The following is a 103,953-nucleotide window of genomic DNA, read 5'->3' on the forward strand; positions in this document are numbered from 1 at the left end:
GAGTTGCATACACTATACAAACTGACTTCATTCGAAGTTCCCTGAATTTCAGAAGTACCTGGTACTAAGATTCATTGCAGGGTAGTGGAAAAAAATAATTCCCATTCACCAGCTTCATTCAGAATAAGGAATAAATTCATTGAAGACTAAATAATTGCAATTACAGTGGAAGGACTGACAAGGACACAGAATTCATGCAAGTGATGTGTGACAGTTCAGCTATAGAAATAATGCTAGCTGAAAAATAAGCTTTGCTTCTAGCTTTCTGCACAGTAACAGCCCCAGTGCTGTACAAGATATTTGTTTTGTGCTTCTTCAGCATCAGGTGAAGAAACACAGACCTTTACCTTGTCTTTTATTCTGCCAAGCTCTTTGTAGATGTTTAGAAACAGCTATACACAGTACAAAGGCCTAGCCTACAGTTATATGTGTATAACTGAACCCTTTATCCTACAAGCACATCTAGATAACTGAATTCTTTTTTCTGGTTAGAGTGCTGTTTAAGTCAGTGAAGTTTTACATAAGTGCAAGGATTGTCCAGGTGATAATTTATAGGCTTATGTTTCAATGCAGTATTTTTATCAAGAACTTCTTGTTATTAGTAAAACCCACCTGATCTTTCATGCATCTTCTATGCAGTACAACACTGCACTGGGCAATATGCCTTCTTGGCTTTATTTTTATGTGTATAATATATACACAAATAAAAAGTATCACCTGCAAATAATATTTGGAATGTGAAAGACACAAAATGTAAACATTTTATTTGGCAGTTGTTTCAAACAGGTGAATAAATAAATGGAAAAGTACATCTTAATATTCTTTATAGCAACAGATGCAGTTGCACATGTATTTACATATTGTGGATGCAAAGAACAGTTAATTTAATTTCTTTTTGTTAAAAAATGCAACTTCCAACACCACTAGACTTGACAATTAAAGATGAAGATACTAGTAATACTTTGTTCTAGCAATCTCAACTTTTAAAGGCATTCATTTGGAAGTAAGATAAGAGAGTCATCATGCATTTAGTTCATTTTGTCCGCTTACGGTAGAAAGTCTGATGTAATCTCAGAATTATGAGTGTCATGCGCTTAAGTCAACTATGACATGTTTATAAATCAATGTAGTTCCCTTAAAACTTGAAGCAAAGAGAAAATCTCGTTTATCGATGGAGACATGTATGAAAGATCTTGGTGCCTGCACGTTTAATTCTTGAAACTTCACAAATTTTGCCTTTTCCACATCCCAATAATAGACTTGAGTGAAAGAATAATCACTTCCAAGAATGGCATATTGATAATTATTTATCTGAAGCGGTTGGAATACCATTGACCCTCGGGATGGCATCCTTTGTAAATCCAGAAATGCTGAACCACCCCATTTCATTACTTTAGAGTCCCCAATAAATCTTGTTAAGCAAATGTATACATCCTCTTTGACCTTGAAATGCTTCACTGCATATGCATCTTCCATATCTTGAATATCAAACCGCTTAACAAATTCATTTGTTCCTTTGTTCCATTGATATATTACAGGTCTTTGCGAACTACTTGACAGAATTAAATGTGGTTTGCCAGATATTTCAAGATACTCCACATCAGTATCTCTGTACCAGGCATGCAGAGACTGATGGGAATAAAATCCATTCCCATTCCATTTGTAAACCGTGGTGAAACCAGCCTTTGAACTGTCTGCAACAACAAAATACCAGTCTTCAGCAATCCTGAAAGTTTCAATGTCATTGGGTTTTCGGATTTTAAGGATTTCAATATCTTGAATTTTTATAAACTTATTAGCAAAAATATCTCTTTTATATATGTGGGAGCCTCCAAACAGCTGTGCGACAATGACATACAGCTGACTCTCAATAACTATAGGTTTACACACAACAGTTGAAGTACCTATAAAAAGAAAAGTAAGAGACAGGGTTAGTACCACTTTTTGGATAATTTGTTGTAAGGTTATTTGTCAAGCAGTGTTCATACCTGTAATGTTGTCGTAATTCCTGAACATCACTTCCACATGGTCCCATTCAAGAAAGATGCATTTTCCAGTAAAAGGCTGAGCAATAACCACATGTTCATCATTCATATATGAGAAAGTATCTACTGACAGAGATTGGTATGGCAGGGACTGATAAACTTCAAATTCTGCAAATTGCACACAACAGATGATAATTACAGAGATACTTTACATACTGTACGGAAAAAACATCTGCTTATCAGATACCAATCTATTACATATTACAGTATTTCATCACTAGTAGAGTTTTTCTGTTGATAAAGGAGCACTGCAATTTGGTTTGCAATCTTTCTCAATAAAAAGAGGTACCATTTTATGTCCCAGTTTTCCAAATCATTATGCAACATACTAAAGTTTGAGTAGATACTGAAATATAGGACCCTGCTCCCAAATGATTCCCATGTCAGACTTAGACCAGCAAAGTTCATATTGATTTTAGTAGAAATTCCATCCAGAATGCAGCGTTCCTGCAAAACTGGGCTCTAGAATGAAAAACTACAGCTTTGACTTTAAGAAGATTAAATAATTTGAGGCACATTACCTGTAATAATGCAATCAAACTCTTTTGGAGAGAGGCTATTGATCTTGCGCTTCTTATATTCTGGTGGGCTTTCACAGTAAATGTCTTCAACAGTTGCATTGGTGCTGCCCAGCCACTCCACTAACCACTTCAGTTTGCAGTCACAATTAAATGCATTGCCTCTAAGATCTCTACAACAAATAAATCATGCATTGAAAAGAAGTAGTCAGCTAATGTATTTCTCCTTGAGAACAACAAAACAGGCTTCTATTAAATACGTGCCCTCTTGCTTATTCTTACTTGAGGCCTTCCTGGCTTAATTTCTTCTGAACCATAGTTAAATCTACATACCAGAACCCACACAGATTTAATTATATTAAGGTAATCAAGGAGACCTTAACTTGGTGATCAGTCAGAAATTTTCATCTATTTCCCCAAGTTTACAGGTACACAAAAGCCTCCCATACTAATGACTCCTGTCTCCTTTGCATTACCCTTTCTCAGTAGAAGCATTCTAGATAAAAAAATAGGAATTAATGTAACCTGATGGTCAGCCCATCAGTATTCACTATCTCCTTTAGCTACACTCATTTAGGGCTTCAGGAGAGACAAGCAAAGGAATTCTGTTTAAGGCTTTTACAGCTGTCTTCAGTCAGATTTGTGGTTGTATGTACAGGAACAGGTGAGCGCCAGGACCAGACTGTGTAACCACCTGGCCACGCTCAGCCTTGCCAAGTAATGCTCCAGATACACTGCCCATGGCCACATCTCACTACTGCAGCTCTGCTCCAGGGATTCAGCCTACCTGCTAATACTGGGAGCAGGCAAAGGATTTTCTGACCTTATTATCCCAGATCAGATGGAACAGGATTTTTACTGGTATTTTTTTAAATTCATATATATATATACACACACACACATATATACATACATACATACATATATATATATAAGTGATATTTTGATGTTTTGATATGGTTGCAATTAGATTTAGTATGGGATACTTACTTAGACCCATGCTTTATTGATAAAAGTTAGCTTTCCCAGGAACTTCTTGCACATTAAAATGTTACTCCAGTAAATATCTTCTACCTTCCCTGCATGCCTTGCTCTCTCATGCATCCCTAAGGATCCTCCCTTCTTATTCACAAAACCTTAATGAACATGCAGCTTTATTACATAACTACTAACAATATTACTGATCTTCATAACTGGTGGAATATTCAAAACCATCACAAATTCTCAACAACAGCAGACAAAAAAAAACAAGCCTACTCATACTGTGTAGTCTCTACCCACTAACAAGACCCTTTACTGGCTAGTGGTTTGAATGGTTACTCAGAATGTCCTCTAAAATAATCTCTTTATACTTCTATTATAAGTAAAATATTAATTAATTGCTTTCTTACACATTTGTTAAAGAATCCAAGCCTTTGAATATGTCTTTTGGAAGTGACTGGAGATTATTATTTGCAAGACTCCTGTAAAAGAAAACACTTCAGTATTAGTCCTAGTTGTTCATGAAACTACACATTTTTGCAAATTGTGATATACTGTGTGGGGTTTTTACTTATGGCAAAGAACACTGGCATTCTCCAACACTTAGTTCTAAAAGATTGCTTTTAAGAATAGCTCATTTACTTTGTGAGTTTTCCTTCCACTAAAATGCCATGCCTCCTTCTGCTTTCTCACTCTTCAGCAGCTTTGCAGCATTTACAATACATCACTTAGCAGAGCAAAAAGTGCTATCACCTTTGGTGTTTTGCCAACACCATTTAACATTTTAAAATAATTAGTCATGATTGGATCTACTGATGTTTTCCCTATGAGATCCCAATACACAGTGCTCATATCACTGCAATTTCCCCACTTTCTTGTACCTCTTCAAGAAGGAAAATCTTACTAATCTGGGCTGATGAACTTAGGTTTAGCTCATAGTTTTTAAAAATATGCAGTAATAGGCAATAAATTGTTGATAAGTGTGAGTTGCTTTCCTAGCATGTGCATGTGTAAATGTTTATTACACCAGCAAAAAAATTTTATTAATTCCCAGTTTTCAATGTTGGAAAAACTTGTTTAAATTCAGCGAGTATTCCATCTAGTAAAAGTGACAAGGAAATGTGAGCAGGCTTTGAACAAACAGTATATTACATTTCAGTCTAACTGTCTCTGTGAGTCTGCCAAAGGTCTCAGATGTCACAGAGGGCATGACAGAAAAAGAATAATGTTGTAGGGTATAGTCTATGTCTCTTTCAATTAACAGAATTATTTATTAGTTATGAGAAGAAACAAAAATAGAAAGAAATCATTCTTGATTAAGATCCCAGTTAGAATCTGTAGCTAGTAAGACTTGGAACCTCTTCTGTTTTAAACATAAATGTTATTTACCAACCACAATTTCTCTATCCAAGCAAAGACACTTAGGCACATATTTAAATACAAGAACAAGCCCACATGTACTAGGTCTGCTGCCTCATTTAAAAATAAGTGTTTGTCTGATCAGGAACAGTAAAATATGGGATGCTTCCATTAGTCCATTCTGACTTCACCGCTTTCAAAGTACATCTGATTGTAACACTGTATGTGAATGTATCATGTCCTTCACTAATGTGCAAATTTATGCTCCAGAGCAATTCTTTAAAAGTCAGATAACCCACACGGAGAAAGCTGTGTGGACTTGCAAGCTGAGACAAGTTTAATGCCCTATATTGTTTTTATATGTTATTATATAGCAAACTAAAAGGGAGGATGTACTTGGAAGTAGGAGCAGTTCACTGCTGCCATGGGTACCTGACTGACAGAAAAATTTAAGCAAGGTTTATCCATTTGCCAATTTTTGAATGAAAATCATGCCTTTTATAGTCCACTGTTAAAAAGCATACTTACATATTACAAAACACTGTCTTGCCTAGATGTGCTGTATGGGATATTTGGATTATAATAAGAGAGTAAAGATTGGCTCAAGCATGCAGGTAAAGTAATGGTCACAGTTTTGAGAGAAATGCCAATCAAAATTACCCATTGTGCATAGAAATTACCATCCAATGCTACCTGTAAGATTCTGACATTAAATTAGTAAATTAGTAAAAAAAAATGCAATCTTTTACATTTTTTTCTGTTTTTAAATGTACTCTGACCAGCAAATAAATCCTGTTGCACAATAATAAATTCTAAATGGCTCTCTTTTACAATAAGGACACACTGTAATTATTGAAGTTAATTGCATTATAGAAGTAAAAATGTTTGGATAGCTTACTGCATTCCAAAATTTATGTTGTGAAAAGAAAGTAAATAGAATAAATAGGACAAAGTTCATCTTACCTAACTTCATAGAACTTATTTGCATGCTCATTTACTATGATTCATTTTAATATATTTTATGTACACAAGTACTCTCTTGCTTCTTCAATGATATTTGCCTCAGGGTGCCAAATGATCATTCTTAATATGTATATGCAATTTTCCCCAAAAGATGGGGAGTGGTTCTTTAAGCAGATTAAACTAGTGGTGCATTTGCAGTTATTTTCCACAAATTTCTCATTGTCTTTGTGAATAGTGCTCCATGGACAATAGCAGTATGATGCACACATCTATGTCCCAAAAATGTGCATGCAAATGACAGTGGCTCCTCAAATGTGGATCTGTCTTCTGTGTATGTTTTCTCTTGTGAAACTCCTGAAGCATCCCCAAAAACCAGTGTAACAGGCAAGACAAGATGGTGGCCTTCCTGTGGAGAAGAAACTGTGCCTTCCTCTGTTTTAGAAAAGCAATTTGTTCACTGGCAGCAGCAGCTACTAAATAAGTAAATGCATATGATAAATAATGTACTGGACCCATTTGTGAATATAAAGCTATTCATGTGCATAAATATTTTGAAGATAGGGTCCCAGTTACCAGCCTTATCCAGCTATCTTTTTTTCTAACAACAGTATAATTCTGCCTGTACCTCTAATATGGATTGTTATGGGATGTGCACAGCCCTTTTATGTACCTCTTTCCCTCTCCTCTCTCGTTCCTCTTCCTCAGACCTAGAGCCATTCCATAAGTAACTTTATCTACATGAGTAGTCACAGTAGGCTTGGTTCCAGCCAGCTGTGAATCGTGTCCTGACCAAAAGGGAAAGCATAAAGTGTTTTATGGTACATTTACTAGGTGGTGAAGATGTGGTGAATTGCAATTCAACTATTATATTTATGCATTAACTGTTTAAAATGGAATGTTTGCTTTCTCTCCTCTGTCAAAATATATGAAAGAAAAAGTTAAATGGCCCTGTTTCAAAACCCTCTTGGAGGCTATCATGTTAAGGCCAAAAGGTCAGGATCCCCTCCCCTGCCTATGACACACACCACGTGACATGCTTCAGAATGCAGATGCTCAGAACTGGGTACAAATCCATGCCAGGCACACTACAGATTTTTTTCCTTTTCTTCTTTTGTATTTTTCTTTCCTGTTTTCTTATAGTGTGCATTTTGTTTTTAAAAAAATGTATTCCTCATTAAATTAAATTATTGCTACAAGATAAACTTGCTGTAAGATAAGAGACAAAAGCCTGTATAAAAACTGTCTTCCTAGCTCAGAGACAAGGAAGCTACTCTTGTTTGCAGTGAAATGTTGCAGGTATTTGTTGCCAATGTGTGTCACACCTACTGAGCACCGTGTGAGAAATGCTCCTGCTGGTGAGGACATGGGGAGCGTTGCTCCTACAGCACACTGCATCCAGAGTGCCTTGGAGCAATTTCCCTCCCAGCTCATGCAGCAAGGGGCTGCAGCAGGTCAGAGGGCAGGGACAGCTGAAGGGCTGAGCGGCATACAAGGAACAGTGAGCACATCCCAGTGTCAGTGTGTGACAGGTCCTGACTGTGGGATGCTCCTGCTCCCATGCAGGAGAGGACAGGGTGCAGAGGAAGGTAGGTGCAGAATGGAAGAAGTAGATCAGTAAGCCATAACAAAACATCTTGTTGCAAGTCTCCAAAATTGCTCTGGGTGAGATTTTTCAAGTTTGATTTAATCAAATTCTTCTGTATACTATTACTGTCTTAAGTGAACACGGGCACAGACAGTGATGGCCTATCCCAAGAATGGCTGTAATATTCTCCTGGAGGCATGTCAGACTGGAGCACCTGAGAAGAGGTGTGGGTCCATTCCTCAGCCTCTCACATTCCTAATCACAGCTCCCACCTTCCTCCTTTCCAAGTCCCAAACTGGGACTGACCTCATCCAGTGCCAAGATTCCCAATTCATACTTCTCCCTGCTCCTACATGCTCAGCTAGAAATTCCCCGTGCTCCAAGCAGAGAAAGTCAGGGAACTACTGCCAAACATGTAGTGCTTGGAAGCTGTTTGTGTCTTTGCCTTCTACACATACCACGGTTTGGAAGTCTTTGGTGGAAACACAAAGATTAACATTCTAATCAAATTACTATTAATGCCACTTAAATAACTATGAACAGTTATATATGAAAATGAGAAATTAAACAATACAGTGGTTCAGTTACTATATTAAATATACAAAGTAATATATTCAATCACTTTACTTACAGGTGAATTAAAGATTTCAGTCCTCTGAAAGTATTTCTTGAAATTGACTTAATGTTGTTGTTCTCTATGAACCTGTAATGGGTCATAAAGTGATTCTGGTCAAGCAATGCCTGAAAATTGGAAGCCCACCCACTCTATTCAATAATGCCAGGAAATACACTTTTGTCCACTCACAAATATTCTAGATGAGGAAGGCCCATGAAAGCATCATCACTAATAACATCAAAAGTGTTGGACGTAAACAACCTGCATAAAGAAATGCAAAACAAAAGACCATTAGGTTATCAGCAGCTTTAGAAAATGGTTCAGCAAGGCACAATTTCCACTGCCTGGTTTCATGGCTTTTTCCATGCAAGCACTATAGGTCTGTAAGGCTGAAATATTGCACCACAGTGTGGTGCAAAGGGAAGGATCCAACAATTGTCTACTGAGGCCATCTGATAAAATTCCTTTGACTTCTGTGGGATGTAAACGTGGGTTTATCATGCCAGTAAAACAATGGGATTGTACAAGTGCCTCTGGAGATATACTAGGACAACAATGAAATCTTCAAGTACTACAGAGGTTTAAATTGTCTTGGTTTAAATTGCTGGTTACCCTGACATCAGGTTGAATTTGCAACACTGGCAGGAAGGAAAATCCTTTAACTTTTAAGTTAAACTTCTGAGTGTATTTAACCTGAGGGTACTGAAAGTTACTGGGAAAAAAAAAAAGAAAAATCTCTTAAATTCTGTCAGTGTTCAAGTCAAAAATATTTTTAAGACCTCACTAAACCTCTTGGAGATACTCTTAGCATATGCATCTAACAGTAAAAATACCAGCAGCACATTTAATTTTATGTAATTTTGTAAGCATTAAAAGTGGACTCGCATTGATTTTTCCAGCTTTATTTATGCTTATCAGACATGTTAGCATTTGTCCATTATAATCTAGCCCTGGACTGCTATACTTTTAATGTGGTGGGACATCATAAAGCACGATGAACTTCACCCCAGTGGAATACTACATGCACATCTATATTTTAATCAATTGACCTGATGGATAAATAGAGTCATACTATGGCATCCTTAGGCAGTCAGGAATGCAAGATTTCCAAGTACTAATTAATCCACTTAATGAGTTAATCTCTTATGTTGACGTTTACATTCAGAATAAATTGTAGGTAATTTATTTTCTCAGTTGGCTGTTTCAGATTGTGCTTTTTCCACCTTCAGTATATTCCTATATGAAATGTATGAAAAAATACAAGCAGGAAATTCTTCCTTTTTGTCAAAATCAGTTTTAGAGAAAACAAGTATTTAAATATAATTCTTGAACCAGATGACCAATTTATTAAATCCTGCAACTAATTTTACTTTTCTGATATGATTTTACTGGATAATTTTTCCTTTTCTGCACTCCACTCAATAATTTACAGAACAGGGTGGTATCTCTTTAAATAGTATTGCTATTTTATAGATTGCCAGGCTTACAGCATAGGTCTTGCACTTGGTGAGCTCATTTGCCTTCCAACTCATACCCCTTCCCAATGGCTACATCAGATGTATTTGATGCACAAAGTATTTTTCCCCCAAATTGTCCTGAGTCACCATAATTGCTGCTTCTGGGGATGGAGGCTGAAGGTATGGCGCTGTAGCTGGGGACTGTATCACTTGGCAGGAACAGTACAGTGCGAGGAGGTACAAATCCTGATGCCATGATTACCTCCCTTCTTTCTGTGGGCTTTCATGTCTTCAGTTTATAAGGGCACTCTCAGCATGTTGCTGATACACAGAGATAAAAGTGCTGAAGATGAGAGCTGGGAGGTTTTCTCTGCATTTAGGGAACACTCCTGCTGGCACTTCACCATAGCTGCGTAGGTTCTCTGTGTTTTTGTTGTCACACGAAGAGCACAGAGCATACCATCCATACTACACAAGAAGAAAAGCTCTCCTGGACTGGGAGTTATGAGTAGTGTTTAGCTCAAGACCATGATTTTTCCAGAGACCATTGGGGCTACTACATTAAAAATAGTAGTAAATAATAATAGCAGCAGAATTACACCATATTTAGACATCTGTGACTGCTGTATTGGAGATATCCAATTACATTTGGACTTCAAAAACGTAATGCTGGAGACTATTTCTATATGTATTTCTATTATTATAGAAATACATATAAGCTGCTAAATCTTGCTCTTGGCTAAATTAAACCTACCAATACATCTATAATCATGCAAAGCTAAAACTTCCTGAAATATTTAATTAACGTAAGTTTTCCATATTCTTATTCCCCTTACTATCTTCTGCCAAAGATAAAATTTTTCTTTCCCACGTACAAACTGGAGTGTTGTCCCCACAGATACAATCCTGTTTCTATGGTCTGTGTTTAAGGAGTCATTTGCTTTAGATCAGCAGCCTGAAATTCCAAGGATGGCAAGCAGCTCAACTACCATGTTAAAAATATATCTGGAAAACACATCACTCATCAAAACCCACAGTGGAACAAACCCTGCTTTTCTGGGGTCATAGTTTTTGTTGCAGCATTTATTAACAGCAGCACAGACCGTGCATTTCATTGTACAGTAGAAATGGAAATTATTATCATTAGCAAAATGTCATAAGACGTTGTCCAAGCCCACTGTGCCAGGCACTATAATAACTCAAAATAAGATGACTGTGTCTGTCCTACTCTACCATGCCCAAATCTGCCTGCTTTGCAGTGGGATTGCTAAGTGTAGGTGGTGTATCGTAGCCAAGAGAGATGATGTCCTACTCACTCTCTTCAGATACAAGCCCCACCAGGGCTGCTGCTTTTCTTTTCCCCCTCTCATTTGGAAGGCCCATTGCAGCAATTATGTGAAATGTGTCCCTTTTGTGATCTGTGACCACCTGAAAAAAGCCTCTCTGGAATAAAGCACGATGGAAAAGCATTTAGGTTTCCATAGTAACTGCATTTACCTATTTACCCTGTATCCAAAATTGTACAGTATGTCTGCAACTCCTTATCAGCTCCACTTGAGGTAGCAGAGTACAGCCAGGGTCAGGGCTTCAGCTATTGGTATGCCACCAGTTTAATTTAACAGCCAGACAGCTCCAGTCCACCAGCACACACCTCTGACCACATCCAGAGCACACGGAAGTGGGTTTGGGACAGACATCCGATTCTGCTTTTGATCACACTGGGGAGTCTGCCTTGCCGGATTTCTGAGACAAATCTGGGTGTGTGTCAGGCTGGCAGCACATCCACTATAAACAGTTCAGGTTACACCCCCTCTACCTCTGTATAGCTCACAATTATATAATCGTATGCCCACAGTTCCAGGAAAGCCTGTAAGCCTGTAAAAATCCTATGTTGAAATGCAACTAATAGTTAAACATCCCAAAATATTCTCTTTCCGTCTATACCTCATCACAGTATTTGATTTTTAAATAATTACTTCAATCTTTAATTGGAAGAAAATTGTCATTACTTTTAAGACCATGATATAACAAGCAGGGTCAAATCCAGGTACTATGAAGGCAAAACTCCCACTGAAGTGACTAAACTTCCACAGAAGTCAATGGCAATTTTACATGGAAAAGGACTTCAGGACCTGTCCCACTGCAATGACAGGCCTGATCTGAGGGGTTCTGAGCTCACAGTCGATGGGAGTTGCAAATGGACAGCTTTACACTGGGATCAGGTCCCAGGAATGCAGAAAATAAACAAGAATAGTTGTTGCAATACCAAAGTCCTCACTGTAATGTTAATTAAAGTATAATTAAGATATCATGCATTCTGTCACCAAAAGCTCCAGCATGTAAGCATTTGAAGTAGTACTGACAACAGACAGCCTTGCAAAATACTAAGTAAAAATTAAACATGCAGTATCTTTCAAATTGCTCAAAAGTAATGTATTTTATGATCTAATAAATCTTCTGCTGCTGTTTCTTATAAAATTAATACTAAGACCCTTTCTGAAATATTTATGAATACATATACACTTCATAACAAAAATTGTATCATATAAATATTTCTCACAGAAGCTGCAGAGATGGTGTGAGCAAAAAACTCCCTTCTGGGATTTTAGTAAAAGCAGATCTCACAAAGGATCTGTAAAGAAGAAAAAAACAACCGTACATTAATGTAGCCTCATATATCCATGGTTATAACACTGATCTGGTCATCACAGAGAAATTTATTTATATAAGTAAAAAAAATTACCTCCCCCCCCCCCCAATATAATGTGACAGGTTTCATGTACTATACAAGAAGGTATAAAATGAGATGTGTGCACATACACAGACAGACAGACAGATGAAAGAGATATAAAAATCAGGATTCAAGGATGCAGCACAATTTTAACACATTAGCTGATGATTCTGAATGCTGGAGGTACTCCCTGCAGCAAGCAGGGAGTATGCACTGAGAACACCACATATCCTAGTTCAATTTAAATCATAAATTAAATAACCAAATGCTTACAGCCCTTACAGTGAGATAACATCAGGCGGAACGCTGCGAGGAATAGATCTGGCATTTTCACATAAAGCATTATCTTTGGTACAAGTACACCAGGCAGGACATTTTGGCTTCACTGGTTTCTTCCCTTCAGTCAGCAAAAGCACAGATAAAAGGCATAAGAAATAAGCAATTCTTCTAAAGGGTCTGCTGGCATTTCCCATTCTTTTGATCCGCTTTCGTTCCAGCCAGTTGAAAGAATATCCCAAAACATGAACAGGGTTCTTTATTCAGCCATTGGATGTCTTTCTCTAAGTCCAGGTCAATATTTGTCTCTGCTTTCCCAACCCTTTTCTTTCTCTTTCACTCTGTTTTTGTAGATAGAAACCTGCAGCTGATCTGTATGTTTCCACTCACTCAGGCAACGTACTGCTCAGAGAAGAGACCTGCGAGGTGCTGTAAGATGGGGAAAATCCAACCGGCTGAAGGGAAAAAAAAAAAAAAAGAAAAAAAAGGAAAGAAAAAAAAGACTTGCATCACCACAAAAACACTGAGCACAACACAGCATTAGATTGCAAAGTGATGTAACTGAGAAATACACTGCTTTCTGTTTTCACAGGGAGGCCCTTTCCCTGTTTCCAAAAATAGTACAGCATTATGTTTTGCTGGTGGGTGGGTGAGTGGGTGTGGGGTGGAGTATATGTGTGTGGGGGAGAAATCAGTCATCTCTTACTGGATCCCTACAACCTCATGAACCTTTCAGAATTATGCTTCACATATTGCAAGCAGCAGAACTAATGGCAGTATCCACAGGAAAATGAAATCGAATGAAACCATCGAAAGCATTGCTGCAAAAACTGTTAGATTAATTTTTATCCTCGGCCTTTATTGCACATATTTGTACCACTGAAAAACAAGCTGCCACACATGGAAAATATTACAATGTATGAGAGAATGCCTTTGACTGTCACTCCTAAACAAAATATTTTCTCATGCAAAATAGATCCCAAATACAGCTTTTTTTTTTCCTTTTTTTTTTTCCTTTTTTTTTTCCTCAGAAAAAGAATGCTTCTTATTTGTTGCATGTTTTCTGAGCTGGTTAAATGAAGGCATAGGTGGATCAAGCACAGTTCTATATGAAAAACATTAATTTAAAGTTCAAGTTAAAAAATGTATTTTCTTGGAACTGGTTTGATTATTTTCAATGGAAAAAAAAAAAAAAAGAAAATTGTCATTTAAATACCAGCTGTGTTAAACCCGTAGTTAAGAATGGACCTTCTTTGAAGAATGACAGGATAAGGACAGATCTTGGTGGTAATAATGAACCTTTACAATACTGCCTGGAGGCTGCTATCAAATGACTGCTAGGTGTGGTATGAGTGCTCTGTCAGATACAGTCCTCAGCCTGAAGACTTTACAGTAAAATACATTAAATATTTTATTGGAAACTTAAGCAGCACCTAAGTATTACTTTATTAAGAATGGTAAGACAAAGCTAACAAATGCCAAATAGCTGGGAAGCCACACAGGATGATTTTTTGTTCAATCTAGTATTGCTATTAGTGGAGTTTTGCAAACTTTAACAGGTCTTAACGCTTCCCCGTGGGACAGTTTATATTAGACAGATTACAAGCACTACTGGGGTTAACCCACTGGTACAAACATTTAATACAGTCAGGCTCACTATTAGCTCCTTCACATGGATGCTGTCTCCTCACAGGGGACACCTGATCTCCCAATGAGGAGATCTCTTTTGACTTCTGGTTACCCCTCCTTTGGTTTCTCATGGCCACCTGGCTCTAGCCCATTGCTCCTGCCACAAAAAGCCACAAAATCACAAGATCAACATCAGGCCACGTCTATCATCCTCAGGAACAATCCCAGCAAGGCCTTAGTGCATATCCAGGTGCCCACCTCGGATTTGATAGGCTATGGGCAGAACAACAGCCTGCAAAACTGCAAGGAATTCAGTCTATGGCTACAGGGCAGGACTCTAGCACTGCTGAATCCTTGACTGGGTGGTGGCTGAGGTCCATCTCCCAGGGATGAGGGGAGACACCCAGAGCTCACACCAGGTGGTGGGACTGCATCCTCTGAGGGACTGGTGCAGCCAGAAATGTCCAGAAAGCTTTCAGAGGCAGATGGCCACCTTCAAAGGCCATGCTGGGAGAGGACAGCACTGCCTGTGCATGGCCACACTCCCTGCCAGGCATCTGAGCCCGTGGAAGAAAGGGCAGCTCGTGCTTTCTCAGCTGCCTTGCTCTCTCTGTTGTGTTTTTGTAAAGGTCTTTATTAATTTAACTGCAGGCCCATGTTTTTGCTCTTAAGAAAACCTTCCCTGCCAGCAGTCCCTCCCTGAAGCAGCACCAGCTAAGAGTGGCAAAAACCTGGGTTATTTCTGAGCCTATCCACCTCCTGTAAAAAATGGAAAATAATTACAGTAGCCAAGGCACTGAAATAATTATTAAGCAAATGTTGTTGCCTTCCCATCCCCCAGTATAAAGGTGACTTCTTGCTCTGGAAATGATCTAATTGTACCTCCTGAGAGGGAAGCTGGATTTGTAGGACTTGCAAAAGTAGGCTATACCATCTTCTCCCCTCCAAGATGTCCAATGGCACAGACATGGTGAAGTGAGAACAGAAAATTCTCTTTTTTCCTGAAAGAGGCCTGTTGTTTGTTTGTTTATTCCTGGCAAAGCCACCCATTGCCATGGCAATATTTTGCCATTGATGGTGAAACCCCGTGTTTCATTTCCTTTGGCTCATTCACTGAAATCCACCATCAATTACCTAGGCATTTCTCTTTAATTAATACTCCAACCACATTGTGAACCTCCTGAAAACTTTGCAGCGTAGTGTTTTCTTCGGTAACAAAAGCACATTCTGCAGCAGAGCAGTAACCTGACTCCAGTTTTGTCCATGCAAAGAAGCGCCTGGAAGTTAGTTTTCTATTCCAAACCACATGCCAAAACAACCGCTTTTCCAAAATTGCAATATTATGAATATTTATAACAGTCCCATCAAAAGAGAAGCATAATCACATTTTCCAGGGTCCTTTTCTGCCAAGCTCAGCATCTCATTTCCTGCCATGTAGCAGTTTAAAACCAAAGTGGTTCATGGATTTTTAGTGGCACAGCTTCTCTCCAGCCCGGCGACACTTGGCTCACCCTTTGCCGATGCCATGGCTGTTTGTGTGCGGGCCAGCGGAGCGGGCAGCCGCCTGCTGCGCCCACGGACCAGCGCCCGCCCCTCGGTCCTTGCTTGTTTTCCCGGCTGTTTCAGGTACTGACTAGGCACAATGGGATTCGAAACTCATTTATTTTTCTTTCTGCAAGGTTCCAGCAGGGGGGATGAGGGAGTTGTGGATGCGTTCCTCGCTCTGCTTCCCATCACTTGCCGTTCTAGCCGAAAACCCCGCACCTTGCCGTGCTGCGGAGGGGGCCGGCGGTCAGGCGCGTTCGGGGCTGGGCAGGGGGACACTGCAGGGGGACATTGCGGGGCGTCACTGGCTGAGGGACGCGGGCCCCGCGCCGCCGCCTCGCCGCGGCCCCGTATCCCGGCAACGCGGCGGCCGCGGGCGGCGCCCGCGCTGGGCGGCCTGGCCGGGCGGGGGCGAGGCCGGGCCCGAGGCAGCGCCAGGGCCGCCCCTCGCCCTCACGGGCCCGCGGCCCCGGCGCTGCCGGCCCGCGCTGCGGCGGCAAGGACCGAGCGGGCCCACGGCGAGCGGCCGCAGTGTGTCCTGCACGAATGTGCCGTCATGTTCCACCTCTCCGCTATTAACCAGAGCCAAGTACGCCTTAGGCACCGATGGCTTCCCACGCAGTGGCTCTGCGTGGTAAGAAACAAATTGCTGTTTCTTCCAATGTATCCAAATTGTCTGGTAACGACAATTTTCGGTGATAATCAACCATCTAGTAAAAATCTTGGTGCAAGTATATGACAGTCAAAATTAAAGCTACTTTTGCCTGCTGCCGCTAGAGGTATTCACCACCCACCACTGCTGGTGTTCTTTGGTCAGACTTGGCACAACTTCCATGGCTTCCTTTCTAGAGCAAACATATGCATTATTATTATTATTATTATTATTATTATTATTATTATTATTATTATTATTATTATTATTATTATTACTATTACTATTACTATTACTATTACTATTACTATTACTATTACTATCTATGCATACATTTCTAGCACATACTCTCCAATATCTGGTTAAAATATTAATACTTCTACAAGTAAACATGTTTGCTAAAATATTTGAGGACAGCGGACACAAATGGTCAAAACTTAGAGCAAAAATTATTTTAAAAAATATTTAATATTTTTCAAGGTATTAACTCCATGCCAACGACTATATTTGCATATTTGCATTAGACTAGAATGTTTTCATTACCAACATATGACACAATTTGAATAAGCTTCCTGTGATTTCATGTTCAGTACAGTTCCCTTTGCAGAGCCATATCCTGTTAAAGTTACCCTTGATTTCATCCTGCTGTTAGAAAACTGTGCTGGCCTTTTCTCTGTTCAGAATGAGCTGCCTGCGCATACCTAGCCTAATCCAAAATCCACTGATGGTGATGATGAGACTTTACTGTGCTTGGTGTTAAGCCCATAATATTACACCACATGGATGGGCAATAGCCCGAATCACACCCAGTATTCACCGATCTCCTAAAGAACAAAACATTGTCATTGCTATGTTACCACTGTGCTTGGAGCAGAAGGATTTTGAGATCAAAGACTCCTACAAATACCTCATGAGTCCGAGTTTTTGCTCTCTTGGCTGTCTTGACCCTTTTAAGAAATTCTGCAGCAAATGGCAAATTTAAAGCAGCTGAGAAGGAGGCTGTACTTTCAATAAACAAAACTAAGTCTTGTGAATTCTAAACAGTTCTGAAAAGACTATGCTTCCTGGTGGATCTTGCCCCAAGAGTCACTGCCAGGAAGAGGCCTTCTGCAGGTTAGGCATAATAAAACTTGAGATGCCTTTACAACAGCTCATAACACAGACAAGCTTGGGAATGATCACAAGACTGCCCAAACCTTTTTATTTGGAAAGTTCTGCTGACTTTGCCCTATCCTGTCTATACAGGTTCGTATCATGGGTATCCTTCTTTATTATACCATTTTCATTAAAAGCAGAACAACCAGGCCAGTCCCTGTGTCAAAAAGCCGAGGAAATGGCTGCTTAACTGCTGCCAGCTTTGGAGGAAAGAAAGACTTGGAGGGTGGTCTCCTTTCCCTTACGTAAAGTAGCCAGTTCACAGTTCACTGTGGACTTAGAAGTGATCACCTCTGAAGTGAGCTCTCATGGCCAAAATTCCATAGTGATGTCACAACACCTACTCCACTGAGCATGTCCTAGTCAATGTGCAGGTGTCTCTGGAACTGCTTGCTGGTTTAGGTACACCAGAATTTGACCAATGACAAAAAATATGTCAGGAGAAATGTACTGATATCTGAATGATCTCTCTTTAAGAAAAACAGATGCACAGTGTATTTCTTTCAAAGGGAAGCCAGGCAAAATGAATCTACTTCTAGGTTTTATTTTGTTGCAACTAAGACCTTTCAACATTCTTACGATTCTCGATGCTTTGTTTGCTTCTAAGCTCTATTATAAACCAGTGTGCTTTGTAGCACCCAACCCAACAGCATCACATTAACTGCTCTCCTGATAACCAGACATTTTTCTCCAGGCCTACACAAATAGTTCTGGCTTTGCTTCTATTGTCTGTATTTTGCCTTGAAAATGCTAACAATGGATATTTAAAGTTGGGGGGGAAATGAAAGAGCAAACATACAAGCTCAAGAGCAAACCAGAGCCCAATTCAAAGATGTATGAAGGTGTGCCCACTTCATGGTTCACAGCAGGAACTGATACCACACCTAATACAGGGGGAAGTGTAAGAAAGGACACAATATAAAAGAACACAAGGTTTCCACCTGCTGCAGAAATCTGGATTTTTTTCCTATCTTTCAAGACAATTCTCATGAAAATTTGCCTGTAGTTTACTCAGGGAAGATCAACTTCTCCCATGTTAGAAATGGGGACACTTTTGAGACAGTGAACATGCCCAGTCATTTCAAGGGAACTGACATCACACTCACCAGCTAGCATACATCTTACTGTAAGATTAAGTGCCCTCTATATGAACCTCTCAGCAAGGAGAAGTCTTGTTCAAATAGGCAAGTTACTTTTTGCCTTTTTTCCCTCTACATAGCACTATCAGACATTAAAACCATGATACTAGTGAGAGAATCTACGCTTAATTTGTAATTGCCAGCTTCTGCAGAACTGGCATGGTGATTTTAAGAACATATTTCTGTGCAACATTTTCCTTAATAGGATGGTTTCTCTTATCCCAACTCTTGCAAGTACTATTGATTCTGCTCTCTTCCACAGATCACTGCTGGTGTTTCTGCTCTAATGCTATTCTTTAAACTGGATTAAATAAATTAGCTGGCAAAAGAACTAGAAAACAAATAAAACCCTAAACAAGCCCAAATCTTTCAAACCCACCTCCTCAACCCCCCCAAAACCGCCAGAGTCAGAACAAGCAGCTGAGGACAGGAGTGGGCAGAGAGCATTGGTTTCACTGTTAGAGAAAATGAATAGGGAGCTGCACACTTGAGGGGCAGTTTCATGTTAAATGCTCATATTTAAATGGATCATAGGACAGAACTGGTGACAAAGTACCTCAGTCTCTACTGAACAGGACAAAACATGAACCTCATAAAACACCCCAGTATTTAGCTACCATTGTTTAAAAATTATCATCTAACTGAATGGAGGACAGACTTTCAGCAGGTGTATACAAACTGACACTTCATAATTATCTCCACTCTGCCAGCTCCTTGCACTCTTAATTTGGTAATTTTTTCATAGAAGGTTTCCTTCATGCCTACATTCAAAATTGAAGGGATAGAAAAGTCAGTCCAGTAAGAACCCTGTACACAAAACAAAATGTCCCAGATTTTCTAGCATGAGCAAGCGCTTTCTGCAGACCCAAAACAACATACTACTGTCAGTGTAGCTAAATGCCATTTAATTGGCAGCTAGAAAAGTCTGTAATACATTTCTTCATGGAAAAATGTCTGAGCTCTTCCAGTGTGCCAAGATGCTAATTAAAAACAGACGGCGTGTTACAAAATCCTTCCCTTGACCTGTGCTATCTTATATGCCCTTCTGTACTTTTTCATGGCATTGGCTCCCTGAAGAATTGTTCTAATCTTTATAATATTGTCTTTAATTTTCCTTGTCATTTTGCAGACAGAAAAGAAGTAACAAAATATTATTTATTTAAATGTACATAGAAAATTTATTTGTTGTATGGCAGAGACCACAGGCTTTTGAGGAGAAAGTCTTTACTTGTTAAAACCAGGTTTCTATGTCCTGAATAATTAACAATGAAAGAAATCTTAGTGCCACTGAAGTCACTGAACTACTTCAAGTAGAAGTCTTGCTGAAGTGCCCTGGACATAAGGAACTACACAATAGGAAGGATGTGACTCATCAAACACAGATTATTGTTTCATCATTGCTAATCGACATGCTTTACAAAGCAGAGATTTGGATCAGCACTAAAACATTTTAAGGGGTTGTTGGTGATAGCTCCACAAATGTATTTTACTGATGTTTTAACTGTTCTCAGCAACTCAAGAAATTTGGAAAAATACTTTACTTTTTCAGTAAGGGTTAATCCTTTTTACCTCAAGTAAATACCAAATCTGCCACTCTACATTATGCAGGCGTGCTGCCAGTGCACTTGACTCTCCATCAAGTACTGCACCAAGCTGAACTCCAAAGTCCCTTTTTCTTACAAACCATATTTGCCCTGCAGAGGAGACTTCAGAGGGCTGAAAATTTCATTTCATCTGTTTGCTCATATGCCAATATGCTACATATTTAGTACAGCTTTAAGAAAAGATTTGCTCTTTTGGCTGCTGGCTCTTTCCCTCTGCAGTGGGAGAACCAAACCAACACAACATCCTTATCTAAGAAACTGACTGTAGTTTTAAATATAATTTTCATAGCAACAGAGAAATACACATTTTAGTTATGACTGCTCAGAAGCTAAAGGATTTTCCCTACCTTGAACATGGTAACATTCACATTTTAAGTTCAAAAGGATTCCTAACTATCCCTTTTCTAAGACAATAATCCAAATGCTATATAGCCAGCTTTCTTTTTAACACCAATCACTTGTAGGCATCTGTAAGTTTCCACTGCTGCCTTTGTGATTTAGGCAAAGAGTCATTAAAACTGGAGGGCCTAATTCCCAGCCTCAGTATAACACATCAGTAAGAAGTAATCAGCTCCTTCATGAAGCAGTATAGCTCCCCAGCTAAATAAATGGCACACGGTACTGATTAAACAAAGGCACACGTAGCCTTTTTTCCCAAGATTTTTTTAGAAGCAAATGGATGAATATATAAGAGTAAAAGACAAGGATTAAAAAAAAGACAGGTTTGGGAGCCCAGGAGAACAGCTAACATCACAGAAACTGAGATGTTGGCTCCTAGGCATGGAAAGGGAGACCTGAGAAATTCGCTAGAGAATTTCTTGGAGCAAGTAATGGCTGAAAAGAGCTTGGAACTGCAAATAGTCTCCTGCTGTTCAATTTTCTCTTCACTCAGGGAAATGAAGCCTATACATTCATTGCAAATAAAGACTGGATCAAAGATACCCAATTCCATTAACAATTTATTCTCTTAAACAGAACTATTGGAAATAATGACTTTAGATAACAGCTCAGGTCACAAATAGTAATAATTTGTTCATAACCTACTCTATGTTTCTGACACCCCTGCTTCCCCCTCAGGGAGGCAGATATCCCTTCATATGCACATTATATATATACATATATATTAAGATCTCTCTCAGGAGCTATATATAGCTTCTATTCACAGGCAAGCACCACAACCACTTATTCATTCTTTTCATGCTTTACCTGCTGCTTTCAAGGCTGCCCTGATACTAAAAATAGCTTGGCATATTAGAGGAGGGTTGCTATAGATTCAGAATGGGTGATGTTCCAAAGGCAGCTAAATCCCTCCTTGCTGAGGATCCGTGGGGATGCATGTGATGGGCATCTGCGACCAGGGCTGTGATGCCCTTTCATAAAGGCTCTTAAGCTACAAGGGTGGGGTATTTGTGTTGCTCTTAAGGCTGGAATGTACTGCAAATCAATACAAATCATGAATGTCATTGTAAGTTTAAGGCTTTGTTTTTCACACTGTAGTGTTAGATCACAATACAACAGTATTCATATATTAATGAAGCTAATATATACTAGCTTCTTTTTAACTGGGAGAATAATTTAGTATTCTGTTGTATGGGCATATTTTTCTGTGGGTATTGATGTTCTCAAGTAAGAAAATATCAAAGTGCTTCACTAGTCTTACTTTTTCTAGTTCTTAACATTTGTGGCTGGATTTGACCATATCTAAGATAAATGAGGCAGTCAGAATAGTATTTTCCTTTCGTTAACAGACTCATATTATAGAAACCGGCCAAATACTCTGTTAAGGCTGAGGTTCAAATAAAAGTTTTACAGGGAAAGAGTGGCATGGATTTACTAAACCAAGATTTTGATAAAAAGTATTAAAACAGACCCTAATATAAATCTAAATAACACATTCCATCTTTTATGAGCAGAATATTTAAGGACAGTGTAATGCAAACTTGACAGAATGTTTTATGAAATGCTAAAGAAAATGTTTTTCACTCAGATCTCACTTCACATCCTGACCCTTATCTTCCATGTGGTTTTGTTTCCATTCAAGAAAAGCAGTCATCTAGATATGTAACTGTTAACATTTTGACTTACACTTGCAAATTGAATGTGGTTTCAGCAAGTAGCAGGATCTCCCCTAGGGTACAAGCTGCACTATTTCTTTTTACTTGAAATACATAACTTTCCTCTGTGTTTTTTGAGTCTGACATTTTTACTTCTAGAGTTGTGGATATTGCACGGCTCAGTGTTGCTGGCTATAAATATCATAACTTGATATTTGTAACCAAGTTAGACTAATGGTTGCCATTTAGGATAGTTATCTTTCCCATTCCACTTAGGTGCCATGGAATGAATAGTGTCCTGGAAACACTTTCAATTGAAAGGTTGATAGTATTTCAGTACTTCATATCTTAATGATATTGGTGATTAAATAACATAAAATTGTATTTAATTTGAAATATAATCCCTATTATTTCCAAACCCTGGCGATCAGTAGTATATTTTTACTAATAAAAGCTTAGTTCTAGCAGAATGGCTCATGGTATTATTAATTAAATGAGGTCTCACAGCAGTACTCTATAAGTACTCTATAAGTTCATCAAAAACTGTGAAATAGGAATTTTTAACTGATTCATCCTACTTCAGTGCTCAGAGCAGCATTTTTATATCCCTGTATCCTTCAGTTTTCACTGAAGGACCAGGTACTGATCACCTCAACCTGGTACTAACAGCCTCTACATGCAGCTACTGTACTGCTTTACTATGTAATCCCACTGAAATAGTAAGATAAAGTGATGGCCAATTCTGTCATCATTACATTATATTATGCTCTAATACTTTAGTTTTTTTAAAATCTGACTGTGAGATTCCAAACAACTGCCTGCAGCACTGTATATTGCAAATAATCTCTGATTTATTTTCGCTGCTTAAGGACAACCACTGGAAAACACTGTGATGAACTCATCTGAGCAGCTCCTGAGCAGTAAAGGCAGTTTTCACAACTGGCCTTCTGGATTGCTGAGTTAAGGGCTCAACTTCTTAGTAAAGATGAAACACATCTCTAAAAAACAGGTGTTTTTGGAACATGCTAGCAGGAATGAGACTGTACATCTCTATTAACATCACATCTCAGACTCAGACCTTTATTTTCCAAGTTACATAGAATACTGGGTACATAAACAGTGCTTAACTGCTTGCATGATTCAGATGACAGTGGCTTGTCTGCCACCTTTTTATACAGAAGACTTCAGAAAACATTCCCTGTCAATGATTTGTACCTTTCCTCAATTCTCATAAGTGAGTATTATGAATATATAAACACGGTAGACATTATGGACAAAAATGCACCTCAGGAAAAGAGGGAACACATATCTTTTCCACTATGGTTTAAAAATGCAATGTTCAAACTGTAAATTTGCTCATGTATTCTTTTTTTTCCCCTTCCAAAAATTCCAGTGGGAAACAATGTAATTTAAAGAAAATAAGTACATTGCTTGTCAGTTGTTTTCTTTTATTTATTTTCACATTACTAGATTTTCCTTCTCTTGCTTATTATTTTCTATGATTTCTTCATCTTATATAATAACTCTGATATCAAACTGGAAAAACAAATTTTCCTTTCTCTTGTACTTATGTAATTGGATGCCATCAGTCATTTTCCACCAATGCAGATCTAGCCATAAAAGTAAGATTAGGCATTCTTTGCTCTCTTAGGAAATAGTTCATACTTCAGGGAATTTAAGCATAATGAACTTCCAAAATCTCCTCCTTTCTAAAATGAAAACTGGAACATGGTAGAGGAGTTTGTTTCTGTATTCCACTTACTTAAGTGCAGGTTGATAAAACTAAGAAGTAGTATTTTGTACATACTGATAATTACTTTTAAATTAAATTCCTGATAGGCTGAAGTCACTGCTCAAGTTTATGCATGCCTACATGCATGTGTAATCTTGTAGTGAGCTTTGTTCTGAGCAGAGTTGCCAGACTAAGCTCTGGAGACAAAAATCACCTGCCACAAAACAAATGTGGAACTAGCAGTGACGATTAAAGACACTAGACAGGAGTCTACAGAATATATCTCTAGGGGGATTTATTTAGTAAAATTCTGTACATTTTGCAAAAATAAGCCCAAACTTTAAAGATAATATGGGGAGTTGATTCTAAGTATTATTTTTTATCAAAGTCTGATTTATTATTTCCATAACTAAGTTAGTCTTTACATGATCATACTGCTATTATTTACACTATACATCTTAACAAAGACTTGCAGAAAACTTTATTTTAATGAAGTTTTTTGAAGTACACAGAAGTTTTAGGAACAAGGTTGATGCTTTGAATGTTCCCTTAATTACAACAAAATGAATTAATGAAGCAATCTGGTTTTCAAGATATATATATAAGATTCTTGCATAACTCTATAGTCATAGGCAATAAAACTTAAAATGGAAATTAGGAATTAAAAGAGTTATAGTTCCTCCATAGTGTATCTGTGATTCTTTGGCATGTTAAGAGTGGAAGTAATGCTACCATCAAATCAACTGTGGAGCAGGACTTCAACTACTTCAATCCGTGATAATGAAGACTAAGGCAGCTCTTCTGCCAACAGTAATAAAAAAAAATCTTGTGAATTGTGTATGAAGTTGAGAGGCCTTATATGCACCATAGGAGGTGGAGCTAAGGGAATAAATCAGGTTATTTAGGCTGTATTTTCTAACATTGTGGCCTGAACAGGGATTCTGTTTACCAAGTTAATCAGCTGAGAATAAGGGTGCAATTCCCACATCTTTGACTTCATGGGAGATTTTCAGATCAACAGGAGGTTCCAACTATATTTTTAATAAGAGCCTTTGATATTTGTTTTTATCCTAACAGCAGAACAAGCTTAATCTGAATTCAAGATGTGCGCTGTTGTCTTCTTCAGCTTTCCGTAACTGTTTATGAAACCAATTTCCAAACTTTGGTCTCAAAATAAATGCTCTGTAGACAGACAATAGAACAGCACCTTCAGTGCACCAGGCAGTAAGTAGTTGTGGAGACTGGCAGTGATTTGTTCACTCTAGACGTAGAGGAGCCAGGAATAACAAAGGTCCATGGGTCAAATTCTACCTCATGTATCCTTCTAAAATGCCATCATCTGTCAGATCTGCCTTTAGATATACACACTCAAAATTTCAAATTGCCTATCATATTGGAAGTCTTGGTGTTCTAGAAATTTTGTCCCCATACAATGTATCTGACATTGATATCCAATGGTATTAAACAGAAATAATTAAGAGGAAAATGTCCACGGATACCTGGAATTTAGGAAATTCACCAACTCTTATAATAGGATTAGATATACATTCTATTCTATTATCTTTTATTAACAAGTGAAATACAATACAATGATTGTGGCTACTTATACAAAGGTCTGTGATTTTAGAACGTGGAAGGAAACTGATGGTCAATCAGATACTATTTTTCAAAGGCACTTTTCTAACAATGATTATGCACTGAAAAGCTAATTTCAACTTCAAAATATCATAAAACTGCACAGCTTCTCTTCAAATAACAGACATAGCATGGGCTTGCCCATGATTATTTTTTGTAACTGACCCTATACGGGAAATATCTTTAAATACAGAAGTTCTTTTCTTGATGAAATTACTTTATCAGCCAAACAAATAAAACTGCATTTGCCTTTTAGCACAGCAACATTGACATCTAGTGGCTAGTTAAGATTCCTGTTTAATATTCTGTGTATGAGAAAAAAAAGTGGAACACACCATTTATTGAATTTGACAAACCAGGTATGCACTGCCTGCTATCTCCACATAGCCTCTAGATGATTACACAATATCATTAATGACTAGTTAGGAGTTACCAGTACCTGTGATGGGAACTGGTGAGCCAGAGGCACTGCCTCTCATGTACAGCCCCACTGGTTTTCCCTGACTGTCAGGAAGTGCTAAGCTTGGGAATCAGCAGCCTGATTGTAGTGCATACCTTCCTCAGGACTTGTTGGGAGGCACAGCACATCCCTGAAATTGTACATGGCTACAGCTAAATGAAAAAGAGCTACAGTTACTGAATGTGATGTTACTGGCATATGTGAACGTCCATTTTTAGCTTTACTTGCTTTTTCTACAAATTACTCGGGGGTTTCAAATAGGAGGGGATAAAAACCAGGAACATGACAGATGCCAAAGTACTGTTTGTACAAAAGACACAAAAATAAAAGATTTGGCAACTTACTTCACAGACATGTAGGAAATAGGAAGGTGCCAATATCAAATAGCATTAGAAAGTAATTTCTTCATGTGTCAACAAAATAACTGACTTAATGGACAGAGGAAAGATTAAACAGGACAAATATCAGTTTTACTAGCATTCTTGATGGTTCCACATTACTGTCTCATAATCAAACTCAAATGTGGTCTGTGGCAACAGCTCACAATGGGTGTAGTTGTCAGTGACTGCCCTGTCCTTGCTCTCCATACCAGTGGTAGCTGCCTCTTCAAGCCTGCTGGCAAAGCCTTCTGATTTGCTTCATTAAAAATTGGAACAATTTTTTAATTGGCTAACCACACTAATTTTGATTCAACAGATCAGAGGCTGTTGAGTTTAAACAACTTTACCAGAAGATCTTAGGAGGCAATCATCTTCTGCAGGAAGGCTGATGTGTTTCTTCCTGGCTAAATACTGTTAAGGAGTAAACATCTACACTTTGTATTTCTCAAAAATAAATAGAGAAAACTGAATCTGAAAAAGAGCAATAAAATGTAAGAGTTCTCCAATATGTAACCTGTATAGAAAGATTGAAGCACCTTCTCAGGCTACAAAAAGGGAAAACTGTGGGGATATATATCTTTAGGGCATTAAGAAATTAACTCAAGTAGCAACAAACAAGATTTTTTCTTAGATAGTAGGAAAAACCTCTTATACCTAAGAGGTTAATAGATTACGGTATTATGCTGTGAAATCTCCTACACTAGAACCTCTTATGATCAGCTCAATAAGTATGTGTCAGGTATACTTTGAATTCTGCATCTCTATGATGTATGTACCATGTCTGACTTTAACTTTTTGGATACATCAGGTCTCATAGTCTCATACTTTATTTAGCCCATTTTAGATTTAGGGCAGAACTAAAGTTAAAGCTACAATGATGTTTTCTCCTTTGTGGACCACAAAGTTCAGGACTACTGTAATTTAAGACTATTGTTTCACATTACTGCTGACCTGATCTAAAAGAGAGCTTGCTGCTCACTTCCCACTTCCCTCCTGTCCCATCCCTAACATTTTTTCGCTTCACCAGGGTTACTCATCCAGACACCATATCAGGACGGTCACAGGAGCTAGGGTGGCAGAAAATTAAATTCTGCAGTTCAGCAGAATGCTGAATCAGTGGTCAGATGAGCATTAGAGCCAGTTCAGAAGAATGCTCTCTTCAGTGGCAGCTTGACTTCCTTGTAAAGATTGGCACAGATTGGCATAGATTGACTTACTTGTGAAGGAAAGCTGTGCTCCTAAGGTTTGGCTGTACAGTCATCGAAATCCCACTTATGACCTCCTGCCCTGTAAAGACTTATGTCCATCTCATCTGTTCTTTTTCCTGTATCTTCCAATCCCATGAGACTCATAAGAGAAGTGCCTTTTTGGTGTCAAAATATACTGCTGCTAGAATTAAACTACGGAGATACTCCCATTGGAGCAAAGTATAATGCATATACCAACGCTAAGGGCACATTCAGTTTGAAATTCCAGTTTATTTAGAAGGCCATTTCTGAACCCATTCCCCAGCTGTAGCTTACTGTAGCCCACATATAAAATGCAGTCAGGTGATGTTCTGAAGCAACACAGTTAGACATCAGAAAAGCACAGCATAGCAAGATGAAATTATCTAGCTGCTATTCTCAGAAAAGCTGTTTATAACATAACTTCAGCATCTACAGCAGCTGCTATAGATGGACTCACTGCAGATAATTTTCCTGTCCCAGAAACTGTATTTTTTCTATATGCAGGCTTTGTGGCCACAGCCCAATGCCAAGAGATTCAAGCACTGTAAATCTTTCCTCTACCTTTCCCACTCTTCTTCAAAGTGCATAATCAATGATATGTTGGCCCAGTTTCTAGAATCATGTCAGGATTCATTCACACTAAAGCAGTCTGTAATTTCCATAAGACAGGAACAACAAAAAGATGCTTGCTATTACAGATTTGAGAGTATACATTATTTATGTTGATATATTTAAATTATTAATTAGGATAATTCCATTCTTGCAAAAGAGTCTCTGCCCTTTAAAGGAAATGGGCCACATTCAGTAGGACTTCAGCAGAATACTGCATGCACTCAAATATGCACAGTGCCACTCAGTTTCTTTCCATAGGACACTTTAGCATCATCTTTGCATCCTTTCACAGCAATAATGACATAACAAGTAACACAAACACTAGGTCAGGAGAAAAAAAAAATTGAAAACAGCGATCTACTAGCCAAGGTAAGGAGATTCAGTGTCAGCTATGGTGTGTGATTGTCTTACTGCAGAAAAGAAACACCTACAACTTATATTTTACAACTTGCATATTACAAGGGTAGCAGCAGTATTTAAATTTTTAATATTTCCCTGTATTAAGTGTGTCTGTGGTTTAACTATCCAGGAATCAATAACACAATTGGAAACACAGTCCAGATGGACTACAGCATTTCAGACCTCAGCAGTTCAGGTTGTGTTTGATGGGAAACTATCAATTCCTTGACAGCTAATTGCTCTATCTGATGACTTAATGCCGAAGATTGGTGCTTCCCAGCTACTTTATCAGCAAATACTTCTGGCTTATAAAGCTCCTTTTTATGATGCAACCCACAGGCTCCCAAACTCTTATCGCCCAGTTGCCGCCGGTCCTCACAGGGAAACTGAGTCACATACTGCCTTTCGTTCTTCTAACTGCGAGATGCGACTGACGAGAAGAGAAGCCGCTGGCACAGGCAGCAATCAGTGTTACAGATCGCCGTGCCGAGGTCACGATCTCGGTCTGTGCCGCACCGAGGGGATCGCGGTCCGCGCCGCGCCGAGGGCAGCGCGCAGCTCCCGGGCACGCCTGGCAGCTGCTGCCCTCCGCAGAGCGCCTCCCGGGGCCTCCCGCCCGGAGCGTCCCCTTCTGCGGGAGAGGTCCCCTCCCGAACAACGACCCCCGCCTCCCCGATCCCTCCCGAGGCACCCTTTCCACCGAGCCCCGGCACCCGCAGCGGGGTCTGAGCCCGTTCCCCCACAACAGGGACTGCTCTGCCCGAGAGCGCCGGGGATGGTGCGCGGGCGACCCGGGCCGGGGAGAGGGGCGCGCTCAGGCCCCTCTGAGCCCCTGCGGCACAGTCCTACCTTCCCAGAGGCGGAGACCGCGGCAGCCGGGGCCGCTGACCGGGTTCCCGGGCAGGGAGACTCCCCTCGCCCCTAAACATGATGAGCGGCTTTCCCCTCCCCTCCCGTGCCGGCTCGCCCTCCCACGCGCCCCGGTGCCCCGCGCCGCCCGCAGCGGAGGGAGGGACGGAGGGAGGAAGGGAGCCCGCGGTGCGGCCCTGCTCCGCCTCTACCCTGCTTTCCGGGAGCACAGCAGCGCCGGGGCCGGCAGCAGGGCCGGGTGGCGGAGGCGGCCCTCGCCGCGCCGCGGCCATGGAGCCCGAGCAGCTGCGCCTTTCCGCGGCCGTGAGTGGGGCCGGGAGGGAGGGATGGAGGGGGCCCGGCAGAGGCGGGCGGGGACAGGCCCGGCGGAGGCCGCGGCCTCCATGGCGGCGGGGCCGGGGCGGGCGGAGGAAGGGCCGCCGGGGCCCGTGCCTGTGCCCCACTGCAGCGGCGGAGGAAGGGTCAGGCGGGCCGGGACAGCGCTGGGCCACTGCAGGATAGCAGGCAAGAAAGAACTGCTTCGGAAGCTGCGTCTGACTGGCCGGTGTACGGTTTCTCCGTGGAGCTCCACAAAGCTCCAGTCCTCGATGTCGTGGTCTGCTGTTACCTACCTTTTACTCCTACTTTTTCTTTCATAGCTGTAATAAAGGGGAAATATATTGCGAGTGCTTTTTCTCTTTGTTAGGGTCGCTCGCTGTACAGTATACGCAGGCACGCCTTGTAATAGGTTTTACAAAGAAGAATCGGTTTGAATAGTTGCCTATTCTCAGGGTTTTTTTTTCCTCAAGTGGGGGTGGCAAAGCTTCATAGACAACATCAAGGTGGGAAGAGCATGTTGCAGTGAAGCGTTCTGACCTTCCACACAGCATATTTATCCATCAATGATGGCTCCTCAAGTCCTCTTATAGATCCTGTGCTTCCTTCACACCCTCCCCAAATAGTTTGTACTAAAACAAGCACTCAGGCCTGTTGTGAGTCACATCTGGGCTGTGAGCAGACGCGGCCACAGACCTGTGTGCTGGGCAGATAAAGGGGAGGATGGGCTTGTGAGGACAGCGGCAAGACTGGGCCCGAGGTCAGGAGCCACGAGTTGGGAATATTTTGTAGGATTGTTTTGCCTTTTTTCTTCTTCTTGACTGTTGTTTCATGTTCAGTCACATGTTGTGGTCAGGAGTGGACACATTTCACCAGTGTGTGTTTACCCCATTGGAGAGGCTTAAAGCAGGTGACTTCTCTGGATGCAAATATCTGAAAATATACCTGTAAATGCAGTGCTGGGCAGTTTGTAGTGTCCTGGATTGATGTTAAGAGTTGGTATCTCAGTTTGACATCAGTTGTGTACAGTTTTCATGCATTTACTGTGTTTTGTGGGGGTTTTAGGAGCCAAGAGTTTAGTGGACTCTGTTCTGTCTCTAGCTGTTTCATCATTAAATAATCCAAGATGTTTGGATTGCTTAAGTGTGAGCTAAATGTTCTCCAAAGCATATTTGTGCTTGTTTTGTGGTTTCAGTTTATTTTATTGTTTGGGAATAAAGAATTCAAAGTTGGCGCAACAGCAAAATACACTGTACCATTTGAGTCAGCTTTCAGGTTCATGTCTTGAGAAAACACTTGGTATTTGTATTAGTTATTAACTAGAAGTATTCCGAGTCTGACAAATTCCATCAAAGTTTATGTTGAAGGGTTTACTAAATAGTGAAAGTAGTTATTTTAAATTCTGTTGATGATTATGCATGTCCATGTCTATATCTGTTAGGTTAGGCACAAAGCTTTGGTATCTGCTTGTCTATTTCTACAGTTAAATATTAAAATTTTCCTTATCTGGGATTGTAGGTGTCTGTTTACATTGTCCTTCCAAAATGGCAAGGTTCATTTATGGATGAGGTTCTTTGATGGAGTTCATGAAATGAAGTGGGTATGTTTTACCAAGAGTCAGGTCATCTTGGAGTCATCCTGAGGTGTGAGGTTAGAACCCATTCAGTCCCAGTCTCTGTGAGTGTCATCCAGCACTGCTGGAGCTGCTGCTGTCAAACCCAGCATCAATGCAGCACCTGTCTGTCCTGCTGTTGCCTCAACAGAGGAGTGATCCACAAGTGTCAGGAGTGATCATCAGTCATGGGTTATGTTCTTTTTCACTCTGAATTTTTATCTGTGAGGTATTAGAGTGATTCAGAAGAATGTCTGAACCTGTGAAGAGCTTTCCTGTTGGAAAAACAGCCTAGTCCTTAGCCATACCTGCCCTTATACTCACACTCAGCTTCACAAAAGGCAGTCATCAGCTTCTGAGAGCCCTACAGTATGACTCTGTTGGAGTAGCTTCTCTTGCATCTTTTTTTCTTTTATTTGAATCATTCCTGGAATCACTTGAGAGCTGATTAGTGAGGATGTCTGTTTCTTTCCTGGGGTACATCATCCAAGGGCAGCTGCTCTGTGAGAATCTCCTTTCATTTGAGCTTTCTCCCCTTTTCAGTACATCATCTGTCTGGGGCTTTCATGGTCATGGTGTTGGCTGAGACTTCCCAGACGTTGAGTGTGAAGGAAACTCTCGATGTTCATTTGGGAAGCATTACTAATGCCGTTTAAAATATTCCCAGATTAGCATGATATTTTTTAAATTTAGAAGCCAAGTATGCAGCAAATGTATTTGCTACATACTTATAGAGTGTTCAGACTTTCTAAACTTTGTATAAGCTTCATTAACAAAAGTAGTGACAGGCTGGCTACTAGAACCACCTAGCTATGAGACTACATTGTTGCTGCTTTTTTGCAAGTTCATGAGGATGGTTTACAGCAGACATCTACTGCAGTTGTTTATTTGGTTTGGAGTTTTGTTTGGGGGGGTTGTCTGCTTTTTTGTTTGTTTCAGTTTTGTTTGGTAATGGACAATTTTTATGTCTCGTGGGAAATAGGAAATAGTTCAGAAAAAGTTCTGACTTGCTTTTTTTGAAATATATATGTGTAGGAGAGTTACGTGTTCTTCAGAAGCGTGGGAGGAACATTACAGTATTTGTTTATTAATAATAATAGCAAAGGATTTTTAAGAATCTTAAAAAGAGTCCTTCACTATCAGTTTGAGAAGATAATGTTTTACATACTGTGCACAATACAAAGCAGTTTTTGGTGTCAGTAGAGGGTACCTCTGACTCTTCAGCATGGCATTTCTGTGAGACATTTATGTCAAGAGAAGCCATCTCATCAAAATCATCCTGTGGAGTTGTGTCTTTTTTTCAGATTTGCAGCTACCAGTGTAAGATCTAATGATCTAAAATGCTGCATGACAGCCCAAGAAACTTTTATTCCCATTTTCCTTCATTTATAATGAGGACATTATCACTTGCTGTCCTCCAGCCCCCTGAAAGACTAGCTCTTGGGGAAGATATTCATGGTTGTCTTACATAAGGAACGTTGTTTAGAAAATAAAAACCCAAGGTATTTATCATTCTTCTGGTTTGCTGCATCTGTGTGAAGATTAAATATGAGGACATACACATATAAATTATCTGTAAAGTGATCTATTTTACAAAGTGATCTCTCTGTGCCCTGTATTATCTGGAATATACTTTGCATTGTCTGTGGAATTTTGTTTGGCTTAGACATGTGAGAATTTGCACTAGTTCGCTTGCTCTCTGTCTTTCTATCTTTTATTTATGCATGATGGACAGTGCTGACTTGTGATGATGCCATATCCATATTGCATTAGCAGATATATTGACTGGTCTATTATTTTCAGGCACATGGCCATGGAGGCTATGATTCTGATTTTAGTGATGAGGAGAGTGGAGAGAAGTCTCTGCAAAAGACTAAAAGGTAATGTAGTACAGAATTAACACTTCGCATTTTGTATTTTGTACAAATGGCCTCTTAGTGTGCATAGAAGATGATGCTGTTGCATGTAAGGTCTGGTGTTGAAATGGTTTTTGAAAAAATCAATCTCTGATTTCTGCATCTCCTCATCTCAAGCTTGCCAAAGCTTGTCATCTCCAGGGGCAGCTGATTAAGAGCTGTTCTGCCATCTCCATCTGGTGTATATTTACCCCTCAGTTCTTGGAGCAGAGTGTTTTGTTTTTCCAAGCATTAGTATCCACTGCTGGGTTTTGGCAGCACTGTTCACACCACTGTGATCCATCAGGACAAATGGAACTGCTGGGAGTGCAAGGCAAAAAAGGCCAAGTGGCAGCAGGCTTTGTAGATATAAAACACATAGAGATACAAAGTGAAGAACTGATGCTGCTTCTTTATTATTTAATTTGTGAAGAGACCTGGGAATTGGTAAATTGTGTTGTGATCAATCCTTGAAATGCACCTGCACATCTCTTATTTGAGATGACCTTGGCCAGTACTTTCAGTGATTTGCACAGTTAGTGACCTGGAATTTTGTAGTCTGATCTGACTGATTTGTTTATGTATTTATTTTGCTTTTGAACTGCAAAACACCTTGACACTTTCTGCATCATACTGAATATTTGGCCTACACTTTGCATGTACTTTTCTTACTTTTTCTTGTCTCTCCCTTGCTCTTTTATTGGACTTTATTTAAGAAGACTTTCTGGAAACTGTCCTAGGACTCTTGCATATTTTTCCTTTGTAGGAAAATTGAAAGAATGGATTTTGTAGTGTCTGATTGCGTTCTGGGGGGAAAAAAAAAATCATTTTTTAATCTTTGGAATAATAGCATGCATTGTGCCATTTAATTTATTTTATAAATATAGCCATTCTCCATTAAAACAGTGACTGGTTTTGTTCAGATTTCATTTTATTTAGATGCCATTGCACATTCTACCATTCCACTTCCTAGGTGGAATATTAAGTAACCATCATGAGCCTTTCAAAAATACCATCATTATCCTTGTTCTGGCACACAACTGCTGATTCCCAGTAGGGCTCTTACGTGGGTTCCTTTTTTGCTCTATCATTGTATTTATTTTCACTTTAAGGAAAATAGTAGTCTTAAATTCTCTCTAAATTGCTGTTTTATAGACCCTTCTTAAGGGAATTTTGTGCTTACAGATCCTTTTGAGTAAATGATACCTTAAGTTTCTGGAGTCCTATATTCCATAGCTAGAAACAAATTCCCTGGCTTGTTTTCTTCAGGTTTCTGATTACCATGCTTTCTGCCCACTGATAATTATGGGAAAAATCTTTTCTTCATCTCAGTTTATGAATGAAATTAACTAAATATACCTTTTACTAGCTAAAATGTTTAACTTTTTATTACTTTGTTGAACTCTAAAAGTAATTTTAGCTGCCTACTGACAAATATGGTTCATTACATGGCAATTGACTTTTAAATTTGTAATTCTTGTGATTGCACTACAAGAGGCAGAGCTGTTTAATGAGGTGTTGAGACACTGGCATGAAAGGAGGGAATAGGGTTACTGCCAGTCACTCTCTCTCAGTGAATGCACTGTCCTTCCTGCTCCTACTTTCCAGTGCAGCTGAGATTTGTAAAGGACTTTAAATATCAGAGAGAAACTGAGGCGTCTTCCAGGTTTTAGCATTGTGGTTCTATAGTAATAATATTAATAAAAACAAGTATTACAAATTGCTATTTAAAGCAATTGCCTTTAAATGCCAGCTGGAAGCAAATGCCTCTCTGATTTTGTTCTGCAAGTGAGGTAAAGTCCAAGCTGATGTTGGTTCTGAAGTTTCATTATATTCCTGTAGAAAATAGCAATATAACAATTTTTGTTACTCAAGATAGTGCAAGGTTTTGCACGTGAAAATTTTATTGCTTATGAAAAGTTATTGACTTTTCTTCCTTTTTCCCACCTTTAGAATACAGGAAGATGCCCTTCTGATAAAGCCATTCCAAAAACCAAAACAAGGCAGTGTGGTTCACAGACAATTCGCAGCTGAAGAATGTGATAGGTATCTTTTATATATTGCTTTTGTGGAACATTTTCCTCTTAATGGAAAGATGGTTTTCATTGGAACGTGTTTGTTAACAGGGAAGAAGCAAGAAAAAGAAGATTTCACTTGATCTCTATGGATGCTGTATCCTTCTGTTTCATTTTTCAGGTTTGAAGATGGGGCGCAGGTTATCCATTATGGTAAAATACTGGGATTTCTCAGTTACCACAATCAGTGACAGTGCAGCACCAGATACTGAGTCATTCTTCAGAGGAGCTTCTTTTTCTGCTGAGATAAAAGTGAATTGAAAATCTTTTAAGAAGCCATATATAAAGTTTTTGTTTGTGAAGACATTTATTTTTTTAATAAGTAATTACACATTTTGCTCAAATTGTGGTACAAAATGTGTTTCAAATTATGTTTCTGTTTTGGCCTCACACTGAGGCCAAATTGTTCTAAGAAGCATTACATATTTTTCCGTGATTTTCATTTCCAAACTAAAGCATACAACTTTTATTTGTATGTTGGTGGTAGAAATGTAACAAATTATTCCATTTTAATAGCCAGATTGTTTTTATAATAGAAAAGTACAAACCAGTTTTAAACTAAAACTGCAGAACTAAGAGGCTGTTGTCTAAATCACAGCTGAAAAAGTGAACCAAGTTTCTGTGTATATGCATACAGAGCATCTTTGATAAAGGAAGACAGTTTTATAAATGAAGAATGAGGTTTTAAAGATGAAATTGCCTAGAATTCCTGTATTTGGAAATTCACTTCTATGAGAGGTTATTAAGTAAAAGTTCCTAATTAACTCAATTCTTCTTTGTTTTTGGAAATTACTGAACTGTTTGTGAGGAGAAAAGTCTTTCTCTTAAATATATAAAAAGATTTTGGTTGGGATTTTTTTCTGATTTTAAACTGTGGTAAAAGGAAATAAGTTCTGAAAAAATCCTTAATTGCTTTATGCAGTATGAAAGGCATAAGAAGTTTGTGCATGACTACATCCTGTACTATGGTGGCAAAATCGAGGATTTCCGAAGATCTGGGTGAGAACCGTTAGCAGCCTTTCCCCTCCTGACCTCAAAGCTCCCTGCTTTGTCAAAGCTGTTAAATATATATTATAGCTTTGGGGGCAGAGATGGATGTGTGTCAAATTACTAATTATTTTGGTCACAAATGGTAACTACAGTAATTGGAAATACCCAAACACAAAACTGTCTTGTTTCATTTTGTTTTCATATTTTTAGGTAAGAACATACCATGAGCTGAATTATTCTTGTTTTGTTATGTAAAAGGAAGGATGACAGGTGATCATTTTTAATGGAGGGTACATTGAGAAATATCTGTCAGAATCTTCAAAATAACAGTCTGAAATACTTCTGAATGTGCAGAATTGCTATCCATTGTCCAGAATAATAACTTCTTTAGAGCTATCCATAACTGCCTTTGAACATCACTGTCCTCAATAAAGATTATTAAAGTGTTTTCAGACAGGATCAAGTCATCCAGAATTTCAGTGGCAGTTTTCAACTGTGAGTTTTTTTATTTGGGAACAGGTATGCCAGGGAATACATTTTTGATAGTTTTATTTCATAGAAATGTATTCCTTTATGCTGTGAGGTAGAGATTAGAACTGTAAAATATTGATGCTTACCAAATCATTATTTGATGGCTTTTCATTTTAATGTTACATTGTACTAAAAAAAGCTGTGTCCTTTTATAGAGCAAATGACAAGACGGATCTTGATGTTATTAGAGAAAACCATAGATTCCTGTGGAATGAAGAAGATGAAGCAGACATGAATTGGTACCTGAAACTATTATAGGATATGTTATTTTTAGATCACTTGTACTAAATTTGTGGTTTCCCTTACTAATTAAGAATTACTGTGCATATTTGATCATTCTTTGATGCATTTGAAAATAAAAGTCCATTAGAAGGTCTTTCATATTGTAATATTGCTCAAATGCCAACATGAATTGATGACAGAAAGAGCTAATAAATAATAGTGATTCTCTGAGATCCAAATAACTGTTCAAAAACTCTGAAGAAAGCAGAGTTTGAAAAAATACAGTTTAGTATGTACTGTGGATTTATTTTATATTTATTTTTCCAGTCTTATGGAAATTACTCCTTAGTTTAATGACTACGCATCTGTTGCATTTCTAGGTCTACAACTTGTGTTCTTTCAATGAAACAAATGTCTTTGTCTTGCTAATGTCATTACAATGTAAAGTGAATTATGTTGTCTTCTATATTTAATAAAAAAAAATACTTTTTGTTTCAGGGAGAAAAGGCTTGCAAAGAAGTATTATGACAAATTGTTCAAAGAATACTGTATAGCAGATCTCAGCAGATACAAAGAAAATAAGGTACCTTTCCTTAGAGTAAATCATCTTGGGTTTTGAAATATAACCTTTTTTAAAAATTGCCTTATGATTGTGGATATGTCGTAAAACCAGAATTTTAGTACCCCTTCCATAGAAAGGGAGCTGTGAGAATTTGACAAGTTACTTACAAGCAGCAGTTTGAATCCAAGTATTGTGACTGCCTCAAAAATGTGCTTCTGTGGGAATAGGAACATTTGTGTCAGATGATGTTTTATGAAGAGGTACATTGTGTGTGAAAGGCAGAAAACGCAAAGGGGTTAAAGAAAGAAGGCTGGAGAGGTTGCTTGGAGAGGAGCAGTAGATGAAGCCTAAAACCCCATGGAATGTTACTGTTCAAAAAAAAGTCTAAAAAGAGTTTTGTACTTGAATGCTGGCAGAAACAATTTTGGAAAAGTCTATTCTAAAGCAGCATCTTTTGCTGGTTGTTCTTTTCTGTTTGTGGAAACAGCATTTGTATGTGCCTTGTAAATAAATAGAATTTCTCAAGAGGAGCAGCCCAATTCCAGCACCAGGTTTTCTTCTTAACTGGAACAGCCTTTGTTTTTTCCAAGTTTTTGGCTGACTAACTTCTTAGTCAGAGAATATACATGAATTTTCTATTGTGTTTTTCCAAAGGCTGGTGCTGAACTCAGATGTGTCTTGGTGTTTCTAGCACACAGTAACCCAGTCTATATAGTTCTTTTCAACTATTTTATAGTATTGAAAATTACATTAACTGGTAAATATTTGCAAGGACTGGGCTTAGCTCTATTAAGAAGAAAAGATGACAGGTCATCTAATGAAAATTGGGACAGTAAAATGCAAAAATGCAATTAAAATCAACAAAAACTAAAATGCTGAAGATGCCTTCCCTTCTTTTTTGACTAAATTTGATTTTATTTTCCTGCAGGTATTTCCTATCCCTCAATGTCCGTTCCATCCCCCATCCCCCCAGCTGATTTCCATTGAGAATGCTTACAGATTTTGTTTCTCTCACTACTGTGCCAAGTTTCCATATGTTTGCTGTCTTTTGTGGGAAACTGTTCTGCCCCAGATTTTTTTGTGTCTGTGTCTGTGTCTGTGTCTGTGTGTTTTCTTGTGTTGTGTGAACAGTATTTCCCTGTCAGACTTCAAGTGTGTCTATCCTAACTTTGAGGTCACTCTCTGTTCCCATTTATGCTCCTAAGTCATTACCTCTATTTTTGGCATTGCCATGTCAGCATAAGTGCTGTGTCAGGCAATTTGTAAAATATATATGCTTTCTTTTCTCAGATAAGTTCTGATCATGTGACAGTCCTTTCTTAGAAATTCTTAGAAAAATAGAAAAAAGTATGAGATTTTTCTCAGTGACTGATTTATCCATGCCCATGTTTGGTACAGAAGGATTTCAAAGCAGGCTTTTCTCTTGGAAGTCTTAAATAAGCTGCTCATCCCATTTGCACCAATGGAATACAGTCTGTGCTTTCAGATTTTTCCTGCCTTAATTTTTATTTCTGCATCTCCAGAAACTGGAAGCTGGATATCTTTAGCCCCTTGTGCCTTTTGCTTTGCAGTGCTGGTGCTATGAGAAGTGCAGGGTAGATAAAAGCTTCTCAGCTAGTCAGCCTTTTGCATCATAGTTGTGATGCTTCATCTTAATGTAAGAAATTCTTTTATAGTGAGAACATTCAGTTGCTGGAACAACCTCCCCAGTGGCACAGTGGATCCCCATTGCTGGAGGTTTTTCAGATGCAATTACCCAGGGTGATAGATAATCTCATCTGGGCTCCCTTCCCCATGGAAGGTTGAAGCTGTCAGTCTGTTGAGGTGCCTTCCAACCTGAGCTGTTCTTTGGTTCTGTGATTCTATATCATGCTACTTGGTGTGAAAGCAAAAGTTGGAGGTCAGTTTTCTCTGTTGTTTTAAGTACATATATTGCACAGATTGAGACTTGCACTTATGTGCTCGTCTGTCTTTTCACAGCTGTAATCGTTTGCTTCTGGCCAAAATCTTCTAGTTAGATTGGTTTTCTAAAGATCTCTGCATAGAAATTGTAGCTCAGATCTCTTTAGGAGCTTTTCTTCTGAAGTTAATCACTGTTTTACAAAGGACTGGGTAAAGGTTCCATGGCAGCATCTCCTTTGAGAATCTGAAAAATAAGCAGAACCACCTACTTAAAAACAGAAGCTCAGGAGAAAACAGATGAACCCCTGAGGCCACAGGCATGTTCCAGTTGCTGGTTCCATTTGCACACACACACACACACGTGGCTGGGACTCCCCTGCTCTCATCCCTAGAGATTCACAGGTGCTCTCACAGCCAGAGCTGGAGACCCACTCACCCTTCTTGCTCCCAGGCTGCTTCACCTGCTGATGACCAGTCTGGCTTGGCCTTCACTGGTGTTTGCTTTTAATCAGAAATGCCACTGTGAACCTCTGGTGTGAGGCTCTGTAGAGACAGTGGAAGAGTGTTCTGACAGCTCTTGCTTGTGCTGGGTCTGTTACTCCTGACACTTTCCCTAGGTAAGAGTTTTCTAGGTCAAGGTTGTCTTTGAACCTTCAGTGCATCTTGTCTGCAAACTTTGAGGCTGATAAATGACCATCTGTATTGTCAGATAGTTCAGTTCTATTGTCAGCTTTGCAGTGCAGCACAGGAGGGTGCTCTGCATTTAAGTTTTACTTTAATATGCACTGGACTGGAAATGTTCCCTTTGTTGTCTTATTTTCCTAGAGAATTTCTTATTTGCTGTCTCTGTACTTTGTTTTGTAGCTTATCAGATTGGAAGTGTGTCCTATTTGCTAAGAAATGAAATCTGTTTGACACCTGGTCATTAAATAAAACACATTTTGTTATTTTGTTTTCATTTCCAGATTTCTAGGCCAACTTGTCTTGTACTTGGCAATGTTAATATGTTTGCTTTTGTAATTGTTTTTCAGCATGGAGGACGTCCTGTAAAAATAAAAATACAAATATTTAAACTATTTTTATTTAAAAAATACTATTCTGGCAAGCAGAGGCAGAGAGATAATTTTAATTAAAAGAGAAAAAATTAAATTTTCATGACCAGAATTAAAAATGTGATCCACATGAAGGACACCAATCAACTGAAATTAGTCTTTACCGTGCTTAATATGTTGACTATTCACAACTCAATTTTGGTTCTTATCTTAACAGTTTGGATTTCGATGGCGACATGAAAAAGAAGTAATTTCAGGAAAAGGTAATGATGTCTTTCATTTTATGTTAGATTTCTTCTTGATGCTCCTCTTGCTGCTTTTGGACATAATTTTGTTAGATAATATTTGATGATACTGGTAAGTTTATCAGATAATAATGTACAATAAATTGACATGTCTTTCAGCTTTCCTATTTTATGCTACATAGGTTTAGATTGCACACTGATCTGCACATATTACAATTAAAAGAGCATATAGTTTATTCTCACAAGGTCACTTTTGTAATAGCACCACCTTAATATGTTTGATAATGTAGAATTTCATGGGTGGGCTTTTTAGCTGCTTTTCTCTAGCAGTTCTGCTACCTCATTAGCTTTTCATACCTGTAACTGAAGTCTCTCAGTGGTTTTCTTCGAGAATAATTTCTTGATTAACAGCTTCTCCAGTGCTGTTCTGCAAAATGTTAACTTTTTAATTAAAGTTTCTTGTGTGAGACCTGTTTTAGGCTAAACTGATTTTGAAAGCTTCGGTGGGAATGATTATCATGTCTCCCAATCCTGCCTCTAAATCAGCACCTTGATTCTGGGTGAGAAGTCTTACCAGTGTGTTGCTGGGACTTTGCACAGTGGTCCTTGTTCCATGGCAGAGGTGCTTGGGCTTTTTCAACATGCTGAGCAAGCAAGGAAGTGAGGTGGATCAAGTATTGCTGTTCCTAGGGTGGATTCTCATACACTTGTGGGTTTCAGAAGTCATGGATGCACATGCCAGAATATTGCATGGAGTTGCTGATCAGTTTCACTCAGTTACAGTTCTTTAAACAGCTGTATTCTGCAAACACCTGTATTGTAATATATTTCAAACAGCTAGAAATGCATTTATGATTAAAAAAAAAAGTATTTCAGAGTAGAAAGCATGAACATTAATGGTGGGGATTTTTGAACTGTAAATGTTAAAGCCTCTAAAGGTAGTTGTAGTCGTATGTTGCATTTAGCACTACATATTATATTAATGGATAGTTACATTTGATAAAATTACATGCTGTATTTAATACTTTAAGAAGATAATTAAGATTAAATGAGAAGTAAATTATTTTATGTCTTCATGGGCGAAATTATAGCTTTGTACATTTAATATGTGGTACTTCATATTTTAAAATGTGGGAGAAAGTGCAGAATTTTATATTCCAAGCTTTTTAATGGGATCCTAATGAAAAACGAGCAATGGGAACAGGAGTGGGTAAATCCTCCCTTTCACCACAGGGGGGCGCGAGAAGCCAACCCGCTCGCGGGTGTCGGACACGCTCTCCAAGTGCAGTTCCAAAAAATCCTTTTAAAAACACCCGTGGGTCTTTTATGCTATTTTACAATATAAATCAGGCATATAAATTGCTTCATTAAATGTAATAACACATCTACACCTACCTGACTGATCATTAGCATTAGCATTAGCCATGTATGTACCTGTTGTATGTACTGATGTAGCTGTGTCAGTGGTGATGTACAGTGGTGATGAGAACCACTGCTGGTGCACTTTTACTAAGGTTTGGGGGTGGTAACAAGGGCATGCAGGAATGGAGTACTCCCATTTGGTTGCTTTGCATTTGGTGCTTATCTTTGCATGGTTACAAAAAAGAAGGGCTAGGATAAGTGAAAGAAGAGGTGATGCTTGTATTACTGATTGAAAATGCCACATTATTTCTTTGGCATCTTTCAGTCTTTGCCATAAGTTTTGAAAGAAGATCATATTGGAGATTGCTATGACACAGGGTATGATAGCCATACCTTATGTAGGGTTAAACATACTTAACGTATATTAATTTGAAACTTGCTTTTTTAATGAGAGTTCTGGTTTTTTTCTTTACTTCAAATGTTTGCATTGCAAGTGGTGTTTCATTACAGGACTGAAGTATCTGAGGACACTGCCAATCCATCAGTTAGCTGCTTAAGCAGAATTTTCTGAGGTTAATCGTTCATCAACAGTCCTGCTTGTGAGCCTATTAATGCACATCCTTTCTGCTGCTCTGCATACAAATCAGTCTCTGCAAAGGAAATGCATGTATCTTTATTACTCCAGTATTGGGACTTCAGTGGTGCAAACAAAATTGATTATGTGCAGATCTGTTTTAAAATCAGTGTTGCTTTCACATAATGAACCAAAGGAAGCTTTTAAAGCTGACATAACATTTCTAACGAAGTTGAATTTCCTTTTCTTAATGGAAAGGTATTTATGGATATTCACTAGAATACAAATTGTATGTCCTGTATGTCAGGTACACTAGTTACATAAAAAGCTTGTGGGCATCTTCATACTGTACAAATGTGATGCTTTGAATCATTTGATGTCATTAAAGATGCATGTCTGAATCACAACTTCTGATCCATCATCCTCTGCTAAGTGTCATTTGGGGTATAGGATGTATCCTGGTTCATTTTTTCAGAGTTCATATTAGGCTTATTATTTCATAATGTACACTTTCATCCACACATTTCAAAGCACAGATATGTTTTTTCCTTTGCAAATAGGCAATATTGGACAAGTATGATTGCTTTGTTGTTCCCTATTATTATTTCCTTAATCTAGATGTTATTTTTAGATTTGTGGGGTTTTTTTATTTGAAAGAAATGGAAAATGAAAACCAAAAACAGAGCAGAACTGGAAATACCAACCCCATATCTATTAATGTTAATCATTGAACCACAGTTTGCTGGTTTTTACTCTTTACAGGTCAGTTTTCCTGTGGAAATAAACACTGTGATGAGAATGAAGGCCTGAAGAGCTGGGAGGTGAATTTTGGTTACGTTGAACATGGTGAAAAGAGGAATGCACTTGTAAAATTGAGTAAGTCCGCCCTTCTAGGATATGTACACTTAAAAGAAGAAAAGTATCTTGTGCTTTGAATGTTATTGAGTGAGACCCAGTGATAATAATATGAGTTCATGACAAAGGCAGAATAGGAGATCATTTTGTTGAATTAATCACAGGTAGTAGTAAGGTGCTCTTGATTTAGAGAGAGCAGCTGTTATCATTATAGATGACAAAGTTGTTACAGATTAAGAACTTTATTCTGTATAATTAGCATGTCATAAAATTTGAATAATTGGCTATAAGCTGTTTTACATAGAAGCATTTCTAGTTTAATGGACAATACTGCATTGCAAGGAGAATTTCAACATTGTCATTGCTCATTCAGTTACTTGGCTTGGAAGTCCTTAGGGCTTTGGACCAGACAACTTCTTGCACATCTTCAACTTTACTGGTTTTATTTTAAATATTCGAGTTTTCTTCTAAAAAAGAACTTCTCAAAGTTCTATTTTTAAACAATTTTCCATCCTTACATCTTGACTGTGATTTTCTAATTCAGAATTGTGTACATGATGATCTGTTTATCAGATAATTAAACTTAGTACAGTTTATATAGTTACTTCATGTAAAATGAGTGAGTAGTGGGGCTTTTTCCTTTTGTGCACAAGCCATTCCATGTGGGAGCACTTGGTCTCTGACAAGGCTCTAAGAGACTTACACATCTTCAGTATAATTGCAGAAGTATTGGATCTGTGCACTAGGATCCATAATGGGATGTCTGTACATGAGAAGCACTGATAGTTCTTTAATGAAGAGCTGCCAATGCTAAACTTGTGATTGTCTTTCGCATTTAGTAAAATCTGGGTTTCTACTGGAGACTTTCATCATGTATTTTTTCAATCCTGACTGCAATTACATTGTACCTAGTGTTTTGAAGGAAAAGCTGCTGATGTTGAAGGATCTAGCTCTAACTAGTTTCGTATTTTTGTTAGTTATGCTTCAGGTTATCAAATTCTTGGCTGCAATGTTCTCATTTTCTCTTTTTCAGGACTATGTCCAGAATGTTCCCACAAACTAAACTTCCATCACCGGTAATGAAATATTTTCAAAATAATGGGGTCTGAATTATTGATAAGTTACAATTATGATGAACAGCACACAAGGACAAAACATCAGTGAGATGATTAGGAACTTGATTTATCCTGAAATAGCATGAATATTCTGGAGTTCTTATAAAGCCACTGACTTGTCACTGTTGAGAGTTAAGATGCTCTGCTAATGACAGCACAGAACCCCCAGACTGGAAGAATTCCATCCCTACCATCACAGAAGTTTCATTTGCTTAATTTCAGCCCAGTGATTATTTTTCCTCTATTTATAATAGCACTTTTTTTTTAATTGAATCAGTTTTTTTCTGTTTGACTACTGATCGGTGTCTGAAAATATAACACGTTTGACTGAATTAAATATTTCAGATTTACTGTTGCATAAGAAGTATATATAACAGAGGAGGTGTACATTCATCTTTTTTAAAGGAGGAAAGAAGTCAAAACATGCAAGAAAAGAGGCACAGCTGCACAGAGCTCTAAGGAGCCAAAAAATAAGAAGAGAAAATTGTCTCATTCAGCAAAAAAAAAGTCCAAAAAAAAGACGAGTAAAGGTAAATTTAAACTTTAAAACTTCAGTTGTTAAAATACTCAGGTTAATTGAACCTTAGTTTTGCAACAGATGAATAGATGGAGACATATAATTACGCATAAATACTTTTAGTTACACAGACAGATATGTAACTTTCTTGACTGCAACACAGGTAGTCAAAAAGGTAAATCTCTTAGGTAAAATTTTCTAGATGCAGAAAAAAAAAGTTTCTTATATTTAACAGAGAGGGACAGCCTTTTGAAAAGTATGCACTGCAAGGGAAATTTGTGCAAGCATTGGATGTTGCATCCTAGAAAGGGTTGTGAAGTATTTCATTCCATGAGGCTTTGGGGTTGAAAGCCTTTTGGAAATGTTAGATAACCTTTTAACACCAGAGATCTTGGGTTGACATAAATAGGCTCAAACTGATGACCTTTGCACTCATTAAAAAAATCCTTTTATTTCAGTGTTTGCTCTCTTTCTTTGAATGTGGTGTGTGCATGCATGTACAGATCTTAAGTGTAATAAATTGTGATAGAAAAATCTTTGTAGACAATATAAGATAATAGATAAAATCAAAAGCAGTTTACTGGTTTTTTTTCTATTTTGGTGTTTCTTTACAGATCAGGTTTCTTCAGACGATTCAGATAATACTGATAAAGGTATTTTAGTATCCTTTATGGTTTTGTAATAAGTTGTATAATATCATAGACAGTTGTCATTGATCTTGGTTTTATTACCTGTCTGTTTCAATATTTTATATGATAAGAATACTGTCTGAAACAAGCAGAAATATGAAGGTTTGAATGAATGACTTACATATCTTGGAGAAAAAGTGTAGGGAATTTTAAGGAGGAAATTGTTTAATCAAAAAATAAAAATGTGGGCAGATAACAGAATGAAAATAACCAGAAAAATGGGAACTCAGGTTGTTGCAAAAAAGAGCAGAGGGTGCAAAAATAGGTACATTGTTAATAATTTCATGTTGTGTAGTCTGTATTGTGTAAAGATAGTATTTTTCTGATATAATAGCTACATTTTCCTTCAGGGAGTTAAACTGATATGTCCTCTGCTCAAAAAAAAAAATTAAAATAAATCCTAGGCTTTAATTAATGTCTTTTCCAGCTACCACCTGTAGTACATCAGAGACCTACTTATTGCAGGTGGATGCATTTAGTCACTGCTTGTATCTCAGTGAGTCCCGTCTCCAGTTTCTTTTTTTGTGAAACAGGCCCCATCTCCTGGTCATGCCAGTTCTTGTTGCAGACTGTCTGGAAGTAATTGACTGTTTTCACTGCTCTGCTATACATTTTTAAGCATGTCCTCATCCCCTAGGCTTTCCCAGTTAGATACAGGAAGACCTGAAGCACTTTTCTTATGATTTGGGCCGTGCCCAAAGTATTTGTTTTGTCAGGAAACTTGTTGGAAGATTCAGAGGGCGGGGGGGGGGGGGGGGGGATGGAGTTTCTTATATGAAATTCCTGTATGCTAATATGAAATAGTTATGCAATAATCTGTGTTTTCTTATAATTTCATGTACTGATAAGTCACAATTGATAAGAACTATCATTTAAGTAAGGTAATTGATTAATCTAGTATCATAAATTGAAACTATATTGTATATCTGGGTTTGTAATTATTTAGTTTTAGGAAAAAAAAATGCTATGTTGCTGTTGTGTCAACAGCATCACAGATCATTTTTTTGACATGGCTGTTGTTATGTTTGACCAAAACATTGCTTTGTGATACCTAAGAATCTTTTTGATTACACTAATTAGCATTGCAAAACATTTTCATTTTCACTTTATGCAAAGTGTTCTGTTTATTCTCTTGGTTGCAATTAAACATTGCTTCTAGCATTATACCATCTAATTAAAAAACCGATTATTTTAAATTTTATTTTGTAAACATTTCAAATTTTTTAATAGATTCAGATGACAGCAATGCTGAAGATGGTCCTTCAGAAGCTGACTCTTTGAAAGGTTCTCTGCGAGAAGCAGATGAAAAATCACGGTTAGTTTGATGTAGTGAGCTTGCAGCTACTGAAATGTACAGGGTCCATTCAGAATTGCAAGACAGAATTGTCCAGTGTTTCAGTGAGTATTCACACATAAAAGGTTATGTCAAATCTTTTTCCATGCAATGAACCTAAAAATGTGTATTTAAAGAGGGGACATACACAACTCTTGAGGAAAACTGTTGTTAAGCCACTGCCATAGGACTGCTGCCTTACCCCCTCTATAGCATTATTATCTTAGTGGCAGGTCCTAAGGGTCAGCTCACACAGGGAAATGTGAAGGGTATTGGAATGTAGTGAGTAAGTCAAAAATATCTATACTTTCCACAATTCTAATCAGAAGTTTGCTAAAACTTTTTTATTCAAAGATTATCTCCTAGGTACAAATCCAAAGCAAAACTTTCTGACATTTATTTTTTGTTGTTACAGGGAAGAGGAGTTTCATGAGTATTTTCAAGATTTATTTCTCTAAAACTAGCAATTGATGTTGGCTGATTTTCTTCATGAGTTGTCAAGATGGAAGTCTGGAAATCCAGTTATAATTTTCCAGAGACCCCTATCTGCCAGCATACCTTTTCTACAGTCACTCATATGGACCATTTGGGTGGATTTTCTTTGTAGAAGGATTTAAATCTAAAAACCTTGTTTCTTGTAGTAGGCTGCATACTCTTGAAACAAGAGAAATAGCTTTTCAGTTCAGAGCAAAATATATATGGCACCCAAACTTATACAAACAAGAATATAGTTTATTAACATTACAACAAGGAAGTTCACTGCTTTTTATTTGATCTCAAACTTCAGTTATTGCCAGATTTTTGTAAAGGAGCATTTTGTAAGATTGTGTGAGTAGTTTAAAGCCATACACTTTATTTATATTTTTAATTTATTAAACAGAAATTAATAGCCCTAAATTTATTAGCTATTTAGATTTTAATATTTGGGTATTAATCTCTGTAAATATTTTCAAATGCTATTGGAGAACATCACATTTTGTCAAATATGTATTCTATCTCCCTACTCCTTTAAAAAGTTCAGTTTATTGTGACTTTCTTTTAAATTTTAGTTGTAATGTGATGTGTCTTAGAATTCCACCTATAAAAATATGTTTGGTTGGTGAAATTTTTGGTGTAAAAAATAACATGTAGCTTTCTACTGGAGATGTACGTGACTTTCATGTTACCTGTGGCTTCTGATCTCCTTCCCATTGACTGAATGTTAATCCTTCTTTCACGTGTAATCCTGAATATACAAATAAAGCACGAATATTGCTTGAGAAACGTACTGGATTCATCTTCTTCTTTGAGCTGCAGCACATCTTTAAACATTCATTCAGTCATGTTTCCAAAGAAACAGACTGCACATGAAAAAGTACTATGCCAATATTTTTTCTGTCTGGTGAAAATTACTTTGTATACGAGGGTCACACTTTTTAAAATTAGGTTTTCATGTTAATCTGAGTAAGTTAATGTTGTATAAAATATATTTTTGATAAGTACTTCTCACTGTAGGTGTAGAAAGTATTTCTAGGAAGAATTTGATGTGGACACCAAAACAGCAGAGATGGTTGTAGTGTATTTATGAACATATCACATGCACTCATATGAATAAGTTAAGAACTCTATTTACAAGTATTACTTACTATAATTACATTTTAAACATTTTGTACTTACATAATAGATGTACAAGGACATATTTAGGGCGTCCTTGAGTAAGAAATAAACGTATCCTTGCATGAAGGCTTCTTTAGGTAAGAAGGGGGATTTAAAGGTTAATTCTCTGTCATCTTGCAAGCTTGGCTGAGAGTCAAATCCAATCTGCAGCAATCTGCTTAAACGTGTGCAACTTGCCCCAAGGGGCTTTTGTCGACTGCATTGCTATATTTGTTGCTTCAAGTATTGTATATTAATTATAGGTTCTGAATAACTAGCTTCTCTTTGGGTCTTTAACATACAGTTATAAAAAGTTACACTATACATATTAAATACATAATTTAATACAGTTTAAACAAAATTACATTTTCAGACAACCTTGAAATGGTTTTCTTTAGCAGCGGCATTTAATACAGAAACTAATGTGATACCCAGTTTTATGTCATAACTATTTGCATAAAATACTTGGTTCATTTACAAGTCAGAATGTTGTAAGTGTTTGGAGGTTTTTTGTGGATTCCTTTAATTTTGAGTGATAAATGTACACAGAATGCTCTGTTCACAGAGCATTCTTAGAAAAGTTTATAAAGAGCAAATTGGTCATTCTCCTTCCGTATGGATACGGAGGGTCCTTCAGAGGAAAGAAGAAGTGTGGGTCTGCTTTGTTCAAAGGAGCAGGAAAAGTGGCAGGATTGAGTCTGAATGTTGAATTTCTCTATTGCAGGAGTTGCATTTGACATCCATCTCCTTAGATTTGAAACTGATTGCAGTGAATACTCAGGTGTGTGTCTAACCTAGTGGCCATTTGCCCTCCTCCATGGAGGAGCTGGCTTCCTGAGTGGAAGGTACGGAGTGGACTTGGTCCAAAGGCTTGGGGGGGAAGGTCAGTGTTCATGAAGAGCTAATTTGTGTGCACTCTGTCTACTCAGTTTCTTGTTATCTTGTAGAAACACAGGTAATGGCAATTTTGATGTGCTTTACTTCTGCTTTGCTCTCCCTCAGAAGATTAAATTGATGCCAATTGATTGGTTTTCAAATACTTTAATTTATTGCATTTTGAAAGAGATGCACTGGGAGTATGTGAGCTTTTAAAATGCCCTTGAAGGCAGATCCTGCTGTAGATATGCTGGTGTATCTTAGTAAACTTTTACTTGTGTGTAAAGTAGGATGTTTGTGGTCTGCTATTTTACAGTTTTACAATAAAAGCTGCTCAGTTTAGGAACTGTGGGAGAGCCATTTGCATATGATCAAAAGGCTACAATGGCTATAATTTACAGATTTATCATTGGTAATTTTGGAAAAAAATTCAGTGTACCATGGGCCTGCTTTTTATAGATAAGAGCTAGGGAGTTGTGTTGTGCATTCCTAAAGTGAAAGAAATGGGACTTTATATAGGACTGAGAATGAAGGAAAATGACAGAATTACAGATTAAGGAAATACACATAATATAAAAATCTAAATATCAAAGTTACAAATATTGCAATTTTTGGGTTGAATTTTACATCTTAAGTTTCATTTAGTAATTTCATATAACAACTGTCAAAATTATTTATATTTTTTCTGGACAGTGTGTAGAAGTTACATATTTTAATAAAAGTACTGTATGTAAATTGAGTGACATGAAAAAATACCTAGAGCACACAGTTAACTCATTTTGCACCATTATTTTTTCCAGTTTTTAATTGTAACTGGTTTTTAAATCCATTAAAAATTATTTCCAACAAATGGCAAGTGTTTAAGAGGATTAAAAGACTGATCTATACTATTCTATGCAAAGCAGAAATCCACTGGGGCTCATTGAAGTTCTTTCTAGATGTCATTTCTTGTAGCAGGAACAGTGTCTGAGACAAAGAATTACAAAACTACACAGGTTTTGGATTTTCCTTCTTCACCACCACCTCCACCACCTCCAGCAGCACTTTCTGTTAAAAAACAAGGAAGGAAAGTAAAATGAATATTTTCTGTTAATTTTAGCTGCTCTAATTCCTTATTATGGAGTGCTGCTTTTATTTTATGCATATTATGTATGTTTGGCTGTCTGAAATTTCACTGCTTGTCTGGGATATTGGGATAAGAAACAATGACACGTTATAAATACATATGTGTATATAGTGTAGGAGTTGATACCAACATTTCTCAAGGGACCAAACACACACTGAACCACTCTTACTGGAAAGTTTCAGTATTTAAAATACATGACTGTCCCACACATACAAAACTGAGGTATGCAAGCCATGCCAAAGAAAGAAACTCTTGAATCAATATAAGCTGTGAATCTATTTTTGAAGCAGATGATACAAAAACTTTAATTTGACCTAACTGCATAAACCTTTTTCCAACCCTGCATGAATCCTTTTGTAAATACTAATTAAGAGAGAGAGACGTCTCATGTTTTTATTTATAGCTACTGATTCTGTTACTCTCTCTCAAATGATGCCACAGATGTTCACTGGTCATAATTAAGATTCTTCAATGTAATAAACTGCATTTCCAGTTTCACTTAAGGTAAGATACCAATATTAGAATTAAAACTTACATTTGAAAGCTGTGGATCACCATGTTACTAGGTCATTTTCGACCCTTTCCACCTGCATTGAAACATGTCACATGATCAGTGTCCTACCCTCTGTAATTTGTGGATATAATCAACACTATGTTACTAACTATGTATTTGATTTTCTCAGTTTAATACTGTATTTTGCTTTACTTCAGTTCTGAACTTTCCACTGTAGTGGTTCAGCAAACATGTTTATTTTTTGTCTACTGAATGGCTAAGAATAGCCAGGTCAGTGTGCTCTAGAGAAACCACCATGGTTCAGCATGTATCAAATCTTTGTTTGTATGAACTGACTTAACAAACCCATATATTTACATGGCCTTGATTTGACAGGGTCAGATCTGTTCTTCACAAATGTCCATGGCCTCATTGCAGCGTGAGTTTTTAAAGGATTCAGAATAATTCCCTTTTGTTTTGTGTTTGCAATTATGATATGCAAAGGCCAGATCCTTAGATTCTGCACATCAGTCTGTCCATGCCTGCCTGTGTAAGGTTTCCTATTTTCCTATAAGGAAAACAATTAAGTGATTCCAAATACCAATGATATAGGATGGTCCTAACTTCCAAGTGAGAGTAGAAATAACTGACTCTTCCTAAATTGATTATTTAATTTCTATTTAAGAAGCTTATACTTAGGAGCATTGGATCTAACTTTGGTAACTTTTTTTGGTAGTATTCTTTGCTGAGAAAGCAAATGTATAAGAAGGTTTGAAGTTGTGTAAGGAGGTCCCAGGTTTTGTTTTGTTTTGCTGGTATTTCTGTAAAGATCAGATGGTTATGTTCCAGTGTAAGGAAAAAGTACTTTTTTCATACTGACAACCAGCTAGTTCTCAGCAATAAATGAATCTTAAATAAAGTTATATGATTTCAAAAAAATGAAAGTGTAATTGAAAATAAACTTGGGAGCAAGTAGGAGGGTGGAATTTTTGTGAAAATATGTGTAAGTAGTTCACACTGTGAGCTGACCAAAATATTTGACTCATTCTATTAAACTCTTTCAAAAATGTGCTTTGATTAAATCATGTAACTTAAAGGACTTCTTATACCACTTTGCAACAACTTTTTTTTTCTTTTTTTTATATTTACTTTTATTGTAACCTAGTATCAATTTTATAGGAGCCTATAACTATTTCACACCCTGACAGTGACTTGATGGGTGGCCTTGGACAGCTTCTGTTTTGTGAAATGGGAAAAATACTCACCTATTTGCCACAGATACTGATTAACAAATTATTCAGAACTGGTTTATATTTTAAAGATGTGTGAAACACAGAGTAAACTAACTTTTCTTCTTCAGACTAGCTTACCATATATCACTATTTTAATCACACATGGGTTTTTTTCATCTTTGAACCTGTTCAGTCATCTCAATCAATTGGCAGAGCTGTAGCTGCTGCTCCACACGCAATACAAAGAATAAAAGTAACTGACTCATTTCACTCAAGTGAATGACAGGTTTCAAGTTTCTATAAAATCAGATTTTCTTCTAGGTTATGCTATGCAGAACCATGCTTCCAATTTTAGGACTTGTTCTGTCTTTGGAAGGTTAATGTTGAATTTGTTATATGAGAGAGTGTATTTCAGCCAAGAAACTGGTGGTAGGGAACTAGAGCCAAAAGCTTTATCTTAAACTTGGAAGAGAAGTGGGGATTGTCACTGTTTTTTTATGTTCCAAATGCATACTCTGTTCCCTTATGTTTTTCATTTTCAACTGAAAACAAAGCACCTGAATACATTTGGGGCTGATGCCACGCAGAATTTTGATACATGTCTTGTATTTCAGATAAGCAAGGGTTTAATTACATTCAGTTCCAAGTCTTTAGATAGAAGAAATGTTACATTCCCTTCACTTTTGTGGTGGTCATATTATATAATTCTGCAGTTCAGAAAATGAGGTCAGTGTACTGGATTTGTGTAGTCTTTAAAGGTTACTTCTCTTTCAAGTAAAGATAAACCTAATTTGGCTAATTCAGAACTTGCATACCATTAGCATTAAGTTAAATATTGCACAACTGCACTGCATGTGTGAATTTGAGAGAGAGAGAGAATATGTTGGCTGCCATAAAAATATATGTAAATGGAAACCTAAGAAGTTACTTAACCTTTTTGGGCAGCTGCTTCTTCTTCCTTTTTCTTTTGTTCCTCAATAGCTTTCATCTTCTCTTCATATTCATCAGCTCGTGTTTTCCATTCAACCCTGTTGTTTTGAAGACCATCAAACATAGGTGTAATTTCCTTGTGAAATCTTGAGAATTCCTGTACAAGCAATTGAAATTAGTAAATTAGAAATTTGTAAGCACTGATTAATTGTTAGGTCTGAAATTGTAGAAATACTGTTGAGAAAGCATTGCATTATTCTATTACATCTAATTCCAAGGCATAGTGTTGGAAATACTGTGTTTGGATTATAATGCCCTATTGTGCACACAGTCTGTTAGGAAAATATTGTAATTATATGTTGCTCATTTTAATATCTTCCTTAATCCCACACATGATTAGCCTGACTCATATAATACAACTGTGATACATGGTATTTTATCATATGATTATCAGTATCAGGATACAATTATAAAGTCTGTTATCCTGTAACATATACCAAGCAGATGAGGATATTTCTGAAGATGTCAAAAAAATCACATCACATTTTTGCCTGGCATTTTTGAATAATATTAAAAACTAGACAGGGATAAAGAATGTAGTAATTTCAGTGCCTTACAAAAGAAACAGCATATCTACATGCCCCAAATATTGCATATTCATATTCCCTATGCTGTTTTATTAACTGCTTTCTGTAACTATCCACGTTGCTTGCTTATATTAAATGGGACTAGGAAGAATCAAGCTGGACTTTGTAACTCAGTCTTTCCAGGCAATAACAAATCCTCAGCACCCTGAACTTTCACTGGGGTCTTCATCTTTTTTGAATTTGCTTCACATCTCTTGAATTTATTCTATGGGAACAATTCTTTGATGTAACAAAATACTGAAAAATTATGGTGGTTGTGATAGTGGTTCAGCCTGTGACTAAGAGTACTGCTGCTGTCTAGAATTTTTTCCTGCAATTTCTTGTCACTAATTGTGCCATCAGAACTGCTGGAACAGGAAATCAAAACAAAATTCTTACCTTGTACACGAATGTACACACAAAGTCTATGAAACCAACTTGGAGCTTAGGTAGTTCATCTCCTTTGTTTCTGTCCATCATAGGCTAGAACAAAAGAGCAGTAATTTAGAATATGTAGATATCATGCTTTTTGGTATAGTGATCTCATAAGCATCACGGTTCATTATTTATTCAGTGTTGTCATAATAGTTAATATTGCTTAACACACTGAAATTATTTAGTACTTACAATAGGCTGTTGCTGTAGCACAGTTCGTTCCAGGTCGCCTTGCTCCCAGAATTCATTTGCGACCATGAGGGCAACCTGAAGAGGTACAATTCAATGAAATTGTGAGCAGAAAATAGTAAATTTAAATAAATAGAACAAGGCTTTCCATAAAATGTGAAAAGACCTACAGACACTGTCTGCTGTACTTAAGGTTTTTCCCAGAAAATTATCACTAGCAATATTTTGATGCATGCTGAGTAAATAACCGGTTATTGCCAACAGAAACAAGGCAACATTAGCAACATAAGTCTTGTAATACCTGTAATGTGTAAAACTTAAAAGAACAAGTATTTGCAGTTGTATTTTGATTATGCTTGGTTAAAATATATTCCTGTAAGGCTAAGTGATGAGCTTTAGCAGGATGGTCAATAATACTGGAGTACTTGAAGTACTTATGTACCACTCTGTATTACAGAATTTTTGTGTGTTTAAGCTGCTTTGCAATGGCATCAAGATCTACAGAATAGACACAATTCAAACCATACTGCTGTTAAATCTGTGCCTTAAAAATAGCTGGAAAGTAGCAAAAGTTGTCTAGCAAAGAAATAATTGAGTGATACTTAAGGGTAGCTAGAACAGCTGCCAGAATCAGCGGTGCCAGTTCTAGTGGAAGGACAAGTAGAGAAGGGCTGACAACTGTAGAGTGATTGACCACCTACACTGACAGTGACAGAAAGGTAGAGGCTCTTTTCTGGAAGCAACAGGTACTTAAATATGCATCAAGTAATAATAAGTTAATTTTTTAATTGATCATGCACCAAATGGGTAATAAAACAAAGAGTAAATGCAGTATTGTCTACTTCAAAAGTACCTACCTTACTCTGTACTTCCCAGGGCTTGGTTATTGCAGACAGGTCACATCCAGTCATCATCATAGCCCTTTGAAAACAAAATCCAAAACAACAGTATAGTTTTGGGTGTCAGGAAGATGGTACTAGACTCTTCAGTGCCGCCCAATAACAAGGTGAGGAGTAATGGCAATAAACTAAACCACAAGAAGTTCCACCTCCGTGTGAGTAAGAACAAATAGTCACTAAGGGTAGAAGAGCACTGGAACAGGCTACCCAGGGATGTTGTGGAGTCTGTCTGGAGACACTCAAAACCTGCCTGGACCAGTTCCTGTGTAATGTGCTCTAGGTCACCCTGCCTTGGGAGAGGGGTTGGACAGGATGATCTCCAGAGGTCCCTACCAACCCTAACTATCCAGTGCTAGGATGATTATTAAAAAAAAAAAAAGGTCTAGGTGTTTAGGAATTTAAGATGACAAATGAATTAATATTTTGCACATTTTAAGAAGATTTTAGGCATCAGTCTCTAAATTAAAATCATGGTTGTGCTCATCATTGGACAACAACTAAGTCTAAATTTGCATGTTTAGAGGCCCAAATTCTTTTAAAATCTAGTCCTAGATAATTGATTGAATAAGGAGTAAAATATTAACCACCTACATGATGACTTCTTTTTTCGTTGGGTCAATAGATATATACTTAATTGCCTGCTCTTCTGTTTCCATTTTTTCAATTGCATCCACAATCTTTTGAAACATAGTTCTTTTCCTGTTAAAACAAACCAATAAAGCATATATTACTGAATGCGAGTTCCTGCATTAAAAATAAAATATAAAATCATATTTATGATATTTTTGCTTTTTCCAAGTACCATCCTAGTCATAGTAGTATCAAAGTAATACTTCCCTGCTGTTGAATGGAAACTTTTTAGGTAACCCAGACACTTTGATTTTGTTACATACCACTGGCATGTGAAATAGTATGTCAGAGTTCCTGACAAAGAAACAACCAATTTCCTACCTCTTCAGATTAAACTCTTTGGGGTGACATTCTCATTTTTTAGCATTACATGTTCGTTACTTCCTGTAACATACTAAATTGGGAAAAGTGAAGCAAATACCAATACATGCTCTGTCACTCCCTCCTACCAAAAATCCTGAGTTACTGACTGGACTGAAAAGAACTATCAAAAACATAAGCCTGTCTTGCTATTGCTTCATAAATCTTCTAGTTTGTGCTTTGAATGAATGAAATAATGAAATTACTCTTCTCTAAATCTTAATAACTGCTCTTAAACAATTTCCTGAATTTTTACCTGTCTTCTGACTTTAAATTGTCCCAGTCACAAAACAGAAGTCTCCACATATCTTTAAGGAAGATACCCATTATTAAAGCACACTAATTCACTAACTTAAGAACAGAATTGATAGTTTGAAATTTGGAGTCGTTGGCATATTTAGCACTGGGAACAGTGGACGTCTGACAGGATGTTTTAATTTTCAGCATGCTCCTGCTTACTCTGAGTATCTGTTGTATGGTATGTTAAATGTCACACATGCACACAACCTTACAATTAGGCTATTGAATGCACACTTCTGTAATACAGTACTTGCTATAACTAAAAGTATGTTAGAATGACCTACTAAATGTATTACTACTAAGTATTATGTACATTCATGCATTCTCTAATTTGAAAGCTTATAATCCAACTGAGAATGTCTTGGTTTTTGCAAGAGTTAGACTCAATGGCAACGTTAAATAGAGCTCTGTTCTCTGCATATAAATATCGTTGTATACTGTAAATAAACAACTAAAAACTACAGTTATACATTCAATAGGACTGATTTTTTTCAGGAGGAAGTTATACAGAATTTAGTACTTACTTGAAATACAAAGCCAAGTCAGTTGCTATTATTGCAACTTCAAATAAGTGCAGAACGGTTTCATACTGGCGCTTATTTAGGTTCTGGAAGATGTTTAAGCTCTGCAAGGTGGAAAGTTTAGGATTTCAATTCCTTTTATAACACTGTCTTTGGTTTGTACTATACAGATTGTCTCAAATAGGGTAACAAAATTGGCGGACTACAGTCCTTAAATTAAAATAGTGTTAAAATTAAAAATTCACATTCCATTAACCTAATTTTCCTGACTTTTTTAAGGCTTCCCAGTTCCCCTTTTCTTCCTGTTAAACTGGGCTGGCACAGTTGCCTGCAGCAGTGTGTGGGATCTACCATGGTACGTGCAACGTCCTTTTCCTCAGGCAAAGGGAATGAGACCATCATACAGCATTTTTCTAAGTGTCCTGGTTTTGTTTCCTTCTTTAACAGAGACACGAGGCCTGCATGATCCAGGGCACAGTGATGCTGATGAGAGCCTCCAGAGGTCCTGCCAACTGCTCTGCCCAAGAGCAGGAGTCAGGCCCTGGCATCTCACATTTGACAAAGTATACTGCCATCAATAAAGGGAAAGGTTTGTTTTCATATCATAAACCTTCTAGGTTTTTTATTAACATAGCACTGCTGCTGACTGTAAGGATTTATTCCGTGGCCTCATGAGGTCAGGCAACAGCATCACCACAGGGATTAGAAGTGGAAAATGAGGGTGAAGTGGGTGCCTGCCCTTCTGCTGCAAACCAGGGATGGAAGGGGTGCATATGTGCATGCCCTGCTGCTAAACCACCCTCCAAAATACATGGCAGAGAGTGTAAGTAGTGTGTTTTGCAGCAGCCGGGCAGAGCCTGATGCTGCTGAGGGCAGGGTGGCCGGTGCCCAGGGGAGGAGCCGGGCCCTGAGGGGCAGCTGAGCCTGGGGGTGCGGCGGGAGCGTCCCCCCGCTGCTGGGGAGGGCAGCTGGGGAGGGCTGCCCATGCAGGAACATCGGGAATGGAGCTGCGGCAGAGCCTGCCATTCCCGGCCCTGTTAACCCTGAGGGGCAGCTAAGCCTGGGTGGGCAGCTGGGGAGGGCTGCCCATGCAGGAACATCGGGAATGGAGCTGCGGCAGAGCCTGCCATTCCCGGCCCTGTTAACCCTGAGGGGCAGCTAAGCCTGGGTGGGCAGCTGGGGAGGGCTGCCCATGCAGGAACATCGGGAATGGAGCTGCGGCAGAGCCTGCCATTCCCGGCCCTGTTAACCCTGAGGGGCAGCTAAGCCTGGCTGGGCAGCTGGGGAGGGCTGCCCATGCAGGAACATCGGGAATGGAGCTGCGGCAGAGCCTGCCATTCCCGGCCCTGTTAACCATGCAGGTTTGGGGCGGGTCTTGGCCTGAGGGAAAGGGGCCTCTCCATGGACATCTTTGTTCCTCAGCTGCCAGAGCCTGCAGCTGAATTCAGACCTCATAAACCAGGCACAGCCGCTTAATGACAAGATTTATATATACATATATATATATTACATTTCCTGCGTTGGTTTCAATACCAGCTGTTTTGTGCAAACAGAAAAAAACCTGAAGAGTGTGAGCGAGGCCCAGAGGAGAAGCTTTTCTATCTGAGGTGAATCTGTTCCAGGACAGAATCACTGATGTCTCTCTAAAAGTGGAAAATGCATAAGAATTTTTCTTAAACTTCTGAATTTCAGCATTTCTTATGTGGACCTAGAGAAATGCATAAGATCCAGTGAAATTTGGAACATTGTAACCTAATTGGATCTTCAGTGTTGACTGGTGTGAGCAGAAGGTCCATGACGTACCTCATCTTGCAGCAGGGTTTTACTGTACTCTAGGTGATGCCTTTCCAAAATGGAAGAGCCATGAAGTTTTGCCAGGGGAGCAGCTGACCTGTGGAAAAATAAGAAATTATTTAGAGTATAATATATATAAATATAATTTGAAGGCAATAGTTTTTATTCAGGTTTCATATTATTGGTATGATAGTGTAATCTGTATAAATTGCCTATTGGTATGATGCAGAGAAAAAACCCCAACTTGCTTCCCTTCATTTTTGTAACTGAGTAATGATGGAACTTGGAGAGCACTGGGTGTCAGTGCCACTAAAGTCAAAGTCATTGTTAGATGCCTCAAAACTCAAAAACTTTGGTATTTTAAATATGGCTTCATTTTGTCCTGCCTGTTCAGTTTTGCTGTTTGTTTAATCTACGCTCCTTTTAGGTACCTTAAAAGTAGCCTTTATCCATCTTTTAGTGTTTATTCTGTGGCATGGCTTGTACATCTGTAACGACTGGGCTGTGTGCCCTGGGATTCTAGTCAACTGTAGCTTAAATCTGAAGTAACAGAATGTGCTGGTTTTGCACTATGCAATATAATGGAGTTTAATTCCTCTAATGCTCTTGGGCTACTTCACTTCCCCAAAATTGCCTTTTTATGGGCAGCAAAAGTCCTGATAGCTCAGGTTTGTTCTGTTTTACCACAGGTCTTAAAAGCATTCCCCTGATATTGGACTAAGCTTCAAGAAGAGGAAATTCTGCATCAGATTATGGTTGTGAGATGAAGGGAGAAGCATCCTACTTACATGGGCTCCAGGTAGTTCTACGTGTTTGGAAGTGTATTTTCCTCCTTTTCCCCTTGGTTTATAGCTCTGTTTCCCAGATAACCCAAGGTGGATTGCTATATGGCACCCCTATTTGCTCATGTGATTAGGACTGTTGTGGTAAAGCCTGATGAGCTCTATAAATAGCTTTACTGCGTATGAACTCATGTAGAGGGCTTTCATCTAGGGAAGACCACAGTGGAAAGATCACAACCCTCTTTAAACTTGTTTGGATCAGAGGCAGTCCATTGAATAAGAACCAGGATCGGTCATTCTCTTTCCTACGTCACCCGGAGAATCCCTGGGAATAATCAGAAAATCCCTTTGCGTCACTGCTCTAGCACACAGGCTGAAAAGGCTGAAATGTGAGCAGTGGATTCAGGGTCAGAAGGGTAGGATCAATCACTCTGGAGATAGGGTTGGTGGAAACTAGCCAGAAAATGGTAATCTTCTGATATACATGACATTCTAAGAAATGTGTTCTCTGGCTAGCACATGGAAACAAGCCCACACAGATCACATAAAATACTAAATGGTAGGTTGTTCATTCCTCAGGAGAAGAGTGGGTCCCACTATGATACATAATGTTTTAATACAAGGGAAAATTTATATTAATTAATTTTTTTTTCATAACAAACCAGGTAAAAATCACAAAGAAATCCTTTAGACTGTTTTCTCAGGACATATTACAGCATGAATTGCAAAGCTTGAACCCCATGATGTGTTAACTTCTGGTCCTGTGGACCCAGCAGTAGAACTCAAGCTTGTTGACTCAGAATTTTGTATAACATAGGAGATTACATCTCAGGAAAGGACCTATATCAGGAAACTGAGTGTGGGGAAGAACAACTGAACTAGTCAAATTAGACAGTGGAAAACAGCAAAAAATTCTGTCTCACTCTAGACTGGCCCTTGTCTATATCATGTCTTGGATCACTTTCCAGAAAAGTGCTTGTGTCCTGTCTTGAAAAAGTAATCCAATTACAGCTTTTAATTTACTTCACTAATTTCTTTGTGTCCTCAAGCACATGAGGCTCTGTCTGCCACAATCCAAGCATTGCTAGACTTTTAAAAAGTTAGAGTCTTAAAAATGGATTGCAGCTGCAGGAGATCCTTCTAAGATTCTGCCTTTGCATTTTGTCTTTGTGTTTCAGCTGCCTGAAGTGCTCTGGGGCAGAAATCTTCTGTAGCATAATTATTCATGCCAGATGAGTATGGAATAGATACCTTATATTTTTGCAAGTTTTGACATTTTAAAATTTGTTTTCCACTAAAGGGAGTACGTTTCCATATATTTGATACTTATACTTACTTCATTTGATACAGGTTATTGGTCCCTCTGTGATCAATGTCGTGGCAGAAAGCAGCAGCAACCATGGCAAAGGCTTCTAAATCAGTATAGTATTTCTTTATTTTTCCTGTCTGTAAAAGAAAACAGATAACTCTGAGTGTGTGTCTTCCTGAATTTTCCATCTGGAGTTGAAAGAATACTAGTTAATGAATTTGGGGTTAATATTAGCAACATTACCATCAGCAGAGTAAACATTGTTTGTCCCACATTGAATCCATGTCTCCAGTTATGGTAAGTGATATCCCGATAACCTTTCCTGACCGTGTACATCCATCTTGTAAGGACCTGTTGGGAACAAAAGGGAACAGACAGCTATTAATTGAAACAGAACCAAGGAACTCCCATTAAATAACTAGAATATACTATGAAATTCTAGAATATACAATGAATTTTTAAATTTTGCAAGTTCTTTGAAAACAAATGTTTTTCATTGAATTAAACATAGAAACAGCAAATTTTTCTTACATAAATGCACGCGGATTTAATTCCTTACCTATCTTACACAATTCAGGATTAATTTGATGTTTTTCTGACAAATATGTAAACATTTCATTGAGAATGGAATATTGCTAAACATACCATTAATATTTTAGTATTGCCTACTTCTAGATTAAAGCATGTAAAACCAGATATTTTTCTTCTATTTAAAAATAAATATAAACAAGAAAAATAAACCAGACCTCAGCTGGGACTTTGAATTTTTCAACAACATTTATCTCAAAGAACAGTCGTATTCCACAAGTTATCAGGCCATGCTCTGTAACAGGGAAGTCACTGAAGCGGAATTCATACAGTTCTAAATCTTTTGGATCAGGTAATTCTTCTTTCTATTAGGAAATAACAAAAACAAGGGGTTTTCTGTCAAGAACAAAGATGGAAAAGCTTTTTTAATTTTCTTCAGTAGAAATACTGTTCAAGGACACTATTATTATGTCTTCAAAGGCGTCAGGTGTCAGTATGAACTAATGTGTATTAAATTATGAAGTACAATCATGATACTGCTGGCTTTCTTCTCAAAATTAGTAGATAAAAGCCTTGGGCAATTCCTACTCTGAATTCCAACAAAATGTGTTGTAACCTTCTCAACATTTCCTTAGTTTAGAAATCTTGGTCCTTGGTAATTCTTTTCCCTGGTATAAAATCCCATGATTCTCCCACTTTTCGCCTGATCTCAAGGCTGCATTCATCTTTTTCTCAGCCAAATTAAATTGCCTATTTTGTATATATGATACAGAGTCCCACTGAATAGCCTAACTGGTAATAGTACTAATAGTGAACTGTTGTCTAACACTCTTCATCTCTCTCAAACCCTAGGGAGAGCAGCATCTGATTTTATAGAGTGTGTTCCAATCCAAACAAGAATTCTTCAAGGAAGTCTGATGCAGCACAAAAATAGCTTATATTATCACAATTACTCCCTCCTCAGTAGTCTATAAAGGATCTTCACTTTATAAAGAAAAAATACTACTGAATGCATGCATATATTTCAACAAATAAGGCTGATAATCCCTTTCCTTCTCCCTGGGTTTTTCCTTTATATCTACGCAGATCTGAGATCAAGGACAAAGAAACCTAGACCAGTGTTGTTTTAAGACCCATTACTTGGTGAATCATCAGATCTAGAAACACCTGCTTTATCCTATTAGTTATCTGGGATTCCAGGTCTTATAATAGGATAAAGCATGTAGCCTTGGCAGTGCAGAAGATATTAGACCTTTGAATTTGTGACTCCACAATGTTGAAAGAAAAGATTGGTTTTTGTAGGTTTAAAAATTCATACCAGTATTATGTTTTTAAATTTAGAGCCTATATCAGAATAATCAGATTTTGCTCCACCCATGGAAAAATCTTGCAATATCTATTATTTTTTGAAGATTTTCATGCTGCTAAATTAAATTTCCTTTAAAAGGCATGTGAAGCTACACACTGTCTGTTGATGTTTTTTTTTCACCACTTGCAAGCTGTGTGAGCATCTGTTGTGTGGAAGCCAGTAAAACATTAACATCAATGCATTCCAGCATGCATGTATACATAATTAAAAAGAGTTTCATGAGATCTTTTCCCTATGGCTATGTGTACATTAGCAAATGTGGTATAATAGGAGGAAACAAGTGAAGTGGTTGGTACTGGAAGTCAACAGATTTGTGTGTATTTTGACCTTTTTTCTTCCATCTAGCTGTTTTGATCCATTAACAGTGGAAGTTCATTCAGTGTTTTCATTCAGAGCACGTCTTTGCTCTGAATTTGAGATTTTTTCTGATAAAGTACATGTGCTCCAGGACTGTTGAAGTGCACTAAATGGGCAAAAATAGGATTTTTTTTTCCAAAGACAATGCCTTTCTAGATTGAAATACTAAGGCAGCCAGAGGACTGCACTATAAACTCATTTTTGGTTTAGTAGTAGCAGAGTAGTAGAGCAGAGAACTCATTAGGTCAAATCTGTTTTGTCACTGTGGAGTCTCAGGTCACTGTCTTTAGACTTCTGTGCTACAGAAATGCAGGAAAAAATAATCTGAAAGTAAGTTTGTTCCACTGGACACTGCTACCTCCGTTCTCTTACCTACAATGCAAGTAGCCTCACCACAATATCCCTTTCTTTTATTTTCAGAATTAAATAAATTAAATTCAGTTATAGACACAGCATTTTCCCTATGAATATTTTGAGAAATGTAACAATTTAAATCTTAATTAATATAAAAATGTCTATGTAACTGTGACTGTCCAAGTGTCTTAATGTACATTTGTGACAGAATGCTTCCCTTCCTGTGCGTAGCAGTGGGGTCTGCACAAAGAAGGAGAGAAGAGGGTGAAGATGTGTTGCTAAATCAACTCCATCTAGCCTGATAGCTAACATTGATTGTATTCATCAGGATTTCACCATACACAACCTTTTCTATGATGAGGACACGTTACTCTCTGATATAAATACACCCCCTGAATTTTCAATTTAATGACTTACCAAAATCCTGATGAGATCCTTTTGATCGCATTCGTCTAAACTTTTTGCATTCAATTTCTCCTTGTATTTCTAAAAATGAAAAAGAGTAAGAGAATTCAGGTTTTGTGTAGTAAGTTTCCTGTTTTAATTTTGTGGCTGTGGACAGAAACTTACCAGGATAGATTCAACTTCAGCAGGGGTGGCCTTTGTCTGGTACATAAGCATTTCCTGAGCAATGTCTTTCCTGTTTTCAAGTTTGTTCATTTTGTCATAAGTGTCAGTATTTAAAACAGACCACCCCAGGAACTGTGTGAGAGTCTGCAACAAAGTCAAGTAAAGCAGAGATGATGCCGTGACAACAGAATCAACCTGAAAATTTGAACTTAGCTTTCTTAAAGTCCCATTTCTGTTAGTGCCCTTTGAAAAGCAAGGTGCCACTCTACTCATTAGAGGCCTTTATCTTCCTTCAGCCAGTTCTCTTAGCACTCACAGCTTCTAATGACATTTGGCTCATTAAGTAATTAATATTCCCATTTTATATACAGGACTCTGAGGCTTATGAAGCTTAAGTCAAGTGGGTGGACTTGCGTACACTGTGTAGCATCTTACCTTGCCTGAGTGCATGCGATTATGAACGCTCTGTGAACTCCCGTGGTCACAGGCTTGGCATCCATTGGCAAGCAGCACCCCATACCTGCTTACCCACTGCTACTTAGGACATGCTGACCATCATTAAAAAGTCAAAGGATTAAAAGTAAAATTATAAGCAACTTTTGTTTATTGCTGGAATGTAAATGATCACTTAAAAATTTTCAGTTTTATAAAGCGAGATAAAATCTTAGATTCTTAAGAAACTGCATAGTGAAGAAGATAGACAATTGGCTAGGTGTTAATATGGCCTACTTGAAAAATTTTTGACATATAAAAATGACTTTTTACTGCAATATTTTTTAACATCATATATCTCCTCAAAACTTTTAATCCTATTAAGCTTACTTCAGTGATCTGTTCATCATATTCGTCAAAAGGTTTTCCATCTTTCCTGTTGTAAAACGTTGCAACTCCCACAATTTCTTCTTTTTTGTTGACAATAGGCAATGACAAGACGTTTTTGATAACCCATCCTGATTCATCCACTGGTCCTTTCTGTAGGAAAACCAAAAACCAGGAAATGTGTATTTCTTTGAAAGTTATAATACAGCTATGTACATAAGCAATGTAACAAAAAAAATTTTTTGCGCATCACAATCAAATAAGAAATTATTTATACAATTACCTGTATAACCTATTAATGACAAGCACTAGAATATTTTTCTACAAAATTTGTAATTATTAACATTACTGAATTTACCTGAAATGTGAAGTATTCATCTGCTGGGGCATTCATCATGTTACAAATCTACAGCATAAAGAAAATGACACATTGTTGAAATGGAATATAATGTTCATCAAAACTTGATCTAATAATTTTTAAAGGAATATCTATTTTCTAAGCTAGCAATAGTAAGCATCCTAGCTAGCTACAGAAACTAAAACTGTTCCTCTTAAATTAGATGTGGTTATTCTAACAGACATAATTTTGGAACATTTGGAGCAAAGTCCCTCAGTGTCTCAGAGTGCAAAAGCATAATGCTTAAGAAAATCACTTCCAGTTTAAAATGACTTGGGGGTTTCTAGAAATAAATGAGTACTATGGGCTCTAATGGATGTATGACAGCTATGAGTAACCCTGTAGCTCTAAAAATGCTACAGGGTTACCCATAGCTGTCATACATCCTGACTTTGAATTACGTATGTCTATGCAAGAAGATACAGGAAATTAGGAAAAATTTAAAACTTGCATGTGATGATTTTCTTGCTTTGACATTTTTTGTGACATTTAGAACACCAGGAAAGTGACATCAGACACACATATTATTCCTCTGATATCATCACAATCTGAGGGAAATTATCCTGCTGTTTTCACCTTTTGTGCTGATGCTTTGCTTCCATCCAAATACTGATTCAAATTATTTCACTGGAAGCATCATGGTATTTTTGTAGAGGATTTTGGTCATGGGGAGGTTTTGGGGTTTTTTGTTCAGTCAGAACAACTGCATGATTTAAAATGCTAGTTTTTAGTTTTGCTATGAACTTACAAGACCATTTTCAGCCACATATGTTGGCAATCCACTGACAAGACACCAGTGATCTGCTGGAGGTGACCTTTTGGGAGACAATGAAATTAATTTATTTCTACAATGTAGACATTCTATTCTGTCCCAGCAATGTCTAATTACTACACATTCATCATCTGCCAGTGAATACTCACGGAATGACTTTGATTTCTTCTTGTCCATGTAACAGATAGTCAATAATCTTATAAAAGTTGACTTCCTAAATAAAAATATAAAAACATCTAGGTGACTTGTAGAACTTCAGTATCAAACTTGAGATTCATAAAAAGAAAAATTAATATCCTCACTCGTCCATCAGGTGTCTTGGGGCCTTTGTAAGGCTCTGCCTCCCCCAGCCGGATTGGCCACTCGTCATAGAACTCCTGAGAAAATGATACACAGGGAAAAAGGAAAAAACAAATCAGTTCTGGGTTCATAGATAACATCACATCTGTGTAATACAGTTTGGTTTTTATTTCTACTTAGTTTACAATGGTCATATTTCAGATAGTGTTAAGAAAACATTGGTAATTATATTCCAGGCAAGAAATGTTTGCCAGCAAATTGCAGGCTAAGCTTATCCCTAAATAGTTGCATAGCTTAATTGTTCTTTTAACAGGTAGATGTTTCTAAAGCAATAATCAGACCTGCACCTCTACCCTTTCTTGCATGGAATGATGAATATGAAAAATTATTTCAGAATTGGCATTTATGTTTATTTTGGTTGTATCCTTTGCCATATTTATATTTTGCATGTAATCTTTGTAACATTGTTCGGTTTTAAATAAATTATCCCCCAGAGTTAGAAAGCATGGGAACTTTGTGTCTTGGAGACTTCACGTTAGGAGTTTGTAGCAAGGAGGAAAAATAGTTTTTACCTTCTCTTTAGTCATGTCCAGAAGACCAACAGAATATCTTTCACAATTCAAATACATTCGAATAGTATACAGTGCTTTATGAAACTGTCGTTCTATATCTGTTAGCTCTTCAAATACTTTGTTGGCAGACCACAAAAGCATCTATTTACAACAAAAGAGAAGGAGGATAATGTTCAGAACAGTAAGAAAACATAAACATATGAATCCTAGGCATTCCAGAATGAAATTATAAAGTGCATCACTGTTAATAAATTTTAAAAAGAATAAATAGATTGTATCCTTACTTCAATAAAATTGCAAGTTTATAAAATAGTGGGAATTATAATTGTTTCAGAGAAAAATGAGCTATTTTTATTAAGAAATGCTTCTATACCTGGCTTTTTCGTGATTCAATATTGTGGAGATACGACGTATGATTATTTCTTATCATCAAAGATATAAAGTTGAGGTATTTTTTAAATACCTAAAAAGACAAAGATCAAAAATTAAACAAAAGTATTACATTAAGATATAGAGTCACTCAAACTATTTGTTGAACTAAAAGCTGTGTTATTATGTGACATTTTACCTCTTCATCCTCTTTTGAGAACTCAGGGGCATTTAATTTGTTGAGTGCCATCACAACAGCAAGCACCTCTTTACCCTGTGTAATTGCTGTTGCCAACATATTGACTGTTTTATAACCAGTTTTTTTGTCCATGAAGTCAGAAAAATGGTTGTTCTGAAAAAAAAGGGGAAAAAAATCACAAGTTAAATGCAGAACAATTACCATGCCAAGAGTAAATGATCATTTTATTTGGTAACTGATGTTTGCAATGCTGTGAGCACTGTTTCACAGTGCAGCAGGTTTATACTTGGAAAAACCCACTATGATTACTTAACTGGATCTTGCAGAGTTATATGTACAAGCTTAACTGAAGCATTGGTTATGAAGGTAGCCTCTGAAACCAAGTGCAGGTCTTTATTATAATGCTGAGAAATTAAAAATATGGGAAATACATGATCTTGTCTCTGCCTGGTAATCTAATCTATATGGTTTGCATTTTAGAGAATTACTTCATAGCTGTGTTAATATTTATTATTATTTTATTATTTCAGTAAATAAAATTCATTATGCATTTTCCTCATACAATATTTAAAAGTACTTTCTGTCCTGTATAAAATACTTATGGCAGAGAAGCATCCCCAGCAGGTATTCCCCTGGCTGACCTGTTTCTTATTCCTTCCTGTCTGACACACTCCCATCCCTGTTGCTCCCAGCTCTACAGGCTCTTTTGGTGAAAGCAGAGGATATAGGTATAGGATATAGGACCAGAGCTGCTTTTGTTGAGTGTGTGATCCTGTGGGAATAAGGCCATGTGACTAATGAATGATCCACAACTCAGTACTCCATATTTACATTTTCATCCTCAAAACCAAATGCTGTGGAGGGTTTAGCAAAAGCTATTATTTTAATTTTTTTAATGTAAAAATATTGAGAAGCTAGTTCATGCTTCATGTATAACTCATATTATTTATTTCATATATTAACTCATATATTTATTTCCTCATATCCAAGAAATTATTGATGTTTTCTTCAAAGGCTTTAGTGTTCTCTTTAATTTAATACAAAAGGGATTCAAACATTTTCAGGGAAATCTGTTTGTCAAGGGTTGTTATGTTTTGTTATGTTAGTAAGAAAATACATCTGAATGAGGTGAGTTATGAGTTGGAGGTTTGAAATCTGTTGAGATGTGCATACTGAGAAGTGCCATGGTTCTACTAAGCAGCTAAAATAGCCAGACTCTGTCTTCACAGAGCCTTTTCCATCCCCTCAGATTTCACTGCTAACGTGTCAGTACTCAAACTTCTCCAGAGATGAGCACTCAGCTCACTGCATGTCTGTGCCCAGAGCTGCAAACACTGCTGCTATTCATTCCTGCCTTAGCTTAGGCAGCTGACATCTGCGTGGTGCATCCCAAGGTGTCTTCCCTGCTGACAGGCTGGAGACTGTTGCAGGATGCCACATCATGGAACTTCAGCTTTCATAGAGTATACATAAAGCTTCTTAAAGAAAACCCCAAACAAATAAGCGTTTTCTAGGTTATAAATCAAGCATGACAATGCTTAGAAATGGCAGAATTAAAATTGTTTGTTTATTATTTAGATTTTTCCTCTAAATTTTCTTTTGCCCCTTTTCCCTCTAGCAATTTTTTCTAGTATAGTTTGAATTTATAGCATATACAACTCTAACAAGAAAGACAGAATTTTATTATGTCATCAAAATATTAGGGTTTGGGCTTTTTCCTTGTTTTTCATAGTCTTTAGGCAGTCCATCTTTTATGTTTGCATTTTATATTTCCTTCTAGGGCTCCATTTCAGTGAAACAAATTAAATGTCTGGAAGTAACTTTTAAATATTGTATTTATGCCCTGGGCTCTCTTGTAGAGAATTGATTCTCTTAATGACAGTCTGTGCCATCCCCATAAATCTCATTCAATGTATCAGGCTCTATTTAGGTCCCTGGAAAGTATATCCACTTTTGAATATATTGTCCATGTGAAAATGGGATGCTTTCTCTGTTTCCAACAAACTGCCTGAGTTGTTATTTTCTGTTTTTCTTAGAGAAAGGCATAGGAGCATCTCCTGTAACAGATATCCAAAGAAAATGCCAGGCAATCTGTCTCTTCTGTGTGAGAATCAAATACTGTCCTGCAGCCTGCTAAACAAGTATGTTATTACATGGAAATATTCGGTTTTCTGTGGGATGTATTATCTACCGACACAACCATTCTGGACTTGGGTGTGGTTTTGAGCTTTGGGTTTTGCATTTCTGACTGTTTTAGCCATTGAAAACCCAGTAAATTAGACAGGTAACTTGACCCTGTTTTGAAGTCCCTCTGTGTCACTAAGAGCATCTAGCATTCCTGGTGAGGCCCAGGTTCTTGGGTGTAGGGTACTGTATTCTGCTGTAAAGGAATAAATAAACACTTCAGACACTCCTGGATTTCTGAACACTTAAAAGGGATCTGTAGACACTAAATCAGCTGAATCATTTACTTTGTTTAATAATGCCAGAATGAAGGTACAAGCAGTGGTGATCAGAAGTGTTCAGAAGAAGCACTTTGGTCATGCAATTTTTGCAAAGGATAGAAACATTTTAATACAAGTCTCTGTTAATAAATAGAAAGTTTAGTAACCACAAGCCATCCTGTGCCTAGATAGTGTGAAGCAGAAAGATAAAAATACCTTCTAATGAATTGGCAGCATTCCCACAGCATGTACAAAGACTCCTGTCTCACATGATTTGCACATACAAGCAAAACATTGTGCTTAGATTTAGGCTTTTCATTACTGAATATTTTAAACATAATCTCTAGGAGTTTTGAAGCCTTTATTTCCAACAGAGTTGTAAAAACATTTTCTCTTGGAAGCATAAGCACCTTCTTTTTTCCAAAGAAAATCACTTTTCACAATATCTAAGGAATCATGTTCATAGACGAATAATCAAGAAATGTGGTCTGCAGAACCAGAGCCAGAAGAACATCTTGGTGCTTCCATGACTACATGAATGTGGACACTTAGTCTACTTGAGCCTGATCTTATGAATCAAACTACCTTTTAGAATAATGTTTTGAACTTTCAGCTCTCAGTTTAAATCACAAAGTAGGCTTTAAAAGAGAAATTATGGAAAAGAAATCTGCTGCTAACTCCCTAACTGTAGTACATTTGCAGACATTTCCTACTAGCTCCATTTAATGTTGAGATTCCGAGCCATTTACTATACAATGATCAGTTCTTTAAATAGGCCCTGAGATGTGCAACATATCCTGGATTTGCAAAGCCAGCACCAGAGTCTAGCTAGCACAACCAGCTAGCACAACCCTTTTGATGGAGGAATGTTTCCTAATATCCAATCTGAACATCTCCTGGCGCAACTTGAGTTCACTTCCTCTTATCCTATTATTTGTTAGTTGGGAGAAGAGGCTGACCCCCACCTTTCAGGGATTTGTAGACATTGATAAGGTCCCTCTAAGCCTGCTTTTCTCCAGGCTCAACACCCCCAGCTACTTCAGCCATTCCTCACAGGACTCGTGTTCCAGATCCTCCTTCAGCTTTTTCACCCTGCTCTGGAGATGCTCCAGCACCTCAATATGTTTCTTGTAATGAGGTGCCCACAACTGGACACAGGATTCAATGTGTAGCCTCCCCAGTGCTTGGTACAGGGCAGCAATCTCTGCCCCAGTCCTGCTGGCCACACTGTTTCTGATCCCAGCCAGGATGCCCTTGGCCTTCTTGCCCAGCTGGGCGCTGCTGGCTCCTGTTCATCAGCTGTTGATCAGCACCCCCAGGTCCTTTTCTGCCCAGCAGCTTTTCAGCCACTCCTCCCTGCATTGCTGCCTGTGGTTGAAATGATCCAATGCACAAGGGGTAAGATTTAATCCTGCAGGTGAGGAGATAGGGCCAAGACAGCAGATGCCTGTTCTCCTCCACTTCTTTCCCCTTGTAAAGCACAGAGGAAAAAGGGGTTACGGTGACCCCTTGCAGTTATGACTATTTTGCTCCTATTGGGTGGGAGGTTCTGGTTTGGATGGATGAGCTCAGACTGCACATAGTTCTTTGCATCATCTCCACATGTTTCTGGTTTTCTTTCTGGTAGTTCTACGGTATTTTCTCCTCTTACTGATCATTTGTTCTTCCACTGATTGTCTTGCATTGGCTCAAATTTCTCAAAACTTTAACCACTTAATAGGTGGTAATAATGTGTGGTAATGTTTCATCTCTTAGTTCTACTCAGCCTAATTTCAACTCACAAATGTTTTTGTTTCATAATGATATAATTGAGTATAAATAGAAAATAAAAAACACATACTAGTCATCTACCTGGCCCTTTCTTAGGCCATGCTCCAAAAATTACGTATTGCCAGGGATGTCAGTTTTATTTTAAGATGTAACTCACTAGCATTACAGAACAAATTGACTTTGTTATTGCCAACATGACTAGAGTTATGTCCCTGAAATGCCAGCTTGTTATTTGCCATATGTATTGACTATTTTGCGACTTCTTGAAATTGGATTTGTATTATATTAATTGCTTTTTCACATGAAACAAGAAAATTAGGTAAAAGGGAGCTTTTAATTTTCATTTTTAATGTACTTTTTGGAAATTTTAGAATAGTAAATAAAGAATTGGTGGGGTTTTTTTCTGGAAGGCACAATGAATAGGAATGCATTCCTGTATTAAAATATTCTGGTAAATTGACTAAATCTTTGCCATAATAGAAGATTGGAATGTGTTTCCATTTTTCCAGTTAATATTTGTTGAGCATGAGTTTCTGGCAATCTAGTGTTTATTATCAAGATAAGATAAAATGGAGGAGCAGACATTAACATTTACAGTGCATATTCTTCCCATGCAAAAAGCTACCTCAGACAGGCTGGAGTCTGGGGACCAGAACATCCACATTAATCTGAAAGCCCTGTCAGTTTAGACAGGCCTGGAATTAAAGTCTCTCCCACTCTTGGGTTAAAGTGTAGAGCTGCTGTTCTGAAGCTGGATCAGCTTACAAAGGGATGATACCAGTGCTTGCAACTTGAAGATGTGTTTAAGTTGATTTGTACCATGGGTTTCCAGTGGTTAAATTAGGTGCCACAACAATCACTCTTCTGGCTGCTTAATCTGAGTTGGAATCTCCCATGGTCTCTTGTTTCTTCACTTCACTGGGGGTTGTGAATTCCAGTGCAAGACCTCTAAAAATGAGGACTAGTTACTTCAGCATCAAAATATTTTAGCTCCTTTATAGATCTAATCCAAAAGCCTTCACTTCCTTTGAAGCATTTTCCCACCATTTTTATAATTTTATACTCAACTATAACAAACAATATTATTTCTTGAGTTTCCAGTCCTTAATTAAATCCTTGTTTTCAAATACCTTTGAACTGAAAGGAGCAGTGTAATAATTTAAATAGGTTATGGATTAAAGAAAATATATAAAGTCTTTATTATTGATTCTTACAAGCTGAGAATGTGAGATTTTGATTCCCCAAAAAATACATACTCCTTGTAGAAGTATTTTTTAGTTCTTAGTTTTATTTGGAAATAATGCCTTGGAGAAAAATGTAAGGTAATTGTACTCTCCTTTATAATGTTGTCTGTGTTATCAGTTACTGTTAAAAGAATATTAATGGACATATCAAATTTTTTGAAGCCTATTATTTTACTTTGCAATATTTGAGGCACATAATCTGCTGTACACTGTGAATAATGTGAGACAAATTATTAGGGTAATGGTCCTGCCTGGCCTCCTGTTTCTCACAACTATGAAATCCTGGATTAAACACTATTAGCTCTCACAGTCAACTTCTACATAATCTTGTGGGGAGGAGACTGACTACTAAGTTAATTATCAAAGGTCTGTATCTTTCCCTCTGCTTTTCTTTTCTGGAGCATTAGTCAGGATGAGGAACTTCCTCACGTTTATTGGTACCTTTCCAGTTAGAAGGAGATAATCCCTAAAGAAGTGGTTACCAGGCACTAAAAGTGGAATAATTTATTTTTCAATGATTTATTGCTGTTGTGATCTTTTATTGCATTTACTTTTGTTATAAAGGGGTAACGATTGAAGCATGAAAATGTCACACCATGCCTTTGTCAATGTTGTCATGTACTTAAGGCTTAAAAAACACTATGTTGTTTGGATATGGACTGTGTCAACAGTAAACAGTGGATAGAAATACCATTTTTAAAGTACTAAAGCCAACTAGAAATAATCATTGTGTATTTTGTATTCTGACAAGGCACTAGGGGAAAATTTCTTCTCTGGCTTAAATCTTCCTGTCATGTTTTGTTCATAATGTGGGTAGCAGACAATCTTGTTTGACTGAAGTGTATATGTAGTGAACTGAAAAATAATAATCCTTTCTGAAATGTGGTAAAGACTTCAGTAGCTGCATATTTCTGCTGCCATGGACTATTTATAGGCTTTAAACATTAGTGATTCAAGCTGCAGTTCTGGGTTTGCTATGGAGAAAAAGATTCTGGTGACATAATTGGGAGATCTGCTTGTGTGAGGAGTGAACTTGGACATTGACTTTTTGTACACAAAGAATGAAAATCCTGACGTTTTTAAGATCTTTAGGGCTGTTTTTAAATATCAATCCTTGGTTCCAGAGAAGTCTCTGGGAGTTTTGCAATAATGTAATAAACTGTCAATATTCCAATGATATTTAGTTACCAAATTTAGATTAATGGGACCCTAGTTCAATTGCATTTTTAAATGTGTGCCTAATGGCATAGACCTCAGTAATCCTAAGAGAGTAAATGGGTGCCTATGTAAAGATTACCTTAGAATGATTGAATAATAACAGATACTCAGATGACATGAATTAATGAGCACAAAACACCTAGCAGGATTAGATGGACAGAAAAGTTCTCTTTCTTAAGCATGTATAAGTGACACTTGTCACAAAATTTTGAACAAATCCTATTGCAAAACCAGAAATATTTGGTTAGCCCTGCTCTGGGCACCTCTGACATAATGATATTAAGAAGCAGTGCAGTGTCTGATAGGAGGCACATCTTCCCTGATCCTCCTGATCTTTTCTCATGTAATCAGTCTTATGAACTTGGACGGATTATCCTCCAATCTCCCCACGTGGTGGTAAGAGGCAATAAATCAGACACTTCTTGTCAGAACAGCAGCCATTGAAGAAAGGATATTAGTGGTCAGTTGAAAATGAACTGATGGTTTTCTCAAATCAGTCAGTCTTCTGTTTGCTCCTGTGATTCCTACTTACATCTGAGACAGTTTACTGTATATTGGAATGTTATTTTCCTATATATAAACTTTCGTTTCTGAGCTGTAAAAGTAGTCCTTTATAACTTTTAGCATGACAAAAGATATTAATTTTTGTTTACCTCCTGCAAAACATAGTTAATTGCAGTGTATAGATATTTTGATTATTTACATGGAGCTTAGAACACAGTAGTGGTTTCTATCTCTAAAATATTCTGGAATTTTAAATTGACTGTATAGGAAATACTGTGAATCCAGACTGTCATCTTGATAATTATCTTAGCACCATGTGATTATGTTCAACATAGGACTAAAAAGAAATGAAGATGGCAGCATTTGTTGATGCAATGTTAGTTATTTTTAAGGAAATCTTAAAATTCAAAGCATGTTTGAACTACATGTCCCCATGTATTTCAGAGCAGTTTCTAAAGCAGATCTCACACATGCATGTTTCACTTTTATTAGGTCACTCACAATTTTAATTAACATTTGTAATAAATAATAATAATAAAAATTAAAATAAATAAATAGTGTAATAAATAAACTCTCATCAGCACCTTAAAGAAAGAAGGTGATTTAGCGCAGATTCAACGGGAACCTCAAAAATGTCAGAACAGCTCTGACTCAATAATTTTCTCCTATAGATGGTTTTGAACAAAAGCCCTGGTTCCAGACATACTCAAAACCAAACCCATTTTAAACACTGACATAAAGCTGAACATCATCTTCCTCTGTCCTCATTCACTTACTAATAAGGATACATCCTCATTACAAAAACCGCAAATTAAATTATTCAGAGATGCATGTATGGCAGCATGAAATGATATCAGAGAACACTTGCAAACCCATACTGGAAAACAGAATACAAGCCTGCCTTGTTCAGCAGAAACTCAGGTATTTAACGGTCTCTATTAATCTAATATTCTCCTCCATTATTATAGTCATTGACATTACAACTACTACAAGGACACTGAAAACACTTAACTAGGCAACATTATGTGGTTCTATTGGATTTTAAGCCATCTCTGCTGATGCTTTTCTCATGTTATTGGTCTGGATTTCTGTCTCAGATTTTTCTGAAGAACAACTTTTAACCTCAAACCCTGGGCAGGAAGAAGCAAATGCGCAGAACCCCATTCCCAAGAGAAGTCACTTACCTTTGTCACATCAGGTATATTAAAAAACTTCTTCGTATGAGCAACCCATCCCACTATCCCGATGTCCAGAGGAAAAACAGTCTCATTTTCTGGTTTCACCAAATTCTGCTCATAGTTGGAAGTTGGAGTGATATCAAGAATCCTGGAGGCTACCTCTGGAGTACCATTTCGGGAGCGACAAATGAACAGACTACACCGATCAGCTGCCAGCAGCTGTGCCAGCCTCTGCAGGGCCTTGTGCACCATCTTTTCCATAACACATGCCTCATCCTGAAGTTCTGATACCAACTCAAAAATTATGTTACTCTCCTCCAGACGGGACATTTCTTTGAAGCTGACTCCTTCCTTCACATCTCCAGGGTTCACGTTAAAGATACTTCCCACCACTTCAGGTCTCACTTTTCGGTCGAAATACTCCTTGGCAAACTGGGGATTGTTCTCCAAGTATTTTTCAACAGCATCTTTATTTACCTCACCCATTTTTGCTGGATTTTTCTTAGGATTTCTTTTAGAACTGCATCACCATCAAAGCAGGAATGGCAGCAAGAAGTCCTAACCTGTTACTAGTAAGAAAAATGTACTTTGTACATATTGTATAGCTCACAGACATAATACATTCATCTTCCTCTGTGGCTTCTGAGCCTTCTGATACTCTTGAGATATGACAGAAGGCACTGGCTTAGCATCTTCTTAGTGTGAGATCTTGGAGACCGCTAATTAAAGAGATGTCAGGACACTAAACCCCTGAGCATTCTTAGCTCATAAATCCTCAGGGAGCCATTTTAGCATTTTAAACTAACCAATTAATTCTTATAAAATTGTCTGATGTGTAGATATGTGCACCTGTATATTATTTCCTTCATTCACCATATATATACTCTACTGTGCACACAGAAGTTCCTATTAAAACTTCATATGAGAAATTCCACCCAGACTCTTACCCCAAATTATACACGTGCACAGATGTACACACGTGTATTTGTGGGAGGCACTTAAGGGCAGGAAAACAGAATGTTATGGAGAAATCTTTTAAATGGCAGAAATTAGCTTTCCTTAAAATAGTCAGGAGATGATAGAAATTGGATTACTAAAAGCAAATAATTATGAAGTTATACATAAATAAAATGGGTGAAATTCTTAAGACCTTACAGAAGTCTGAACTTGCTCAAGTGCTCGAATGATTTACCTAGGTGAAGATGGAATAAAAGAATTAGAATGTGACTTAGCACAGCCAGATATGGCTTAGTCTTTTTTTTTCCTTCAAAAAGAGAGAGGCAAAATAAAGAATAAAATCAGAAAACTGATTAAATTCAAACTGAGGAAACAGTAAAATTTTTATTCTAGAAGCATAAATATCCAGTCAAGGTCTACACTTTCTTCAGAAAAAGTTGGAGATGTCTGTTCTATGAAATAGCACAAAAAGGATAATAACTGACAAACATTAGACAAAGAGGGAATCTTGAGTCTGGTCACAGATATACCATAGATAACCAGGCATCTATATAGATACAGATATATGGTTATACATGTTTAAAGACTCCTGCCATTAGAAGTTCAATATTATGTACATGAATGGAAAATGAATGGTGGAAAATGTCTTGAATTTGAGGAGCAAACATTCCAAAGCTACATAAGAAGGCTGAATTTAAGTGCCAACTATGACAGTAAATGGTCTGTGTTCATTGAAGCAGATCTGAATTCCAGCACAGGAGGAGGACTGCAATACAATTAATCTTACTTCTGTTTATGGCATCCACCTAGATCAAAAGCAATGAGAGAGTCTTGGTGTAAGAAAATAAAGCACACACCCTTTGGCCATTCTTAATTTGAAAAGAGTATTACCAAAGTGCATCATCTGTCTGCCAGAAGCCACAGTGTGTCAACATTAGTATTTATCAGCAGATCTCAAAGAATCAACAGGGGCAACTGACACAGATAGTCTTGAGCACAGAGATAGATGCTCAATGACACCTAACATTACTTTTCCCTCTGACCATCATATGAAACACTATGTATGGAACTAATTTTTTGCCAGACTGCAGATGCTCTACAGATTTTAAAAGCTATATGAAAATCAGCACATTAGAAACACAATTTGGCCTGGCTCCTTTTCTCTGACTGGGTTGCTGCCCCCAGCAGCCTGGGGGACAGGCCCCTCCTTGGTGGGTGTGTGAGTCTGCAGCATCTTCTTGACAGGTGACCCAGTGATAGGAACTTGTGGCAACACAGCAGTGTTCTCGCTGTTGTACACACACAGAGTTTACAAGAAAACAGCAGAAGAAAGGCACATTTATTCTTACTCAAATTCAATATTAGTAGTTTCAATATTTGATCAATACATAAAAAAGCAGTAGAGACTTGAAAATCATTTCATATGTAACTACATAGAGTTAAATTAGTGCTTGTCATCTTCCTAATTTCTAGCTCATTACTTTTCATTCTGTGCTTTAAAAGAAGAGGATGATGAAGAGCCTCAGTGAAATCATGTGAAGGAATTGTAACATTTTTTTGCATTATGTGTTCAGTCATATTTTTTTACTGACTTTGGAACATTCCACATAGTAGTTTCTTTGAAGGAGAAGGCACTATAGAGGATCTGTCTCATGCCCAGCTAAAACATTCTAAAAAATTAACTTCTATGTGAGACTTACTCATTCATCTTTATCACACATGATAAATCAGTTTAGACATCAATTCTTTATATTGTGATCACATTAATTCAGTGAAACAGGGTGGCATGTCACTCTCTGGAGGGAGAACAAGTGAATACAGGCAGACTGACCAAGTGATACCATTTTCTTTGGGGGCTGGGAGGTTGGGGGTTTACATTTTTGTAAACTAACAAATTTAGTATAATTTTATTATCATTTTTTTCTATGCTTTCAGGAAATCTTCCTCATGCTCATCTATTTTTACAAAGGATAAACTACACTATTTGTACTTTGAGATAACAAATAAAGATAATTTTATAATTTGGTACTACTGTAAGGTGATACATTTTCTTTGTAATAAAATATTCCAGATGTCTCTGGGCTGTCCCATAATAATTTTTATGTCATAAAGAAATTCTTATTGCATTTTCCTTAATTTAGATACACTCTTAAAATTGCACTCTTGTGTTGTCAAGTGTGAAACGAAATGGAAAGAAATATCAGAAATCAACAAAAGTTATTTTGAAATTTTTGTAATGGATTTTAAAGTTTCTCTGCTGGAATATGACATTTCTTTTCTGTTCTATCTCTTTTACTCTTCTTTTTTCCACAGTATTGAACATTTTAGTTTTATTAAACCTAATTCACATTTGTATCTAAACTTAATTTAATTTCAGAGACTCTCAGAAATATGTGTGCTTTGGGATTTTAATACATATGATATCATTTGCCTTTGACGTTCATAGTACCTACAGAAATGGAGCTATTTATGGAGTAGTTCTTAGTAGTAGACCATTCCTGAGCCCTTGTGATACATGGAAACTCCTAAGAAGGATAACTGACAGACATGGTTATTTAAATAGATTCAAGCAGCACGTAAATGTCAAAGGCATTTATAAGGTTTCCCAGTTCAGCTCAGTGTTTGTATTTGGATGTCTCTTCCCATCCTATAGCAGTAAATGTGGTTTATTCAGTTAAGATTTTCTGAAAAAACACAGATCAAGCATGCTTATTTCAATTGCACGACTTTTGATGTGGTTAATATCTTGGTGCTGTCTGGACATTGGAGATTCATATGTATAATCTAAGAAATTAATATTCAGAGTTGTTTGTGGTTTTCTTCTAAATGAATATATTGTGAGAATTGATTCTGTTGGTTTTTACAACAGGTACTGTGTGATCCTAACAGCCAGGTTTTGGCACTAAAATGTTTTGGTGTCACTGACTTGGTATGTTCTGGGAACCCTTATAAACATCCTTAATTTCATGTTTCTTTTAAAATAATTCTCTATCCCTTTTCTTACAAAAATAATTTTAAAAACATAAACACTGAAGATCGTAAGTTAACTGCTTTTTCCATAGAGCTGCAAATGTTTATGTTCTCTTAAAACTACCAATTATTAGCTCTGGGGGATCATGAAGTTAGTAATCAACAGAGATTATAGACTCTGGAGGAGATTTCCTGAAGTAAATGGCCAGTCTAGTGTGAAGGGTTGCCAGATGCACTGCAGCTTTGACCAAAAGTATGGATTTCTTCATAGTTTGGCATGAATTTTAGTATACAAACTAAGGCAGAAGGCAGCAGCCTTTTAATGTCAGCCATTCTCACATTTACTCCCTGGAGATCTTAGGTTACTTGACAAGTTTTTACTAATGTTTTTCAGCACTGCTGAGAAGGATCTGACAGTCTTCTTCATGCCCTCCTGTCAGGTATGTACATTGTTAAGATCCCCCCAAACCTTTTTGGGCTGAAGAGTCTCAGCTTTCTCAGCCTCTATTTTTGTCAGATTCTCCTATTGCTTTGTGAACTTTGTGGTTCATTGCTGGACTCAGTACATAAGGTCTGTGTCTTCCATCATTTATAATTTAGAGCTCTTCTCACCTGCCTGGCCAGCCTGTTGCTGAACTTTAGATCTTTGTTTTATATTGTTTCCATTTTAGTGATATGCCCAGAAAAAGCTTCAATTCAGAATCACAATCCTCAAAAAGAGTTGTTCAAGAAAATAGAGGTACCATTTTAAATTAGTTCTGTTAGTAAATACTATTTGTAAAGAGTTCAGTGTAAATTTACTCCCTAAACAAAACGTCGCGTCATTAAGTTACAAGAAGAGGTAGTACACAGGCTGGCATGGAGCAAAGGGCAATCTCTTCCATTCCATTCTGTCCTTGACCTCTGTACTCAGACTGCCACCAAGAGGAGCAGTTGTGATGGTGACAGTGCACACTGCTGTCCCTTACAAAGTACACCGAGCTCCTTGGCACAGCTCATGCCATTTGTTATAGATACAAGTCTGGTATCACAGGGCACTTGCATGCCCTGCTCTGTGCACACAGTGGTCATTCATTTGCCTGCAAATCTGCCTCTGAGACTTTAATGGATACCCATGTTTATGAATGGCATTCTGTAAATAAACAGTCAAGAGAACACAGCAAAAAGTCTTTCAATCTATTGTAGTCTGGCTGGAAATGGATGTTCCATTTCCTACTAGCAATTTTTGAGTCAACTTTCTCCTAAGAGCTTGACTAATTCTTGGGAACAAAAATAAAATTTTAGTTATTTCAATATGTAGAGCTTGAAAGGTGCCGTGTTAAAATGTTTAAATAGTAATTTGCCTAGTTTCTTCCTTTTATTAAAAGTCATAAATAAAGATAAAATAATTTCTATAATGAAAGGTTTTTTCCAGCCATTTCCTTCCATATTTTTTCCTTGCTATACCTAATTGAGAATATTGCAGAATTTTACATGCTATTAATGTAATAGAAAGAAAAAAAATAATCCAGTCACAGAATCACTGACAGAAGTTAGCCCCTTTCCTGTCCTCTTGGCAAAATGCAAAGGTAGAAGACCTTCTTTCTCTTTTATTAAATATAGTTCCAAAAAATATATGGTGACTTAAAAAAAAATTCTGTAATATTCATAATATGCTGCCAGCCTCAGGTAACAGAAGTCATGTATGAAACTTATCAATATTTAAATCATTTATTGAATTTTAATAATTCCCTTAAATATAATTGTCTGAGCTTTCCCAGAACCTAGAAATCCTTGGATATCAGTGATTTGATCTATGCATAGTCCTCTCAGATACAAAATCCTGGCCCAAGTTCCTTTCCGTTTGCATGAGAAGTACAAATCTAAGAGGTGAATATTTAGGTTTGAATGAGGATCACTCACTGACATAATTTCTCAAGCAAACTCAGAGCCCAATCAATCCAAGTGATATTTAACTGAGGCAAAGTTTACACTGTTTATGAGTTTACACAGTTCTGCTGGCATCTCTTAGGACTGAGGAAGAATTCACCCTTGAATTGCCATAGCCCTGCTCATCTGCCAGAAACCTTCCATTCCTCCCCCAGCACACCCTGATCTAGACTTAACCAACAACAGAGCAGCCTTTTTGCCTAAAATCTCTGTCCCACTGAACCAAGGAAGTGCTTCATCTGTTACCCTGAAAGGACTTCACCAATGTAAGCTGTGTCTCCAGCAGGCAGTATTGGAGGTACAGCTAAAGCAGAGAAGGCAGAGAGCCCAGCTCCCTGTGTGACCTCCACAGCATTCTGACTTGCCCAGCTTCTCTTCTGCACTTGTCAAAATCTGCCTGGGAAATACTGGTGTGATTTCACTGGAGCTGCACTGCCCCAGATTCCCAATGATAACACATCAAAAGAAGACTTTCCTTGGGCATTGTCTAGAGTTTGTAGAGATCCCAAACTCAAGGGCCTGAATAAGCGGAAGTTATAATTACTAAATGTGTCAGGCACCTCAACCAGAAATAAGTTGCCAAATATTGCAGAGATCAGTAGAGGTACACAATTAAAGAAATGCTGTGCCATGGCTTATACAAAATCATATGCTTCTGATTCAGATTTATTGCATCAGATTAATTTAGGAGACTGGAAAATCCCTTGCACACATTTAGAACTGATCTTATTAAAACTTATTAACAGAAGTAAATTTTTATTTAATTGACATGTGGTTTAATTTCCTGTCTGCAAATCTTCTGACAACAGCAGTATGTATAAAAGGAACACTGACCTAGCTTTTCAGAGGTGGTCAAATCTCAGCAGATTTTGACATATGTGCGTGAGTGACTGTGGACTCCTTTGAAAACTTCATAGACAATTATGCTATTGAAAAACTTGATAGGAATAGATTTGATCCTACAAGAACCTCTCTGGTAATATAAAGCAGTATGCAGATTTTTGAACAGAACAAACTCAAGAGAAATGATAATATTTCACAAATTGGCAGAGAATAAAGAAATAATTGTTTTCTTTAGTATTAAATAAAGTAATTAATTCAAAATTTATGAATTAAGCTATATTCCATCTTATTTCCATCAGTCATGTGAGACAGTAAACAAAGAAAATCCATGTTGATTTTGGTCTTGTTTGTATGATGAATTCATATATCAGGACCAGTGAGTGTCTTGTAAAGGTTTTATAAAAATGTATATGTATCACTGGTATCACCATTGCCAGACTAGAGCAAGATTCTGAAAGTCACCAGAAGAATAGAGTTTACTTTTTCTCTTCAGTCTTTGTAGGAATTAGCAAATTTGAAAATCTCAACTTAAAAATTGAAATGTTGACTTATTACAAAGCTACCACTGAAAGTTTCAGGACAATTAATACACATACACCCTTCTAATTCCCTGTGTTAAATATGTTCTTTACTATGAATAGAAGCTTAATATTAAATATAGTGGAATTTTTAATGGCTGATGTTATCTAGGAAATCAAAGGCAAACATGGAAGAGCCCTGAGCAATAGATGTTTAAGAAAGTGAACAGAACATATTCAGCGTGCAAAAAGCCTCCAACATAAAGTAGAAAAGGAAGATAACTCAATCAGATTCTTGGCATTATAGATGAGAAGAGATTTTAAAGGACAGCAACAGTAAGAAGTCTAAAATTTTTATGAATATATGAAAGGAGTATTAAGTAAACTTCTGGGAAAGGCCATGCTGAATAAATTGGTTAAAGCTGTACATCGGCTGCTATTGAGGTATTTTTATACTACATTTGTATCTCCTTATTAAAATTATATATTTGCTTGATTTTTTAAGTAATGAATACCAGCCTTTTAAATAACAGGATTCTCCCTTTATTCTTTAAAAAAAAAAGGGAGGTGAAAAGGTAGGTGAATTAGTTCTCTTGGTAACAATCATTCCTATCCTGCTCTGGTTACATGCCTAGAAAATAATTAACAGATTTTCTCTAATGCTTCCTAAAGATGTTGAAACTAGAGAACAAATATTGACTGAGAGGCAGCAAAACTTGCCTGGACAGGAGAAATTAATGGTTTATATAACTGAAAACAGTTTGCCAAAAACAGAACAGAAGTTATGGAATATCTGATTTAAAGTTAATCACATGTCAAAATGGCCAGAGGTGGTGTGTACATGCACTTGGATATTTGCAGGCCACACTGAAGTTCTGGTACCACATAAAAAGGCTCTTTCACCATCCTGAGGATCTGCAGGGCCCCTGTTCCTGTTGCTGGGAGCTGCTCAGGAGATGATTTCGCCATGCGAGCCTTTTGGAAGCAAGAGGGAGCCAGTCATGAGGACCTGAAGAGGTTCTGGCATAACCAGGCTTTCAGAAACAGGAGCAGAAACTTGCAAGTATGTTTGCCACTGTTTATCAGGGTAAAAGAGGAAAGGACTTTGAGGAGGAGGTGGAGGAAACAAATCTGCACCTTGTAACTGGGTCGATCATATTGGGTAAGATGGATTTTGGACTGCAGTGTGTAAAATCACAGAGGAGGTGGAGACAGTTCACTCTCCCCCATGCAAAGGTGGGATGCCTCTCATTCCATTTTTCTCCCCACACATGTGCACACCCCTTCCCCCAGGTGTGAGCTCTGCTTTGGAGTTGGGAAAAGCAAAGAGAGGCATTTGCTCCTAGCGCCGGCTTGGCTGCAGAGCAGGGTCAAAGACCACCTGAGCCCACGGGTGTTACGCAAGAGGCCGTAATGAAGGGGCCCCTGCCTGCAGCATCCACCAGCCCGCCTCCCGCTGCCCTCCCCAATGCTGGCCCTGTGGCTCAGCGGGTTGCGAAAGCCCCAGGAGTACATAAAGCGTTCCCTGCCTGGGCACTGCCACCACCATCAACACTTGGGCTCTCAAGAGGCTCCAGGACCAGCACTGTCTGTAAGGGACCCTGCTGCTGTGGGCTGGGGACAAGCAGGGGCCTTGCCTGTGCATAGCATCAGGGAAAGCTGTGTGAGACCCTGGTGACCTATCAGGGCAGCCTTCCTCCCTTCACTTGTGTGGCAGAGCTTGTTTCTGATGCTATTCTCTGTTTGCTGCAGGGACAGGATGGCCCACACAGAGAGAGCTCTGCCCTGGTTGCTGCTGCTGCTACTGGCCTTGATGGGCAGCAGCACTGCAGAGCGGGACTGCCGAGTAAGCAGCTTCAAAGTCAAGGAGAACTTCGACAAGACCCGGGTAAATCTTCTTTATTCTCCTGGATCTGTGATGTCTTGCATAGCTCTTTCCAGGCTACAAAATTTGGCATTCAGTAGCACCAGTGTGGTCACATTTTGAAGTCACAGACTGTGATACTGAAAAACAGCTAAAGTTTGTGATGTCCACACCTCCACAGATGCTGGATCCTGATGCACCTGATAAAGGAATACTGCAGCAACTGAGTTTTAGCAGACTGGTCTCAAACTGTAGGGTATAAGCAGAAGGACTGTACTGACTTGGCTGTTTCTATGAAAAATTAATACTCTGGTGTTTTCAGACACCATTGCAAGGAAAAAAAAATATACATAGATCTGGCAAGATCTTCCAGTTGTTATTCCTTTTTCCACTAAATTTTGTTATACTTTGTTATATGCTTTGTTATATATTCCTTATACTGGACAGCTGCAGATGGAGCTGTCCAGTATAAGGAATATATAACAAAGTTATATGTAAGTTTATCCAAAAAAAGTCAGTATTTCAACAAATTATGATTGCACTAGCATGTATTGATGGGTTTATGCTGTTGAAACAGATAGATTTGCTTCTTAGGTACACCTTTGAGGCATGGTGTCAAAGATCTGCATGCTCTTCCCTCTTCACCTCCCCTATTCTGTATTTTCTGGTTGTAATGTTTCCATTGTTCTAGGTCTACATGCAGCCTTTCTTATTTCCTTGCAGTACAGTGGCACCTGGTATGCTATGGCAAAAAAAGATCCTGAGGGGCTGTTTCTGCAGGACAATGTGGTAGCCCAGTTCAGCGTAGATGAGAATGGACAAATGACTGCCACTGCAAAGGGCCGAGTCAGACTCTTCAAGTAAGCTGTTTGCCACTCTCCTCTTGTTCCATTTTGCTAAGCTACTGCTCCAATCCTACCTGCTATCCCTGTGCAAGTCACTGAAGCTGTGCTCTTACATTGGAATGTGATATTTTCTTTGGCTACAGTAACTGGGATGTCTGTGCTGACATGATCGGCTCTTTCACTGACACAGAGGATCCTGCCAAGTTCAAGATGAGGTACTGGGGAGTCGCCTCTTTTCTGCAGAAAGGAAGTGAGTACTTAACTATAGGAGATACGGAACTACTTGGAAGACTAGTTATGTTGTATGTCCATGCTGGGAAAAGAAAAAGTACTGTTGAATTTCTTAAATACACTTAAAAGACTTAATAACTATCATACTGCAAAGCTTAACATGAACAAGGTAATCACTACGTTTTATATGGGACAGCTGGTTGGCTTTCTTTAAACAAGTGAAGAACTGGCCTTTGTATATCTTTGTATTTCATTTGTTTGTTACCCAACAATATAATTGAAGGCCACTGTTTGGAAAGAAATGAAAGGCAAATTAAGTATTTTAAGACTTGTTTTAGTTCAGAACTCAGTTACCGGATGCTAGTGTTCTCTCTAAGCCTGATGTCAGAGCTGGCCAAGCAGGGAAGAGGATTTATAAAATGTTATTTTGTTCGGTCTTGGGTCTGCAAATGTAGAGATTTCTCTGTTTTAAGAGACAAATATGATCATATGTATATATTTGTACTTGTCATCTCTGCACCCTATACAAAATCAGTTCCTTGAGCCAAGTAGAGATTCAGACACTTTGTAGCTCAAGACATTTCCTTGGATTGTTTCCAAGAGAAGCAGGTAGAATTTGGAACTGATAGGAGATCCATTCCATCTAAAGACACAGTTACATAGCATGTTTTGGATGTCAATTTGTCTTAAACAGTTCCCAGGTCTCCCCACAATATGCTGCTGAGTCATGGGCTCTTCATCAGCCAGGTTGCTGGCTGACCCCAAACTCTGCCTTTCTAAAAGGTCTGGTGTCCCCCACAGGAGAGAAGCGGAAAGCAACAGAGTGTTGCCTTCACCAGTGCAGATGTACTGCAAGGGAGATCTTTGGCTCCAAGAGAGGAAGGTGCAGATATGTCAGGTTTTACTGTAAACATTGAAACAGCCTCACTTCTGTTACAACAGAGTGTCTGTGTGACCAGGATTTGTCAGGTTATATAGCTAATTGTTTAGAATTATCTGAAGTTGTAACAGTGTTTTAAAAAGAGGGTTTATGGCAGAACTTGTAGCAAATACTTCGAATACACAAGCAAACTGCATGATTATCTTTTTCCTTAAAAATGCAGTCTAAGTAATATCCCTGGTAAGAAAATATTTATGGGTTGAGTCACCTTGAGCAGGTTGAGCATGTCCATCTTTATTTTCTTTTAAAAAATAAAGATGGAATTAAATACTGGATGCAGGAATAAATGAAAAGCTAATCTGCTATAACTTGTACTGATCTTCATCTTAGCATTTTCTTTAATAGAGTTATGGCAGCAGTCCTTTCTTATTTACTGGATTTCACTGGTGTCTCTAACACTTTTTCTTCTTTGCTATGTTTTTTTCCAGATGATGATCACTGGGTAGTGGACACAGATTATGACACATATGCTCTTCATTACTCCTGCCGCCAGCTAAATGCAGATGGCACTTGTGCTGATAGCTACTCCTTTGTGTTCTCCCGGGACCCCAAGGGATTGCCTCCAGATGCACAGAAAATTGTCAGACAAAGGCAGATAGACCTCTGTTTGGACAGGAAATACAGAGTTATCGCTCATAATGGTGAGAACTTTTTTTTCTGAAGAATTTTATTTCAGGGTTTAATGACTAAAGCACTGGGATTCTATTACTCATTAGATATCAAATGCATAAAGCCTTTTACTTAGTGGCTGTAACTTTGTCTTTTGAAAACTGGAGCTTGTAGTAAGTTATTTCCAACTTTTGCTTCCCTTATCTGAAGGAGAGCTGAGGTGCATAGTTTTTCATGCAACATATCAGGTCAGCTGAAACAGTAATTAGAGGAAGTTGTAAAACAATTAAATCAATGTAGTGTGAGTAAACAAAGCAAGGATAAACTTCATAACTATAGTAAAAAGTAATTGGGCAGGTTTTATCACATCTCTTTGCCTTTGTTCAAATACTTTTTTGAGAAATTCTTCAGAAAGGCTTTTAAGGAAAATAGAAGTCTTGTAAAGGATACCTTATAGAAGACCCTTTCTCACAAGTCCTCATGCTAACTGTTTCACAAAGATCTGTGGAAGAGGGTCATAGCCCTGATACTGGAAGCATGACACTATCTTGAGTCATATAGTCAGGCTGAGCTTACAACACAGGGAATTAGCTCACTTATGCTCAAGTGTATTACAAAAGGTCAAATGGTAATAATCTAGAAGAAACTGTAATGTTTCTTATGATAAGAATTACACCCAGAGTGGGGAATTGTAAAGAGTGATCAAAATATTTAGAACAAATAAAATAGTAGTACCTCTCCTAACTCCCTCCCCACCCCTCACATCCTGGAGGGCATACTATTTATGAAAGACTTGACTGGTGAATCAGCTGAATGGAAACTCCCAATGTAATGATGTGAGCAAAAGAGTTAATACAATTCTTGCATGTGTAAACCAAGACTCACAAAAGATTGTTGTGCTTGGCATAGGTCTAATTGCTATGTCACATTAGGTGACAAGCATAACTGGAAAAAGTATTGAGGATGAATTAGAAGTTTCTAAGAAAAGCAGAAAAAATAATTGAAAGTTTGTAAAATGTGTCTTCTAGCGAGTGCTTTAAAGATCTTAATCTTTTCCTATTAGGAAGAGGTTAAAGGCTGACCTGAGCAAAGTCTGTGCTTGTCCACACAAGCAATAGGAATTGGATAGAAAAAGACTTGCAAACACAAAAATAATAAATTTAAATGGATGGAACTTTAAACTGGACACATTCAGAGCAGAAATAAACAGCCATTTGTTTAACTCCAAAGGTCATTAACCTTTGGAACAGTTTACCAAGAGCTGTTGTATGTTCTTCATCACTGAAATCTGTAAATCAAGATTAAAGGCTTTTCTCAATGACATGCTAGAACAATCTGAGATTGACTGAGGGAACTTTTGCGTCTTATAAAGAAAGTCAGAACAGATGAGCAAAGTCAGCTGTTGTGGCTCTATTATCTGTTCCTCTGATCCATAAACAAAGAGTAAGACATTGCTGTGTTGCTTCAAGGCACCCTGTTATCAGATCTGTTGTTAATTGTGCATACTCTGCCTATGTCTTAAAGCTAATTAAGAGTGTATATGTGTGTGTGTGTGTGTGTGTGCCCGCTCAACTAATAGATGTACAAAACTTACTTGATTTAAAAAAAAAATTAAAATATCTATACTAGCTGTTCAAGGCAAAAGAGAAGCCTAGGAAATGAAAGGGTTTTTTTCTAACTTACACTGCATTTATGATGGTAGCTCCTTCTCAAATATAGCTCAAGCTATGATACTCTTCGTCTCTCAGAGTAGTAGCTCAAGCAACTTTAAACTGTGTAATGTCAATATTAAGTGAGAGTACTTGTAAATACAGTGTCATGTCAGTAGAGTTGAAAACTGCATCTGCTGTTAGCATTTGCTGGAAGCAACAATTGTGAAATAGAGTGGCATATTCCTTCTGCTAATTTACTATTGCCATTAGAAGTTTTGGGGGGTCAAGAGATTCTTACTTTGTTGAAAGAAAATCCTTTTTGGGCAAATAACTAGAAGCTTGTTAAAGTATAGACTCTTTTAAATCTAGTATCACTGAAAGATACTCTGTCATTGATCTGTCCGGTAGGTTGTCTGCACAAGTATTAGAATTCTCAGGAGAGGTGTAATGGATCAGATGAATTCCTGTTTTGTTCTGAGTTGAAAATTCCTTAGAATTATAAACTGCAGAGTAAGGTAATGGCATTATTATTACAAGTAACAGACTGCTGGACTCAGGAGCATTTTAAAGAAATTAGTAAGCATTTTAAATTTGGTGAAACTTTGTGTAATTAAATTTTGTCTGGAGTGTTTAAGAAACACAACTGTGGTTTTTGTGTGTTTCAGGATTTTGCTCTTAAGGAGATCCAACCCTATGGAAAGAAGCCATGTAACAGCACCATGGATGTAAAGTTAACACATTGATCATGTGTTCTCTGGAAAATGCTTTAAATGGGTCCATTTAGATTTTCAATATATTTATCTGAGCTGTGTAGCTCACTTTGTTAATAAACCAATGAAACATTTTAATAAACTTGGATTACACGGGATACAAATTGTATGCAAATCTGTACATATGTACACATTGGTTTCATTAGTAGCCTGTTATCTTAGTGCACTCTTTTGAACTGGTGACTAGTGATAGTTAAGAATTTAATCTTGTTTTTTTAGTGGTTTCAATTTCTGACGAAAAGAGTATTTATCATAAACCACCAAGTATATTTATTTTCTTTTCAACTAGAACATTATATTTTCCCTATAAAATACTAGAAATCATTTAGAAAAGAGAAAGGAATTTCAGTGACCCTATATATCACTAATTAACTTTATTATATGACTTGCAAAGACATAAAAAATATACATATTTTTAAAAGAACTATTTTACACAACACAATTAACCATTTATGTATTTATTCTTTACTTATTAATTCACATGTATTAAGTCCATATTTTTAATTTGAGATGGAACCAAATTAGTCATTTACTTGATGATAACACATGTTCATTACCTTGTTTCAGTTAGTCTGCTCAAACTTACATTCAGGCAGACAGTTATTGAAGTTTTTAATCAAGTTCCCTTTAAAAACTGGATTTTAAAAAAAGCAGATACTTTCTGAGGATGAACATTTTCACTAGAAACTTTTAAGTACTTAATTCAACTATTTTACATTCACCAAGTTCATTGCCATATTTCTATTTATTTCAGCGTAAGAGGAGAATTCCCTTAAATTAAATTGTCCAAATCTTACTGAGGCAAAGCAATGAAGTCAAGAGAATTTTACCCGCAGGAATTAAAAATACATATTTAGCTTTTTTCCTCCTCCTCTGGCATGTAATACTATAACATAATGACCTATATGACCTGGGATAGCATAGACAAAATCCAAAATGTGGCATAGCTCAGACTTTAAATAATTATCTGGTAATGAAAGACAAATGTGGCTGTTCATGGTTACTTCTTCTTGCAGTGGTTTCTGTACCTGCTCTATGCCTTTCAGGGTTCCCTGTACAACAGAGAAAAATTTCCTGACATTTACGTCTGAAATAGGCAACATTATACAGAATTGGATTGACAGCAGAGTTGGCAAAAGTGAATAATGATATCCAGAAGAAAACTGATGGCAAAATATTTAAATCTTTTTTGAAGTTCTGAACTAAAATTAAAAAAATAATTACTATTATTGGAGTCCACATAATGAAGAAAGAGATCATCAACAGAAAAAGGGCTCGGAATAGTTTGTAGTCTTGCCGGGAAACACGAATCTGATGATGTTCTGGGTAGGCTAAACCAGCATTTAAACTTCTTCTTGATGCTTTTGTAATCTGCAGTAAAAGAGAAGAAAGTAAACTTTCACTGAAACACATTTCTACAAGTGAAAAGGTAAATTTTGGTATATGATGTTTTCTTTTGATAAGCAACTACAAAAAAGCCACATTGCAGAATTCATTTGTACTTTTTGTCCATGGTTCCATTTCAAATGTTCTCACTTCACTAGTAATTCTTTTTCCTCTCAGCTGTGAATTCATCTCAATATTAGGCAAAGTGGTTGTTCTTTTCATGGCTCTCTACCAGTCACAAATGCTTTTCAGCATAAAACAGTCTTAATTACTCATGAAATCCCATTAAATTCAAATTATGACCTCATTTGCTCTATCTAAAGAAACCCATTGATTTTTTTCACAAATGCAAACTGGAACATACTTAGCAATCCTGTTGATGCACAAGAAGGAAGGCAATCCAATTCTCTTATGGGCAGGCTGATATTATAAGGTAAGTATTAGAAGGAGCATGAATTTATTACAATAAATTATTTTAAATGTGAATGAGATTGTGCATTGTTTTGTGTCATACTTAGCTTTTCAGACAGCAATCACAATTGCTTTCTATGAAATCTTACAGATTGTTAGAGTCACTATAAAAATCTGTGTCTTATAAAAGCACTCTCTGATGTAATAAACTAGACTATGGGTAGCTTGGAAACCTAGTATTCACAGGTGTGCATCATCTGTCATTAGGTAGAATATTGGACCCAGTGGGCTTGCAGAAAATTTGAAATCCTCTGCTCTAAATCCCTGTCTTCCCTGAAGTTGGCATGGCACAATTAATTTTGCTACATTCATACCTCTGATGCAAAGAAATTAAAACTGAAATATCTAGCAAAGATTTGTGCTAAATCACTGAGATGCCACTTTATCCCCTGCATGCATAAGGAAGGGGTGTTTTCAAAAGCCTTGATCAATCGAGGCTTGATTGATCAAGGTTTTGATTAATCCTTAGCTGACTATATAGGAAGTCAAAAGATAAGGCTCTACCTGCCACTTTTCCCTTTAGCAGAAACTACAGGAAGGGTAACACTAATACTAGCAACATTTTAACTTCCTGGTACAGGTAAGGATGAAAATGTTTAGAGAGAGTAATTTGTCATTTTGTTAGCAGTTTTCTGAATTTTTCATGGAGATAAATTCTCATTAAGAATCTAGACATCTTCTAAATATTTCAATAGAATGTATAAATTAAAACCCATGAACCAAAAGTGCATTTCTTAGCAGCTTCTGAGGCTGAGAAGGGGACAGTTATCACTATCACAGCTGCTTGCCTGATTTAAAAGGAGTAGAGAATTCTGATGTCCTGAGCATGTAAAACAATTCCAGCTTGATGATCTTCTGCTGTAGAATCTGGAATCCAGAAATTAGGTTAATTCCTCCAAACAGCCCAAACTAAGAATTGTTCTCAGAGAGTGCCTAACCTATCTTAGTAAGAACAAAGGTTTCACAAAATGCAAAGGACTAATATCCATTTCTAATACAAAAATAGGAAAACTGGGTTGTGTGCACTTCTCAGTCATCACTGTTCAAAACTGCTACAGAATGTCCTCATCAGATACATTTTTACCTGTCCCATGTAAATACCTTCTGTCTTTCCTGCAGGAGCTGCACAGCCTAGAACTAACAATGCAAGAGTCACCAGGACTGTGGTAAATAAGACACAATTGCTTCTTAAGGAAGTGTTCAAAAGAAATGGAGTGGCAGCGGTAAGTTGTAGATCTCTTTTTGGTCTACCCAGTATAGATACCTATCCTTGGCATCTGGACCACACTTGGACAAACAGGAACTTAAAAGTCAGATATATATAAGCACGTAACTTCCAGAACACAGACATCTTTCCTAGCTCTAGCCTCTGACCAAGTCTTGCCTGAGAGGCAGAACAAAGGAAAACCAAATAAATTACAAATCATGGCATCTAATCTATCACTTTTGCCAGTGATTCTTCTGGGAAGTGTTATGTAAAAATAATACTCAGTTTCAGACTAAATTGTGAAGTACACATTTGTAGTAGTGTATGTTTCTAAAAAATTTCTGGTCTTGCATCTGTAGTCAGTCCTCATTATCCTCATCATTCTGATCAATGTTGTAACATGAATACATGAATGCTTGGCACTGCTTCCAGCAATTCTGAGAATCATGATATGTGTGCACTGGCATGATGAAGCATTCTCACAAAGTGAGAGTGAGTCTGCTCTTGGGAATGACTCAGGGATTGAGACATTCTCCAGTTCAGTTCTGCTTGCTTCCTGGAGAGAGAGAAGATTCAATTATATCTTGCTATGGCCCTCAAGCCTCCCTCATTTCAGGGGAAATGGTAATGTATTTTAGCATCTCTCTTAGCAAGTTAGAAAAGAAAGAGGAGCAGAGCAGCATGGGGATGTCTTGTAATCCAGTATTCCAATCCATGCTTTTGGTTTCTAGCTCCCTATGTGCCATTTTTAAAATAAATTTACCTGTAATCTGGAGTCTGCAAGGACGAGACTAACAAACACCATTCCTGTCCTGGGCTCTGACCAAGAACTGTGGCATTTCTTGGCCTCCAGTAATTTGCAGTTGTTTCAAAGGACTCACTCTCCAGTGACTTACTCTGAGCTCTTTGCCTACCTGTATGTGGTTGCAAGTGCTTTACTTCACTAGAAGAGGTTCACCTAATGCATTTACCTCAAGGTTACAATGAGCTAATACAGAAACTACAGGCTGATGACTTTTACTACAAGTTTAAGTTTGATCAATAAGCAAGGATATGTGGAGACCAGATTCTAGGTCCTTGGTTCATTTTACACCTACATCCAGCTCTGGCATGTGTATCCAGAGCCCGTTGGTGCTCAGAGTTTTATCAGTTAACTCCTTGCTCAAGAATCTATGTATGTTGAGGTTCCTTTCCAAAACCTATAATTTTCTTATGAGAAGTTTAATTACCAAAAAAAACCAAGCAAGGATCTTGTAGCTTGTTGTTAAAAACTAGGCATTGCAGTGACTAGTTTGAAGTGCTTGGTTTGAAGATTTCTAGATCTTTCTCACTCTGGTTTTGGATAGTTTAAAAGGAAATTAGATGCTAATATAATGCTTGCTAGACTATAGATTAAAACTCTGTGGTGCTGGGTGGCTTGGCTTATATTTCAGCATATGTTAAACATCATCCACTTAGAAAGAAAGTGGAAGCAGATGGTTTAATTTACAGGTTTTATTTACAATATTTGAAATTGTGGAGGATTAAGCATAATCTAATGAGATCTGTGTACTAAAGACACATGCAGAAAGTCAGTAGATCAAAAAGTGGATGGCTTTTTTTCTAGTCCTACCTTTCTTTGCTTTCTTACAAATCCCTTATGATGAGTTTAGGTTCAAGAAAAGCAAAATCTAGTTTTTAGTTATTTCAAATGCCTGACTCTTTCAGCATTTAGGAGATTGACACTCTTGAAATATGAACAGCACATAAATGAAGAAGTGTATTTAATACTATACATGAGAAGACAAACCATGTGTTGGGCCTCTGGTAATGTGCTGCTGAAGCATGTTCTTAATTGAAGTATATAGGCTCTTATGTGCAGGTTGAAATGCTCGATTTCATATCACATACTTATAATTTATTGAACAAATGTTTGTTCCCTTTACATGTATTGGTATTTGGTGACAATATGCTGATGCCTAGTGAGTTCCTGTTTACTTCCCTTTGTTTACAACAAAATTTAAAGGAAAAACATACCTGTAAGATTTTGGAATAACTGATGACAATGATGAATCCCGGTATCAGAAAGAAAACAATGGCAAAGGTCGTATCCCAGACTGTTTCGCCTGCAGTGCTGGGCCAATCCAGGGTGCAAATATGAATGTCCTATTTAAAAACATTGAAGAAAAAAAGTAATATTGTACCATTATTTTCAGTACAGCACTGTTCTTATCTCCCTCTATGCTTATGGGAAAAAATGGCTAAACCAAGATTAAACCAAGACTGAAAACTTTCTACTTAGACAAAGGGATCAAGTAATATATTACTTGATAGTTTTAAAAGCCCATACAATCACAAATAGATATGTCCACAACTGGAATACTTCCATTAATTTCTTATCAAATGGTAATGGCAACTTTAAAATTGAAACTTATAGACCCTAATCTTATTCATTTATTCAAGTGTCATGTGGGGTGCACTTTTGTATGCAGTTCAAAATATTAGGCAGAAAAATCTGTGCATGGCCATTTTGTACAGAGGGGGCTGCGGCTGCAGGGCAGCTCTCCCAGGACACTGATCCCTCGGGATGCTGATCCCTCGGTAAGGGGAAGTGAGCTGAAAAGGAGGTCTCTGAGCCGCACCGAGGAGCACAAAGAGAATCTCAGCCGATGCGCGTTTCCCACCTAACGGGACGGTCCGCCGGGAGAGCGGGCCGGGGGGCGGCGGGGGAGCTCCTGCCGCTCCTCCGGGCACAGCCTCGCACCTGCCCAGCACACGGAGCGCTGCCCGCCCTGCAGGCGATCTCCTCGCTGGCCGCTGTCCCGCCGGGGCAGAGGCGGACGAGCCCCCACCGCCGTCGGTCCCGCCGCCCCCCGGCCCGGCCCGGCCCGGCTGCCGCGCCCGGCGCTCGCCCTCACCTGGCCGGCGGGGGCGGGCAGCCGCACCACGGTGAAGAAGCAGCAGAGCGGGAGGGTGGCGAGGGCGGCGAGGCCCCAGATGAGGAGCAAGGCGGCGGCCAGCACCTTGCGGCGGCGGAAGGTGGCGTGGCGCAGCCGGGCGATGCTGACGAAGCGCTCCAGGCTGACGGCCGACAGGGAGAGGAGGATGACGGTGCCGCTCAAGCTCACCGCATAGAAGAGCAGGTGGCAAACGAAATTGCCCAGCACCCAGGACTCGGTCCAGCGCACGACGGCGATGAAGGGCATGGCAGTGATGAAGAGCAGGTCGGCGCAGAAGAGGTTGAGGACGAGGCAGTTGGCGGCGCAGAGCCGGCGGTGCCGCCTCACCAGCAGGCAGATGCCCCAGATGTTTCCCGCCAACGACAGCAGGAAGATGAAGACCAGGGCACAGGACTCGCCGATGCGCAGGGCCGTCACATTGTGGCCCCTCAAGTCCGAGAAGAAGGGGAAATAGGTCTTATTCCATCCTGGTGTGCCCTTGGACACGGGCATGAGGGTGGCCAGTGGGCATGAGACCCACCGGGGGTGGTTGCACCAGCCCTAAAGGAAGGGCTGCGCTCCCAACCACCACGGCGGCACCTGAGGTGCCCTTCCAGCACAGAGCCAGGGCATGACCGCCATCCCCCTCCCTCCTCTTCCTCCTGTCCCTGCTACCGAGGGCTCAGCCGTGCCAGCTGGGCGGTTTATGGCCCTCGCACTGCAGTGGAACAAGGAAGTGGGAGAGTAAACACGGTGGAGCTCACACAAAGGCGAGGCCGCAGTGCGTGGGGTGGTGGTGAGGGGCTGCCCGACACCTCCCTGGACAGGGTGTGGGTCAGCACGCTGCCATCGCCATGCCCAGGCCCAGCCACCTCATCGAGTGCCAGCCCTGGTCTGCTCGGCTCCCCAGGCAGGCCTCTGGAGTGCCAGTGACCCTGGCAGTGACCCTGGGAGGCCACTCAGTCTGCTCCCATCCAATGGGGTATGCATGGCTTAGAAACATGGATGGCTGCCACACCACTCTGAGAGCTCTTCTCAGGAGCCTTGTATGACCAGAGTAATCTGGGGTAAAAAAAAAAAAAAAAAGAGAGAAAGAGGAATTTACCTATCACCTCCTCTATTGTCAGTGGCTTTTGGAAACAGCAGACCTGTGCATTGCTTGTCCTAACTGTGGAGAACTGTCACCGACATGATTTTGGGGATCTATTTACGAAATTAATCTAGAATCTCACTGGTGTTAGGAGTTTGTGCTGGAATTTGTGCTAAGACAAACCTAGAAAATACCTTATTTTCTCTGAACTTCAATTACTAGAAGCAGTTGCTCAGATTGTAAATGAAAGTAGGGCTTTCCACTTAGGGTCTTCACTTCAGATGATTTAGAAATAGGCTGGAAGTGAAGCACGTAAATTGTCACAGACAGGCGGATAATGTCTCATGAAAGAAGATAAAATGTTTTCATAAAGTATGTAAACAGTTGTATAACTTTAGGCCGGGTGAATTGATTTGGCTGAGTGCCAGTGCAGGCACTCAAGGGTGCACTTTGAGGCTCAGCGTGTGGACCTACATCATTTGATGAGGTGAGAGTGATTCCACGTGTGAGCAGTACAAAACCGGAGTGCCACGGGGAGCAGGTGACGGGCAGTGCTTCTGCACTACCCTGGGTGTGACCCTGCCATCAACCATTTACGCAACAGCATTAGCGGGGATTCCAGATTAGTGGGGATTCCAGAAACTTGGCCCTTTGAAGGGGCAATCTCCTAATGAGGGATGACAAGAGCGACATCTTTCCTGGACTGCTTCCCACATCTTTGCCTGTGCAGAATTTGCATTTATTTCAAATAGCAAGTATTTCAGTTAGTGGTTCTAACTATCTGTGCTATCTCATTAAACAAGGAGTTTGCAGGGCAGCCTAAACAGGTGTATGAAATGTTCCTGCTGGCTCCTGCTGACAGATGACTGTATGAAATGTGGGCACAGCATCCCCTGTTAAGGGGATGGGCTATGAAGTCAAGTGAAGACAGTAAAACTTGCAAAGATTGGGTCTTTTTTTCAGAAAGCAACACAAGTGACTGGCAAGTGTCTCAATACAAATACTTTATCTTACATCATTTGATGGGAGAAAAAAATCTGCATCCATATTACAAAAATTTCAGTAAATTTAATAAACCTACTGATTTTTTTATTAGCATTTATGATCAATGCTTGGCATATCTAGCCACAATTTATTTTGGCTCTGCTATGAACTGATTCTTTAAAATGATTTGTGAATCTTGAAATACAGCAACACCTTGTAGTTGCCACAACCTCACAGGCCTGGGACATTTTACGAGCTGACAGACTAGCCCCAAAGTTCTGGGCAGCTGGCAGTAGCAGTGGCGTGGTCAGCTGTAAATAATGGCAGGGATTTGGGAAAGAATCATTATTAATAGCCTGGTTGTACCTGTGTGAAAACCTGGGAGGCATTAACAGGACAGGGGGAGCAGAGGTGAGGCAGCTGGAAATGGTAGCACAGATAAAAGCAAATTTTATTATGAATAAAATATTTAGCCCCTTTGACATTAGTGGAAAGTTAAATTAGAAACTGGCCCTGTCAATTTAGAGTAGAAGTAAACATATTTGAAACAATATAAGGGAAAGGAAACAGGAACTGAAACATACAAAGCTGCATTATTGAAGAAATTAAGATACTTTTAGTCAGGAAGGAAAGGAGTGCCAGAAGAGCAGAAGGTTTGAAGATCAGATGATGTGTGGAAGTGTCTGGGTAGATCTTTGATCTTCTTTAGAAAGGACTACCTTCAGCTTTGGTCCTTAGGTGTGAGTTACTTGGCATAAGCGGGTTGTTTGCTCAGGAGAGCCAAAGTAAATTGCTGCTTTTAGTTAGTGAGTGAACTTCACAGTGACCTGTGTACAAAATCCTGTGCCTGGGGACAGCAGAGGTGTGAGAAAACATGCTGGTTTCTCTCAGGTTTGATCAAACAAGTGGGGGCTCCTTGCAGGAGCAAAAATTTTCTGATTACTTTTGGGTCTAATGGATCCATTATCTAAAAGAGCAACTTTCTTTTTCCTCCCATGAGGTACAAAAGTTGTATTTGCTGTTGGGTAGGTCTAATCATAGCAACCATAAGAACATGAAATCTGAGGAAGAGAGGAGTCGTAACCCCCGCAGAGCCACTCTGGCTTTACTGTAATAGGTGGATGCTGCATGTGGTATGTGCACCACGTGCTCATGACAAGGAAGTGATTGCCAGAATGCCTGGAAACCTCTTATGATTGCTTAACCTATATAATTTTTGTAACCTATGTTTGCTTTTATGCTCAAACATGGAGTCAGCTCAGATTTCATTGCTCTAAGTTAAATGAAAGCTGCAGAGACCTCTGTGGAGGTGGTTTGCCTAACCTAGCAGGAAAAAATCTTGTTTCTTTTTTCATGGGTGTTTTCTTCATCCCTAATGAAAGCCCAAGGTTTGGCCTTCTCTGTTTCAGATAAGGGCTGTGTTACCTGATACCATTAGTCAAGCTCTGCTTTTCAGATTGTTCCCCTGGCAACCATGAACTGTCGTGACAGATGGGCATCGATCAGCTTTTTATATCTTGAGTATTAAGAAATATTCCCAGCGAATGGGACCACTTAGTGGGTGACTCTGGGAGATGGGAGTTCTTGTTCCATTTGGATATGGTTTAGTAAAGGTTTTTGCCTTATTTATGCATCTTCTTGCCTGTAGATTGGTGTTATAAGTCTTTGGGTGTATTTTGTGCACCTGTATCACACTAAGTAAATAGCACTGACTTCTGTAACAGATGTATTGCACATTTAATGTTTGCCAAGTGATGTAGATTCATTTCATTAAAAAGATTGTCTCTTTGTCTTCACAAGAGAGATTACAAGCTTGTAGATGATTCATGCATCTGCACAATAAGATTTTTATCATAAGTTTCAACCAAGGTGAGCTTTCTATTTTCATTTTTGCTCTTACATATTACACTGCAGCTGTTCTGCTTCTAGATACTATGAATCCTGTGCTTAGCAGATGTTATACCATTGTAAGGTATGTTTCAAATACAAGTCTGTTTTGATTTATTTTGGTTTTTAGGAAGTTTTTGAACTGCTCACCCATTTTATACTTTCATGTCAGTGAGCCAAGGCACTTGCACCAATGTGTGAGGGACAGTTTTAAACTTTTAGGGCAAATATAAATGCATCGGTTTGTTTAGATATAGTAGCAAGCTCACACATTCCTTTGTCCACTGAAAATAACTAGATGCTTCACTTATCATGTGAAAAACAAATCTTCTTCTTTCTTCTGGGACATGAGCAAGTCACAGTTTCTTCTGGGAAGTCTCATTTTGCTGTGGTCAGTACCCATTAGAAGCTGGCACACTTCCTGGGATAAGTGCCAGTGGCGCTGTAGTTTCAAGCTGTAGCAGCAGCATTACTACTCAAAGCCTCAGCCAAAAGCAGAGTGCCAATAATGCTGTCAGATGTGCTTTCTAATAAAAGCTGGGTCAGCTTCCAGTCATCAAGACCACCAGAAGTTTGCCAGCATCAGCATTGTGGCTTACAGTGAGGAAGAGATTTCTCCCTGAACCAAATGCAAACTAAGAACATAATCCACGTAACATAGACTTCCCCTGGATGGTCACATTTTCTGTTTTGCTGCATGCTAACCAAGCTTCACCAGAGTGACTCAGCTCCAGCTAAAGTCTAACTAAATGAGGTTGTTTCTTAACAGTCTTACAAACTCTTATTACGCTTATACATCAAGCCCGTGGATTTAGGGAGTTTATCAGTGAATACAGAGTATCAGACTGCTTTGTTTGGACATTGCAGGATCTGGCAGAACACTCTTACCAAGGAACTGAGACCTTGCATGAGTTTTTTTGCAGAGTTGGATGTTTAAGTGCCACTGGATCTTTGCTTAACTTTCGGGTGTGCATAAAGTTACTTACATTCCTTCTAATGAGCTTTGATGCAAAGACATCAAAACAAAAGCTGCGGTGAACATCTGAAGGATTTACAAACTAAATTTGTCACCAGCCTGTCCAGCTCAGGAGATGTACTCAGACATTCCCTGAACACATTGGTCTGCTGGGTTTTATGCTGTGCAGAGATCACAGACACCATTGTTTGCTCTCCTTGTCAAGAACCCAGGGATTAGAGAATGCTCTTATTCATGAAGTTTAAGGAGAAATGTCCCTTCTCTTTCCCTGATGTCTCATCTTAGAAAAGTAACTTGTTGGGAACAACAGGGGTTCTTCAGCTCCAAATTGGGATAGCAGCTTTACTTTTAAAAGCCACATATTTCTGAAGGAAGGTCTACAGTGCCTGTCTGCTGCAAAGATTGTCTACATTGTCAGGCTTCTTCTTAGCTAGCATTAAGCTAGGGCTGGAGAAACAGAAAAATCAATCTTGCAAAAGCAATGAAAGTTCAAATAATGCTTTAAATTCTGCTGTAACCCCTTCTGCCTTCCCTAATGTGATGGTAATCATGTTATTTCCCACACTGTTTATAGTTTTCATTATCAGTGGCCGTTTCAGATGACTGATAAGATGTGACTTGGAGCTTCCCATAAATTGAGTCTGGAAAGCATGCATGCCTTAATTAGCCTGTAGAGTTTTCTGCCTAGTTGCATGAGATAGCACTGACCCTATGAAGCTTGTTACATGGACAAAACTATCACTTTCACTGGCACAGTGTGCACATTCACCAGTTTTAAATTTATGAGGGAAATTAAACCTGCTTGCACTTCCATCAAGAAGCCAGCAGGATATCACCTTGATAAGTTCCCAGGCTTCTTTCTTACGGAGTATTTTGAAGCCCCTTATCTTGGTCTGTCTTTTTGGAACTATTAATTCAGTATAAAATACTGAAAATTCTGGTTGGTCATAGAGACCACCAAATGAGTGTCTGTCCCTAAATGCTTGTGGGGAGCTCTGGTCCAGGTCTGAAGGAGGACTGGGTGTGAGGAGAGTCTCACTTCATGGATACATGTCCTATTTGAAGTCTGCTTTTTTTGCAAGGATGCATTTGACATTGACAATGTTAGAAGAGAATTTACATCTGTAACTCCTCTAGAGCAGTGATGTTTCTCACTGGCTGCTTGGCCAGCTCCCACTCAAGACACCAGCTTTCTGAATCTTCTACCTGGAGCACCTTATGGACGGGAGCCTAAAGACCCCAAATACCAAAGAACCAGACACCATGGTGCTGTTTGTTAAAACAATGTGGGAATGATGCACTTCCCAATAATCAGGAATTAAGTGACATCAAGTTGTGTCTGTGTCTTTTATCTTGTTTTTCAGCAGGAAAGTGATGCATGAGTGCAAGTATTGTTTTGAAGCAGTATTTTATGGTATCCTATGTCTACTTAGACTAGAAGTTCATACAGTAATTTTCCAGTTGAGAAACATGAGATTAAACTGTTTTAATGACTTCTGGTACAGTAGCTACTAAATAACACTACATGCTAAAGAAAAAGATGAAGAGTCAGTGCAGAACCATTGTGCCTTTTTTTATTTAAATCTTATTTGTCTTTTTTTCTTGTAGATCTTTATGTGCCATTAAAAATGGGGTTTCAAGGCACTGTAAGAAATCAGTGGCTGATGTCCCTGAGCCAAGGCAGCCTGGCCTGTCAGGGATGGTTTAGGTAGTTACATAAGTGTCCCCATAAATCTCCAGTGGTGGAGATTTTACAGCCTCTGTAAGCAATGTATTTCATCTGCTCCTACCACCAGAAAGATTTTCCTTATCTGTTGCAATTTTGAACATGTTACTCTTTTCATTGAGCACTGGAAGACTTATTTTTCTTTCCTCTGTATGAAATTGTAATTTTTCCTGTTTTTTTCTAGACTGGATAAGCCTGGCTTTTCCATGAATTTGATCAAAAATCTGAAAGACTTCTACTACATTCATATTAGTCTGAATTGTTCTTGAAGTACAATACTCAAAATCAAGATAACCTTGTGAGAAATTGGTATCAAAACTGAGACTAAAAGCTACACAAGCAAGTAGGGTATTACAAGTTGATTCATGGATCTAGATAATGAAGAGAGATATCTTTCAGGTTTTTTTTCACAAGCAGCTCTTCTTATGGAAAAAAAATGGGGAGTTTTAGTTGTCTTTCCAGCCACCCAACATTGCATCAAAACCATTTAATTTGCTTAAAAAGAACAGTGTGAAAGCTAGATTTATAAATACACTACTCTTGGTAAACCATTGTATTAGCCCCCAAGCTTCCCTAAATCAACAGCTTCAAATAATGCAGTCTTTCT

At 38.1% G+C, this 103,953-nt stretch overlaps 5 protein-coding genes across 8 annotated transcripts; 2 read left to right on the forward strand and 3 right to left on the reverse strand.

Annotated features, from left to right (window-relative positions):
- Positions 1–738: 738 nt before the first annotated feature.
- LGI1 (leucine rich glioma inactivated 1) lies at positions 739–29,717 on the reverse strand. 2 transcript variants are annotated; one of them, XM_066554531.1, is made up of 9 exons: positions 29,606–29,717; positions 12,538–12,986; positions 12,085–12,156; positions 8,257–8,328; positions 8,083–8,154; positions 3,955–4,026; positions 2,567–2,736; positions 1,989–2,153; positions 739–1,904 (listed from the first exon to the last, which is right to left on the reverse strand). In XM_066554531.1, the coding sequence occupies exons 2-9, from the start codon at positions 12,726–12,728 to the stop codon at positions 1,087–1,089; spliced, it is 1,632 nt and encodes a 543-aa protein (XP_066410628.1). In that variant the 5' UTR covers positions 12,729–12,986; positions 29,606–29,717; the 3' UTR covers positions 739–1,086. The 2 variants fall into 2 exon arrangements, with proteins under 2 accessions (XP_066410628.1, XP_066410629.1); XM_066554532.1 differs by lacking the exon at positions 29,606–29,717 and having other exon boundaries at positions 12,529–12,632.
- LOC136559366 (protein FRA10AC1) lies at positions 29,669–48,739 on the forward strand. 2 transcript variants are annotated; one of them, XM_066554533.1, is made up of 14 exons: positions 29,669–29,929; positions 33,357–33,433; positions 35,402–35,494; positions 35,575–35,620; positions 36,446–36,522; positions 37,200–37,283; positions 37,765–37,849; positions 41,000–41,045; positions 43,726–43,839; positions 44,852–44,894; positions 45,339–45,463; positions 46,065–46,103; positions 47,370–47,454; positions 47,888–48,739. In XM_066554533.1, the coding sequence occupies exons 1-14, from the start codon at positions 29,684–29,686 to the stop codon at positions 47,928–47,930; spliced, it is 1,203 nt and encodes a 400-aa protein (XP_066410630.1). In that variant the 5' UTR covers positions 29,669–29,683; the 3' UTR covers positions 47,931–48,739. The 2 variants fall into 2 exon arrangements, with proteins under 2 accessions (XP_066410630.1, XP_066410631.1); XM_066554534.1 differs by lacking the exon at positions 29,669–29,929 and adding an exon at positions 31,440–31,541.
- A 2,223-nt stretch (positions 48,740–50,962) lies between these two features.
- On the reverse strand, positions 50,963–77,059 carry PDE6C (phosphodiesterase 6C). Of its 2 annotated transcripts, none has more exons than XM_066554846.1 (22): positions 76,580–77,059; positions 68,216–68,368; positions 68,021–68,110; positions 67,648–67,788; positions 67,078–67,152; positions 66,925–66,989; positions 66,752–66,818; positions 65,965–66,012; positions 65,610–65,759; positions 64,788–64,931; positions 64,635–64,703; positions 62,356–62,502; positions 61,853–61,960; positions 61,637–61,746; positions 59,528–59,615; positions 57,728–57,828; positions 56,505–56,612; positions 55,872–55,935; positions 55,018–55,092; positions 54,790–54,873; positions 53,768–53,921; positions 50,963–51,006 (listed from the first exon to the last, which is right to left on the reverse strand). In XM_066554846.1, the coding sequence occupies exons 1-22, from the start codon at positions 77,057–77,059 to the stop codon at positions 50,963–50,965; spliced, it is 2,565 nt and encodes an 854-aa protein (XP_066410943.1). The 2 variants fall into 2 exon arrangements, with proteins under 2 accessions (XP_066410943.1, XP_066410942.1); XM_066554845.1 differs by having other exon boundaries at positions 50,963–51,030.
- A 7,698-nt stretch (positions 77,060–84,757) lies between these two features.
- On the forward strand, positions 84,758–88,331 carry RBP4 (retinol binding protein 4). The gene is given in 7 exon segments (XM_066555157.1): positions 84,758–84,807; positions 85,137–85,324; positions 85,327–85,381; positions 85,543–85,678; positions 86,378–86,514; positions 86,643–86,749; positions 88,099–88,331. Coding segments are annotated over 7 exon segments (906 nt in total).
- Positions 88,332–91,271: 2,940 nt separating this feature from the next.
- Positions 91,272–98,366, reverse strand: FFAR4 (free fatty acid receptor 4). Its single transcript, XM_066555158.1, is given in 6 exon segments — positions 91,272–92,072; positions 95,782–95,910; positions 96,663–97,218; positions 97,220–97,293; positions 97,448–97,601; positions 98,248–98,366. Coding segments are annotated over 6 exon segments (1,440 nt in total). The 3' UTR covers positions 91,272–91,664.
- Positions 98,367–103,953: the final 5,587 nt, after the last annotated feature.

The sequence above is a fragment of the Molothrus aeneus genome, chromosome 8, assembly GCF_037042795.1.
Source record: "Molothrus aeneus isolate 106 chromosome 8, BPBGC_Maene_1.0, whole genome shotgun sequence".
In the NCBI taxonomy this organism is placed as follows: Eukaryota; Metazoa; Chordata; class Aves; order Passeriformes; family Icteridae; genus Molothrus; species Molothrus aeneus.

What these genes read in the sequence shown, in the direction of transcription:
- PDE6C (XM_066554845.1), bottom strand. Translation starts at nt 77,059, where the DNA reads ATGGGTGAGGTAAATAAAGATGCTGTTGAAAAATACTTGGAGAACAAT. An exon ending in CCAAGACACCTGATGGACGA is followed by an intron (nt 66,990 to 67,077) that starts GTGAGGATATTA and finishes ATTTTTATTTAG; the next exon opens with GAAGTCAACTTTTATAAGAT. An exon ending in AATTCAAAGTCCCAGCTGAG is followed by an intron (nt 61,961 to 62,355) that starts GTCTGGTTTATT and finishes TGTTCCCAACAG; the next exon opens with GTCCTTACAAGATGGATGTA.
- LGI1 (XM_066554531.1), bottom strand. Translation starts at nt 12,728, where the DNA reads ATGGGAAATGCCAGCAGACCCTTTAGAAGAATTGCTTATTTCTTATGC. An exon ending in CCGCCTGATGTTATCTCACT is followed by an intron (nt 12,157 to 12,537) that starts GTAAGGGCTGTA and finishes TCTTCTTTACAG; the next exon opens with ATCCTTTGTGAGATCTGCTT. An exon ending in GAATTACGACAACATTACAG is followed by an intron (nt 1,905 to 1,988) that starts GTATGAACACTG and finishes TTCTTTTTATAG; the next exon opens with GTACTTCAACTGTTGTGTGT.
- LOC136559366 (XM_066554533.1), top strand. Translation starts at nt 29,684, where the DNA reads ATGATGAGCGGCTTTCCCCTCCCCTCCCGTGCCGGCTCGCCCTCCCAC. An exon ending in GCAGATACAAAGAAAATAAG is followed by an intron (nt 37,850 to 40,999) that starts GTACCTTTCCTT and finishes TTATCTTAACAG; the next exon opens with TTTGGATTTCGATGGCGACA. An exon ending in AAACTAAACTTCCATCACCG is followed by an intron (nt 44,895 to 45,338) that starts GTAATGAAATAT and finishes TCTTTTTTAAAG; the next exon opens with GAGGAAAGAAGTCAAAACAT.